The sequence below is a fragment of the Phyllostomus hastatus genome, unplaced genomic scaffold (assembly GCF_019186645.2).
Source record: "Phyllostomus hastatus isolate PE091 unplaced genomic scaffold, TTU_PhHast_1.1 phas_contig_80, whole genome shotgun sequence".
Lineage (NCBI taxonomy): Eukaryota > Metazoa > Chordata > Mammalia > Chiroptera > Phyllostomidae > Phyllostomus > Phyllostomus hastatus.
The window spans coordinates 29,753,011-29,897,189 of NW_025333960.1; the positions used below are offsets into that span (position 1 = coordinate 29,753,011).

The following is a 144,179-nucleotide window of genomic DNA, read 5'->3' on the forward strand; positions in this document are numbered from 1 at the left end:
CTTAACATTTTCTCTATTTGCTTCTGTGTCAGTTATCAAATAAAAGATCCCTGCACCCCAACTTCCCCCCAAAAATGTACTTTAAAGAGAATTTTTTCCTCTAAGGATATGGCCGCTGTGTGGTCATTAAGGACCTTGTCTTTTTATGTTTCTGCTTTGTAGTCCTTAACTTGTACCTTCCTTTCTCAGGGCCATCTCAAGGTTGCAAAGAAGGTCCTCCTCACAGCTCCATCATTTGTGTTCACATTCCAGGCAGGAGGATAAAGGAAGGAGTAAGGCAGAGGGGCCCAGGGACCAGTAAAGCCAGTTCCTTTCAGTACTTTCCCCATAGCTCCACTCAATGTTTTTTTTTTTAAGATCTATTTATTTTTAGAGAGAGGGGAAGTAGGGAGAGAGAGGGAGAGAAACATCATTGTGTGGTTGCCTCTCACATGGCCCCCACTGGACCCAGCCTGCAACCTAGGCATGTGCTCTGACTGGGAATCAAACCAATGACCCTTTGGTTCCCAGCCCGCACTCAATTCACTGAGCTACACTGGCCACCTAATGACTTTTTTTTCTTCCTGGCCACCTTGATCTGCAAGGCAGGCCAGGATATGCAAATTTCAGGTCTTAGTAGTAAAGTAGTTTGATTTATAAGAAAGGGAAAGTAGATACAAGTGAGCGACTAGTAATCTGCCACAATTTAGATAACTTACATATTTAAAAGTTCCAACAAGTTGAAGCCCTCTCCTCCCTCCTTACAAATAACAAAAATGATAAGAATTTGGTATATTGTTCTCATGCATGGTTTCTATCTGTATGTTTGTGTCCGTGAATAATATGCCTAATTTTACTATGCTTTAAAACTGTATCATGGAACATACTTTATATACCCTGCATATTTGTTTTTTCTTCAACATTGTTTAACCATATTGATGCACATAGTTCTAGTTAAATTTTAACTGCTAAATAGTATTTCATTACATATCCATTTTCCTCTTGAGGTACCTTTAAGTTGTTGCCCTTTTATTATTATTATTTTTTAAAGATTTTTGTTTATTTTTAGAGAGGGAAGGGAGGGAGAAAGAGAGAGAGAGAAACATCAATGTGCGGTTGCTGGGGGCTGTGGCCTACAACCTAGGCATGTGCCCTGACTGGGAATCGAACCTGTGACACTTTGGTTCGCAGCCCACGCTCAATCCACTGAGCTATGCCAGCCAGGGCCTAAGTTGTTGCCCTTTTTTTGCCATTATAAACAATGCTGCAGTCTTTGTACATTTCTCTGTATACATGTGTGCAAGGGAGTTTCTCCAAGGCACGTGCCTAGAAATAGAACCCGTGAGTGATAGGGCAGTGCTTTCTTCCCCTTTCCTACTAGATACTGCCAGGTTGCTCTCCAACGTGGCTGTGCCAAATTATATTTGGAACATTATATAAATGTCTTATATGTTTATTTCTTACTAACACTTGTGTTTCTTGCCAAGCTGATGAGGTCAACTTCATCTCCTGAATCCTACTGAGGTTGAGCATATTTTTATATGTTCATTGGCTGTTTGTGATTTGTCCATTCATACTTTCTGGTCATTTTTTGTGTGTGTTCTTGTTTGTTTTCATTTGGAGAAGTTTTTATGCATTCTGATACTAATTTTTTGTTGATTATTACTGTCATGGATCATTTCCTCGAGTCTTTGGCTTATCATTTAACTCTGATGTCTTTGCTTGTATTAAAAATTTTAATTTTCAATTAACTGGAAATTACTTTTTTCTTTATGGTTTATGCATTTTGATTATTTAAGAAATTCTTCCCTACTCAAAGATACTCACCTATCTTGTACTTTAAAATTTTAGAGATTTATATCCATAAATCTTTAATCCATCTGGAATTGGTGTTTTGTGTGGTGTGAAGTAGGAATTTTATTTTATTCTTCCATATGGATAAACATTTTTTAAATAGCCCATCCTTTTCACACTGATTGGTAGTACCGTGTCTATCATATATTCATCTGGGTCTGAACTGGGTTCTCAGTTTTGTCGGTCTGTTCATCTGTCTTTGCCCATTTATCACACTGACTTAGTTACCAAGCTTGATATATGCTAGACACGGTCCTTTCACCTTATTGTTCAAAATTATATTGAGTTTCCATGTGATTTTTAGGATCTGCTTTAAGTTCTCTAAAACTTTATGTTCAATAAAAATTTACATTGAGATTTTGATTGAAATTGTGTTAAGGTAGATTAATATTGAGAGAATTTGCTTCCTTACTGTAAGAAAAGAATTCCATTGAATTTTGTATGTTGATCTTGTATCCGGCATCCTCGCTAAAATTTCTCATTAGTTCTTATTGTCTTTATTTTAGTGGATTTTATATTATTTCTTTCTTTTTCTTTCTGGTTCTCAAATTTGTTTCTTTTTCTTGTTTTACTGTTCTGCCTAGGACTTCTAGTACATTCTTGATAGGAAGGCATTTTTTCCCCTTTTTTTTAACTTTAAAGGGAATACTTTCATCACCAAACTGAACCAGGATCCACCTGCCTGATGCACTGAGCTTGGAGGTTCGCAGTGAAGAAATTAAAGCTACCCAGTATTGTATTTGCAGAGCACCAAGGAAGCTATTGCTTAAAACCCAAACTTCCTGGTGGCTTTTAATCAAGGGTTTTTAAAGGCAAAGACTGAGGGTTAGGGGGAGCAGGTTGACGAAGCACTGGATGTCCAGTTTTTGATTGGAGAGCTCTGGAACTTGGCCATTTATGGTGAGATGTGGTAAGGGACTTTAGGACCATATTGTCCTGCATCAGGGACCCTTCACTTCCGAAAGGGTTCTGGTGTTAAGTTTCAGTCATGTCCTGGTTATTTGGTTACATGACAGGGAGGGGTGGAGTGGGGGTGGCGTCGGGGTAGTGGCTAAACTTTGGTTCCTGAGGCAGCTGGAGGTCAGCATTCTCTTCTCCGCTCATGCTTTATTCACTTGAGGTTTTAGTCTGTTGCCTCTGAAAGGCAACTCAGTATCTTGGTAGAAATAGGATAGGACTTTTGAACTGGTCTTGCAGTTACACTTCCGAAGCGTTAGCAGTATGTATAATAGTTTGTTTACTGTAGATTTAAGGCATATGTCCTTTAACAGGTTAACCAAGTTCATTCCTATTTCTAGTTTGCCAGGACTTCTTTTGTTTTTGTTTTAATTATCATTAAGGGGCCCTGGGTTGTACTATTTCACATAAAATTTAAGTCCCTTGCAACTATGTATCATAACTTTATATTAATAAACTTTACAAAGTTATAATTTTTGTTTTAATCAGTTCTTTTAAGAAATTAAAAGAGAAAGACAACCCTTTATATTTATTCATATATTCAGTATTATTGAAATCTTTACTTCTTTTCACAGATCTGAATTTTCATCTGGTGTCATTTCCCTTCTGTCTGAATAACTTCCTTTAGCCTTTCTTTTAGCACAGGTCTTAAGGGAAGAGTTGTTTTGGCTTGCTTTATCTGAACATGTCTTTGTTTTAGGTAATGAGAAGTCAGCCATTTTTCTCTATATATTATATGCTGTTTTCATGATTTTCTCTGTATCTTTAGCGTTTAGCAGTTTGAATAATGATGTGCTCTAGGTGTGATTTTCTTTGTATTTATCTTGCTTAGGCTTCAATGGACTATTAGATTTGTAATTACATTTTTTTCTCAATTAATGGACATTTTCACCTGTTACTTTTACATATGTTTTTCTGCATAAGTTTCTTTGCTCTCCTTTTGGGACTCCAATTCCCTAGGCATTAAACTTAATGGTATTGTATCATCACTCACTGAGGCTCTCTGTTCATTAAAATTTTCTCTTTTCCATCAGATCTCTGGATTTGATCATTTGTTTTTGGTCAGTTTTTAAGTGGTCTGTAATCCGCTGTTAAACCTGCCCGGTGAATTTTCCACTTTAGACTGTGTATTTTTGTGTTGTGCCTGGTCCAGTATGATTCCTTTTTATAGTTTTTATTTGGCTGGTGAGAGCTCCCTCTCTTCCTCAGTCACTTACATAGTAGCTGCTTTGTCGCCCTCAACTAACTCCAGCGTCTGGATCACCTTGTGTTCAGTGTGTGTTGACTGCTTTTTCCTTGACTGTGGATCTCCTTTTTCTGTTTATTTGCATGTCTAGTAATTTTTTAATGGTAAACTGGAAACTGTAGAAGATGTGTGTTTGAGACCTGCAATTCTATTTTCTCCTAAAGTGTGTTGATTCTTTGTTGTTCTAGCAGGCACTTACCTCACTAGACTTAAACTCCATACTCTGCATTTGGGCAACGGCTGATATCTTTGCTCAGTTCTTTTAGGCATCTAGCTATTGCCTCTCTTTAGGGCCTTGGGACTCTGTCCTTATATGCTTTGAAGCTCAGCTAAGGAGTGTAGTAGAGTTTATAAACATATATTTTGAAGTTTCCTATTTTCTAGGGTTTCCCTCCCCATTTTCTGTTTGCTAACTCCAAACTTCGTCCTTTGGTGTCTCAATCTAATAAGATTGTGACTTCCTTCTTGAGCTTCAGCTACTCTGAACAATTCAGGCTGGTACCTGCCCTGAGCAAGCAACTATATACAGGTAAATCTCAGTACAGTTCCACTCTTTCAAGGGCTGGCTTCTCTCTAGTTTCTGTGTTTTGGTTGCTTTTCAGTGCTTTCAAATAGATGTGTTTATATTTTGGCCAGGGTTTACAGTCATTGTTCATAGGTGGGTTACTCTAGTATAAGCTATTCCACCTGTGTGTAAGTCTCCCATACTTTCACTTTTTTAAAAGACTGTTCTTTAGAATAAAATTGTAAGGTACAGAGATTTCCCATATACTTTTTGTCCCCACACATGCATAGCCATTGCCATTATAAACATTACTCACCAGAGTGGCACTTTTTTTTTCTTAAATCAAGGATAATCCTACAATGACACATCATAGTCACTCCAAGTCCATCTTTTCCCCAAGGGTCACTCTTGGTGTTGCACATTCATTAGGTTTAGACCAATGTACAACGATATACAGCCATCATTATAGTACCGTACAGTGTATTTTCATTGTCCTAAAAATCCTCTTTGCTTTGCTTTGCTTATTTATCCTGGCCACTACCCCTGGCTACCACTGATCTTTTTGTCACCATAGTCTTGCCTTTTCTAGAGCATCATATAGTTTGGATCATACAGTACGTAGCCTTTCCAGATTGGCTTCTTTTCACTTATGCATTTACATTTCCTATCGGTTGGTTGCCTCCTGCATGTGCCCCAACTGGGGACCGGACCTGCAACCCAGGCTTGTGTCCTGACCAGGAATTGAACTGGCGACCCTTTGTGGAATGATGCCCAACCAACTGAGCCACACTGATTAGGGCATAGCTCATTTCCTTTTAATGCTGAATAATATTTCATTGCATGGATATACCACAGTCTTTCCATTCACCTACTGAATGACTCCTTGGTTGCTTCCAAGTTTTGGCAATAAGAATAAAGTTACTATAAACATCCATGTGCACGTTTTTAGTGGATGTAAGTTTTAACCCCCTTGGGTAGACATCAAGGAGCATGGTTGCTGGTAAGTATATGTATATATTTATAAGAAACTGCCAAGCTGTCTTCCAAAGTGCCTGTACCATTGTGTATTCTCACCAGCAGTGGATGAGAGTTCTTGTCGGAGAAGAGACAGCTCCTCACAAGCTTTTGGTATTGTCACTGTTCCGGGTTTGACTGTTCTAATAGGTGTATAATGGTATTTTATTGTTTTAATCTGCATTTTCCTGATGACATATGACATGGAGTATCTTTTCATATGCTTATTTGCCATCTGTGTATTTTCCTTGGTGAGGTTGATTTCACTTTTAGCTTTTCTGAATCCTTATGTGTTTAGTGTTTATCTCATAAATAGCATTAGCTGTTATTTTAAAAGATTCAGTCTGACATTTTATCTTTTAATGGATACATTTAGTCTTTTTTAAAATTACTTCTGTTTTGAAATTTAGTCCTGCCCTTTCTTTTTGTGCTTTCTATAAAATATGGAGTTTTTCTGAGTTTCAGTTTCCTTCTCATTTTCTTTTGAATTGACTGAGTTTCTTATTTCCCCTTTTTTCAACTCCTTTTCTTCAATTAAGTAAAGAGAGTTTCACATTGTCTTTACTTAATTGGTTTTACTTTTAAATTTTTAATAATATTTGATCTTAAAAGATCTAAAGTAAGTATTTTTTTCTTTTTTAAATATATTTTACTGATTATGCTATTACAGTTGTCCCATTTTCCCCCCTTTAGGCCCCTCTACCCTGTACACCCTCTCCCACCCATATCCCCCCCCTTTAGTCATGTCCATGTGTCATACTTATAATTTCTTTAGCTTCTACATTTCTCATACTATTCTTACTCTCCCCCTGTCTATTTTCAACCTACATTCTATGCTACTTACTCTCTGTACCTTTTCCCCCTCTCTCCTCCTCCCACTCCCCTGTTGTTAACCCTCCATGTGATCTCCATTTCTGTGCTTCTGTTCCTGTTCTAGTTGTTTGCTTAGTTTCTTTTGGTTTTGCTTTAGGTGTGATTGTTAATAATTGTGAGTTTGTCTCTGCACTCATGAAGCTTATGAGATAACAAACTGATTAACATACACTATGGTGTAAATTAGTGTTTGGTACTAGAATAGAAAGTAAATATTAGGAAACTAAAGAATGATGTTGGGGTGGAGAACCTATTTTGCTTATGTTTCTGCTATCTTCAGATAGTTCATAGATTTTTAGGGTCAGGTATGAAAAATATAATTCCCATGCTGGAGGAGCTTGTAGTCCAACCAGAGAGACCCAGGAAGAAGACACAGATATGGGAGCCATGGGCTCATGGCTGGTGAAGCTTTACAACTGGCGAATTTCTAAGGAGGGTGTGTGGCGCGTCAGGCACCTGAAGCAGATCCAGGGCAGAATGGGAGGAGCTGGTAAAGGAGACTGACGCTTGGTGAGGGAAGTTAAAGAACAGGAAATGATCCTGGGAGCCAAGACAAGAAGAGGTTATATTTTATTTATAGCTTGCATATTTCAAAAATAATTTAGTAGGCTGAGAAATCAAGTAGAAAGAGCCTGAGAAAGAAAGAGATTGGTATTGGCAGGTGGGACATCACAGTGACCTGATCAACAGACGGTTTCCGTGAAGTGAAACAGACTACACTGGGTTGAGGAGTTGAGAAATTACAGACAGAGAATAAGACTGCTTGTTCAGACTGTGGTAAAGGAACGAGGAGAGAGATAATTTGAGGGGAAGAGGGCGGCATTAGAACTCAGGGCTGAAGTTGGTATTTTGGCAAAAATACAGAACAAAACCTTGGGGACCTGGGGATTCCATGGCCAGAAAATAGCATGGGTCCCTGGACTTGAGGAGGGTCCTGCCTAATGCTTTTCTTGCCAGAAATTGCTCCCCAGGATCCCTGGGTTTTCCATTGTGGGTGGTGGCAATATATTTCCTAGTGTCTGAATACTGAAGCCACAGTATTCTGTTGTGATGATTTGGCATTTATATTGAAGCGATAAAAGTAAAAACGTAGGTGAACTTCCCATGAGCATTGCTTTTCACACTCCTTAGCCTGATAGTCAAGATTCGCCCTGTTCCAAACTCACCCCCTCAACCGCATCTCTCAGGTTTTCTGTTTGCTGTCTCCTAGACAGTCCCTGCACTTTCCTACCTCCTTATTTCAGCTCACACAGTCTTGTCCACTTGAAATGTCTTTTTGCCTTTTATAACTGATATCAGTTCCCTAGTCACTCTCCCTACCACCTTCTCTCCTCTGTGCAGACAGCTTCTTACAACTTGACACCCAGTGCAAAGATGCAAAAGCACTTTTTAAATTATAAAGTGCCACACAAACTTGCCTTGTCATTTCTCCCCCTAAACTGCAAGCTTGTTGAGGACAGGGACGTAGGTCTGTTTCATATTTATGTACATCACATTACTGGGCATAGTGTCTTGCACATGTTTGATATTTAAAGTTTGAATGAAGTAGGGATATGTGATTGTTATAGATTAATGCGATGTCTAAGATGGGCATGTTATATGCCAAGTTCTAGTTTGTAGCTATTAAATTTTCATTGAAATTCTGCTTCTTTGCATATTTCTTCTAAAAGTAGACTCCTTAATTTGGATTCTCCACTGATTCACAAATCATTTTTTTTCTTCAGAGTACATGCCTATCTAAATCAGTAATGGTAGGTTGCAGAGTAGTGTACTGGGATGCTTTTGACTAAAGTAGCAGAATTAACTAGTTAAACAATGCAAGCTGTTTCAACTCACCTAACAAGAAATACAGACAACAGGAGATTTCAGGTTTGTCTGCTCAGTGACTCCGTGATACCATCAGGGCCCCATGTGCTTTCCACGTTTCCAGTTGGCCATCCTCAGCACATTAGTTTCTCTCGTGGCCTCAGGGTGGCTACAGCACTTCTGTGTATCCTACACAAACAATATCCAGAGGTGGAAAAGTCTAGTTTCTTCTTCAGCATCTTTCTGAGGGAGCATACCTTTTCCTGAATGCTTCCCAACAGATACCCCCTTAGGTCCATTGGTTGAAATTTGGTCATATGCACTGGCAAAAAGAACAATCATTTGAATTCATTTGGAGGTCTAATGCCTTGAAAAGCATAACGTCTGAGGGTGGGATAAGGAACAAACACTATCTGCCACACCTGCTATTTATGTGTCTTTGGCTTGCTGATCTGGCAAGTTAATATCCTCATAGATTTGTAAGAGGAGGCTCAGTTCCCATTGAGCTTCGTGTTGGTTCTGGTAAGACTTTATCCATTGACTCACTCATTCATAAATAAACATGAACTGAACACGTGGTGTGCCAGGTACCGTGCGCAACACTGGGCGGTGGCAGTTGGCCTATAGTCCAGTGGAGTAGGGGGCTGAGGTAAGGGGGGAGGATAGAGTTATTCCATAAAATCTGATTATAGGAAATTTATTTTTCAACAGGAGATGTGGGACATGTGGATTTGGGACATGAATTCATTTGAAAAACCTCTTTGGGGTAAGTTGATAGCCAGGAATGAATGACTTCAGGGTTTTACTTCTTTTTACGTTGGGGTTTGTTCTTATAGCTCCAGAGGTTTCAAGCTTTTGTTGACTGGGCTTTATGCCTCATGTACACACAAGAAAATGGCTTGTCCTAAAATTCCATTTTAGTAATTTGAGAAATTCACCAAGCCTAGCCCAGTGCTAATTAATTAGCGCATTTACTTCTCATTAGAGAGGTTAATTTGAAGGTTAAATGAAGAACAGGTTTAGAACTCGAGAGACATTGGTTATATAGGGTTTAATCTGCTTGACTTCACCCAATAATCCTGTCATGTGGACTAGTGATCACTCATACAGCCAGTATTGAAGATACGTGGTTAAAGTTTGTCTCTGACCTCCCTTTTCAGTACTCCAAATGGCTGGTTGAGTTCTCATTGCATCAGTACAAATATAAAAGGTTCCCAAATTTTTATTTCTTGTAAGAAAGCACCTCTAGAAATACTATTTAATATTACTTTGTACTGTGGCATCTGAGTGTGTTGTGCATTACCCATTTAATTTTGTGTAAGGGGACTGACTATAAGATGGGCATGTTTTTTCATTTAGAGGAATAAGGAGGCCTGTGTTTATAGGATCATGTAACTAATATGCATTGGAATTGAAATTTGAACCCAAATTTTAATTTCAGCATTTGACCTAATAGACACTCACTTCTGTTTCAATATGTTGATTGTGTAGGGGCTTCCCAAGGTTGAGCCCTCAGGTTCAGTGATTGGCTGTAGTCGTAATAATGGCTAAGATTTATTACATTGAAAGGATGCAAAGCAGTATTAGCAAAGAAAAAAGGGAAGGGGGTGAAGACTGGAGGAAACCAGGCACAAGCTTCCAAAGAGTCCTCTCCCAGTGCTGTCAGTCACTCAGGATGTGCTTTAGTCCTCCAGCCATGAATTGTGATGGCACATGTCAAGTGTCATCGACTAGGGAAAGGCATCAGACTCATCGCAAGTGTTTTTATCAGGGTTCATGATGGAGGCATCCTCTGCCTAACATGTACAGAAATTTCAGGCTCCAAGAAAGAAAGCTGGTGTTTTGCATAAGTCATACTGTTCGTACAGACAGTTTAGGCACAATTAGGCACACTTATCATTTAGGGTAAATTTTATATCAATATTGGAAACTTTATTATTCAAGTTCCCAGATGCCAGCCAACGGTCAGTCTTACAACCAAGTCTTTCTGAGGATAGCAGTCTCAGGTCTACTGTGTTAACTTTTATTTTAAAAGAGAGAGAGATCAGTTTGTTGTTCTATTTATTTATGCCTTCATTTGTTGATTCCTGTATGTCCCCTGACTGAGGATCAAACCTGCAACCTTGGCAAATCAGGACAACACTCTAACCAACTGAGATACCCAGCCAGGGCGTATGTTAACTTTTATCTTGTATACTGATTTATTCATTTAAAGAGATTATGATTATGATCATTTAGCTTCTGAAAAATGAGAGTAGTAGGTAATGGCCAACAAAATTCATTAATGGTGTTTGTTTTGCGGATCCCATGATTGCCCACTAGTTTGATTTGCTGGAATGATTCATACAACTCAGCGTAATGTTGTCCTCAAGGCTAAGGTTTAATACAGCAAAGGTTACAGTGCAGGAACAGCAGGAAAAAGATATGTATAGGTGAATGCTAGAGAAATCTAGCATAGATTTCTAAGTCTTTCCACTACAAGAATTACATGGACCCAGTTTCCTCTCTAGCTATGAATGATAGAGACATGTACAAGATGTCTCTCCCTATAGAAGCACATGAGTGTTTATAGGAAGAAGCTGGTCACATAGGCACATTCCTGCCGTATGGCCAGCCCTGGTAACTGAAACTTAGAACCCAGAACAGATGTCAGGTACACATCAGAAATCTTGATGATTACTTTAAACAATGCTAACATCCTGGTCCATCCTGACCCACTGCCTCTGATACCCTTAACCAGTAACTGTGAACAATTCAGGAGTTTAGTTCTCAAGAGTTTGGCCAGGGGTCGTTGCTATGGCTCCAGGCATTCCCCCCAGAGATTAGCAAGAACTGAGTAAGAGAGACCTGCTGCGTTAACTCCTTCCTCACAGCATCCTACATGAAATAATGTTACACTCACTCAGTGTAGTATTTAGTGCTGCTATATTCTTTAGAATATGATATTCTAAACTGAGAAAAAATAATCGATAGTAGAAATAGTTGATATATTTCACTTCTCTAAAGGGGGAGTTTGTAGATTATTTTGTTTTAGGGATTTATATAATGGTGACTTCGGGATTTCCCATTTTTGTCCAAAACTATTTGTGTTTTATCCAGGTATATGTTTTGTTAAGGAACAAAACAGAAATATGAACTTAAAACAGATGAAGATATTAAACAGAATTAACCTTCACTTCATGAAGGCCTTCCTCGTGAGGGACTTTTAAACAGAATGGAATCTCCTTTTTACAGAATTTGCAGATTTACAGATATGCTAGTTTTGCAAAAAGAAAATAACTAATAGTTTAAAAATTGCCTGATTTCAGGATTTGAAACCAGTTTCTACCACTTTATTTTTTGCCATTTGAAACCTGCTTTATGTTAGACAAAAAAGAAAGATGAAGTATATGGGGTAAGTTCCATGCTTGAAAATGAGAAGCTCAGCTTTAATAAAGTTAAATATGTTTCCTTATTGCAGAGCTTCATAGAAACTTCACTGCAATAATATACAGTATGAATCTTCCAGGGCAAAGAGAGCATGTAACAGTCCCCTAACTTATTTCACCACAGACTTTCTTCAGTGAGGACACCCAGGTTTGGGTCCTATGGTAAACCGGAGTCTTAAGAAAATGGAGGGACAAGGGGAAGCCATAAAGGGTTTTAGGTAGAGGAGAGACAGAAAACAACTATAGGAAAATTTACTTTACAGAAAACCTTGCACAAAGTTTAGTATCTTATAGTACCTTCTGATAAAACATATTTAGAAACTTCCCTATCTGGATGTCTTCTTCCTGCCAAGTTTCCTGGATTGATATTTCTCTCACAATATGAATGGCATGTCTCAGACTGGTGATTAATGGTGTGATAAGAGCTTCCGTTGTGTGGATCATTGGCTTTATGCTTGTGCCATGCACAGTATCTGACACGGTATCAAAAACGTAGTTGGCCAGGACTCAGTACGTAATCCAGAGAGACTGTAATTAGTTGTGACTCTAAAGTACTGGAACTTTTTTTTAAGGAACACAATCTAGTAGACAAAGAAGTTATTTTGTAAATGATGTTGTTTTGAAGAACATTTTTTGAACTTAACTATATTAAGGTTGTGTTTAATTCCTTCCTTATTATCAGCTCTTTAAAAATGATCCTTATGATTTTTTAAATTTATTTTCTCAGAATAGTAGAATTGTCCACCATCATCATAGCAGACAGTTTCAACTACTGACTTCTTCTGCAGTAGGCATTTTTAAATGGTCATTACTGCTCAGGAAGGCAAGGAGGTCAAGAGTAGCCAAGGCATTCCTCAAGAGGTAGAGAAAGGTGAAAAGGCTTGCTTTTACCATACGTCAAGAATTATTGTAAAGCTGTAATAATTGACCTCAATGTGGTGTGGAGATAGACTCATGGAACGAAAAGTAGAATCCTGTAAACCCCATTTGTGATGAAGCTGGCATCGCACACTGTTAGGGAAAGGATGAACTTTCCGTAAATAGTACTGCAACAGTTGGTTATCCACATGGAAGAAAATGACATTGAACCTCTACTTAAAGCCGAAGCATAAAACTTTAAAATAGTTTCTAGATGGAGAAGAATTTAAGACTTAGAAAATGTGAATCATAAAGGACAGCTTGTATTAGGAAGAGAAGCTTTAAATTGGGAAAAGATAGTTGTACTAATACAAGATTATAATCCAGATTGCAGAGAAAGCTTTACAAACTAATAGGAAAAAGACAAAACAACCCACCCAGTAGAAAAGTGAACTAGACTTAAATAGGCAGAATAAATAGAATGGTCAGTAAGGTCAGAGATGGTGGGGAAATGAAAATTAAAGTGCATTAATGGGGGGCTGGAGTATAGAGGGATATAGAGCAAAAAAAAGAAGAAGAAGAACCTCATGATTGAGCATACGAAACAGTATGATTGCTGGGGGGAGATAAATGGTGATGGACAGAGACTTGGGTTAGTGAACATACAATGAAGTATACAGATGATGTGTTGTAGAATTGTGCACCTGAAACCTATATAATTTTATAACCAGTGTCAACTCCAATAAATTCAATAAAAAGGAAAAAAAATAAAAATACATGAAGATACCAATTACACACCCACCAGATTGTCAAAAAAAAAAAGTTTGACATCATTAAGTGTAGCCACGGATATAACACATCCAGAACTCTCATTTTGCATTTTGTTTTACTTCAACCACCTGGGAAAACAAATTGGTCATAATTAGTCATGTTTAAAATATGCATACCCTATGACCTAATACCCCTAAGGCTATATGCTCTAAATCAGGGTTCATAGTTAAGGTTTTTTAACGTTCTTTAAATGTCTAAAAAATTAAAGTAATATTTTATAATTTGTGATATAAAAATTATGTGACAATCAAATTTCAGATCCTATAAATAAAGTTTTGCTGAAATACTGTTACATGAACTTGTTTACACGTCATTTATGCTGCTTATGTGGTGCCAGAGTTCAGTGGTTGCAACAGAGATGCCCCCACAGAGCCTAAAATATTTACCATCTGACCTTTTGCAGGAGAAATTTACTGGCCCCTGACATAAATAAATATACGGTTATACCTTGGTACTCATCGGCTTCAGAAGTCGTCAAGCCCTGTACTTGATGCATTTTGATGAGAAAAAAATGTTCCATGCTCGGGACTCATGGCACTTGATAGAACTTGTATGAGTCGGTTTTGGGATTCATCAGTTTTGGTACTCATCTCGAGTTCCAGAATGAATTAATGAGTACTGAGGTACTAGTGTATTTGCATGTGTACCAGGAAGTATGTTCAGGAATATTCACAGGAGTACTGCTTGTAATAACAGAAGCCTATAAAGAACCAAATATCCATTAAGAGTAGAATGGGTAAACTGTGATATGCTTAGCCAGTGGAATACTATTCAGTAGTGAAAATGAATTAACTACAACCGTATGCAACATACGGGTGGATCTCAGGAACACAGTGTTAGAAAAAAAAGCAAGTGTTAGGTTTTTGTATTTATAAGCATTTCAGAAACAAATGTAAACAAGGCGTTGTTAAGAATACCAGTGAGGTAAAACTATCAGGAAAAGGTAGAGTAAGTTCAGAATAGAGGTTGCCATTAGAGAGCTGGGGAAGAGATGGATTGGAGAGGGAACATGAAAGGTAATGTTCTTTATTCTTCACTGGTAGATATGTTGCGATCCTTTATTTCTTTTCCTTTTTTAAAAAAGATTTTATTTATTTTTAGAGAGGGGAAAGGGGGGGAGAAACATCAGTGTATAGTTGCCTCTCGTGTGCCCCCTACTGAGCACCTGGCCTACAATCAGGCATGTGCCCTGACTGGGAATTGAACCAGCGACCCTTTGGTTCACAGGCTAGCTAGCACTCAATCTACTGAGCCACGCCAGTCAGGGCTGATCCTTTATTTCTATGGTGAGTTTTATACATATGATATCTGATATGTTTTATAATTTGGGGCATAAAAAGTATCTTTTCAAGTAATGTAGTCTGTCTTATTATGTATAATTGGTTATGACTAGTAATGGGGAGTCTCATCAGTGGACCAGAACCTGCTTAATTTCACCTACAACACAGGTGGCAAACACAAGGCCTGTAGGCAGAATCCGGCCCTCCACCTTGTTTCTACCTGGTGACAGCACTGAGCTCCTTGCCCCTAGTTAAGGAGTAGTTGCATTTATACAGTCCTAAAATTACATTCAGCCCTTTGAAGGCAACCTCAAGGGTGATGTGCCCCCTGGTGAAAATGATTTTAACACCCCTGACCTACAAGCTCCACTTCCCACCCCTGCCATCCCAGGCGTTCTGGTTGTCTCAGGAACCCATTAAAATTCTCTTATGCAGAAAGGAGGGCTAATAGGAGGACTCCTAGGTGCTCGCAAAAGCCAAGAAAGAGTCAGGGATTTGGTCACCATCAGGACCCTCTGCCTCTTGCTCTGGATGTCTCTGCTTGTCCTCATTCTTTTGGACTTCAGGTGGGCTCTGTGTGTCAGGCAGTGTCGGGGACTGCAGTCCTAGGTACACAGGCTCCCAGCTCTGTGACTCAAGAAACCACGGGATGAGGTCCTGTGGTTGGCCTGGCCAGGCCATCTGACTGTCCTGTGTCTGGGGGGTCCGAGTCTCTTACAGAAAAACCCTTTGGGGAGGGCAGGGAGAGTGAAAGTCTGAATGATGAGGCAGGAAGCCACCTTAGTTTGTATCCATTTTTTGTCTGTTCTTTAAATGTAAAATACTACGCGGCACTTTTCACATAGCTTTATGAATATCAGGGCTATTCTGAAGTGACCATTAAGACATTTGATACTACCTAAGACATGATTTTCAGTGGTTGGGGTAGGAAGAGGGCTAGAAAGGTCTGTTGAGCATATTATTTTAAAAAAAAAATCAAAATATAGTATCACCATGAGATCTCCCTCCTCCACTAACCCTTTTATGGTCACACCTGTCCTTTTTCCTCCTGGTAAGTACATTTAAGACCAAAAATGAGGCAACGTAGATATTACAGATTTGCATTAAAACATAACATTTCTACTATCTGTTCTGAATGAAAGACCACTTAACCCATTGGTAGTAGGAGTGTGTAACTATTGGGGTTTATAGATGATTTTGCATCTTCTGTGCTTGCCAAGTTCTTTGCACTGAGCATATATAATTGTACTTTATAACTAGAAAAAATATATGAACCTTTTATAAAGGTATTGCTAGAAATTCAGTCAGCTTATTACTTTAGAAAGTCACATTCCACTTAGGATACCAAACATTGAATGCTCTGCATTGAAATATTTGAGCCAATAAATTTTATAGGAGTTAATACCATTAGTATCCCAAATGATAAACCTGTTCCCCTAACCTCTGAACTGAGGGTAACACTTGAGAAATAGGGTTAGAGAAGATCCACATTTATATGGAATGTGAACATCATTTTGTGCAGGGGTTTTTCATTGGTTTTTATTAAATCTTTGTTATTAACTCAGGTAGAGTAAGAATATACTAATACCTGAAAATTGGGTTTTGTTAGTGAATGAGTCTTCTCAGTGCTAAATTTTAATAATCACTTGACCCAAAGGTAGTGGCAGAAATGTTGGCCTAAATACTTTATAGGAAGTGGAGATTATAATACTGAAATTTAAGGCACTGTAGCCATTCTTACCATAGCCAGTAGGTAATAGGACAAAAATAGTTGCGACTTTGTTTTAACAGCTGTGGCTTCAGTTATGTTCTGTTTGCAGATCTCCCTTTGGTGTTGGTATGAGGTGAGATCTAACTATGTTTTACCACGTGGAAGGGCGTTGTCCCCACACCAGTTTGCAACTCCGACTTGCTGTAGTGCCTTTCCAGCATCCCACACAAGTGCGCATATGCTTCTGAGTGCCACATGGCTTTAGGTGCTTCTGCTTTGAAATAAACCTGGTTCCCAAATAAGCCTCATTTGTGTATAGGTTAGAATTATATTAATTTATGGTTTTACCTCAATAGAAAAAGTTGTATTAAATTTATAGATTGATTTGGGGAAGAAGCTGGTTTATTTCCCAGAACATGGTATATCTATCCATGTTGTATCAGATAGAAGTTAGGTAAAACAAGATGCTCTTTGTTTGGGGCTTGTGAACCTTTGAGAGATTTTAGCAAAGTTTGAGGTATGAGCCAAGACAGGCCATTTGTTTGGGCATTCCACTGGAAATGGCTTGTGTGGGCCTGGAAGTTGGGTGGGGAGGGAATCACAGGGCAGGTTGGACAGTGCTAACCTGGTTGATGGAGACTCAGATATGGCACCCGTCTGCCTCGTCTGTGAGGGGAGGGCTTGGCAAAGGATCAAAGGCTTCTGTCTGGGAGAAAGTTGTCCTCTAGCCCTTACTCAGAGCCAGACAATTCAGTTCCTCCTCGTATGTTCCTGGTACCTTTCAAGCTGCTGCCCCAGCACTGGGGCTCTGAGAGTGAGTGCCTCTAAGTCCATGTGTGGCCCTTTAAAAGGAATGCCTGGGACTCCTGAAGTCATCCTCCTCACTCAGCTGTAACCCCCACTGATTTTCACAGCCAGAAGTCACAGGGACTTCTGTTTGTGGCACTGGAACCCTGGGCCTGGGGGGCCTGATGTTGGACTAGGACCCCTTGCTCCTCAGGGTGGGGCCTCGCAGCCAAGGTACGCCTTCTGGTTTTTACCCTCCACACATGGGCATAGGACCAGTTTATTTCATGTCTCCACCCCTCCTACCAGTCATGTATAATTGATCACTCTGTGGCTGCTACTTCTTTGTATCCTTAGTTATAGGACTTCTGTTCACCAAGATTTCAGGCATTCCTGAATGATGGTCCCATAGTTCACTTGTAATTTTGAGGGGGTTGTGGGATGAGAGTACCGCATGTACCCATCCCTCTTGGCTGGAAGCCTCCAGAGGACTGTGTTCTTAGGAGAGGGGAGATGAGCTCCTCAGTGTACCCTAAAGTCTAAACCTTTAGGTCCAGGAGAATGAAACTTTCATTTTCTTCTAATGGTTCTATTGACCTGAGACTCTTCTTGTTAGGGCTTGAAATTTATGGAGAGCCTTGGCTAGAAGTATGAAGGGTAGGAGAAAATAATTATTTAGCCCTAGAAAATGCTGATCAGTCTTTGGAAAAACTTAGCATATCACATGTAAGTAGGATCGGAAATTTACTGATTTAATTGATCACTGTATTTTGACATTAATTCTGACTTATATAACTTAAAATAAATTAAACAGTTAAATGCATTTCAAATGGAAGCTTTTAATTTATTGTGGTTGTGACAAAACAAAACTTTTAGTGACTTCCAAGATAAATTATAGAATGTGTCATTTGAGAAAATATACAATTTTTACCCACCCCCATATTTATGTGTTTTTTTTTTTAGTATATTGAGGTTGAATTTATATACTGTAAAATTCAGCTTTTTAGGTATAGTTTTCTGTGTTTGGACAAATGGACATAGTCATACCACCACAAACAAGATAGGGAATGTTTTCATTATCACAAATTCCTTCATGCCTCTTTGAGTACAGTCCTCTACTTTCTCCCCAGCCCCCGGTAGCTACTGATCTGATTTGTGTTTGCATAGCTTTGCGTTTTCTAGGATGTCATACAAATGGAATCATATAATGTGGCGTGCAGCCCTTTGTGACTGAGTGCTTTCACTTTTGAGATAATGCTTTTGAGGTTCATCTATATTATTGCATGCCAATTAGGAGTCTGTTCTTTTTTATTGCTGGTTTGCTGGGTAGTATTTCACTGTATACATACACCACAATTTGTTTGTCCACTCCAGTGATGGGCATTTGGAATATTTCCACAGCTATAGAGTTGTGTAGGTCTTTATGTAGACATATGTTTCTCTTTCTGTTCAATAAAAGCTGGGAACAGGATGTTGATTTCTCAGGGAAGAAACTGCCGAACTGTGTTCCAGGTTGGCTGTATCATTGTGCAATCGCACTGCAGTGCATTCGTGTTCCAGTTGCACCAGTTCCTTGTCAGCACTTGATACTTTTGTTTTTTCTTTTAGATATTTATATCAGTGCATAGTGGTGTTTCATTGTGGCTTTAATTTTCAGTTTTGAATAGTTAATGATTTTGAACATTTCATGGGCTCTTTTTCCATCTGCATTGCTCTTTTGGTTCAAACTTTTTTCCCATTTTATTGGATTTTTTTTTAATTTTGAAAGTTCTTTGATTGGATTTTTTTGACACATAAATGAACATTAGATGTGTCATTTATTAGATATGTACTTTGTAAATATTTTCTTTAAAACTGTTATGAATTTCTTTTATATTCATAAGTGTATTTTGAAGAGCAGAAGCTTTTAATTATAAAGGCTGTTTTGTCAATCTTTTCACAATTCATCGGGGGGTTTTTCTATCTAAGTAATCTTTGCCTAACCCAAGGTCTCTAAAATTTTTGCTATCTCCTTTACTTTTTCCTGTATACCTCCTGTGTCCTCCGTATCCCTCTTCTCTCAAAAACACCCATGCCCCCACTGCATTTCACCTTCAACTTTAGAATCTTAGCAAAATTAAATAGGAGTGGGTACAGAGTATAAAGATTTACATTTAAGTATTCTGGCCTGTAAGCATTTCAAAAAAAAAAGCACATAGCAGATTTTAGAGAAGATAAAGAAAGCCTCATTTGAATCCCAGATATCGCACTGGCAATCAGTCTGTGTGCTTTGCCAATGATCATGAGGAAGCTTTCATATGAAGTAGCTCAGAAAAAAAATTTATACATATCTAGCTTCTCAGGAGAGAACTATTGTTCCGTGACACTGAGCGCTCTGATTTTGAGTCTCCCTTTACCCCAGTTACCACAGTTATCAGGAGTTGCTTATCATATATGACCCCATATCAGATTTTGAGTAAGTTTGATTTTGAAGGAAAAGTATGATAGTAGCATGCTGTTCTCACTGTGCAGTCAGGGAGTATAGGTTTGATGAATAGGAATATAGGCAAGAGATCAAAGTGCCCAGAGAGATGAGCATAAATAATACTTTAGATTTTAAGTATTCCTTAGGATTTCTTGTTTAATCCTCCCCAGAGGACATGCTCATTGATTTCAGAGAGATAGAGAAAGAGGGAAGCATTGACGAGAGAGAGAAACATTGATCGGTTGCCTCTGATACTTGCTGTGACCTGGGTTGGAAATCAAATCCACACCCTTTTAGGTGCACAACGACACTCCAACCAACTGAGCAACCCGGCCAGGGCTCCCTTAGTATTTTGGGGGGTGTTTTCCACATTGCTATGTACCAACCTTGGGATGTTGGCAATAACTATTACGTCTTTTTATGTGTGTGGTTAGGCAATCGTAATTTACAAAGTGACCCCATTGATACTTCAAGTACCCACCTGGCACCACATTTAGTTATTACAATATTATTGACTGTAGTCTATGCTATAGTTTACATCCCGTGACTGTTTTGTAACCACCAATTTGTATTGAATCCTTTCACCCTTATCACTCAGTCTCTGAACCCCCCTCCCCTCTAGCAACCGTCAGTTTGGTTTTTGTATCTATGAGCCTGTTTCTGTTTTGTTTGGTCATTTCTTTTATTCTTTAGATTCTGTATTTAAGTGAAATCGTGTTATTTGTCTTTCTCTATCTGACTTATTTCACTTAGTATAATACCCTCTGGGTCCATTCATGGTGTGGAAAATGGTAACATTTCATTTTTTTTATGGCTGAATCGTATTCCATTGTATATATGTACCACAACCTTTTTATCCACTTGTCTGCTGATGGGCACTTGGGTTGCTTTCATGTCTTGGCTCTTCAAAATAACGCTGCAGTGAACGTAGGGGTGCATACCTCTTTTCAATTTAGTGATCTGGGTTTCTCCAAATATGTACCCAGAAGTGGAAGTGCTGGGTACTCATAAAGCAGTTAGTTACATTTTTAATTTTTTTGAGGAACCTCCATACTATTTCCCACAGTGGTGGTGCCAGTTTGCAGTCCCACCAACAGTGCATGAGGGTTCCCATTTCTCCATTTTGACTTTGTTGTAGATAAATTCTCTGGCCTGTCCTGAATTGTTCAGGTAAACACATCAGTGCTGCCTGCCATGGAACTTGCTACATAAAGTTGCCCTTGTAAGGGGCTGCAGCATTGAACGTCAGCAAGGTCCTTCTGAGCATATGCTCCTGTGGCTTCCATGTTGGTCATATGTGCACAGTGTGTTTCCTCTGTCCACCTCCTCTGAATGCGCACCTCGTCTGCATGCGCTTGGCCGGTCTCCTTCTAATCAGCAGTGACTCAGGCCCTGGAGCCTTGCGCTCAGCTGCTCAGTGGATGAGTCGGTGAGGACTCCCAGACTGCCCCACAGTTTCCCAGGATAAACTCCTCATGTGCCAGAAATGTTTCTAGTCAAACTATCACAAATGACTTTACAAATTTGGTGATAGTTCCTCAAGTCATTTTTCTCATTTTAACAGATGGGGTTGTGGGATGTCAGTGAGAAATGGAAACTAAAGATCAGGGAAGTCTATAAAATTACTGTCAGAGCCAACACCGGGTCTCAGATCTTATGATACCTTTTTATTTCCAATATAATTTCCATGAGTCTGTTTCTGAATGGCTGGTGACTAGGATTTTTGGAATGGGATTCAGTGAAACAGAGGGACAAGAATTAGCCCAATAAACTGCTATAATACACGTGCCTAGGAGAACTGATATTAATCTTTGGGCCTTGCACCCTGGCTGGTGTGGCTCAGTGGATTGAGTGCCGGCCTGCCAAACAAAGGGTCGCCAGTTTGACTCCCAGTCTAGGGCACATGCCTGATTGTGGGCCAGGTCCATGGTAGGAGACAACCTCAAAGTGATGTTTCTCTCCCTGTCTTTCTCCCTTCCCCTCTCTAAAAATAAGTAAATCTTTAAAAAAAAATCTTAGGGCCTTGGGAACTGAATGTGAGTGGTTAAAAGGGACTGGGAATCACTGGTTTCTTAAACTCCTGTGGCAGTCATTGGCTTAACTCTGCCCTAGCATTTACTACAGTAGTTGACTAGAAGACAGTTAAGTCTCATGTGTTTGATGGATAGGAGATAGTAGCTTGCTGTTGTTTTAATTTGCATTTTCCTAATTACAGTGAGTTGAGCACTTTTCTACATGTTTACTGGCTAATGAGGTTTATTTTCTGTGAAGTGCCTATTATTCCTTTACATACTTTCCTGTTGGGTTGTTGTATATTGATTTGTAGGGGTTATTTATATATTCTTTGATATTATTAATTTTTATGTATTTCACAAATATTTTTCTAAGTCTGATTTATAAACATATTCTCCATAGTAAAATTTCATAGGCATATTACTCTTACGATTTTTTATATTCTGAATTTTTAAATTAATGGGTTTTTTTTTCTTTTTCTCTCTATAGGTTATGAATGTGATTTCTGATGAAACTGGATTGGAAATATTTTCATGATCTTTGTATATTTATATATATATATTTTAAAACTTTGCATTTGACTTAAAGTGCCATGAGAAAATTTGCATATTGCAAGGTGGTCCTAGCCACCTCCTTGATTTGGGTACTCTTGGATATGTTCCTGCTGCTTTACTTCAGTGAATGCAACAAATGTGATGAAAAAAAGGAGAGAGGACTTCCTGCTGGGGATGGTGAGTGACATTTTAGAATAAAACAATCAATTTGATAAGTATTTCACTGGGGGTTTTTTTTGTTGCTGTTGTTAACTAATTTGGGTAGTATAAAATTTTAACATTTCTATGTTAATAGTAATCCCTGCTTTCCTATATATGATGATCACATTTCCAATAATTCTCTAGTGGTTCTTCCACACAGTTAAAATTATTAAAGCATCATGTATAGAATTGCTAAATTCCGTTTTTGTGTTCATTGTTAAATGTAGTTAATTTTCTGGAATTTATATTGCATTACCAAATAATATAAGATATCTCATAATTGGAACTATCAAAATTGTACAGATTGGTCCAATGCCATAATCCTGAGTGGAGCATTAAAATTGTATTACTGGGTATCAAAAGATTATTTCTCCTACCTTCCCATCTTGGTCCTAAGGGAAAAAGTCATGGATAGATGTGATCTGGAGCATTCTCTTGATGAAAGGAGGAATAATAATGCTGCACATAGCTCCAGGTAACTCTTCTAGGGAGGGCTTTTAAGAAAAAAAAGCTATAGAATAAGGGCTGCAATGAGAACACTACAATATCTGGTGTGGGAGACAGGAAACACAAATATGAAGGGTCTAGGTAAGATGTACCGACATTTTTGGCAGAGGACACTAGAAAAACTCAGTTTAAACTCCTGTGTTTTGTAAACAAATGCTGCCTTTATTTATTTATTGTTTTAAATAATGAAAATGACTTTGCATTATGAGTCAGTAATTTAGCTATTCTTGGCTCTGAACTCTGATTAGTTACAGAATATCTCTTTGGCTCTACAGTAATTCTATTTTTAGGAATTATGTATAAATGATTACTGTTTTAACATAAGTTTTATTTGAGTAGCCATATTTAAATATCCCTAAAATTTATAATCTGAAATTATGTATTTGTATTGGTAAGTGTGCTTGCTTACTGTTATATTTATAGATGGAATTGTATAACCAGTTCTGTTTACTTCATTTTGGGACATTTGCCTAAAAACAGGATCAGTCACCAGCACTGGACTCTAGTAATACCTAGGCTAACCTCTAACTTTTAAATTTCACTTTCCCCGTAAGTTTTAATAAAATACGTTTTTATTCAAAGTCATCCTGTTTGCTGACTTTCCTGGTTTACTTTGTGGTCCTGCTGTTTAGTAACTTTGTTGAATGACAAAGTGCTGCTTCCTGATCTGTAACTCCCTGTCTACATTTAAATCAAAGGGCAGGTATTACCATTCACCAGTAAGAGTCTAGGATATTTTTTCCCTAAGAGAACAGATTAACTTTCCCCTCACCCCACCTTAATTCACTGTTATTTATAGTGGGAGTTCATGGTGTTCTGTCTTACATTTGAAGGCATGGAAATGAGAAAGAATGGGACCTGCAGTGCATGAAGATCTACTTGGTAAATGTTTTAAAACTGATTTGTGCTGGGCATTGTAATAGGTGCTAATAATAGACCCCTATTCGACAGTAACAACAAAAATACAAAATTTCTCCCTTTGGGAACTTGCAGTCCAATAAGAGAAAGAATAATAGTGAAATACTGACATAAATAGCATAGTGGAAATACACATAAAATCAGAAAGGAAGGAATGCCTTGGGGCATCTGGGAAGGTGTGCAGAATGGAAATTTGTTGAAGCTGAGTAATATCAGGGTGAACAGATGTTCATTAGGTTTAATGGGCAAGCGGAACACCTTCTAAGCAAAGGAAAGAAGCATGTGCAAGGTAAGCAAGTGTGAGAACAGAGTTGATGGATAGGAGAATGTGAAGAAAGTGCAGATGAGCTTGGAAGGTTAGAAGAGGCCATATCACAAAAGGTCTTTATGGCATGCTAAGGGTTTTAGACTTTATCTTGTAGGCCTTGGAATGCCATTGAAGGAACTTAAACAAAGGAGTAAGTAACCTGATGGGATCTGGACTTTCAGAAGAAGTTTGGTGGTCATGTGACTGATGTACTAGAAGAGAATGAGACAGCAGAGATCGATTGTGAGGTAGTTGTGGAAATTTGGAGAAGTTCTTGGCACCTGCACTGAAATGACACTAGAAGTAGAAAGGAAATAAAATATATGAAAAGTATGTGAATAGTGGTGTTTACAAAATGTAGTGAGCCATTGACTATAGATCCAAGATGACTCTTAAGTGTCCCTGTTTGGATGACTTCATATGAGGTGGGGACCCCCAGGGGCTCAGAAGCTTTGATGACAAGGTGGCTGGATGTGTTGGCTTTGGAATATTTCACTCTGAGGTGCTGGCAGCGATGCTCTGTGGTCCAGAGTGGTTGAGGGTGGGCACATAGGCAGTAGTAGGTTAAGTCTTGTCTGTTCATGCGATTGCACTGGGAGCATATGTAGAGTTAGAAGAGATTGACCCAGTTTTGGAGAGCCTCAAGGAGCCTCAGGGAAGGAAGAGAGGCCTCTTAGGAGCTCAGAGGTAGAAGGAGAAGCCAGAGTGAGTACGATCATGGAAACCCAGGAGTGGTGTTTGTTCAGAGATTTTACCTGAGACAAGGACCAGGTATTTCTGATATGTTTGGAGCAGGGTAGCATCTGACCCTGGGAGGTGCCAGTGAGTAGTGGAGATGTGTAGCTTATTCTTTTAGAAAGCTTTGACATGAAGAGGAAGGGGTAGTCAAATAGTTAAAAGAAAGGAATAGAGCCAGGGTTGGTTTTCTGTGTATGTATGTATTTTCTTATGTAAGTTTAAGGAGAGATTTTAAATATAAGGAAAAGAAGTAACACTTGAAAGAGTGAATATTCAGCAGATGAGACTGTGGTGTCAAAACCATAAAAAGAGGATTATCCTTGAAGAGGATTCTAAGGTTAGTACAGATCGAAAACCACTGGTGGCATGAGTATCAAAGAAAAGTGGTAGTTATTATACAAAGTGCAAAGTAAGGGAGAGATGGTCTGGAAGTAACAACGTGGAGCTGTAAGATAGCATCATTACCTCTGGGAAAGGAGAATGACCAGTTTTCACAGAAAAGGTGATTAGAGTTAAGTCTGGAGTGTAGATGAGGAGATAAGACATAAAGAAGTTTTTTAATAGCCTGGGGGTGTCAGGATGCTTATAGAACAGACCCAGAAGGACACCTGTAGTGAGAGGATGCCAGCAGGGCTGAGCAGTAAACCAGAAGGCGAGTAAACAGCTAAACAGTGTTTGAGAGGCTAGCAGTTCCAGATGGGGCCTTAGAGCATGCTTGCAGCTTGTGACTTAGACAGCCTTGAGGGGTTGACAGGAACGGGGAGGACAATGATTTGGAAAAGGGGGACAGCTGGTGTTAAGGAAAAATAGGCTGAAAAATCTGCTCTTCTGTGAGGTTTCAGTGCAGTGGAAACTGAGAGGTCCCAAGTAACTTCAGAGCACTGAAGTTATTAAGGATCTCAACAGGTGAGGTTGTGGAGGTACCTCCAAAGGGATCTTTCACTGAAGGTGTTGGGAGAGAGTGGCTAGGTAATGGCAGTAGGATTTGGACCTTAGTGGAATTAGCAAGTACAGTCAGTGACCTAGAAGAAGGTAGGTCTGTTTTGATACAATACGTAAGGTCTCCAGGATCTTCATTTTCTATGGCATTTGCAAAACCAAAACAAAATTTAAAAAAAAACAACAAAAAACAATGAGCAGATATAACACTCCAGGGTAATTATTTCAGTATCATAAGGATCTCATTTCCGAACATTCTTTGATCTGTTTTACAGTGACAATTTGGTAAAATTTACCATAGTATGTTCTGTATAGTGTGAATAAAGGTGTTCTATTTTTAAGTATTGGGTTGGCTAAAAAGTCTGTATGTTTTTTTTTCCATAAAAGACACATATTTTCATTTCCACCAATAACTTTATTGATTTGTATATTTTGAGTATGTCGCTATCTCCCAGGTGGTATAACTTTGATTGTTCTCAGTTAATGTCTCAATTTGATCACCGTCAACTTCAACTGGTCTGCCCAACCACGGAGCATCGTCCAGTGAGAAGTCTCCAGCATGAAACTTCTCAAACCACTTTTGACACATTCAGTCAATCACAGCACCTTCTCTGTACACTGAACAGATCGTTTTTATGTTTCAGTTGCATTTTTACCTTTCTTAAAATAATAAAGCATAATGTGCCAAAAGCGTTGCATGTTTTCTTCCATCTTCAATATTAAAATGGCTACACAAAAATTCACCAATTTTGATAAATTTCTTTAAATGCATGCTGATATGACAGCTGTCACAATGCAGTGTAACAAAATTGTTTCAAATGAAGTAGACAACTAAGTGTTCCTGGAACCATCTTATGGGAAAAAAGGCAAACAAACTTTTTGGCCAACCCAGTAGAACAGACTGATTATCCTTATGATAATGCTAAAGGTCTCTTATAAGATAGTTATTAATATATTTAACAATCTTTTAAGATTCTTACATTTACTTACTTGCCTACTTCAAGTACTATAGCAGACCTGTCTTTGGTGATTATAGAAGTGTTGATTTTTGTTTTTCTGAGTAGTTCTCTCTCATAGTTTTATATTTGTATTTTATATCCTAGGGAATATTATACTTGATTTTCATATCATTAAAATGTTGATGGAATCAGGTTTTCATGTCCATATGCTAGACTTATTTCAACTGTCAAACATTAGAAAACCTATGAGAACATAGTTTATAGAAGAAACTTAATGATTAAAAATTTAAAAATATTGTTCGTAAATGCTTTCAGAAACTCCTTATTACAATTTCTTTTACATCTTTAGAGCTTTATATACCAAACACATGACTAAATTGAACATGAAATTGGAATGATGGTTGAAACTGACAAGGATGTTGAGGTAGCAGAAAGTTATCAGTGAGTTTATTATATATAATATTTTGGGCTTTTTAAAATCAGGTAATTTGCTATGTTATGTCAAATCTTACATACCTTTGTTTATAGATATTTATTGTTTTATATACCACTAAAAAAGCAAAAACATTCTAGTTACCATTGTAAGCCACATTCCAATCACATATTAAAATATGTATAAATAGCAAAAGGAAAAACATTTTGGAAGAGGTAAAATATAGTGCATAACAACAGTAAAGATGATAGTTGTGTAATAAGGTAAGAAAACTCTTTGGAAGAAATGATTATAGCCTTTTATTGTTTTTTTTTCCCTCCAAAACAGTGTCATATAACCTTATACATCTTTATTCTACTTCCATAAGAAAAATCTATTTTTGTTTAAAATAGATTATAGGTGGTGTTCTATATAAGTTAACCCTCCAAAACTGAGCTATGATGATGTTTCCATTTTAACTTGTCTTTAAAGAGTCATCTGATACTGAAACAGGACACAGGTAACTGGAAGATACTTACAGTCAGGGCCACCAGACATCTCCCATCTTTCTGTCACCCGTGCTGTGCCTGGAAGGTGATTGTCACTTCCAGAATTGCGCCGCTTTCTGTTGACTCCCCAACATCCCAGCCCCCAAATCTGTTGGTTGCTCTTTATTTTCAGAGACAGATAAGTAAGTAGAATTGATTCTAAGAGTTTTATAATTTTCAAACTTTTAAAAGCTTGTATGGGCATTGCACTTCTGTTACATGTCATATAGTTTTTATTATACTTATTGAGAGTTTTTAAAAAATTCTGTCAACCCTTATATTTAAAGAACTTGCTGGGCAAACATCAGGCAGAATTTGGTTTTGAAAACTATCTTCCATGGGTTTTCAATAACTTTTAAGTTATTTCCTAATATTTTCACATCCTTCAGTTTATTCCAAGAGCGGGGAAAATTATTTTATACGTGTGTTTTTTGATGGTCCTCTAAAATAGATGTTTATATCCTAGACAGAGTTGTTAAAGACACACTGATGCTGCAGCTTTCATGTTGGTGGGTTGCTTTGTACCTCCATCTGAAACAGTCTTCCTGTGGGCTGGCTGTACCAGTTAGTGCTGCTCCCAGGTGGATGAAGCCTGGGGGGAGAGAGCTGGTTTGCTTATTGCCTTGATGTCTCCATTTCTGTGCAGAGATTTTTGGGGAATGCCTGAAGAAAAACTGCAGGAAAATAAAACTTTCAGTTAAAAAAGAAAGTAATGTTCCAAACATGTTTTCTTCACATTATTGTCCTCACCTTATAGTATATCCATTCTTTTTAGATGGGAAGTTTAACACACTTTTATCTCAGTTTAGTACATCCTAGAACCTGTTCTTCTTGGAATGTTTTTAACATCTCAAAAGCATATAACAAGAAAGATTTAGGAATTGCTGATCTGGAATACTACTCTTTATGTATATATGAAGGTATAATGTTACTTCTGATTAGAAGTGTCTTTCATGATGCTCCACCTTGCATGATGTAATGTTCACTGTTACCAATTCTAGAATTTCATTTCTACTTATTTTCTTTTTAAAGATTTTTTTACTTTTTTTTAGAGAGAGAGAGGGGAAGGGAGGGAGAAAAGGGGTGAAAGGAACATTAATGTGTGGTTGCCTCCCACATGCCCCCCACTGGGGACCTGGCCCAAGACCCAGGCATGCGCCCTGACCAGGAATTGAATCCATGACCCTTTGGTTCACAGGCTGGTACTCAGTCCAGTGAGCCACACCAGCCAGGACTTTATTTACTTTCAATAGTACTGTTACATTATTAGTTCAGCATATAGTTATAAAACTCATGTACGACACTATGCTAAACTCCACAGAAGGTACATAAAACCCCGGCTAAAAAGAGATCATAGCCTAATGGAGGGTTACGGTAAGACAGCTTTAGCAATCATGATAGTAAGAAATAGCAGTTGGGTGCTCTGCCTCTTGGGAGCATGCCCATGCCTTTCGTCCCTCTCAGTCGTACATCTTTATTTTCTCTCCTAAACTCTGAGGGTCCACACAAAACTTGTAACCAGGAAGGCAGTGGCAGCCTGTCTCAGGTCAACCCCCCCACCCCGAACCTGTCTCCAAGGCCCCCTTTTTCTTTTCAGTGAGCTGACAGCAGCCCCTCATAGTTCACTTCTTTCCTGAGATGTTTCTGAAGAGCCAAAGTAGCCCCATCCAGGCTCTCTCCCTAGCTTTAATAAATGTACTCTCAAAAAGAAAATAGCAATTGATTAGAGGTATAAGAACTGTAGATAAAATGATGTGGTAGTCAAGAGTAGTAAATGGACAGATTCAGGAAAGTTACAGGCAAGAGAAACCATTTTAGCTGGGCCTTGAAAGACAAATCGGTGTTTGGTATTGCGGAGCTGGGAGTGGGAAGGAGATGTGAAGGGAGGGGACCTGTGTGAGCCACAGCACCAAAGCAAGAATATGGTGTACCAGATAGGGCACCAAAAGCAAGGCACCGAATATGGGGACAGTAGTAAGTTGCTATTTGACGGAGGATGAATTATGGGGAGAGGGTGTCGAGAGCCTAGCACAGCAGGTGGCTTGTGGCAAGTTAGGTTAAATTTCAAATTGAAGAGGTTAGACTTTTGGAGACTGAAAATAAGACAAGGAAGCCTTGTTTCCAGGGAGGTTAATGTGGTACCACTGTTTGAGATGGGTATACCAAGGTAATGCAGTGATTCAGGTGAGTGGTGCCAGGTGAGAAGGTTTTAAGTCATGACACTGATGTGAAGTGGAGGACAAGGTAGCTCCTAGGAGGTGTTAGAGGTGGGGAGAGGATGGGCTCAGAAATGGCTGTCATTGCTGACACGGTTTAAACTCATGTTATTAAACAGAAACACAATTCAATTGCTATAAAATTGTTAGTTAAGTTTTCTTCTTATTTTTAGTTCTAGAGCCAGTACAGAAGCCTCATGAAGGTCCTGGAGAAATGGGGAAACCAGTTGTCATTCCTAAAGAGGATCAAGAAAAGATGAAAGAAATGTTTAAAATCAATCAGTTCAATTTAATGGCAAGTGAGATAATTGCCCTCAACAGGTCTTTACCGGATGTTCGGTTAGAAGGGTAAGTACTGAGTGTGGTCCTAATAGTGTTTAATGTAAATGAAAAGTATGTTCTGAGTTCCTAATAAATTGCATGTTAGTGTTAATTGTTTCTGAAGTGAATGCTATATCACTAATTTACTACTTACCCCACTGAAAAATAATTAAATGGTGATAAAATAATACCTCAAGTTACTGTGGATCATTAGGATTATGTATTTCAGGCTTTGGAAAATAATTATTTATCTTAATAGGTTAAGATGGTAGGAGGTTTTAAACTTCATTATCATTACCAAAATATTCATATTATCTACTTTTTACAAGAGATTCTTTTGAGTTTTCTGTAACTTAAAACAGTGAAGTATGCAGTTATAAGTACAGGCTACCAAATTTTTACATACGTGTATACCTGTCATCCAAATCAATATGCAAAACATTTCCAACCAGCCCTGAGATTTCTCTTATGTTTCTTCTCAGTCAGTACTCCCACCCAAAAGGTTACCTTTGTTTCCACACTCCTAATCATAGAGGAATGTTGTCCTTTTTTTGAACATTTTATAAGTGGATCCATACAGAATATATTCTTTTGTGTCTTTGAAATCTATGTTATATATATATATCGGAGGTTTATTTGAACATTAATAGATATTTGGGTTGCTCCCACTTTTCAACTGTTAATGAATTAAGCTGTTGTGACATTTTTGTGTGTCTCTTTTGGTATGTATTGGGGGACTTAATACATCAGGACTTAAGCTACATTTCTATTTGGTATGTATTGGGGGAAAGAAATGGCTTATGTGTTTATATAGATTAAAACATGCTGCCAAACATTTTTCCAAGATGGTTGTACCAGTTTACACTTCTACTGGCAAAATACACTGCTCTATTACCAAAGAAGGTAATACAAAGCATCTGGACTAGAGGACAACAGGCACAGTTTAAAAAAAAAAAAAAAAGCAAGGGAACGGTAGAAAACACTAGTGAGTTAAGTGAGTTTATACATTGCTGAGACCCCTAACTACCATGCCATCTATGGCTCCCATCAATGCCAGATCTGTGCCTTCCCATCTAGGCAAGAGACTGGGGGATCTTTCTCAACAGAATTGGACTAGCCCTAGAGAAGAAAACATACACCAACATCGGAGATTCTGCCGTTTATGGCACAGACTAATCACCCTGGTAGAAAATCATCGTCCAGTAAGCCTCACTCTTACATTCAAAGCTTACATTCAACTTTTTGATCATCCATGTGTAAAACAAAACAGATAATCAAGAAACACTAGACATCACAGGAAACCCTCAAAAATGAAAAGTATAGTTTAAAGCAAACAGAAACAGCAACTTGAAGAAACCAAAGATTATTCAGGGAAAAGGCTACTTATAAAGAAATAATTAGTACTCTCAGTGATATAAGAATACATATTACAACCATAAAACAAGAATAGGATACTATTAAAAAGGATACACTGAGAGAACCAACTAGAGCTTTTGGAAATTTTTTTTTAAAAGTAGCAGCAAAAATTCAGTAGCAAGTTGGGAAGAAATCTTCCACGAAGATGGGCCAAAGAAACAAAGTGATGGGCAATAGGGAAAAGCAAATGAAATTGAGGGGACAATGGAGGAAGACTAGTATTTGATTAATAAGAGTCTCAAAGAGAACAACAACAAAATGTCAGGGAGGGGGGATTTATCCACAAAATTTCCCAGATCTGGACGGCCCTGGTTTTCAGAGTGAACGAGCCCATCATGTTTTCAGGACAGCAGATGAAAACAAACAGGGCCCAAGGCACTGTGAGTTGTAGAACACTGGGGATCCTCCTACCCAAAAGACCTATAACTTAGATTTTTAATGGAGAAACTATAGATTTCTCTAGAAAAGAAAGCAGGTCACAATCAAAGGATCTTTAATCAGAGTGTCTTCCAACTTAGCAGCAGCTCTGGAAACAGGAGCAAAATTCTAAAGGAAAATATTGCCCAACCTAAAATTTCATATTCATTTAAACTTACAATCAAATGCACAGGTTGAATAAGGACTTTTTTGGAAATGCAAGGTCTCAAAACACTGAACTGCCACACATCTTTCCTCGGGAAGTTCCCGGAGAGTGTGCTGTACCAAATAATGAGGTAAACCAAGGAAAAGGAGGCCACAGGATGTGGAAGACAGGAGACCCAACATGTGTGAGAGATGCTGGGAGTCCCTGGAGGGTGGTGAAGGGAGAGCCCTGGGCGAGAGTTGTGTGGGCAGAGAGGCAGCCTGCCTAGACAGAAGTGGATTAGAACACACACTTGGGTAGAGCTCTGTGATGCTGACATCGTATTTTGGAGAGCTGAATGTCTTTAGAAGAGATTTGCACACTTGGTGGAGAATATGCAATTGAATTACTAATAAGTACATAGAAAACCATACCAAGGAAAAAACTTAACACAATCATTAACTCCAGGGAAAGCTTTTAAAAATTGTTTAGAGAAAGCAAAAATAACCATAGCTTACTGCACGGCAGAGCCGTGAGTGAGTCATAATAAAATAACCATTGAATATTGTGCCTATAAAAATTAAACTGACGGGATGCAGCATGTCTGTTCAGCAAATTGGTTAAGTGGTGTTCAGTCAAGACAAGCTTCACTGTAATCTCAGGTTTTGCAAGCTATGTATACTTTCCTGAACAATTTAGGAATTATTGAAGAAAAGCTGGAACCTTCAGGGATGCCTACAGTTAATATTTTAACAACATCTATGTTAAAAAGAGTCTTAACTACTATTTTTTCTTATAGAGTTATTTTTGTAATTTGAGTAATTCCCCTGAGCACATAACCACTCAACACATTTTATTAAGCATTTATGTTTTTTAAATCTTTTACATGTCTCTTGAAGATACTGTTACTGATTAATAGCCTTGAAGTGTATTAGAAGTCACCAGCTTTTGGACCGTGAACAACTTCACGATGGAAAGAACAGTGTTTAAATGGTGTGATATGTACGCCTGCGCACTGGGTTTCTTGCTTGGTGAGGGCTCCCGTGCTCTGACAAACTCTGTTTCATGCACGCTGCCCCTGCACAGTCCTTCTGGCCAACCGCTGGGCCTTCATGGGACTGGGCTGCTTGTGACAGAGAAGGGGGCACGAAGTTACTGCTACCTGAGTAGCCTTTTTATAGCTTCTTGTTCCATCTCTGTGCTGGTATCCTTTTTAAAAAAAAATCATTATGGAAAATATCAAATGCATACAAAAATAGAGAAAATAGTATAATGAACCCTCATGTATTCATCACCTGCTTCAACAATTCCTAACAGCTTTGTATTGCACTTAGATGTCCTCCTCCAGTCTCCATCTTCCGGTGTCGATACCTCTGTGTGGTCTCTTCCTGTGTTGTTTTAGGGCTGGTCGGTAGAACCGGTAGAACACAGTACAGGTGATGAGTGTCACTTTCAGGATTAGGTTATAAAATACACTGTGTTTTCCAATTTGGGTTTTTACTCTCACTTTGATCTTTGGCTCTAGGGTAGACTAGCCAACAACAGGAGCATCCCTGTGGTTTATTGCCTTTTGTGATCACCCAGGTGAGTGAGATTAGGAGCAGGTTCCCCAGTCCTGGGCAAGGACATAGCAGTTGTAAATATATGTTCTGAAAGATAAGGACTCATTAAAAAAAAAGAAAAATCATGGTACCATTTTCATAACTAAAAAATATTAACAGTGATTCCTTAATAACATGAAATACCCAGTTAGTGTTCAAGTTTCCCTAGTGGTGTCATCTATTTTTCTCTTTTTTAAAAAATAGTGTTTGTGTCAGGATCCAAATAAGGTCTGTACGTTGCAACCTGTATATATGTCTTAAATCTTTTTTTAGCCTGCAGGCTCCCCCTCTATCTTCTTTTTTCCCCTTACAGTTTATTATTTAAAGACCAGGTAGAGTGTCTTGTGTCTTTCCTCAGCCTGAATTTTGCTAACTGCATCACTGTGGCATCATTGATTGTGTTCCTCTGTTCTCTCTTTCTGATATCTTCGAAGCTAATAAATTGTGTGCATGTGGTAGAAAAGGCCTGAAAACTGGTCCGTCATGTGCATCACCATTGGACATGTCTATTATCTGTCCTGTTTGTCTGTGTTCTCTTTTGGGAATTCCTGTTAGCCAGGCTTCGGATGGCTGGAATTGATTCCTGTAGTCTCATATTTTTGTGTTCTCTCTCTCTCCTTCTCCTTCCTTCCTTCCAGGGAGAAATCCCAGACTCTTTCAGCTACTTTCTTGAATTTTTTATTACTAAGTCCTTATCATTGCCTGACTTTTTAAAAATATAGGCAAAAAAACCTGTAGTATACCATTTTTATACATATAAATATTTGTGAGATATTTAGCATAACAGTAGCATTTTAATCAATGTAGTTTTTTAGAATAATTTTAACTTTGGTTTAAAAAATAACAGCGCCATGAGGCAGGCTGCTGTTAACATACCTGAGAGAGATTACTGTAGCCCAGGATAATTAAGTGGGGTTTGAATCCAGGGCCTCTGACTCTTGATTCCCTTCTTTCTCTATCTAATTGCTGGAAGTTATTTTCTCTTATTTTAAAAATAATTCCTTTTAATACTACATGTAATTCTGGCAACAGGTTAAAAAATCATGCATTTAGTAGAATTTTATTTATTTTTTTATACCAGATAAATGTCTTTAGATGATTTTGATGAAACTATGGAAGTTGTTGTTTATAATTGTTTAAGCCTAATGGTTTTATATTTTTTTCAGGTGCTTTCAGTAACTTTGATATTACTTTGATATTCAGTAACTTCTATAAAGACTAATTGGTAGTTCTTAAGGCTAATATGTATTTTGTTTTAGTTAAATAAAATTTTGCAAACAAAATATTCTAACATAAATATTACTTTTTTGTACCTGTATTTATCATCTTGTAGTTTGTTTTCTATCTACCTTATGAAATGTAAATTTTCCTGATACAAAATTTAGTGAATTCCCTGACTTTTTTGTTGTTGTTTTATTTACTGCCTCAAAGACACATGTGATAATTTGTAGTTTAAAAATGTGCTTTCAAATATGTGTCTTGAAGTATTTTTATTATGCATTTTCTTTTACTAGTGCTCTATCAGAAATTTTTTTAAAAAGTAGCCTTTTCTTATTTTATCAATTAGTTTTTGACTAAAAATGGCCTAAATATTCAGAAAGCTGGAGGAGATAACAGACCTTTGTACTAACCACTAGCTTTATCAAATTTAAGTTACTGTAATTTTTCATATTTTATTTTTAACAGTAAATCTTCATAGGTACAGTTAAAACTTTTTGTATACCCTTCCCCAGTTCTAATCTGCTTTGCTCTAACCATAGGTCTGGTTTTTGCATTTATCATTACTCGGCATGTTTTAAAAGTAGTAAATGCAAAAATCAGGCCTAGGTTTCTTTTTTAACTTGACAAATACTAGTATAGCATATGTACATATCCTTCTGCAACTTTTAAAAATAGTTTTTGTTCAGGCATTGATTTTGAGATTTATCTATGTCAATACATGTAGTTCTAGGTCACTCACTTTAACTGCTTTGCAGAAGTCTATTTTATGAACATAACATAATTTATTTAATGTTTGATTTTATGTATCTTTTAGTCACTAATGGACCATGAAATCAATTTAGTGAGTATTTTAATTAGTGAAATAGACTAGGAGATATCAGAGTGTGTCTCATGTGGTAAAGGTATTTTTTCATTAATCGTTGTTTCAGTATGTGTGTACTGGGTTAATGTAAAATGTATTTGTTACTGTGGGTTATAGTCAGAAAGACCTTAGATGTGAAATTACTGTGCTAAAAGGTATGTGGTTTTTTTGTTCATTTGATTTTTTTAAGTGCTCCCATAGTGGTTTTACCAATTTATACTTCCCAGCCGCAGTGAGTGAGAGACGTTTCTCTGATATTTGTGCAGAGTGTGATGGGGGCACGAGTGAGACACAACAGCGGACTGGATGAGGCTGGCACATGTGAAGAAGTTTTCAATTCTGATTGCATTTTTAGGAGGGAACCAAGAGAATGCTGATGGGTTGGATGTGGAACAAAAGAGAAAAGGAGGAGTTAAGAATTATAGTAATACTTGCCAAGATGGAAAGAAGAGGAAAAATACAGATACACATATTTATAAAATTCTACAGTGCTGGGAAAAGGTGGAAATCATAGTCATCAGGGACAAGAGAATTTAGAGACGCGGGACTGTTTGAGATGGCTTTGGGAGTAGGTGAGGTGAAAAGAGTGACTGAGAAGAGGAGGAATTTCTAGCAAGAGTCTGAGAAAGACAAGATGTAGTGAGGGAAGAAGTATGCAGTGCCAAAGAAGCCATGCACGTGTTTCCAGCAGGAAGTGGTCGCCTATGTTAACTGCTGCTCACAGATAAAGTAAATTGATGCCTCCAAGTTGACCAAGAGATTTCATTGTGTAGAGGTTTTTGGAATTTGTACAAAATTGTTTCTGGAGTGATGGGAATGAAACCTTCATGAAAAAAATAGGGAAATGCTCACTTCAGCAGCACATTTACTAAAATTGGAATGATACAGAGAAGATTAGCATGGCCCCTGTGCAAGGATGACATGCAAATTTGTGAAGCATTCCATATTTTTAGACATGAAAAGATGCTCAGCATCAGTAGCCATCAGAGAGACGCAAATTAAAACCACAATAAGATACCACCTCACACCGGTCAGAATGGCCATCATAAACAAATCAACAAATGACAAGTGCTGGTGAGACTGGGGAGAAAAGGGAACCCTAGTGCACTGTTGATGGGAATGCAGACTGCTGCAGCCACTGTGGAAAACAGTATGGAATTTCTTCAGGAAACTAAAAATGGAACTGCCTTTTGACCCAGCAATTCCACTGCTGGGATTATACCCTAATAGCCCAGAAACACCAATCCAAAACACCTATGCACCCCAATGTTCATAGCAGCACAATTTACAATAGCCAAGTGCTGAAAGCAACCTAAGTACCTGTCAGTAAATGAGTGGATCAAAAAACTATGGTACATTTACACAATGGAATTCTATGCAGCAGAGAGAAAGAAGGAGCTCCTACCCTTTGAGACAGCATGGATGGAACTAGAGAGCATTATGCTAAGTGAAATAAGCAAGCTGGTGAGGGACAAATACTATATGATCTCACCTTTAACTGGAACATAATCAACAAAAGAAAAAAGCAAACAAAATATAACCAGAGACATTGAAATTAAGAACAATCTAACAATAGCCAGAGAGGAGGGGGGAGGGGACAGTGGGGAGAAGGGTTTTCAGGAACTACTATAAAGGACACATGGAGAAAACCAAGGGGGAGGGTGGAAGCACGGGAGGGAGGTGGGTTTGGCTGGGGTAGGGGTGAGTGGTGGGGAGAAAATGCAGAAAACTAATTGAACAATAATAATTTAAAAAATAAAAATATATATCTAAAACAAAAAGTAGGGAGGACTTCCACTTTTTATAATTGTGGTCATAGTGATCTGTACCAACTCCCCAGTTCAGTTTACCTAGAAAGTTAGAAAAAAAAATTTTAATTATCTGCTTGAAAACATCCAGAGATTAGAAGGCAGTGAAGAATTCCAAGCCAAAATATGGGAGAAGATGGAAACCCAGAGAGCCAAGCCGAGAATTTGGAGGCCACTTTTTGCCTTGATGGTTCTGCTAAATCCAGATACATATTTAAAAACTTAACAGTGCTTTTAACAGTCTTTTGATGGTAGGGAATAAAAACTGGAGTCTAAAGCCTACCACGTGCCTGTGGAGAAGGGTGTGATAGCCCCTTTCCCTTCCCTAATGCTTTAGTTTTAGGCTCCCATAATGATAGAATTGAAGGAGATAAGCTCTTGAAGCTCATCTTCAAACTATCTCAGTGCATGGAACTGAATTAAGGTGATTAGGGCTTACTAGTGCCTCTAGCTCCCTTAGAAGAAGTAACTGCCTGGCTTGCATTCAAAAAAAGAGCAGGCATGTGAGGAAACAAGACAACGTGAAATGAAACAAACAATAGGCAATAGAAAATAGACCAAAATGTATTCCAGATAATGAAGTTACCAGGTACAGACTTTTGAATGATTGTACATCATGTTGATGTGTTCAGGGAGGTTAAAAACAAGATTAAGAATTTCAGCAGAAAACTGGAATCTATTAGAAAAGAACCAAATGGAAATTTTAGAACTGAGAAAGCACAATAATAAAAAATAAAAACACAGTGGATAGGTTTAGCAGAAGATTATACATATCTGAAGAGTGAACTAAATTGTAGCTCAGAAGTAAATATCCAGAATGAAGCATGGAGAGTTGGAAATATGGAAAGTAAAGGCAAGATAATAAGAGCTATGAGAGAAACAGTGAAAGGTCTAAAATTAACATATTGTAATCAGTAGAGCTAGAAAGAGAATTAGAGCAGTAGCCATACTTGAAAGTTTAAAGGCCAAGAACTTTCCAAAACCATGAAGGACAGTGAGTCACAGAATCAGTCCAGCAAACACTGAGCAGGACAGCTGCCACATCGTGCCTAGGCACTTTGTAACAAAGCACTGCAAACCAGAACCAGGGAAGAGAATTGTTTTACAAAGGGGGTGGGTGGGGCAGGGAACATAAAGATTACCTTCAGAGACCCAATAGTAAGTTTGACAGCTGACTTCTTTAGAGAGAAAAAAATAGGTGGGGGAGCCAAAAGATTATGGCATGACATCTTTTAAAGGCTAAGAGATAACCACAAGCCTAAAATTTATTTCCAACAAAAATGTCCTTCAAAAATAAAAAAATTAAGATAAACAAGTGAGTTAATTTATTATCTGCACTAAAAAATACTAATGGACATTCTCTAGTCAGAAAAAAAAATCCCACTGGAATACTCAGAATAGAAATGAAGGAAGAGCAATAAAAATGGTAAATATGGTAAATGGTAGATAAATTAATGTCAACTTAAAAATATTTCATGGGATATAAAATATCTATAAAATTAAAATCTAGAACAAAGCATTTTCTTTGGGTGGGGACATGAAGTTAAACATTAGTAAGATCTTTTTTGTGTTGTCAAGTGAGTAAAAATAAGAGTTAGTAGTAGACATTAATAAGTCAAGGCTAGATGTTGTAATCTTTAAGGTAACCATGAGAAGAAAGTGAATATTAATAGAGTAGGGAAAACTAGAGTAAGATTAATAGAGTAAATTAGAAAATAGTAAATCTAAAATAAGGAAAGAAAGATTTAAACTACAGCATATTAGTAGTTACATTAAATGGGTTAAAGGTATTGCTTAAAAGACAAAGACTGCTAGAATGCATTTTAAAATGAGAATTATATATTATAAGAGTCAGACATAAAAAAATAGATACAGGAACATTCGGGGTAAAAGAAGTGAACAGAAATACACCTGACCTATGTTACTGGCAGCTAAAATAGAATTCAAGGCAAAAAGCATATTTGAAAACCATGATTTAAATTCACAACATTGACAGGAAAAAAGGAGATGTTATGTGGTCATTTTAGTAGATAAAAAGGATTTGATTAAAAAGTTGTCACCAGTCATCATAAAAATCGTAGAATTCCCAGGTAAAAGAATAAAATGTATCTAGAAAACAAAACAAAACCTTACAACAAATATTCACATTTAATAACAATTTTGAAAGCTTTTCCTTTGAGATCTGGACTATGATACAGATACCCATTAGCACTGTTTCTATTCAGGCAAGAAAATATGGCTATATGGATTGGAAAGGAAGAATTAAAACTTACTATGTGTATTTGCAGTTGACATATACATGTATAATGAAAGTCCAAAAGAATTATAGGTAAAAGATTAGAATCAATAAGTTGTTTAGCAAGACTGATGACTTTAAGGCAAATATTTAGAAGAAGAATGTATTGTATTTCTGTGTCAGTTTTCCAACAAAAGAAAATTTAAAAAATTTAAATACCTCTTTAAAAATCAACCAGAAAATATCAAATATAGGAAACTCTTTAAAGAAAATTCTAAAACATTGAGAGAAATTAAAGATATCAATAAATGAAGAAATGCCCTGTGTTCATGGGTGGATGACTCAGCATTATAAAAATGTTGGTTCTTTTCAAGTTAGTTTATAGATTTAGTGCGTTCCCAGTTAAACACGTGTGTGTGTGTGCAAATACACGTACATGTAACATGACAGATTGGTTCACAAAGGTAACTGGACATGCAAAGACCCAGAAGACCCAGATTCTTATGGAAGAATAAGATTAAGGATTTTTAATTAAAGTTACCAAGATTTCTTAGGAAACTATAATAATTAAGATAGTGTGGTATTGTTGTTGTGATAAGCAGATCAGGGAAACAACAGGGAGTTCCTAACTAGCCCCACACTACTGGAACGCTCAGTGTAGGGTGAAGGCAGCACTGCATAGCAGTAGGAAAAGGATGACCTTCTTAAGAGAAAAGTAAACTGCTAGGTCAACCTAATATATTTAACGTCAAAACTGAAACTGTACCTTTGTCTCATACCATACAGAAAAACCAGTTTCCTGTATTACAGATGTAAACATGAAGGCAAAGCAGTAAAGCTCTTAAAAGATCACATAAGGAATTTTTTATGATCTCAGAATAGGGAAAAATTTCTTCAACAGAACACAGAAGTCACCCAAAAATGAAGGAAAACTTTGGTATAAATAAGATTACATTAAAGACTTTGTTCACTTTTTAAAAAGTGAAAAGAAAGATATATTGAGAAGGCAAGTCACACAAGATATTTATGATACTCATAACCAGCAATGTGCTCAGATCCACAATACATAAATGCCTACATATCAATAAGACTGACAATCCAAAAGAAAAATGAGAGACTTGAACTTCAAAGAAGAGATTATTATCTAAGTGACCAATGAACATTGACAAGATGCTCAACCTCATTTGTAATGAAGAGAACACAAAACCACAATGAAATAACCACGTCAAACACTGGGAGTTGAATTGGTACATTGACATTGAAAAATATGTTTACTAAAATGATTATTAACATAATTCATGACCCAGCAGATCCAATCTCTTAACAGAAATGCATGCATATACGCACCAGGAGACAAAGCAAAAAAGTTTATAGCAGTACTATTTGTACTGGCTCCAAGCCGCTGGTAACCTAAGTGTCTGTCAACAGTAGAGCACGGTATAGTCATACAATGGACTGCTTTATGGCAATGAAAATGAACAAAAGCTACATACTACAGCATGGATGACTCTCACTGTTAACACTGAGCAAAAAGTCCCACAAGAATATATATGTAGAAAAATGGCTGCTTCTGGGAAGGTCAAAAAAGGTCAAACAGACTGTAATGGAAAGTGTTAGGACAATGATTGGCCACCTTTGTAGAGGAAAGAAAAGGTAATGGAAAAGGGGGACTTGGAAGTGCTAGCACTATTCTTTCTTCACCTGAAGGGTGGTTACATGGACATTAACTGTATGATAACTCGTTGAGCACTCAGTTTATGTTTTCGAACTCGGTGAGACTTCAAATAAAATCAATTGAGGGAAAAGTGGAAGGGGAAGCAGTAGAGAGATAGCAAGTGTAGCATTGCTTCTGAGGTGTAGTTGGAAAATGGAGAGATAGGGTGTTAGCTAGGGAGGTCGTGCAATCAAGGGAAACATTTTGTTTTCCTTTTTTTAGATGGTATATGGTATAGTATGGTTGTGTGTTGATGGGAATGATCCGCTTGAGGGAAAATTTGAGGGGAGTGTTCCAGCAATAGCATTGACCTTGAGTAAGCAAGGAGCGTAGTTGGCTTCAGACAGCAACAGGGATAACTCACATTGTGCAGTCGGTTACTTCTGTCTTCAGTGTGTTTGTTCTATTACATTGTGATGAAGTTGCACTAGAAGAAAAATATGATTGTGGATTTGACGGTTTCTCTCCTAACTCATTCTGTTAGCTTATTTTTCAAGGCTACATCATTTGATGCATTTAGGACAATTCACGGTGGTGTTTTTCTTTCTTTAACCCAGTGTTTGCTGTATTTTTATTAACCTTTCCCTCTTGGTTTTGATAATACTGTACCACTTTTAGTCAGTTTAACATTTTTCTGGTGTGTCTTTTTTTTTTCTATTTCTTTACTTTCACCCATCTGTATGATTTTGTTTTAGGTGTATCTCTACTAAATGGCTGGATTTTATACTTTTAATTCACTCTAATAGTCTTTTGTTTTTAATGGGTTAAGTTTGATGCATAACTATAATTATTGTGACTTGATATATTTTTATTTCTAGGTTGAACCATATGAAATTGATATTTTCCATTGTTGACCTATTAAATGACAGTTTCATAAAGTTCAACCTCATAAATCTTGTTTTCTGTTTACCTTTTTAATTTCTCATTTTGCTAATTGATTCAATTTCACCTGATAAAATTTTTAGTATTCCTGTTTTTCTGTCTTGGTGTGGAACCTGTGCACCTTATTTCTATGCCTTTAGTAGTAAGACCTGTAGTTGTCAAGGTTTGGATTTACCTTCATCTGCGTGCTCAGTGCATGTATTGTACTTTTGATCTGAGTGTACATATTATTTGATTCTAGGACATTTCTAGCAATAATTTCAGATATTGCTGAGTCACTATTTCTTCCAGTCTGTTCCTCGGGAACTACTCATATGTTGATGCTAGAGCTTCTCAAGCCACACTGTTATTTTTTTCTCCCTTCATGAATTGTGTCCAGATGGATTTCTCATTAATATCTTGATACTGGCAAAGTCCAGGTCTGACTCTGCTGTTTACTGGCTGTGTGGCTTTGAACAAGTTGCTTGACTTTTCTGTACCATATGATCCTTATCTGTACCATGAGGAAAATAACAAGTTTGCTCTGAGTATTTGTAGTGCTTTGAATCCTTCCCAGCACCTGGGATAAAGGCCTCGGTTCAGGGAGTGAACTGTAGGTCCCAGGCAGTCCTCAGGAAAAGCCAAGTCCAAGCATGCTTTTCCATCTCCACCCTCTTTTACTAATCACTATCTGGCTTCTGAAGTGTATTCACAATGAAATGTTAAATTAGAAATATAAGATTAATATTTAACTACCCCCATACTAAAGCTGAACAGAGCGGGCCAGGAGGTCCTTTTCAGACCACTTCCCAGAGGTGGAAGGATAAGTAGTGTGGACACCCTCGAAAGTGCAGCTTTTTCACCCCCTTTTCTGAATCCAGAAAAGGCTTGCTTATTCTAGGTCAGGGGCTGGACTGGTGGTATAGCTGGCAGTGTCCAGACCACCTTGTGCTTGCCAAGAACCCTTACTGCCTTGTAGGGTCTCCAGGGGCACATTTCCTGGAGGAGACTACAGGAAAGAGTAACATTGTTCCAGTGTCAAGAAGCATTACATAGAAGTTAACAATCAAAGAATGAGTTTTGCAATGTGTGATCTTAGACAAGCAGGTTTAAGACAAATTCCAAGTCACCTAATATGGCAATTTTATTTGATATAGTAAGTCTTAAAAAGTGATAGTACCATTTATTGGGTGTTTATTATGTTCTGGGCACTATATATATGATCATATTTAAGCAGTTGAGCAAAACAGCATTAGTATGCCCAGTTTATCCGTGGGGAAACTTAGACTTTGGGAGGTTAAATGATTCGTGCCAAAGATGGTTAGTAAGTGACCCAAGTGAAATTTGGCAATGACAAAACACATAATCTTAATCAGGGTACTTTGCCATCACTTTTTTGGTTAGATCTTCATTGACCTTGCCTGACTGAGTATATACAGAGGAGAAATTATGTAACTTTACCAAAAATATAGGCTTGTTCTTGGTAAATGGTGGTGACAGGCTAAATTTAGTGGATGACAAAGAACACCTCGAAAATCACAGCTTAGAGGGAAACGGAGAAGAGGATTGGATCGTATGTGCATATTCACTTCGCTAAACCTGTTTCCTCATCTGTAGTACTGGGATAATAATACTCTGTCTTAGTGTTGTTATAAGGATAAAGTGGGATAATACATATATAACTCTTAATGCCATTTCGGGCTGTAGGAAGGTTAGGGTAAGTAGAGTGGGACTTTAACAGTTGAGAAATAATAGAAAAAAATAATCTATCTAGGGACTTCTGTTCTACATTCCCGGGTCATTAGGCATTTGCATGGATTGATTCTCTTCAGCCTGAACTTGCTGAAGTGAACACCACCTTAAGCAAATTTACTAATCTCTATTCCCTGAAACATCTATGACTCACTAAAGCAGGCACTCAACCCAGCTGTCAGACCATATAGTGAATTTCATGCATTCATGAGAGTTTGTTAGTAATCCTTTCATTCGCATGTAACAGGAGTGCTTATTATATAGGCCATCTTTTAGTTAATGCTGTACTTAGGGGACATAAATGAAACCACTTGTGTTTTGATTCATTGTTTAAAAAACAGGGATTTTCCATCAACTCCCAACTCCACTCCATTATATAACTCACTCCCATTAATACCATCAGCCCACTATTGTAGTGATGGTGTAGTTTGAAAAATGTATTTATCTCCTTTTATTCTTTCTCAGCCTGTGCCCTCAACCAAAACAAAGGAGTAAAGTAAAAAGAGGAAAACAGGAAATCCACTGCGTGAGAGGGACAGTTAGAACCCCCAAGGGGATGGGGAGGTGCAAACCCCTGATGACAGCAGTATAGGCATAGAGGCGACCAGCCCTGAAAATTTCAGGAGACATTTCTTTAAGATTTTGTTGCTATCATAGCAGTGCTTCTGAACATCATACGGGTATATTTAGACAATTTGTAGAGAGTCTGAGTTAGAGCTAATGACAGATTTGAGAGTTTGGGTTCGAATTAGTGACAAAAAATTAAGAAAAGAAAATAACTCAGTGTGAAGTGGAAGGGAATGCTGTGCCGTAAAGGAAAAGTATTTATAATATGCAGATCAGGTATGAATAACATTTTACAAAGTCCTGATATAAACCTTAAGTAATGATGTAACCAAACACATACTTTGGGAGACCGAGGGACCACAAGTATATATGTTGGGATGGGGATAGAAGTGAAATAAACCCTCTTGTTCTATAGTAAAGAGTCAATATGTAGCATCTAGAACTAGAAGAAAATCAGCAGGTAAAAATGCAGATACAGTACTTAGAATTATGGAAGTAAATGCCAAGAGAAATAGGTAAAAGAATTGAAGGTGGTTTGCATATTTATGGGAAAAGGAAAATGGCAGAAGTGAGGCAATAGCTTTTTTTTTTTTTTAACATGCTTTGGACTTTTTAAGCTATGTACGCGTCCTTTGATCAACTAAAAATGAAAAAAAGTTGCTCAAGTAACTTTCACCTCTGCAGACATCCTACCTACCAGGATACTGACTACCCTAATTAGTGCTTCTCAAACTTGTGAGTCTGGGAGAAGAGGGAGAAAGGGCATGGGGTGAGGATGGCGGGTATCTCTGCTCTCTCTTAGGACACTCTTTTCTAGTTTCTCAGACCAGAAAGAGAGCTTCTCTTGGGGCTCTTTGTGCATCCAGTGCACACTTTCACTTTGGGGACTCCCTTGAATTGCAGGCTGGCTAATGCCAGAGGGAGAAAAATGGAAACTTCACCACTGGTTGATAGAACTTCAGATTCTGCTACCACTTATATTTCGGAGTCTCCTCAAATAGATGCTCCATGCATTCTGTCCAGGATTTATAGTTCCACTCACTGGGAGAGACGAGAGTGGGGTGTGCTTACGCCATCTTTCCTGGAAGCAGAAAGTACTCATTTAAAGTGTATGGTTCAGTGATTTGCAATAAATTTGCAGACTTATGCAAGCATTACCACTTTTAGAAAATTTCTATCACCCCAAGGATCTCTGGTGTTATTTGTAGTCACTCTTCTTCCCAGTGTCAGCCCCAGGGTTAAGTTATCACTGTTGAACTCTATCTGGGTGGATTTGCCTTTTCTGGGGATTTCATATAAATGGAGTCATAAATACAGGGTCTGGCAGAAGTAATGCCTGCTTGAATGTGGCTGGTAGGGTAATAATATGGGTGTAATAATTTATAGTTTTAATTTGAACATTTTACCTAAAAATGTCACATGGTATGCTTGAGTGTGATACTATGTTATAGAATTACATGCTTATGATTTTATGTTTTAAAAAAGTTGTTATTTGTGCCAGACTCTGTGTATAGTCTTTTATGTTTGGACTCTTTCATTGAGGATCATTTTTCTGGGATTTATCCATGTGATAGCATGTACGTCCCTGTTCCTTTCTGTTGCCCAGTCTTAACTCAATTGTATGGATATACCACATTTATTTCTTCTGTTACCAATTGATGAATATTTGGGTTGTTTCCATTCTTTGGCTATTATGAATAGTGTTGCTAAGAACATTTGTGTACAAGTGTTTGTGTGAATATATGTTTTCATTTTTCTTGGGTAAATTCCTAATTGCTGGGCCATGTGGTAATTATGCTTAACTAAACTATGTAAGAAATTGTCAAACTTTTTTTTCCCCCGAAGTGACTGCACCATTTACGTTCCCACTAGCAATGTATAAGTGTTCTAATTTCTATACATCCTCACCAATACTTCTTTTTGACTGTCTTTTTTTATTATAGCCATTTTGCTGGGTGTAAAGTGGTCTCTTGTGATTTTAATATGCTTTCCCCTAATGACTAAATGATCTTGGAGTTCTTTTCATGTACTTACATTCTTATATCTTTGAAATGTCTCTTTAATTGTTTTGCTCATTTTTAATTGGATTATTTGTCTTTTATTGACTTGTAACAGGTCTTCATATATTCTAAATATAAATCTTTTATCAGATATATAATATCCAAATTTTTTTTTCCTAATTTGTGGATTGTCTTTTTATTTCCTTAATGCTACCTTTTGAAGCACAAAATTTTTACATTTTGATGAAGTCAGATTTCCCTTGTTTCTTTATGAACTGTGCTTTTAGTGCCAAACTTAATGGTGTAAGGCTGAAAGCTTTCGCCCTAAGATGAGAAACAAGGAAAGGGTGTCTGCTCTCCATTGCTGTTCAGCGTTGTAACTGAATGCTCTCCAAAACCCAGAGTACACCCTGAGTGCAGACAGGGAGCCCCAAGAGACACCGTCTCTTCCTGGTCTAAGGAACAAGAAAGGGGAGAGATCTCCCTCTTTTTCCTTTTCTCCATCCCTTGCTTTTTTCCCAGTCTCTGTTAGTCCAGCCTCTAGGCAATATTGCCAACACAGCACATCCACAGGAGCACTAGCCAGGCAAGCAACTGAAACTCTGAGGGAGGAGGCATCTGCTCTCTGACCAGAGGATCTCTGGTCTCCAGCACCTGGGTAGAATCCATCATTTTTCTTTTTCTGCCTCCTCTGCAAGACCACAAACACAGACACAGTCATAGGAAATTTGCTGCAGAGTAAGGAAACTAAAGCGTCAGATTTTAGCTATGCTGGGACACTTAACATAAAAGATGTCAGTTCTCCCCAATAAATGTACAGATTTAATGCATTTCCATTCAGAAGCCCAACAAGGGGATTAAAATTGTATATGGAAAGGCAAAGTAGCCAAAATAACTTTGAAAAAGAATAAGGTTGGAAGATACACAGTAACCAGTTTAAAGACTTATTACCAGGCTACAGTAACTAAGACAGTGCGGTGTTGTCAAAGACAGATACATAGATTAGTGGAATTTAACAGAATGTGCAGAAGTAGACCCACACAGATATGGCCTGATATGTTTGATTTTTGACAAAGGCACTACAGCTATTCAGTAGAGAAATGATTAACTTTTCAACAAATGGTGTTTGAACAATTATTCATATGCAAAACATTAATTTATACCTAAATCTCATGTTATATGAAAATTAACTCAAATTGGATCATAGATCTAAATCTAAAACCTCAGAGTTTGTAACTTTTAGGGAAAATATTCAGACCTGACATTAGAGAGTATTTAGATATGACACCAAAAGCATGATTTCATAAAAGAAAAAAAAAGAGTAATTTGAACTTCATCAAATTTTAAAACTTTCACTCTGCTAAAAACACTGTTAGAGGAAGAAATGATAAGCTACAGACTTGGAGGAAATTATTTGCAAACCATACTTTCAATAAAGGAATTTTATCTAGAATATATAAAGAACTCTCAAAATATACCACCTACTTTTTAAAAAAATTGCATGCAGTAAAGTTACCCAAAAAACTTGACACTTCACTCAAGATGCTACATGGATGGCAAATGAGTACATAAAAAGACATTAGCCATTGGGGAAATGCCAGTTAAAACTATAATGAGATAGTACTTTATGCCTGTGTAAATAGCTAAAATAAAAATTGCAGACAGTACCAAGTGCTGACAAGAAGGCAGGACAGTTGGAATTCGCACACATTCCTGGCAGACAAGAGGAAGCCTCTGGGGTACTGCTGACAGCCTGTTTCTTCACCTAAGTGCGGACTGCTTGACACATTCACTCTGTGGGAATTTATTCAGCTACATACTTGTGATTTGTCAGCTTTCTTGTATGTATCAATACATTTTAATAAAAAGTTAAGACTCTTCCTTTCCCTCTCTAACCCACAAAGTTTTATATAACTTAAAAAAAAGAGTAGCTCCATCCTTGCCCACTGCCCACAGGCTCGGGCTCCCATCCCAGGCTGTGCCCATGGCTACACAGGGTGCCTTCTCTTTCACTTACTCAACAAATATTTCTTCATTGCCAGCTGTGCACCAAGCATTCTTCCCGACACTAGAGACTGAATAGTGAGCAGAAATTTCATGGTCTGTGCTGTCATAGAGCAAGGATTCCAAGATGAAGACAATGATTTTTTTTTTTTTAAATCACACCAATTAGGACTTCCAGTCAAGATGGAGACATGGGTAAACACACTTCACTTCCTCACACAACTACCGAAAAAAATTACAACCAGACTTCAAAACAAGTAATGCCTAGAACCATCAGAACCCAGACTTGAGCTGAATGCAAGTCTCACAACCAAGAATTTAAAGAAGCCACATTTATCCAGAAGAATAAGAGGGGTGGAGACATGGAGAGACCAGAGATGTGGTGTGGCAGGGAGAGGCGGCAGAATGAGCTGTCCCACACGCACAGGTGCTGGAGTAAAATAGGGAGGGACACCTCAGGAGAGAGTGAGTGAGGGAACCCAACCTCAGGCCAGACCACACAGCTCAGAGCTCCAGCACCAGGAAGATAAATTCCCATATCTTCTGGCTGTAAAAACCAGTGAGGGTTAGGGTGGCAGAAGAAACTGTCTGATTTTCAGGAGACTCCACATAAAGGGCCCACATGGACTTAGAACTTACTTAGACTCACCCACTCTGTGATTCAACACCAGGGCAACAGCTGGAAGGGCACTAGTCACCAACAGGGAGTAAGTGAATTGACCAGAAACAGGACAAGTGCTGGGCAACTTCCAGAAGCCAGGCAGTGGCGCTGTCCCTGGTATTGTTTCTTCTCTGAGCCCTCCCCATCACACAGAGCCACAAAGCAGTGAATGGGTTGCCCCAGCCTGGCAATTACCTAAGGCTCTGCCCCACACAATTTGCACAATCTACAATATGCCACACCACTAAGACAGAGAGTCAAAGCAGTTCTACCTGATACACAGAAACAAACACATAGATGCTGCTAAATTGAGGAGACAAAGAAATATGACCCAAATGGAAGAACAGAACAAAACCCCAGAAAAAGAACTAAAAACAGAGATAACCAACTTATCCAATGCAGAGTTCAGAACACAAGTTATCAGGATGCTCAAAGAACTCATGGACTACAGCAACAGCAAAGAAAAAGACACAGGAAGAAATGAAGGTTATCAGGTAAAATTTTAAAAATTCTACAGGGAACCAGCAATGGATGGAATGATGCCAAGATTCAGATCAACAATTTGGAACATAAGGAAAAACTAAACATCAACCAGAACAGTAAGAAGAGAAAAGAATTCAAAAAATGTAGACCTAAAAAATACAAACGGTACTATAGGGAGCCTCTGAGACATTTCCAGAGTACCAACGTCTCAATCATAGGGATGGCAGAAGAAGAGGAAGAGCAAGAAATTGAAAACTTATTTGAAATAATAATGAAAGAAAACTTCTAATAATAGACATAGAAGTCCAGGAAGCACAGAGTGTCCCCAAAAAGTTGGACCCAAAGAGGACCACACCAAGACACACCATAATTAAAATGCAAATCATAAAAAATAAAGAGAATCTTAAATACACATAGTTACCTACAAAGGAGTTCCCATAAGACTGTCAGCTGATTTCTCAAAAGAAAGCTTGCAGGCAAGAAGGGACTGGAAAGAAGTATTCAAAGTGATGAAAAGCAAGGACCTACAACCTAGATTACTCTATCCAGCAAAGCTATCATTTAGAATGGAAGGGCAGATAAAGTGCTTCCCAGATAAGGTAAAGCTCAAGGAGTTCATCACCACCAAGTCATTATTACATGAAATGTTAAAGGGCCTTATTTAAGAAAAAGATCAAAACTATGAACATTAAAATAGCAACAAATTTACAGCTATCAACAATTGAATCTAAAAAAACAAACTAAGTAAACAACCAGAACAGAACCAGAGTCACAGATATGGAGATCATGTGGAGAGTTATCAGCTGGGAGTGGAAAGGGGGAGAATGAGAGAAAAGATACAGGATTAAGGAGCATAAATGGTAGGTACAAAACAGGGGCATGTTAAGTACAGTATAGGTAATGGAGAGGCCAAAGAACTCATATGCACGACTCATGGACGTGAACTAAGGTGGGGCATTTCTGGAGGGAATGGGGGTACCAGGTAGAGGGGGCAAAGGGAAAAAATTGGGATCACTATAATAGCATAATCAGTTTTAAAAAGTGGTACAACCTTATCCTGGCTGATTGTCATTCCTGAGGATGTTTCACTTGGGACTGGGTGGGTGAAAGCTGCTTCATAATACTGCCTGTGGCCTTCCTGCTCATCCTCAGCTTTGTGTCCCCCACTCCACAAGGACAGGTGGTCCCTCCATGGGAAAAGCTTAACTAGAATACTCAAAAGGTCTTTGGTTCTTCTCGAGCACTTTATGGCTTTCCTGGGGGGAGTGGTTTGTGTGTTTATCTATTTTGAGATCTGTTATACTTTTCCCCATGTTTTCTCTATGTATTTTCTGTTTTGCCTTCAGAGAATATTTGTGAATTTGTTGTGTTCTCTGAATGATGACATTTAACTGATTTAGGCAATTATTTTCTTTTCTTAGAATCCTAATACTTGATTTGCTTCTTTAGTTCTTCCATCCTATTAATGAATGATTTACATTTCAGTCTTCTTTATTTCTAGTGTTTTTCCTTTCCACACAACTCCAGACTTTAATTATTTAATATATTATCCAAGAAATAAATCTGGCTTACCATTTCTCTTCTGCAGAACCTGCTCTCTCAGATGTTTGTGTTCCCTCCCTGTTGCTTCCTAGCCATGCACGTGGCTGATGACACTGTGTGTGCTGTGCATTTCCTGATCACCATCAAGGTCTCGCTCAATTTTGCTCTTCTTGTTGATTTGCTAAGCTAGCAGCTTTGTGGTCACCCTGGCTATTTTCTGTTTCCCACTTCTCCTATAATAATAAATAGGACTCATTTGGGAAAAGAGATCATATATGACTTAATATGAATCAGTTAAACAATACCAGAAACTTATTCTGAATCATACCCAGGCCATGCCTGATTTCACCATCGCGGTCGTGTAAGCTGTGAGTCGGGCTTTCAGGGTGTGTCTTACCGTAAAAACATGAGTTATCTTCGTTTGTTCGCCTATGATGTACCTGAAGCAAAGTACTAATGCACATAAACACACACACGTATATACACACGTGTCTCTACCATTTATGACAAAATAGTTGTAATGGAAAACTATTTTCAGAAGTATTATTTGGGATGGTAGGGACACATTATTCCATAGCTTACGTAACTAGTCTTTTGGTCTTACCTCTGTAAGCCAGACTTGTGGGCAGGGAGGTGTGAGCAGGGAGGTGTAGACAGGGTGGTAGATTGTGTGGTGACCTTCTAGTGGATCTTGGAGTGAACGTAGAAGGAGAGGAGTGGAATGTGACGTGCAGGTGAGGCTATAGGTCTTTTCATTCAGTAAATAAATAGATAGTGAGGTTACTAACAATAGGAGATGGAGACCCTACTGTGAAAGAGAGTCTTGAGAATGGTAGAAAGGATGGGAGGGGCTGAAACTGGATTTAATGAAGAGGACAGCGGAAGCTCTTTGTTTCTCCCTTTCTCCTTGGAGAGAACGGGGACCAGTGCTGATGGGCTCCTGTGGTGAACTCTCCTTCCCATTTCTCCTTTATTCAACCCCTTGACCTTGTCAACGTTTTTCCCTTCCATTTTCTTTTTCTTCCCACTGCCAACTAGCAGCCCTAGAGTGGCACTTCTGGTATGTATGGTTGTTGTGGCAGCTTCTGAAGAGGGGGTCAGTTGATGTGTTTCTCACTTCTTCCCTCCTCTTCCCTTCTTCACTGCCACTGACAGGCAATAACAAATAAGATTAGTGGTTGCTAGAGAGCAGGGGCAAAAATGGAAAGAAAAGGCTGGAGCAGCAGTTAGAATTTGGGGATACCTAGAAAGAGTTATATGTGCACTTTAGGAGTGTTTATGTTGTAAAGCACATCCCTTGATTTCTGCTTGCTTACTACTGTTACTGTTCTCTGCTAGCCTTTTCTGTAGTAGTTTCACCAGCCGACAAGATTGAAAGAGGAGACCACGTAGCCTAAAACAAAGTGCTAGAAACATACAGTTAATACATTGTTTCTCTGTGCGTGTATTTTTTAGTGTGTTTGGTCTTTTTGATGATTGCATTTCTAGACACTGCTTTACTAAACCAGATGCGTGTTGATATTTCAGTGTAAAGGAGCTGCATTAGGAGCTTGGTCAGCAGGGCGTGGACCGTGGAGTCCTCAGTCAGGCCTTGCCACCCCCTTGCTCTTTCTGTCCTCAGCTTCCATCTGTGAAATGTGGCTCCCAGTACCTCAGGGAATTGTTAGGAATCCTAAGTCCCCAATATACCATAGACACTCGGTGAATATTAGTTCTCTTTCTTTGTGGGAGGTACGTTTTTGTTTAGATTATTAAGTTGTGTAGATTCTAGTGGTTCTGAGCATTTTTGTCCAGCTGGATTCTTGAAATAAATTCAGTTTGGGGTTGATGAGAAAGCCTTAGTACCTTCTCTGTTAAATTCACAGAAAACATTCATCAGGAAGAAGTGCCTAATTTTAAAGAATTGACCTCTTTAAAATAATTTTAATTTAAATACATAACTTTAAACAGATACTATTTATTAAACATGCAACATTAACCGAAACTTAAATAAATGAAAAGTTACCAAGAGTCCCACCACGAGAGCAAACTGTTTTCATTGTTTTATTACCCTTTCTAGTCTGGATTCATTCGTTGTGCTGTCCTAACAGTCCCTCTTTGTAAAGGCATTTGCTTTGTCTCTAGGTGTAAAACAAAGGTGTATCCAGATAACCTTCCTACAACAAGTGTGGTGATTGTTTTCCACAATGAGGCTTGGAGCACACTTCTGCGAACTGTCCATAGTGTCATTAATCGCTCACCAAGACACATGCTAGAAGAAATTGTTCTAGTAGATGATGCCAGTGAAAGAGGTAAACTTTACATTGTAACACCAATAATATGCTACACCTTTTGTCATTAATGATTTTAAAAAATAGTTGCTATCATTTTTAACCCAATAACTTTATACAGACTTCTAATTTATCCTAAAAATATTTGTGGCATTTGGACTCATTCACATATGCAAAACAATTAGATACTGTGAAACTTAAAATATTACTTTAATTAGCTTTTAATTTGTGTCTCAACCTTGTTTTTAAAAAGAAGTAATGCTATATAAAATGAACATTTATATTTATAAAGAATAGTGAATAAATCCACATAACTTTATTAGGACTTTCTCTGTGGGAAGCTGCAGCTCTGAGGTATTGGAGAGAGACTGGATCTTGTTTAGAGCCATAGATGGAGAAATTTAGTTGCCTATACAGTGGGGAGTATCTCTGACAGCAGAGTGAGGTCTAAGCGGGTGAGCCTTAGTTTTCCAGGTTCTTCATGTGTTTTCCCATTTTAGTCCACTTCTAAATTCAGGAATGTGCTATAGCTAGGAGCATAATAGGATGAGGAAGGAAGTTAAGAAAAATGGTATATAATATGACTCTGATCTCATAATAAATCTCTACAGTGACTCTTGTCCAAACAAATATTCGTCCAAGAGTCTCAGAACTTTTCATGAGCTTAAAATCTCTCAAACTGTTTCATGAAGTACTCTTTTTGGAAAAATATATTAATTAAAAGTAGCCCCGCCTAACTTTATTTATTCTAAATGCTGCTTGGAGATTTCACAGTACAGGGTAATGTAGAAAAGGCTCCAGTTAGTCCATCAATAAAGAACCCTGTTAAATTCAGTCACGCAGCATTTCCCCAGCTGCCCTCCCCCCTACCGCCACCCCCAAGGCAAATCTATTTAGGATCATTGGTGCCATGTATTTCCCCAACATTCCTGAGCTCACATGAGAAAAATTTGGAGGGAACTACAGAGAATGGCTCTCCCTTCCTTCCATGATCAGCCTTAAACTTCTTGACCCATCACATCAATCCCTTTCACTAGTATCTTCAAGTCCCTTGCCTAATCTCTTACTGCATCTGCTAGGATAGTTTGGTCAAGTATTATACCTTCTCCTTCCTGTGCCTACACTAAATATGTACACTTAACCATAATTAAATTTAATCATCTCATATAATATTGGGAACAATTTGCACATTAATAAGAATTTAAGTCTTATTACTTTGCCAGATTACAGAGATATAAATGAAGGATAAGGTATAGTCCTACTTTCTCATGTACCTTATAGTTTATCTCCCTGATTTAATTAAGAAAACAGTTGATAATCATGTAAAAAATAAAATTATTGTATAATAAATAATGTGATTAATGTCAAAATTAGAGAGCTGTTATAAATTAAGAATACATTTAAATAATTACTGTGGACAATAGGAGCATAAACCTCGTGGATAATTTTTTGCTAGCTAGGAGTTAATTAATTCTTTAAAAAAATTAACTCAAGTTCTTTTAAGCAGTGATCTGTACAAACATCTATACTGCAAGTGACTTGCATTTGGTTTACTCATATGCTGATATTTGCCATATTAAATATTCCTCAAGGAGAGATATTTTTCTTCAGATGAAATGAATTACTTTTCCATTTCCGCCTTTGGTTGCACTATTACTCTGTTAGGTGCCGGAGAAGGCTGTGTGGAATGCTCTTTTGTAGGATGTGGCTTCATTAGAAAGACCCATGTGCCCATAACTCTAAAGTGACAAAGTCACATTTACTAGTTATTTTTTCCCTTCCTTATCTGTAAGAGAAAACGTGCAGGCAGACGTCTACTTCACTGTCCCCCTTGGGGCTCTTAGTCACTAAGCGAGGTCCCTCAGTGTTACCCCAGGACCCCCAGTCTGGGGTCTGCTGCTCCACTGTCTTCTGCCTAGGAAGCCTCAGGAGCTTAGCTCGGGTCATCATTTCTGCTATTTGGAAACCTGTAGGCATTGTGTTTTTGTGGTTGTAATTGTCTTGCTATCCAGACTGAGAATTATCTAATAGAATTTTCTTCAGCTCTCTTGTTTAGGTGGTACCTGTTGGGCCTAGGAATAGGAACCAGAGCAAGCTTTTTATTTTTAAGTAACTCTCTAATAAGTCTTCTGTTTCCTCTTCATGAGACACATCCAGTGCACCAACACTTCTCACCTCAAATGGTGAAGTAGACCAACTAGTCTTCTCACATACACTCCTACCCCACCTCAAGAGCCTTTCTGATCATGTTACTTCTCTGATTAAAATCTTTCCTCTAAGTCTTAGAACACAGGTGGCAAACACAAGGCTCGTAGACAGAATCCAGCCCTCCACCACCCGGCACCTTGTTTCTACCTGGAGGCAGCGCCGAGCTCCTTACCCCTAGTTAAGGAGTAGTTACATTTATACAGTCCGAAAGTTACGTTTGGCCCTTTGAAGGCAATTGAGAGGCTGCTGTGGCCCCTGGTGAAAATAAGTTTGACACCCCTGCCTTAGAGGAAAGGCCTGCATGACCTGGCTTCTTCCTGCTTCGTCAGTCACATCTTGAACCATTCCCTTGCCCACCCCTTCTCCACAGCCCAGCTCAAATGTTTACTCAGAATCAAATTATATTTAGAGAGGCCTTCCTTGACCTCCCAAGGTCAGGTTATATCTCTCTGAACACATCTCAGAACACTCTATCCTCCTTGACAGCTCTTAACAGAGACTGTTACTTGTCTATTTATGACTGTCTCCTGCCCACCTCCCTCCATCTCTCCACCTGACCCCCAGTTAGACTCTACACTCCATCCAGTCTCCTTGCTCACCATAATCTCCCACAGTGCCTGTAACTTAGTAAACAGAATTATTTAATGTGTGACTGAATGATCTACCAGTCAGTTAACCCTTGCTTTCACTTTTTTGTCTATGCAAGCTTCCTAATTAGGTTGTGTAGCATGCTCGGTCTGCTTATGGCCTCAGGATACTTGATCTCACAGTTAACCTGCTGAGTTGTCAGCAGCTCTGTTTATTAAAGAAGTGTGCAGTAGGTGCTGTAATTATTCCTATTTTATTGATGAGGAAAACAAGGCTTAGCATAAACCAAGGGCTTGGCCCCTTAACTGCTCTGCACACTGCTGTCGGTTGTAACTTGACTGTTACAGGGTCTCTGATGGAACAGTGCGTGAATCCCTGGTTCATGTCAGAAGTTATGTAATTGTCATCTCAGGTTATCTTCAAACTTAGAACTGACAGAATGTTCCTAATCTGAGACGACTGTTGTTTTTCTCATTTTACACAAAAGGAAACGGGTTCTTACTTGGTAGGGATTAGGAGTCAGATTTATTAAATACTAAATTCTTTGCTCTTTCTTCAGTTTTTTAGAGTTCTGGCTAAGATTTCTCAGATGTTGCTATGAGCAGTGAAGCTTGTTCTGACACTCACACTCTCTGACAGCTTCACACTGTCTGATGGAGAGATGCTTAGGTATCCATTTATAGGCTAAGAGCTGTAGAGATATTCTAATAAACAAGATTCTCTTATTTTGAAATGACACAGTTGCTTCTAATCATAGTCACTTAACTCTTCCCTTCGCCCTGCCCCATGCTCATTTTTCGTAAAATGAGGCTTGAATAGTTATTAATCTCTCATCCAGCCCTGAGTCCATAATTCTCTATCACCTGTTAGGAAGACACCTATTTCTTAGCTTTATTGCATGGACGCCACAAACGTGTCAAACTAAGATGTTAAGAAAATTTGTGGAATAGTAACTTTTTTGAACTACCAGACCAAAGAATCATGCATTTTTTCATTTTATTTATAGACAGGACAGAGTATTACAGCTTTCAAAGATGTGAGATTCAGGAATTAGATTGATTTGCTTCATAAGAAGCACTTTAAATTGTCTCATATTTTGGAGAAAACTTACTGGAAGGACATTGTCAATGGCATACCCAGCCTTGACTGGGGTAAAGTGCTAGAATACACCTCACACCCTGCCACATGAGGGTCTGTCAAACTCGGGACTTAATGTCATTTTGTGTGTGTGTCGGACCAGGTGATTCCACAATCCTGAATTGTTCTCTCTGTAGTTTCCTGCTGGGATTTCTTGCTATGGATGAAAAGTTAGGCTTCAAAATCAGGCAGGCATGGCTTTGAACCTTGGATTAACCCCTTAACAAACTGGGCCACCCCGATCAGTTCATTTAATAATATGAGCCTTAGATTTTTGTCTCTAAAATATGTGACAATCTCACAGTGTCATTGTACTAAATGAATTTAAATATGTCAAGAGCCTGCCATTCTGCTAAACAGACACAGGATAGCTAGTGTTGCACAGTGTCGCTTGTCTCTGGGATTGGCACTACCCTTATCTTTTTAAACTCAAATTATATCTTTCTGACTCTAAGATTTGGTTCATAAAATCACAGTGTTGATCCAGGTAGGAGTTCTATTCCAGGTGTTTTTCAAATATTTTTTAAGCCCCAGTATATTAGGAAATATATTAGCAGCAGTGGAAATGATGGATATTTTGGGGTAGTGTGCTCCACAGGCCCTTTCTCTTTCACAGTCTTTATATTATTCTGGTCTGACCAGTTAAGCAGATGAGAACCATGTCACTCCTGTCTGTCCTTCCCTCTCCACTATATAGAAAGTTTTTTGGTTCCCCACTTTTAGGACTTAAAGAGCCCCTTAATACATATATCTTGATTTCACATGACCTTCCCCTTATCAGAGTCCTACAGGACAAAGCTGGTCATCGGAGACCCACTCGTTCCATCTCAGGTTCTTCCTTCCCTGGAGAGATCATCCTCACACCTGTCGTATGGGGACTATTTGGAAAGACCTTTGACCATACCACCATCAGTAGCTTCTCTGGCATAAATGCCATGAAATAACCTAATCTGAAAAGTTCTTTCTCTCTGCTTTGACGAAGCTGAGCCTTTTCTACTTTTTAAAGTCAATTATGTACTTCAGCAGCAGCACATCCTTAGCTTAGGGTCATAACCTCTATCCACACAGCTCCAGGATAGCTATTAATTTCACATGCCCACTTCCTCTTCCTTTCCCTTTTCCTCTACAATTGTTCTTTCCTCTAAAACTGTTTTTACTTAGATCTGCTTGACTGTTAAGGATCTCTGTTTGGTCTTGCAATTAAAATCCAATACTTCTCTTCTGAGCTTGACCTCCCTTCTACCTCCTGATAAAAGAACTGTGTAGCCAAAGACTTGTAATCAATAAGACAATTAGTTTCTACCTTTGAAGAACTACTATAATTTTCTGAACTCTAACAGCTACTGCATACTCTGTTCCTTTTCTCTATTGTGGTCTGGATTTAATGCTTGTGAACTATATTCCTTCTGTTCCTGATCCCAAAGCATGATTAGAAACAGCAAAATGGAGCCTTACAAAGAGTTGCTTAGAGAAATGTGGTAACGTGCCTATCTCTAATTGAGCCTGACCCCGGAGGCTCTCCTGATTCCTGGTGTACTGGGGTAGGGGCAGCCCTGGTGCTTTCTCTCAGGAAACACAAAGGCTCCCTAGAGCAAAACGGGTCTATGCGTCAGGGAGCCTTGCTGAAAGTGCTCAGTAAATATGTGTTGAGTGAATATGGCAGACCAAAATTGCTCTGCATCTGGATAATGCCAGGTCACAGCTTTTTAATGTTATTTTTGTTGTTAATTTTTCAGACTTTTTGAAAAGACCTCTAGAGAGTTATGTGAAAAAATTAAAAGTACCGGTTCATGTCATTCGAATGGAACAACGTTCTGGATTGATCAGAGCCAGATTAAAAGGAGCTTCTGTGTCTAAAGGCCAAGTGATCACTTTCTTAGACGCCCACTGCGAGTGCACAGTGGGGTGGCTGGAGCCTCTCTTAGCCCGGATCAAACAAGACAGGTAATTTTCTGGGATCTATACATTTGTTTCCTGAACTGTAATGGTAAGTTGCAAAATTCTATATTTGTGAATAAATAAAAAAATAATTTCCTCTGAAGTTTCCTTTAAAATACCCTTGAAGAGCACTTTAAAGGAATTATGAAGAAGACCATATTCTCAAGTCTGGAAGGAGTGTTTGTAAACTGTCTTGTTAATGAGAATGGATTAGGAGGCATGTTGTTAAGATGTATACTCTGTGTAAAGTCTGCTCACTGAACGGGAGCAGAACAGATGGACAGTGAACTCCGGGAAGGTAGAATAAAGCTCTTTACTTGTCCCTACCCTGTAAAGCTTACACTAGGGCTGGCAGGTCATCCCATCTCTGTCTACATCCTTGCTGGAACTGTAGTACAGCAAGAAGTAGAAGGGGATGGGAGATACGTATTACATCCTGAAATGCTTAATTGCATGTTGAAAAGCACTATAGTCTTAGATAATACAGGAAGAACATCAGGAGCTGTGGATGCCCATGGCTGTAGTCTTTCATAATGCAGACAGATTTTTACAAGAACAACCTACTGCTAGGCTCTGGCTTAGTTCCTGTGTATCAGAAGCTCAACTTCAGTCTGCTCGACAGATCTCAATTAGTTGAATTTCTGCTTGTAATCACAGTTTGAGCTAGGGGCTGTCTGTGTCAGCTTAACATTGAGGCTTAGATTTTAGCAGGCTAAACTTAGTAGTCAAGTGGAGCATAGTGCAGATCAAAGCCCCTACATCTATCCTGTTTGTTAGCAATTCCTGAACATAAATCTCTCCGCATTCAAAGATGAATAATAGGAAAACCCAGCATTGGGGCAATGGGAAGATACAGCAGCTTTAAGAAGAACATTGCCTGAAGAAGGGACAGAATATCTCTGTGAATTGTTTTCTATAAAGTAACTAATGTAGGAAATAAATATTTGCTTGTGTGAAGACAACATATAACCTTTATGGAGCAGATGCCTGAACCTGTGGAGAGAAGCAATGTAAGGCGACAACAGAAATATGAAAGGGGAATTGGCTGAAATAACAATCACAACGAATTCCAGTTTGGGCTGTAGGGTAGATTACGGATCCTGAATAACTTTTTCAGCTGGAAGGCTTGCTGGCTAAAATACAAAAAACAGTTTTAAATGTACCACTGACTTGGCACCAAAGTAAGAAATTTTGCAGATCTCAAAACAAACTGAGAACAAGTGACCAGTTCAGACACTAAAGCCAGCTTTTGGTTTTTGCTGAACTTGGGGACACTAAGCTTTTGCCTTAAAAGACACATAGACGAGAGGATAGGAGAAAAGGTCTAGGCCCTGCAGAAGGTGGGAAGATGATGAGGAGACCCCTGTGTAAAGCTGGGACCCTGATGTCTGGGTCGCATTGTGAGTGAGAAGGACAAATAAATTTCACCACACCAAAGAAAACTTGCCTGTTTCAGCCTTGGTATGAGGTGGTGGCAGGGAAACAAATCTCTCCTAAGAATTTATAAACAGAATATAGAAAACTAGAGAACCAACTCACCTATTTTAATGAGACTAGTATAACCTTGATAGGAAAACTAGGAAAGACGTACACGGAAAATTACTCAAACCCACTCATGAATGCTAATACAAAAATGTCACAGTACTGCCAAACTGATCCAGTGGAAGCGGGTAATTATATATATGTTATATATGCACATATGTATGTATGTATATAATATTTCATATATATACATATATCTCATGACCAGTTGGTTTAGTTTAATATAAAACTAATTCACTTAATACACCATCAACATATTTCTGAACCTATGATTATCATTAAAATTCTGTGATCACCTCAGTAGATACAGAAAAAGGATCCATTTATAATTAAAAATACTTAGTGAACTGTTATAGAATGGAAATGTACTAATCAGAGAAAAGACAGCTTAAAAAAGCCAAAACAAAACCTTAGCAAGTAAACATCATATTAAAGGAGAAATGTTGAAAGTATATTTTTTAAAGATTTTATTATTTTTAGAAAGGGGAAAGGAAGGGAGAGAAACAGCTATCAATTACCTCTCGTCTGCACCCCGACCCCTGACCAGGGTATTCTCTGACTTGGAATTGAACCATCAACCTTTCGCTTTGCAGGACAACACCCAACCAACTGAGCCGCACCATTTAGGGCAAAAGGATTTTTTAAAAGATGTGGAGAAAGATAAGGATACCTTGAGTTACTGCTGTTACTCAGGATTATTGAAGTCTTAGGTTTTACAGTCATACAAGAAATAAAAGGGTATAAAGATCAGAAGGAAAAAAGAACAGGTGCTGTCAATTGCAGGTGATGTGTTTTTTCTATAAAGAACATATATACAAAATAATAGAAATAATAATTGAGCATTGTTGCCAAACATAAGATCATAATGGAGAAGGCAGTTGCCTTCACTACACCAGCAAGAAATGTTTAGAAACTATAGTCTAAAACAGAAAGAGCTGTCACCAGGGTGGCTCCGTCGAGGGTCATCCCACAGTGAAAGGTCGCCAGCTCAATTCCCGCTCAGGGCATGTGCCTGGGTTGCAGGTTCGGCCACCAGCGGGGGTGGGGGGCGGGGCATGTGAGAGGCCACCAATCAGTGTTTCCCTATCACATCGACGTTCTCTCCCTCTTTTTCTCCCTCCCTTCCCCTCTCTCTAAAAATAAATAAAATTTTTAGGAAAAAGTTCCTTCTTTGCATTTAGTAATCTCCTACACTTAAAGCAGAAGTGGAAAATGTATATGAACAGGTTCACGTGGTACCTTAATAGCAAAACACTATAAGGAACACAGATGTTTAAGAATTGCTTATGAAGAAAATTATTAGCTTAAAATGATTTAATGCGCAGTCAGTAAGAGAGTTATTTTTTTAAACTGTAGAAATAGTTGAAGTATTTTTACATGTGCCAAATGGTTCTAGGTATTTTAGCTGTAGCGTCTTTGCCACAAGCATTTTGTTGAGTAACTAACTGGTTGTGAGGCAGTTTGCCACAAAAAAGATTAAGTAATTAGTTGATAGTTTGGGGGGGGTGTTGGTTTCATTTCATTTCTCCATTGACAAATCAATCAACTGTAGTAAAAAAGATAAACTGTTGACAGTTTTGGTTTGGTTGACTGTCAGTTTGGTTTCATTTTTCCATTGACAAATTTGCAGTTACTCCCATTTTTATATTACATATAAATCTTAGCTGGCCCTCAGTGGTCCAGCCAGTGACGAGCAGACATGGCGGTGGTCTTCACACAGTCAGCATCTCCTTCAGATGACGGTGATTTGCCCCAGGAGTTGGTTTCTTTTTTCAAAGCATACTACATTGGGAGCAGAAAGAGAGGCTGAGAGCCCTCCTTCGAGGTTGCAGAATTGAACCCATGTTTCCCATAGGTAAAATCCACAATATAAAGTCAGTTATTTGCAGTGCTGCCGTGAAGCTACAGACACTTTAAATAAAGTTTTTAAAAATGTTGTTTACATTTTCATGTTTCGTTATGTCTTAGTTTTAATGCCCTTTGTCATTATTTCTTTGTTATAACCAATTAGTTATACATCAAGAATGCCTGAGGCTAAGATGTTTTTGGCAATACTTATAGCGAAAATACCCAGATATGGTGGCAGTTTTGTGGCAAATACGTAAAAGCATGAATGAAAAAGGGATGGAAGGTTATCAAAAAGTTACAAATACGATAAATAATTATGATGTTAGCTTTGTAGGCTGTCGCGGGAAATTTTTTTACCATTGGCTTTAACTCATTATAGAATGTATTTTTATTTTTAAAACATTTAGTATACAGTTGTTATAGTAGGCCTCAAAAAGGAAAGTTTTAAAAGATTTTTTAATTTGCTTTTATGATTTTAGGAAAACAGTGGTATGTCCTATCATTGATGTGATCAGTGATGATACTTTTGAGTACATGGCAGGTTCTGATATGACCTATGGTGGATTCAACTGGAAGCTCAATTTCCGCTGGTACCCTGTTCCCCAAAGAGAAATGGACAGAAGGAAAGGGGATCGGACTCTTCCTGTCAGGTAACTTGTCAGACATTTTCTCTGTAAAGCGTTATGGGTAGGTGATTGTGAAACTGAGGGAATCATAAGGATTATAAGTATATTTTGAGAAGCATGTGGATACCATATATGTAGTTAAGAGCCATCTTTCACCTATGTCATCACTCTAAAGACAGATTTTTCCCCCTGATCAATTAATAAAATTAAAACTTTTTGTTTATATAAATCTAGTGCATGTGAGAAATGGTGACACATGGTCTTTCATTCTTATATGAATAACATTGTGCAAATGTCTAAGTCAGATTTGTGTTTTAATTCAGTTAAGAATAGTATTGAACTTGAGTCAAACTACCGCTTGCTTAATTATGTGTTAATATGTTAAAATATTGCTTAAAATTGGGTCCTTGAATCAAAATATAAGATTGTATATCCAGACTTGTACCATCTGGATGATAGTTACTGGCTGGTAGGGCTAAGGGGACTTGTTTGAAGTACAGAAATAACTAGAATCAACAAATGTGTAAAAAAGATTTTTCAGTAATGCACTTCTGAATTTTCTTTGGTTCTACATTTGGTCATATAGAGATTTTTTCAGAAAGGGATAAAAATCTTCCTGCTTTTCGGACTCTTGAAGGAGACCGTGAGCTTCTTTCTGAGCCATCCTAGGATTTATCCCAGTTGCACTAGTCTATTTCTGTAGTCACTGAGAGTTCCTTCAGAACCAGGCTACGTAGCTCTCTGCTGTCCTGGGCTTCTCAGATCTGCCTTCCTGCAAATTCAAGTCCTGTTCTGGCAGAGTACAAGAGAGGTTTCAAAAATTATAATCTTTTCCCCCCTAGCCAGCTTGAGTTCTTAAATTAGTAAAGGGATTTTTCCACTCTTTTGCTGACAGGTCAGATCACCAACAAAGCCAAGGGTTCCTAAACATTTCATTAATGATGGACTTACTTGAAAAATCTATAAAAGCTATGTCTCCTCTAAGCAGGAGGGCACATATTCGCAAACAGAAGTTACAGCACACGGGTGGCAAACACAAGGCCCGTGGGCCGGATCTGGCCCTCCACCTTGTCTTACCCGGCCCAGCACCTTGTTTCTACCCGGCGACAGCGCCGAGCTCTCACTTCACTGTTAAGGAGTAGTTACAGTTATACAGTCCTAAAATGACATTCGGCCCTTTGAAGGCAACAGTGCGGCTGATGTGGCCCCCGGGGAGAATGAGTTTGAAAACCCTGATATAACATATGTATGATTCTAGGAAACTTAGAGATACCCCAAAACCCAGGTCAAGAAACCCCTGTACTAAATAACTATGGGCATTGGCCTATTTCTTTTGAGTCCAATGATATTAGACTTTCTTTTTGTCTTCTAAACTCAAAATAGGTCCTAACTTCTTTGTGGAAACAACTATTTCTACTGGAAAAGCAAGCACACCACCATCCCTAGAGCTTGTGAGGAGAACATTTTAGAGATGCAGAGGAGGCCCACTTAGTCTTAGAATGTAGTCTGCATAGTGTCTTCTTCCCTGGAACTTAATTTTTTTCTCCTAGTCGAGTCTATTTTTCCTTCACACTCATTCTTCAAGGAAATCAAATGTTTGGTATTCATTTAGTTAAACCTCCTTCATTTTCATTTCTCTGCTTAATTCTGCCTATTCCCACCCACTCTGCATACAAGGGCCATGTTCTGATGAACTGGGTTCCTCTTTTGCAGAGGGTGTATGTACTGTCCTTGGTCAGGATGATGATCCCCTTAGAACAGCGATTTTCAGCCTTTTTCATCTCGTGGCACATAAACCAATTAGTGAAATCCTGCAGCACACCAAAAAGTGGTTTTTGCTGATCTGACAAAAAATACGTACAGTTTTGACTCATTCACACGAGATGGCTGTTGTTGTGTTGGCCTTTTTTTTTTTTTAATTTGACACTCTAAGGGGGAAAGGGCCATTGCCCCTGACTAAATAGTCAGGTATTGCATGTCTTGAAAATTCTTGTGGCACAGCAGTGTACCTCTTGCTGTTGAAAATCACTGCCTTAGAAGGATGTGTAGATTGTATTCTGTACTCCATCCCCTTCTTTCCTAAAAGTTTCTACTATGTATAGGGAAAGGGCCACATTGTTTTCATCCTATTTAATCTTGTTTCTTTGAATACTTGCCACCCTGTAGAACCTGGGGTGTTAGGGTTGCTAACATGAGTCTAACTGGTTAGCATCGTCAGCTGCTTTCACAGTTGTTGGGAACCATGGAGTAGGCCCACTCTCAGATGGAGAGGAGTTTGAGGGTGGATGCTCAGTCAGGGCCTGAGGACCAAGACAGCTACTGGAGACAGGAAGGGCTCTGGGACTGGAGAGGACGTCCAGGCAGAAGCTGTGACAGCAGGGCCAGGGCGCAGGTCAGGTCTGAAACCTACTGACCTAACGTAGTAACAAAGGAAGCCCCTAAGGGCTGTGACAGTTTCTGAAGATTGTAAGAATAAGCATTTATTCTGTAGTTGTCAACAGTTACAAAATGACTTTTAAAAACAAAAACTGATTGTAAATTTTAAATTGTTACAATTAACAGTAGAGTATTTTATGATTGAATTTCAGAACACCTACAATGGCAGGAGGCCTTTTTTCAATAGACAGAGATTACTTTCAGGAAATTGGAACATATGATGCTGGAATGGATATTTGGGGAGGAGAAAACCTGGAAATTTCCTTTAGGGTAAGTTCCCTTCGAAAAAAGCAATCTTCTCTTCTCAAGTATGGATGTGCTTTAATTATTCATGTTATTCTCTAAATTTAAAAAAAAATGAAATTAGTATGAGTTTAACCAGAATTCAGACCCTCCAGTCCATAAAAAAGGTGGTGATACTATTAAGGGTTCATTATAAACTATTTTAAGCAAATAAATTTAGTTATCTTAATAGTCTACCTATAAAACTTACACAAGATTCCCTATTTGTTTTTGATTTCTGTTATTTTTAAGGAAGTAATTCAGGCTCTAAAAACAATCAACATATTATTTAAATGAGATTGTGTATTCCTGAAATAATTCTAGACACATATCTTGTAGTGGAAACCACAGTGACCTGCACTGTAATCAGAACCAGCGAGCTCACTGGGCTCCTCGGGCGTGTCTTTGCCCTCTTACAAAAGGAGAGGTTTGGACTCTGGGTCCTCTTGGAGACCCCGTCCAGCTTTATCACTTTATGATCCTGGGAAAATACTGAATGAATATTTAATGAAATCAAAACTTTCACAGTGTTTTAATTGTAAGCAATTGGTAGATTTTTAACTTTATGGAAAAATGCACTTTGAAAGGAGCATAAGGATACTTTCCTTAAATAAAGATGTGGAACCATACTTGCTCTGTCTTCTGTCCCCATGTTGTTCCTGTGCTTACGAAGATGGCAGCATGTGCTGTCGCCGTCTCACTGAGGAACTTGTGAGAGGTCCCTCTCCACGCCCCAGCTTCTATTTAATGTACAGGCTGTCACACGAGTTTAGAGGAGGAGGAGCAGATAGGACTCTGGCTGAATACTCCATGGTCAAAGTTTTTTGACTATGAACCATATTAATAAACGCATTATTCATTATGTACACATAACACATAAAACATAACCATTTCATGAAACAGTATGTCTCTGTTAGCAAGTACTGGTTGCAATTCATCAAATTTGAATTTATGACCCTTTTATGAGTCACGGTCTGCAGTTAGGAAAATACTGCTTCTAGACCTTATGTCTTTTCTGTACTAAGCCTTCAACCTATGTTTTTTTAATCTAACCTTCAGCCTCGGGTTTAATCAGAACCAAAGTCAGAGAAAGTTTTGCTCCTGAAGAAGCACTGGTTTTATGACCGTGTAACAGGAGCTCTACTATATGCCCTTGCTTCTATGAAATCCCAACTGTGGAACTCAATATAACACGAACCGACTTCTTTCTGTTGTGTTTGAAGCTAGTCTTCTTGGTGGTTGTTCTCAGATCTGGCAGTGTGGAGGAACTTTGGAGATTGTCACTTGCTCCCATGTTGGACATGTGTTCCGGAAAGCTACACCTTACACATTCCCAGGAGGCACAGGACAGATTATTAATAAAAATAACAGGCGACTTGCAGAAGTGTGGATGGATGAATTCAAGAATTTCTTCTATATAATTTCTCCAGGTTAGCATTATTTTGTGTTAGAAATACAAGACTAATTTTCTTGTCCCTGATCCTATTGCCTTCTGAGGAGATGTAAGAAGAGGAAGAAAGAAGCTTTGAGCAAAGGTGAAACACTTACCTGCATCGTAAGACATTGTAAGAAATAAATGAACTGACACACAGTATAAAAAGCACTTAGCAGAATGCCTGGTGTAATGCATTACTAGCAATAATAATAAATTATCCAGACTGGTATTGTAGAAATTACTGTTAGTCCGGGGTTGGGGGGGTGTTGTTTTCATCTAATTGAAACATTCACCATTGATGTGAGATGGCTGAGTGCCTCAAGGCCAGTTCAGATCCCTGTAGTACACCTCAAGGGACTGCTGTCTGGAAACCTGACTCTACTCTTCAGGGGTTTGCGGAAATAGGTGTTATCAGCTATAAGTCCGCCTTACAGTGTTTATCATTCCATCCTCAGCTTTTAATTACCACAAGACTGTCAGGTGGCAGGGTGCACAATTCCGTGAGTTGTGTGAGAGAGACCTGACTAGAAACAGTTGTTCTAGTTGACTTCTGTGTAAAAATTGGGCAAAATAAATCTTGATCTTTGTTGTTGCCTTAACATATTAAAGTTCTCTGGTCCCTTCTAATTTATATTATTAGTGTGTATATCATTCTCATATAAATTTCATTTTTCTTTGAAAAACATACACTACTGTATTTTCTTATTTTATACTTGAGGAAGTACATTTATGGTATATCACTTACATAGTCAGACATCAGCAAAATGGTACCACTTCTCCCATTCCTTTTGCTTGGATGTAACAAATAGAAATGTATTACTCAATAGAACATTAATAATGCCACCCATTCATTTCTTTTAACAGGTGTTACAAAGGTAGATTATGGAGATATAGCATCAAGAGTTGGTCTAAGACACAAACTCCAATGCAAACCTTTCTCTTGGTACCTGGAGAATATTTATCCTGATTCTCAGATTCCACGTCACTATTTCTCTTTGGGAGAGGTAAATGAAAATGTATTCTGTGTGATTATTGCATTCTTACTTATATATCAAAATCAATAGAGATTAAACTTCCAACACGGGAATCTCTTCATATTGAAATTACATAACCACAAGTGTGGGAAAATTCCTTTTAGTTGACACAGTCTACCTCATAATTTAAAACCTCGTTAATTTTTTAGCATGTTATATTTTGTTTAAATAAGAATACTCTACCCCTAGCCTTTCATAGTTGGACTCTTGTTACAATATATTAGTGTCTTCCACAGACTTATTTTAACAGACCCATTTGTTTGAAACCACACACTCCTAAAGCTAATGTCCTAGTGTTAATTAACCTGAATCAAAGCTTGAAGAACTTCAAAGTAAAGATAAATTAATAAACCTGACTTGCAAGACCATTTATAATTAATTGTACTTTTAGATGCGTTTTTTTTTTCTTAGTTCTAAATCTCAGTTTGGGTGAGGAGGTTGGAAAACGTTGGTAAGCAGGTTCATTTCTGATGATGCGTTTAGTAATTGCTCTTAGAATTCAGCAGCCAATTTTCTTGAAACCTGAAGTAATGTGAGTATTAATGCTTATAATTAGTTAACACAGTTAGTTGTGCTTTGGAGTTTGGCCTTTGCATCTTTATGGGTGCCCATGGCCTACGGCTTGGCGTGAGGGAGACCTGTCTTCTCGCCTTCTGGTTTAATTACCAGGATGGTCACGAGAAACCATGTCTTGTGCTCTATTCCACGGTATTCCTAGACTGTCAGTAGCCACCCATTCTGCCTCCCAGCCGAGACTGTGCTCTGTCTATAGGGAATCCAAATAGGTCCTTCTCTTTAGCTCAGGGGTCTGATCAAGTCAGGGACTACATTGGTTTCCCAGGGCTGCCATAGTAAAGTACCACCAGCTGAGTGGCTTGCACAGCAGAAATTTATTGTCTCGCAGCTCTAAAGACTGGAAATCTGAGATCAAGGTGTGGGCAGGTCTGGTTTGTTCTGAGAGCTGCAGGAAGAATGCTTGTCTGCCTCTCCCTAGCTGCTGGTGGATTGCCGACAGTCTAGGGTCTCTGCCTTCATCATCATGTGGCATTCTCCTGTGTGCGCGTCTGTCTCCAGATTTCCCCTTTTTATAAGGACATATGGATTAGGGCCTATCCTAATGGCCTCATTTTAACTTGGTTACCTCTGTAAAGACACTGTCTCCAAATAACATCACATTCTAAAGTACCAGGGGTTCAGATGTCAACATATGAGTTTTAGGGGCCACAGTTCAACCTACAACAAGGATTTAACTATGCGGGCCTGGATTACAATTTTGGAAAACCTCAGTTCACTTCCGGCTCATGGATGTTTCTTGGGTCTGGTCCTTCAGGGCTTTTGAGTAACGGCATGGAAGGATCTCTAAGCTCCTCGACCCCCAAAACTTTGCTTTCCACAGAAAGGCAAAACTTTGTTTGAGGGCAGTACTTTACCCTCCCACCTGATTGAGTGGGGACACCAGTTATTTTTTGGCAGGTCTTCTTTCTAGCAGGAATTTGTCTGCTAAGCACCAGGAGATTGTGGAAAATTTTGTTCTGTTTTTCCAGTCCTAGCTTCCTGGACTCGGCAGATGTCCCATCAGGCAAATAGCCTTGCATTTGGGGCTCCTCTAGTGTTAATTTGTCCTGCCAGCCTCACACAACCAAAACACTGCTGTGCTCTTTCCCCAGGAAAAGGCACTTTTCCAGGGCATACCCAGTCCTCAGCCCATACCTTTAGCAAATGCCCTCACGGAGGAAGACAACTGGTGGTTGTCAGCACTCCTCCAGCAGGGGCTCTTCCCTTTCTGAAAGTATACTTCATCTTGTTGTTTCCGTAGCCTCAAAAATAAGGCTTTTGTAATTTCACTGTTTTCCCCCTAGATACTGGAGCAGAAGGTTCATGCTGCTTTATCCCGCTGAGCAGTAGTGTCTCTCTTTCTCTTCTTCGCTATAGTATAATACCCCAAATCAACAGGTTGTAAAGATTCTAGGTCTTCTTTCTTCATAATCTTCTAACTCCACAAGGTCCCTCTTTTTATTAGGTCAAGACAGTAATTTTCATAACCCAGTAGTGGCTTATAAATCACTTTAGCTGCTTATGACCATTTTTTTAATAGTCCAGAGAATTTTTGAAAATACATTGCTTATAGAAAGGAATTTTGTTGTACTGGGTCAACCTGCAGTTCATTGTAAGTCTTTATAAACTTTTAATTATGAAATTAACTTTTAAAAAGCACATGAAGCCAAATAGGAAAAATAATCCAACCTTTCTGTGACAGAAATTGACAAATTTCCTTTTGTAAGTCACAGCAGCAACTGATGACATGTGTGGACAGGACCATGATCAGGCCCATCCCACGGCTGAATATTATTGACATTCAGGAAAAGTCACTGCCACCACCTCCTCAATTTGTAGGAGGTTCTCACCTCTCCATTCCTTTCATTCAGCCAACAAATACTTGAGCACCCACTATGTGATAGGTACTGACATGAGTACTGGAAATACAGCAGTGCTTCTGTGGGTCTTACAGTCTCTGGAGGAAGACATTTTTTTTTTAACATACAGTATGTCAGGTGGTTGTAAGGGCAAAGGGGATAGAGAATGACTAGTGGGTGAGAGTAGTGGTGCTGCTTTATGTAGGGTAATTGAAAAAGACCTCTCAGATTTTGAGCAGGGATCTGAAGGAAGTGAGCAAGACGTGTAAATTTGGGGGAGAGAGTAGTCTAGGAAACACAAGTACAAAAGCCCTAAGACAAGAGTGTACTTTGGCACATTGCACAAACAGCAGAGAAACCATTTGTGTAGAATGGAGTGGACAAGGAGAGGATAGTAGACAATAATGTCAAGACCTTAAGTAGTGCGGGTCAAATCACATGGCGCTTGTAGGCCATGGTAAAGAAGTTGGGTTTTATTCTGAAGAGATGAGAAGCCGTAGAGACACTTGAGCATACTTTCATTGGAAAAGGATCACATTGTCTGCTGTGTCAAGCAAAACTATAAGAGAACAAGAGTAGAGCTGGTATATAAGTGAAAGGAAAAGAATAGTCAAGGATTACATTAAGAGTTAGCCTGAGAACCTGGCAGGGGAGTTGGTGTGACTGAATGGGAAGGCCTGTAGAGCGGGTGCGGAGGCATTTGACAGTGCGGTCTGGGACGTGTTAAGTTCGATCCAGGAAAAGGTGTTGGGTGGGCAGTGAGTTGCATTTAAAAATCTGCAGCTTGGATGAGACGTTGGGGATATAAGTGGTTTTTTAACCCACAAAACTGCATGAGATCACCTTAGTAGGAATGAATCCGATGGAAAAGAGGAGAGGGCTAAGGACCAAGCCACAGTAAACTCCACATATTTAGAAACTATGAAGATGAGAAGGAATCTGCCGGAAAGATTGAGAGTGGCCACTGAAATAGGAGAAACCAAGACAGTGATGTCCCAGAGACTAAACGAGACTTGTTCCAAGAAAGAGAAAGTGACTGACCATTAAACACTTCAGAAATGTCAAGTAAGAAGGCACTGAGAATGGGCCATTGGACTGGCAAGGGGGAAGTTGTAGGCGTGCTCCATCTTCCTGTGCAGGTGCGTAGGGACACAATCCCTGATGGCCTTAAGAGACCTGGGGAAAAGACAGTGGAGATCATGAGTGGACATGTCTTGAAAGAAATTGTTACAAAAAGACAGGAGAAATGGGAGTCATCTGGAGGAGAATATGGGGTTAAAGAAGGATTTTTAAATTTTTGCTATGATGGAACTGTGTGCTAATGCAAATTACCCAAAAAAGAAAATGCGAATATTCTAGAATCAAGCTACTGATTGCTGGAGTCACGTGGGAGGCAGAGGGGAGGCAGTGGTGGGTCAGGGGAGAAGGTGAGGGAATGGGGCTAGTGCGGGTCAGTGGGAGATTTGGGGGAAGAAGCTGGTAGTTTGTGGTGGAAGTGTGAGGAAGCTCTCTGATGACTTCTGTTTCCTAAGATAAGGGTGAAGAGGTGGTTTGGGGTAGGAGGCGGCGATGGGTTAGGGGAAAGAGGAAAAGATGAAAATTAGAAACATAGGACGTGGGGGAGCAAATGGGTCACAGAGGGAGCCAGATGGTGGTGTGCTAGAGGGAAACCATTCTATCTAGGCGTGTTTCTCCTGCACCAGGGCAGGCAGCTTCCTGTGTTGATCCTCATGAGTTACTGAGGCTGCTTCAGGCCTGCAAATTCCCTGCCTCTGAACTTTGTTGTGCTTTAAGGAATTTGCCCTCAAACAAGTGGAGGGGTACACAGCTTCTTGCCTCATTAACGAGCATCTGTTCCCTTTGCCATAGCATCGTTCCATTCGAGAAAAGCCTGGGGAAAGCGATGCACCGTGGGAAAATTTGTATCAGTTGCTCCTGTAACTTGCCTTTAGAATAGAGAATTCTATTCTAAAGGTGTTTTTTCCTTTGAACTGACCCAATTTTGGACAACACCTAGTCATTGTTAGCTGGGCCAGAATATAGGCACATTACAAAGAACTGCTTGTCTAACCCATAGTAGACGATTGCCAAGGCAAACTGCCTTTTACCTCCTTCTTGCCAGCTGGCTTTCTGTATAAAGAACAGACTTAACCCTCTGTGGCCTGCTTGTTCTTAAGTAAGCAGCTGGCCTTAAGCTGTCTGCCCTTGTAGTAGGCCACACTCTGCAGATGAAGGCTCTGATTTCTGGGGCCGCGTGGTTCTCAAGATTGATATCATAGCTCCACCTCTGTGAGCCTTCCTTCACTACAGACTGGAATTTAGACTTTCAAGGATCTTTTGTCATACTTCAAAGGCCTAGGGAAGCCTGAAATTATAGGATTTTAGAGTGGAAAGGGAAATTAAAAGAGAGATTTAGTCTCTGGTTTCACTGAGCCCAACTCTCATAAGTTTCTGTGGGGCCTGGAACTGAGTAAATGTGTTTCATTGTGGTATCTAATAGTTGTTAATCCAGGAGATGAATATTCTAAAAAAAAACCACCACAGAAAGCAAATAATACAGACCTCTGATGGTTTAGCCAGTCTTATGGACTGACCAGTTGTTTGTCCGGCCAGATCTGATAACCCTAAGATTTGGTGAGCGTGAACTCCATGTCAAGCACCGATCTGAATACTTTACAGTTGCGCATTCCATTTACCCTCACATTAACACTGAAATACAGGTGCTTTATCCCCACTTCATGGTCAGTACAGTGAGGCATACGTAAATGGTTTAAACAACATGGCTCGGGTAACAGAGGATTTGAACACAGGCAGTCTGGCTCAAGAGTTTGTGCTCGTAACCACTAACATCCATACTCCTTCTCATATCTAAACATTTAGGTATGGCAAGGAGTAAAATAGTGACTGCAGATTCCATTTTACTAGATTCCAGGAATCCTGTAACAGCTTACATTGACTACCCTAATGGAGATAGCAAGATTCTGGAGGAGGCTTCAGCAGAAATTAACGAACCGACTCTCTAATTTCTTGCCTGTTTCCCAAGAATGAGTGCGTTCACAATTATTTTCATCTCCCAAAGTCAAAAAAATAATAGTTTAGTGATAGTTGTGTACATGTACGTTGCTACTTCAGAAGGATCTGAAGAGTTCCTGGATCTGTGGATAAGAAAGGGAAACTGATAGTTATCATGGGTCTACTATGTGTCAGTTTCTGCTAGGCCTCATTGAGAGATCTGAGCAAACCTGAGGTGGTACCCCTGTTTTAGAGATGAGAAAAGGAGGTTCTTACAGCAACAGTTGCAGTTCATTGTATAAAGAACGCTGATGTCTGATGTCTCTCAAGGTGGTCACCCAGAAAGACAAGGAGTGAGGGAGGAGGGAGTGGATTTTGTTTCCAAAAATGTTTGGAAAATGCTTTTTATATCTTTCTGTACTACCAACCCCCATACATACCAAGAGTCACAGCATGTGACAGGCTTTGAGAAGTCCCTCAGTAAAGACACCTATTTAAACTTGTTTAACCTGGCATTTCCTGAACATACTTGACCACAAAACCCCCTTTTAATGGCACATGTAACCATACGTGGCCAGATACTGTTGTCCAGAGGCCGGTTGAGGAATCACTGTCTTAGAATACTGACCCACCAAGGTCTCGTGGCTAGTAACTGTCAAATCGGGAGTAAGGCTCAGGCCCGCCTGTCTTCAGACCCACTCTCCCTCCTGCTGGTCTGCCTCCAGACACCTTGGAAGTGTGGCTGTTTCCCCAGCCACCATGGTTGAGAGACTGCCATGATTCACAGAGAAACTTCCTGCTTCTGACAACCCCTCACCCTCTAGTCTCACAGTTAGTTGTACGTGGTGCTTATGATTGTTTTGGTTTGGCTCATTGGCAGTTCTGGTTCTGTAAGGAGAAATGTGTTACTTAGTCATAAATCCTATCAAAAGGACCATTAGTGTACAAACCTTCCTCTTTGAAATCATTTAGATCGCCCAGGACATCTACTAGTTCCAGAAAGTACTAGCCAAATGTGGGCGCTTGCACGTGCCACGTGTGTGGTGACGGCTCCGCTAACTGTGCGCTGTTTCTCGTCACCAATGAGCAGCCCTCGCGGAAGGCAGGAGGCTTGTCTCTGTGTGTCAGCTCCCAGGCTGCACATCCAGTGCGGCAGCCAGGAGCCACATGTGGTCGTTTAAGTTCGTTAAAATTCAGTAAAATTCACATTCAGTTCCTCAGCCACACTAGCCACATATAACAAGTGGCTACTATATTGGATGGCACAAATATAAAACATTGCCATCACCTTAGAAAATTCTATTGAACAATTCTGGAGACATTAACACAATAGCCAGTACAGGGGGGTATCCGTCTGTCTTGCCATTAGTCCACAAATGTCTCCCTGCCCAGGCCCTGAAGTTGAGGTGTTCATATTTGCTTGTCAAGCCCAGTGTTTTTAAAACTAGTAACTACTGGATATCCTCCATAGTCATAATTACTCTCAGGTAATTTAGAGTACATACATCCTAAAACAGCTTCCATAGGGATGGATTATATCAGATTCCCAAACCATCCTGTCAGTAGTTATTTTCCTGCTCCACTAAGGAAAACATCAGGATCACGTTTATATGCAGAAGTGTCTAATGCAGTGAGGGAAAGCGTCCTTCTTTTTCCATGTCAAATCCGTCTTTTAGTTTAAGAATCTCAACTTTTGATAATCACCGAGACATTTTGATAATCACCAAGTACTATGTTACCCACCAAGGGGGATAGTCATCGAGATGTGACTTGGAATGCAAATGAACTAGAAGGCATTCATGGTGTACTAAAAGTCCTGAGCATTCCTTGCCGGTCTCCACTGTATGTCTACCGAAGGATGGGACGGGGTCCTCCAGCGAGTGGGCGAGCCCCGGTTGCCCGCCCAGCAATCCTCACACTGTACTTCGGAGTACTCCTGAACTTGTCAGAAGTTCGCATTTTTCTTTTTTTTTTTAGTCCTTTTTTTTTTTTTAAGAAGTCCAACCAAGGAGACATTTGACTAGAACATCCTTATATTAACCAGTCTTAAATTCTTTCCTGTAATTTCTCTTCTCCCTAATAAAATGCCTATACAGTTTATGTCATTCTGTATTTTCCCAAGTGCTGGTGGTGGTTGTTTTTTTTTTTTTCAGTGACCTAAGTGCCAGATATTGTTGGATAACCAACCCTAGTACCTGTTTGCATCCCAATGTAAACACTGAAGCAAGTGGCTGTCACCACCTCTTCTACCTACCATGCTTCACTAGAGAGCTGGTAATTGGTTGCATAGCCTTAAAGCTGTTTGAAATTACAATTTTGAACATCTGATTCAACATCCCTAATGTTGGTTCCTAATGCTTTCCTTCTCCAAAGACTTTTCCAAGTTAAGTCCTACCAGACCTATGAACTGGTGTTCTAAAGGACAGATGGTTCCCACAGCTCATCCTCTAGTCATTCTAGTTTTTTGCACCCTCAACACATCATTTCACACACTCCACAGGTGAAGTGCACCACTGTCTTCCTACCAGGGAAAGGAGGATACTCTGAAAACCATCTTCTCTAGCTACCCAATGTATAGTTAAGCCAGCCTGGAGAAATGGCCCCTTCAGCTACTAAGACATGGCCTAGTTGTAGGGCCAAACAGAACCCTCTCTGCCTTCTGTTGGTAAAGCCACCCAGGGACCCAAACCTGAATGGCTGCCCTCTGACAGAAGTTCCTACTTCATCTCAAATGTGTGGGGGCATCACTCCAATACTCCCCTGCATTTCAGAGGAGTGCTGTCAGGTCCCATGAGAGGCCCCCAGACAAGTCCCTGGTCACCCATCTATACTGGGAGTCCCTAATCACCCACCTGTACTGGCCTCCCTGACCACATCTTGCTAATCAAGATTTATGTCACTCACTCTAACAATTGGCAGAAAGTAATGGTTTCCAATCCTTGAAGAAACTATACTTTTAATATTTTATAGTCAGCAGTAACCCCAAGGAATAGACTTAGATCTCTCATGTCAGAAAGCAACCCCAGATGATGCATAGGAAAGTTGTAAGAATGGTATGCAAAACTCACAAAACAATACCTAGCACAGAGTAAGGCTAATTTATATACTATGATTAGCAACATCAGTTGTGGAAACAAAATAATCAATGTTGATTTATTATAAGATAGAGAGTAATGGAACACCTTACTACATTTGGAGTTTGGAGAACTGTATTAATTTTGAGTTTGGTAAAAGACAATCAGCTATTTAACCAAAAGGCCATTCCATCAGAAAAAGAGAAGCCAAGGAGAACATCAGGTCCTCTCTGATGTTTCCTGTTCACTTATTACCTTTCTTCAGCAAACTTTCCACCTGTGTTTGTAAGGAAAAAATTGAGAAAGAGGAATGGAAAGTCTGTAATTTTTTTCAAAAGTACAAGGAAATAATCTGAATTCTTTTTCAAGCAAGGTAGCCATGATCATCGAGTACTGAATGACTACCCACTGCAGAGTAGAAAGATAAGTTGTGTGCAAATTTGTATCCAATTACCACACCTTTCATAAAATCTGTTTATGAGGTAATAGGTTTCTGAATGAAAATAATAGGCAGAAAAAGATAATGTGAATTACATGGTAAAAGAATTCCTGAATATGATATGATGTGTTGGACCCAGAAAAGAAAGGACCCTGAGATTTCCATCTTAAATAATTAGACAAGTGATGGGATTATTAACAGACATAGGGTATCAGGAGAAGAGAGAATCTTTTGGAGGACTGATAATGAGGTTTGTTTTAGATAGCAATTCTCAAGGGCAAGGGTGGAATGGCAGGGACATTTTAAAATATTGAGATGAGAAAGTGTCAGCATTATATAGTTGAAAAATCCTGTGTTGCGAGAACTGAGTTTGAGGTTGACGGAATAGCAAGATGGTGGTGACTGGCAGTAAGGTGGCAAATCAGACTGCTAGTATTTCTGTGCTTACTACCAAGTGCCAGACTCTGAATTAGGTAGGTGAAACCTTACCTAATCTCAGCACAGAGCCAGCATTATCTCTCAGTTACTGTAGGAAATTGATCTCATAAAGTTTGGGTCATTTAGATTTAAACCTGGGTCTCACTTCAGTGAAAACCCCAGTTCCTATTCCTGACAGCCTGTTAATAGTACAGTCTTTCACAGCTATGTCTTCGTGTCTTTGTAAGAAAAAAATGCATATGGGCTTATTAGTGCCTGATCAGATACTGGAATAATATACAGACTGTGCATTTGTTTATAAAAACAAATGGCTTATTTGTGGTTTCAACTTTCCCTCCATTTTATCTGTCACACAAAATTCATTACATTTTTTTTTCTGTCTACGTGACATGACAGGTGTAGTTTGTCACACATCCCCTTTGGCTTAGCTGCTAACAGTACCATCCATGGGAACAGATTTAGAACTTTCAGCTGTCTGCTAGTTTACAGTATGCTTTTTTAAACTGCAATAATTCAGAGGAAACAAAATATCAAGGTGCATTGCTTAAAATATTCTTCTTAATTTTGATGACTGGTTTAAATTCCTTTTATGTAATTGGCAGTTATCTAACAAAGGAGTGGTGTTTGCACCGCACCATGCTTAGGCTCCCAGTTAAGCCAAGCTCCAAACTCTGATTAGAAAATAGCTACCTTGTATCACCTAAGAAGTCATCAGAGCAGTAAAAGTGACACCCCTTAACTTGGTGGTTAACATTGCCCACAGGAAGTTGTTAAAAATTGCTTTAAATTGTTAGGCAAAAAAGAGTTTACTGAACCAAATACAAAACCTAGAACAGGTTGGAAAAAATGAAATAATTAAGAATTTTGGTTCTGGCTGGTGGCTCAGTGGATTGAGTGCTGGCCTATGAACCAGTGTCGCCAGTTTGGTTCCCAGTCAGGACACATACATGGATTGTGGGCAAGGTCCCCAGCAGGGGGCGCACAAGAGGCAGCCACACATTGATGTTTCTCTCCCTCTTTCTCCTACCCTTCCCCTGTCTAAAAAAATAAAATCTTTAAAAAAAAATTTCAAGGGTTTTTTTTTTTCACTGAAACACAAAAATTATATGATATAAAGACTAAGACCTTTCTAAACCACAGAATTTGTGACAGCCAGACAGTAAACTTTACCCCAACTCATAGAGCTTACCTCATCAAGCATCTGAAGTTCTTTTATAGTAGTGGACAGTTTAAATTAATTTTAATGTGTGTATATCTGTATGTGTCTGTCTGGTTAATCTTTTTAACTCCTGATGTTTCCATTGTTCATTGTCCCATAGATACGAAATGTGGAAACAAATCAGTGTCTAGATAACATGGCTAGAAAAGAAAATGAAAAAGTTGGAATTTTTAACTGTCACGGTATGGGAGGTAATCAGGTAAGTATTTTAGTAAAGCTTTAAAAGGGATAGTTTTTGGATTTTCTGTCCTTTTTACCTTGTGACGTCACTCAGGAATATTTTCCTACCTTTAAAGAAAAAATAATAAACCTTTATGAGAAAGGAGCCTTCAATCTAATGATTATTTTTAAACTAAACCTTTGTAAAAGGCTCCTCATGGGAACTATATTTATATTGCTGTGCATGAGACTGACTTTGCCTTTTTTAGTCTAACAGATGACAGACCTTGACAGTACACTCTGTGTGGAGAAAACCTTTTTCTTTCCTTTGTGTAAAATTAGTGGTAGCTTTTCTGAGTTGGTTATTCACAGTTGTTACAGTAATAAAGTTCAAAATTGTGTATCTTACTTGTTTTTTCCCTCCCAGCTTATTGGGCACATAAAATGTGACCAGTTTTACTGCTAGAGCTTGTGTGCGCCCACTACTGTCTTTCAGGTTTTCTCTTACACTGCCAACAAGGAAATCAGGACGGACGACCTTTGTCTGGACGTCTCCAAACTTAATGGCCCGGTCACAATGCTCAAATGCCACCACCTGAAAGGCAACCAGCTTTGGGAGTATGATCCCGTGGTAAGTTATTCATTTACATATAGGATAAAACATGTAAAATTATATGTGTTGTTGGGTATATTTATAGACTTTAGCACTAAAAATGAATTCTTGGGGAGTTTGAATATAGACCAAATTGTTCTTATATTCAAAAAGTTGACAGATGGGAGAAACAATGTGAGTCAGATTTGTTTTAATCTCCCCAGTATTAAATTAGCGTTGTCTGTAGTCTCTGGGTCCTTGTTGTCTCTAAGTAGCCACTGTTACCTCTGTATGCCCTCAGCCTGTGCAGCTGCATAGGAGAAATGGAACAAAAAGTAGGATTTTTTAATTACTGAATTCAAAGTTTAGGTGAAAAGTGAGTCTTAATTAATGAAATGCTCTTGCTCATAATGATATTTCAATGACATATAATATTTTTTTATTTATTTACTTTTAGAGAGAGAGGGGGAGGGAGGGGAAAAGTGGTAGAGAGAAACTTTCAATGTGCAAGAGATACATGGATCTGTTGCCTTTCACTCACCCCCAACTGGGGACCTAGCCCGCAACCCGGGCATGTGCCCTGACTGGGTTTCAAACTGGCAACCTCTCAGTTCGCAGACTGGCGCTCAGTCCACTAAGCCACAGCTAAAACTTTTTCTATTTATTTTTGCTTTCCTGCAGAGCTTCTCCCTCTTCCCCCAAGGGTACATTGTATTCACTCACGTAGAGATACTTCGAAGGTGGTAGTTCCAAGCATCTTCAGTAAGCCTCTTTCCCTTGCCTCCTATCCCAACTTGTATTTTTGCCCTGTGGTTCTGGAACCAGCATGAACACCTTCAAGATGTCTTTCTCTGGTTCTTCTTTCTCTGCTTAGAAGCACAAGTGTTCTTCATGTAAGGAAAGACTTTTGTTCCTACTTGCCATCCTGCTTTTTCCTGCATCATTGGATGGCGGGTGAATGGCCAGCCCTCGAGCCTCTGATTCTCCAGCCTTGGCTCCTGTATCTGCCTGATCCTACAGAAGCAGCTCCTGGATGCAAAGCCAGGAGCATCCCTACCTCTTTTTCCCTAAACTCTCATAGCATTTACTGTTGCTGTTACTGTAGCTGATACTTTAAATCCTCTTATCCATCTGCTTTAGATGCACTACCGCTTAGTTTCTTCTCTTAGCTTTCTCTCCGTTCCTTTTGTCTGCTTTGTCTCCCTCTGCTTTTTCATTTTATCCCTTAAATGGAGATGTCCGAAGTTATGGCTTTGGCCATCTTTTCTACCTATATCTGTTATTATATACAAACCCTAGTCTACTTTAGTCATCAACCTGTTGTTTCCTGAACTTACCCTGTACTTTCTCACCTTATATTTAAGATCATTCAGTTCCTGCCCCAGCCACTGTGGCTCAGTTAGTTGGTTGGGCAGTGTCCTACAAACTGAAAGGTTGCTGATTCGATTTCAGGTCAGGGCACATGTCTGTGTTGCAGGTTTGGTCCCCAGTTGGGGAGTGTATGGAAGGTAACCACGCTATATTTCTTTCCCTCAGTTTCTCCCTCTCTTCTTCTCCATTCCCTTCTCACTAAAATAAATTAAAAATTAAATTAAAAATTTAAAAAAATTAAGATCACAGTTCCCTCTGCCTAACAAATCCTACCCATTCTTAAGGGCCCACCTTGGACATCATTTCCATGACCCCCAGCCAGAGATTAGCTCTCGGTGCTAGTTTAATTATATAGTTGTGTCTGACCCCTCTAATGCTGTGCTTCTTTGTAGTTTTGGGGGTTTTTTTCTCCTTTTTTTAAATATACCAGTCTTTTCTCCTAGAGGGCAAACACCAGGTTTTATCATTCCTGGGTTTCCCTTCACCATGTCAAACTACAGTAAAAATAATGTTAAATATAGCAACAGCTCAGTTAAAATAACCATTGGAAATGGCCTGATTATTCTTTCCCTGAGTTTTCCATGGTACATGCTACTGCCGTTTTGGGTACAGTGATCCCACATATTGCAGGATGCGTAGTCCCTGACTCCAGACGGTAAATGCCAGTGGCATACCACTGTCAATGTGACAACCAAATTATGTTCCTTAAAAATTTGCCCTGGCTGGTGTGGCTCAGTGCATTGAGTACTGGCTTATGAACCAAAGGGTCATGGGTTTGATTCCCAGTCAGGGCACATGCCTAGGTTGCAGGCCAAGTCCTCAGTAGCGGGTGCATGAGAGGCAACCGCACATTGTTGTTTCTCTCCCTGTCTTTCTCCCTCCCTTCTCCCTTCTCTAAAAATAAATAAAATCTTGTTTTAAAAATTAAAAAGCTAGAAGACAGAGACCTACAAAGTCTATCAAAGCTGTTATTTGAAAAGTAAATGATTAGCCCTGGTGGGTGTGGCTCAATGGATTGAGCTCCAGTCTGTGAACTGAAAGGTCGCCAGTTTGATTCTGTCAGGGCACATGCCTGGGTTGCAGGCCAGGTCCCCGTTTGGGGGCATGCGAGAGGCAACTGATCCATGTTTCTCACCCTGTCTTTCTCTCTCCCTTCCCCTCTCTCTAAAAATTGTACACACACACACACACTTTTTTTTTAAATACAGGGGTTTTTGTTTTTGTTTTTGTTTTAAGATTTTATTTACCCTGGCTGGCGTAGCTCAGTGGATTGAGCGCGGGCTGGGAACTAAAGTGTCCCAGGTTCGATTCCCAGCCAGGGTACATTCCTGGGTTGCAGGCCATAACCCCCAGCAACCGCACATTGATGTTTCTCTCTCTCTCTCTCCCTCCCTCTCTCTCTCTCTCTCTCTCTCTCTCTCTCTCCCCTCCCTCCCTCCCCTCTCTAAAAATAAATAAAATCTTTTAAAAAAAATTTTTTAAAGATTTTATTTATTTATTTTTAGAGAGGGGAGGGAGGGAGAAAGAGAGAGAGAGAGAAACATTAATGTGCGGTTGCTGGGGGCCGTGGCTTGCAACCCATGCATGTACCCTGACTGGGAATTGAACCTGCGACACTTTGGTTCGCAGCCCGCGCTTAATCCACTGAGCTACGCCAGCCAGGGCACACACACTTTTTAAAAAGGAAATGATTGCAACTTTAGGGAGATAGAGGTGGTTTAGAGTATTTTTTTCAATATAGTTTATTGATTATGTTATTACAGTTGTCCCATTTACCCCCTTCACTCCCCTCCACCCTGCACACTCTCTCCCACCCACATTTCCCCTCTTTAGTTCATGTCCATGTGTCAGACTTGTAAGTTCTTTAGCTTCTACATTTCCCATACTATTTGTACCCTCCCCGTCTACCTACCATCTATGCTACTTATTCTCTGTACCTTTTCCCCCTCTCTCTTCCTCCCACCCCCCTGTTGCTAACCCTCCATGTGATCTCCATTTCTGTGGTTCTGTTTTTGTTCTAGTTGTTTGCTTAGTTTGTTTTTGTTTTTGTTTTAGGTGTGGTTGTTAATAATTGTGTTTGCTGTCATTTTACCATACATGTTTTTTATCTTCTTTTTCTAAGTTCCTTTAACATTTCATATAATAAGGGCTTAGTGGTGATAAACTCCTTTAACTTGACTTTATCTGAGAAACACTTTATCTGCCCTTCCATTCTAAATGAAAGCTTTGCTGGATAGAGCAATCTTGGATATAAAGATTGCCTTTCATGACTTGGAATACTTTCCAGGGCCTTCTTGCCTGCAAGGTCTCTTTTGAGAAATCAGCTGACAGTCTGATGGGAACTACTTTGTAGGTTACTATCTCCTTATCTCTTGCTGCTTCTAGGATTCTCTCCTTCATTTTTATCTTGGGTAATGTAATTATGATGTGCCTTGGTGTGTTCCTCCTTGGATCCAACTTCTTTGGGACTCTCTGAGCTACCTGGACTTCCTGGAAGCCTATTTCCTTTGCCAGAATGGGGAAGTTCTCCTTTTTTATTTGTTCAAATATCTTTTCCACTTGTTGCTCTTCCTTTTCCCCTGCTGGTACCCCTATAATTCAGATGTTGAATCGTTTAAAGATGTCCTGGAGGTTCCTAAGCCTCTCCTTATTTTTTTGAATTCTTGTTTCTTCATTCTTTTCTAATTGTATATTTCTTTCTTCCCTCTGGTCCACTCCATTGATGTGAGTCCCAGTTTTCTTCCCATCGTTATTGTTCCCCTATACATTTTCCTTTATTTCAGTTGGCATAGCCTTCATATGTTCATCTAATTTGCGAACAAATTCATCCAACTCTGAGCATCCTGATCACCAGTGTTTCGAACTGTGCGTCTGATAGGCTAGCTATCTCTTCATCACTTAGTTGTATTATTCCTGGAGCTTTGATCTGTTCTTTCATTTGGGCCTTTTTTTCTTTTTTCTTGTTTTTTTTTTTTGTTGTTGTTGTTTGTTTTGTCTTAGTGCACCTGTTACATAATGAGGGATGGAGCCTTAGATGTTCACCAGGGCGGGGCAAACCAGTCGCTGGGTTGTGACATAGTATGTGGGGGACAGGTCCGAGAGGGAACAATGGCGCTTGCTCTGCTCTGTCAGATTGCAGTCCCTTCTGCCACTTGCCTCAAGCAAACTGGGCCCTTCTGGTGCTGATTCCCAGGTGGGTGGGTTTGTGTATGTTCCAGGACCCCATGAGTCTATCCTGGCACCTCAGCCCCCACAGGTGTTTTCAATCAGTGTTTTGAGGCTTTATTTCCCTGTGCTGGGACCCTGGGTTGTGCGGTCTGTTCTGCTCCCCAGTCTCTCCTGGTTTATCTGCACGTGAATGTAGGACCAACCAGTTCGCCAGCCGCCTTGTGCTCTGCGCCCCTCCACAATCCTCCACCTCGCTGGGTCTGCCTGCTGCTGCCTTGCACGCCCCTGGGTCTGCCAGCCACTGCTTTGCCACAAGTCCTCTTCACCCACAAGTCCTCTCCACCCAGCCGCCTGACTCCACCCCTCCTACCGGTCTGAACGAATGTTTCTTCTTTAACTCCTTGGTTGTCGGACTTCCATACAGTTCAGTTTTCTGTCAGTACTGGTTGTTTTTTTGTTTGTTTGTTTCTAAATTGTTGTCCTTATTTTGGTTGTGTAAGGAGGCACAGTGTGTCTACCTACGCCTCCATCTTGGCTGGAAGTCTAGGGTATTTAGAAAGATCCAGTTATGAGTATAAAGTTTGAAAACTCCTGGAGCACTTTGCAAAGTATTTTCCCTAAGATAAAACTTCAGTATTGCAGGCTGGGTTCTCCCAGAAGCAAACTTTGATATAAGATTAGTGTTCGGGATGTTATTAGAAGTTCTTCCGGATTAACACTGTGAAAAGGAAAGGGAGAAGACAGAATTGGGCGGAGGGAGAAGTCAAGCTGCAGTGCAGGTCCCACAGCCCGAGCCACATAGGCAGGGAGCTTCGTAAAGGACTGTCAGAATTGTCCTGCCTCTGTCAGTCAAAAACATAGCAATCTGAGAAAGTAAAATAGTTATGTCAGTAATCTGTAACCTAAATTTGAAATCAGTAACCTGTAATCTAAATTTGAAATCGTGAAGTCTCAGATTTCAGAGGAACCCTAGAAATGAATCCAGGACTTTGTTTTGTACTTGTGGATATTGAGGCCCAGAATGGAAATTAAATTACTCAAGGTCACAGAGCATGTAAATGGTGTCAGCAGATCTCAGGCAGACATGGGATTTTTTTTTTAAGATTTTATTTATTTTTAGAGAGGGAAGGGAGGGAGGGAGAAAGAGAGAGAGAAACATCAATGTGCGGTTGCTGGTGGCCATGGCCTGCAACCCAGGCATGTGCCCTGACTGGGAATCGAACCTGTGATGCTTTGGTTCGCAGCCCGTGCTCAATCCACTGAGCTATGCCAGCCAGGGCAGACATGGGATTCTTGACTCAAGATTGTTTGTACAATATAATACTATGTTTGATTAAATTTGTGTATGCTTATATCTCTTATTTGTACTACATTTCGCATAGTTTATACCAGACTCTTGTTTTGACTAATTGTAGTTGGTCATTCTGCTGTAAAAATGTATATTTTGACCCAGTTAAATCTAGAGATTTGGGGCAGGAGGTGGCAAATTATTTTTCTAGGTTGCAGGTGAACTTTTATGCAACGACAATTATAGCTTTTCTCCTGCTCTTCAAAGGTTACAATTAGCTGTGTCACAAATTTGTCCAGTTGCCTTAAGTAAGCCTTTTCTCTGTGGAAACTGGTCAGTACTGACCAGGTGCGCTGCTGAGCACAGGGAAGACGGCCCCCGGTGTCAGGCGCCGCAGAGCTCCGCACCTGCTGTCTGCAGCCAGAGCAGGGTCCCTCCCCCGACGTCAGGGCTCCACAGTGGAAGTTAGCTTCCTAAAATTGTGGGGATTCTCTTTCATTTCGAGCAATAACAAGTGTGGATCAATGCCTATGTCTTTGTTAGTTTATTTTAATCAATCTAAATAAGTGAAATACTTTTAGAAATTAGAATGAGAAAGGACCAACTCCCCAGCTCAACTTTTTGTTGTACGTAGTATTTATTAATACTGACTGTGGGCCTGACGAAGGCTGAGGCTCAGAGAAGCTTTTCGGGGCCTTCTGGAATGTCTGAGGGTTTGGTGTTTCACATAACTAAAGGCCGTGGCAGCAGGCAGTGTGCATGGGGCCCTTTGGCTCTCCATCCTGCCAGGTTGTGTTCCTGGCTGCCTGGGGTACTGCTGAGGTCGAGGTGTCCAGTAGTGAGTGCCATTTATCAAGAACAGGCTCTGAGCTAGGCAACACTTTCTGTGTGTTATCTTCAGTCTTTCCTCACAACTGTTTACTTATCTCTCTTAGAGAGAGGGCAAGGGAGGGAGAAAGACAGGGAGAAAAACATCAGTGTTCGAGAGAAACATGGATTGGTTGCCTCTTGCACTCCCCGACTGGGGACCTGGCCTGAAACCCAGGCATGTGTTCTGACTGGGAATTGAGCCAGGGGCCTTTCGGTTTGCAGGATGACGCCCAACCAACTGAGCCACACCAGTCAGGGTTCCTCATAACAATTTTAATTATTTTTGTGATTTTATAGATGAGGAACTTGGGACTCAGAGAGGTTTTTGCTCATGGCATGTACAGTCATGTGCCACATAATGTTTCCATCAACAACAGCCCACAAAAATGGTGGCCCCATCAGACTGTAATGGAGCCGGACAATTCCTACTGCTGGTGATGTAGCCACCATAGCACAAGACTCAGTGTTTGTGGGGATGCTGGTGTAAGCATACCTGCTGCCTTGCCAGGTGATACAGAAGTGCAGCACATGTAATTATGTGCAGTACATAGTGCCCGATGACAATAAATGACTATTACTGGTTTATGTATTTAAAAATAATGAAGTATAGTGGAGTCTACTCTTTCTACTTAAAAAGGAAAAGAATATGCTGTAAAACAGTATGCTGTGTGAGGCTGGCAGCAACCTTGAACATCTCGTGTTCACCGCATCATTTTCTCTTGTGCTTGAGTTAGCCTCAGGTGGTTTTGTGCAGCAACATGCTGTGCAGGCCTGTAGCCCAGGAGCAGTGGGCTGTACCATGCAACCTAGGTGTGCAGTGGGCTGTACCATCCAGCTCTGTGTAAGCAAGTGCACCCTGTGATGTTCACACAGAGACACTGTGCCTAATGAGGCGTTCCTCGGGTCATATTTTCGTCATTAAGCAGTACATGACTGCAGTTGGTATGTGACAGATCTGGAATTTATTCTAGAAATGTCTTACTGCAAAGCCCTTTCTCTCAGCAAGTGAACTACAATGCATCTGAGTAAGAAACAACCACAGCCATGCTGACTTTCATCCAGATCCTATTACGCATTTATAAGAATTAACATGTATAATACTGAACCTAAAGCCAGTTGTCCCTAGCAGACGGGTACTGCCTTTTGCCAGTTTCCTCTTTGACCACAATATAGGATAGATGACTGAAAGCTAAAACATTACATTGTATACAATCACTGGGTTTTGTTTTTAGGTCAGACAGGTACCAAACAAGGCCTTATGAAAACAAAATGTTCCACATAAATTAATTACATTAAAATGGAGCCATAAGCAAAAAGTGCAATAAATGTGTATTCTTAATAAACGTATTTCACATTTCCTAAGAGATATATATACACTCACAGGATAATGCTTAATGACGATTCCTACATGGTTGCTTTGGCGTCCTGAACCTGACCGGGGCAGGGTATCAGATTCATCAGTGTGAGTCATCGTGTACCTGTTAATTGTCATCTGTCCTCTCCTTTAAAAATCGTCCTAAAGATCACCATGACCATTTAGAATATAAACAGGTAGACAGGAAGATGTATAGTTACATGTATTAGCCATTTATTAAGGACAGCTTTGTAAATACTGTGATTTTGAGTCTTCAAAAGGACCTGAGTTTCTGAGGACTTGAGGTATAGAATCACAGAATTCATTTGAACAGCTTTATCTTAGGGAAATGAAGCAATTTTAAAATAGCTCTTTGAAAATAGGTTGAGGATCCTAAATTAGGAACCACTAATCCAATGATATTTTTGGGAAACTAAAACACAAAACAATAAAAGTTGTCACGAAGCTTATGGCAGAAATGGGCTTAGAATCGGGGTCATCGTGCTGCAAGTTCGGGGGAGCCCACTGTCCCTGGTGCCTTTTCTCCTCCCCACACACCTCTTCCTGCCATCTTCACAGAGGTGCCTCATCTCCCTTGTTCTTTCAATAATTCACATCACAAAACAAACCAAAACTCCCCTTCTACTGAGGAATTTAACAATTACCAAATGAGGGTCGAGACGGTTTTGTTTGGCTTTGTTTCCCGCGTTCACGTGAAAACCCCTCCCCTGCCGTTTCAGAAGCTCACGCTGCAGCACGTGAACAGTAACCAGTGCCTGGACAAAGCTACGGAGGACGACAGCCAGGTGCCCAGCATCAGAGACTGCACTGGGAGCCGGTCCCAGCAGTGGCTTCTTCGAAACGTCACGCTTCCAGAAATATTCTGAGACCAAATTTACATGAAAAAAGAAAAAAGTAAGGATTGACTGGGCTACCTCAGCATACATTTCTGCCACATTCTGAAGCAGCAAACGTGGACAAGTGCTTCCTCCTGCAGGACGAACGGTGTAGCAGCCATCACGACGGGAGACGGTTGCTTCTCACTAGCTGTGGGCCAGCCTTCCTTTCCGAGGACGTGCAACTGCCGTGCAGCGAGGCCGTGCACACTGATGTTTACAAGATTGAGAGAGTCTTTCGTCGAGAATCATTGTAAAGAGTGTTCAGACAGTGAAACAATCAACAACATGTGCGCTCCAGAGAGCCGGGCCTTTTGGGGTTTGCTTGCACATCAGTAATTTCTGCTGGACATGCTGTCATAGTGAAGAGATTTCTAAGATTTTTCTGGTTAGAACTGGTAGCCAGTATATTAAATATTGATATAAAGATATATGAAAAGAACTGGAACCAGATTCAGAATCATGAAAGCAACATTTTTACAATTAAAAACTATATAAAACAGGGTTTAAAGGAAATTAAAACAGAACTATGAGAAGTACAATTTGTTATAGTATAGTATCAAATTTCTTATATAGATTTTATACCTCAGTGGGAAAGATAACTGACTCCAACCACATTCATTTTGTTTTCATCTGTGACAGTCATGGATGCTTTTTTATTTCTCCTCGGGGTGCTGAAATCGAGCTGGGAAAAAAGGCTCTTTGAACGTAGTTTTAATTGCTTTATACAATTTTTAAAATTTGGTTTGTGGGCTGTTAGAATTGTAATTTTTAATTGCCTTCCAAAAATGGGGATTTAAAATCATATCTGGGTTCACTGCACAGTTAGATATCTCAGTTGCTCTTGGGTCAACTGGCTTATAGACTTGCACACACATGAATTTCTTATTAGATTTTCAACAACTTCACTTCATTCAACTGATTATGCTTAATACCCAAGATTCATACTACTGTACTACAGGTATGTTTTTACAGCAATAAATCTTCAGTTTTTTGTTTCTGATTCCACTCAACAAAAGGCCTGCAGAAGTGATTTGTTATTTGGGTATTTGGAGATGATACATTTGACGTTGTGTGTTTTTTTTTGTTTTTGTTCTTGAAAACTTTTCACTCCATACTCAAGATGTGCTTCACTGTCAAGTGCGTATTTAGTTTAGGTTCTTGAATTGTAATGTTGATCTGCTGCATTTTTTAAGAAAATAAAATTTAACTGAAAATGTTTAATTGGCATTTTTTAATGAGTTAGTCAAAGAAGTGCAACTATTACTCCATATTATTAATCCTGCACTTCTCTAAATTTAAGTTAAATCAGTTTTTTTGCTTGATTTCCAGTACTGCAAAATAACCTGAGTGTTGATTAAAAGTTGAATATCAATTAAGTTTTACTCCCATAGAAAGAAAAATCTCGTAACATTTTTCCTGATATGTAAAGCAGTCCATTAGCAAAAGTGCATATTTTTTTCTATTTGTAATACTATATTTAAGTGGTATTCTTTTCTTTGATTATCAAAGACTTTTACTGCAGGCAGCGCTATTTGTTGTGTGTGCCTAAGAATGTCCCTGAAAGTTGCATTGGCACTTGCCAAGTTGACTGTACAGAAAGTTCTCACATCCTAGTCAAGTTAATACCAGCACATGTGGATGCCTGAAGATGAGTCTGTAGTACAAAAGGCAGAGATTTCGTCCCCAGGAAATTTGAAGTTAAGCAGTGCTGGGTGGATTTTTTTCCTGCTCCATGAGCTGTGTCAGTTCTGTCTTCAGTAGGCCTAATGCTTGAATAAACCAGATGTCTAGTCAATAAATTATTTTCATGCTCAGAATTTCAGGTTTTGTACTCTAGCATAGCTTGGTCTTACTCCTTACTGTAAGAAAGCTTAATAGCAATGTGATTTAAGGTTTTGTTTTGTTTTTTGTTTTTTAAGAGGGGGATGTGAGTGATTTAATTCATGGGTACCTTTAGAACCTGATAGATAATACCATTGCCTTTATTTTTCTAATTAAAGAATTCCTAAATACTTTGAAAATATAAAATATTCCTGAATAGTTGTGCCTTACATTGGTGTTATTTGAAGTTGAAATGGGCCCCTGTTCACTACATCCATTTGTAGATTAGACAGTATGCTAATCATTCTGTTGTAGAACAAACTGAGGAAAAAGAAGGAGTGAAAAAGAATGAAAGGATGAAAAGATGGGACTGTTATTTGACCAGTGAAGAGTTTATAAATGTAACAAGAATAATTGAAAAACCGCAAATCTACCCACTGTACTTTAGTCCCAGTCCATTTTAGAATGTCTTTCTGTTCCTGTTGGCATTCTTGAAAAGCCTTACGTTGTTCACCATTCCGCAGAAACGGGCAGCATGTCGGCCATGCCCCACCTCCTTGTTCTACCTGCAGCTGGGAATCAGAGGTTCCTCTGTCAAGACTTGGTGCTCTCCCTTTTTCCCAATAAGTATAGCAAGAGTAGGTTTGACTCGAAAATTACATGTTCTTCAAAGGAAAAAGAAAATTGGAAGATAATGTTTCTGAGATGAAAACTGTAAAAGGAGGAATACAAACTGAACCCCTTTTTACCCTGTTTGGAAAATTAGATGCATTCCCATTTACATGACATTGCTCCCATTCTCTGGGGTTACCAAGAGTTTGCTTTATAAATCTACTAGAACTAAACATTTTGCAGGATATGAGACAAAACTAATTGTACTGTCTATATGCTAGCAAAAACAATTAAAAATTTAATTTTAAAATATTATTTATAATAGCACCATATGAGTTAAATACCTCAGAAGAGAGTTAATGAGATGTGCAAGACTGCCACCATGAAAACTACAGAATGTTGCTGAGCGAGATCATGGGACACTGCAGTAAACATATTGTGCTCATGGGCTAAAACACTGAATAATGTGAAGATCTCAGTTTTGTACAAATCTATGGTTTCAATGAAATCAAAATCTTATGAGGCACTCTTAAATAAATTGGCAAATATATGTGGAAAAGCAGTAGGCCCAGAAGAGTCAAGATAATGTTGAAGAAGGGGAAACAATGGATGACTTAACACTACTTGATTTCATGGCTTGCTTTAAAGCTGTAGTGATTAGAGTGTGGTGCTCGAGTTCGGACAGACAGATCGGTGGGTAGAAAAGAGCCCAGCAACAGGCCCGCTCATACGCATGTGTATGGTCATTGGCTTTTCAACCAAAACACCGAGCAATTCAGTAGGGGAAGGAAAGGGGTTTTATGTTTTTAAGTTGGAGCTGGATTAACTGGATATCTATATTTTTTTAATTGGTGCTTTCATACAATTTATTCAAAATTGATGACAGATCTAAATATGAAGAGCAAAACAATAAATCTAGAAGAACACAATGTCTTCACAACTCTTGGGGCAGGCAAAGATAGCTTTAAGACACAAAAGACGTTAACCATAAGAGGAAAAAAAATAATAAATCTCACCAGCACTAAACCCTCTTCCTAAAAAAGATACTGTTGAAGTGAAATGGCAAGCCGCAGCCAGGCAGAAAACACAGGTCCGGCAGAAGTAATGCCTACGTAAGTGTGGCTGGGAGGGTGATAATGCAGGTGTAACAATTTATTACAGAGTCGTAATCCGGACATTTTACCTGAAATGTCATATGGTGTGCTTGAGTGTGATATGCTATGTTACAGAATTACAAGCTTGGGATTTTGTAATAAAAAAGGGGCATTATTTGTGACGGACCCTGTACTTGCTGAACATGTAACTGACAAAGGACTCCTATTGGGAAAAACAACTAAGAAGCCATTGCAAAAGCAATACTATTAAAAATAAATTAGTGGATACACAACTCACAGAACCTATCCAGATGCATAACTGGCTGAATATATATGAAAAGGTGCTCAACATCAGCCATCAAGGAATGCAAAATAAAACCACAAGGAAATACTAGTGGGAACATGAGCAGCTGTTAGAAGTGTACATTGGTATAACTGCCTTGGGAAACAGCCTGTCAGTCTCTTATAAACGTAAATATATGCCTACCCTGTGTCTCGTTGATTCCACTTCCGAAATACAAGCAAGAGAAATTAGTATGTACGCCCACAATAAAATTTGTACAAGAATATTCATAGCAGCTTTATTTACAATACCCCCAAAATGGAAACTGCTCATATCTACCACCAAGTTAATGGATAATCAAATAATGGTATATTGGAATACTATCTGCAATTTTAAAAAATGAATTGCTCAGAGAGGAATAAATGTGAAAAATGCTGAACAAGAAGTATTGGACATAACGTTTATATCAATCTCTGAATCAGGCAAAACATATCTAGGGTGAAAACCGCTGGGTGAGTATAGACTGGAAAGGGCATTCTGGAATAGTGAAAGTATTCTATAAATTGATTTAGATAATGGCCTTGCCTGGTGTGGCTCAGTGGATTGAGTGCCAGCCTGTGAACCAAAGGGTCGCCAGTTCAATTTCCAGTCAGGGCACATGCCTGGGTTGCAGGCCAGGTCCACAGTAAGGTACACAAGAGAGGCACCCATACATTGCTGTTTCCTCATACCTTGCTGAAAACAAGTGTTGATAGGGATGTAGAGAAGTTGGAACTTGTGCACTATTGACGGGATTGTAAAATTATTGCAACCATTATGGAAAACAGTATGGAGTTCCATCAAAAAATTAAAAATAGAACTACCATATGATTCAGCAATTATACCCACTTCTGGGTATATATTCCAAAGAACTGAACACAGGGTCTCAAAGAGATATTTGCACACCCACACTCATAGCAGCACTGGACACAACAGCCAAGAGGTGTGGAGGATTGTTCGGCCTTAAGAAGGAAATCCTGTCCCATGCTACAACAGAGATGAACCTTGAGGTCCTTGTGCTAAGTGAAATACAACAGCCACAAAATGACAAATACATGTTTCCACTTAGATTAGGTATCTGTAGTCAAATTCATTGAAGTAGAAATAGAATTGTAGTGTACCAGAGCAGGGGGGAAGGGAGAAAACAGAGTTGCTATTTGATGGGTATTTTCACAACAATGTGAATATACTTAATTCCACTGTATTGTACAGTTAAAGTGGTAAATATTATGGGGTGTTTTTTTTGCTACAGTTAAAGGAATGCACCAAATGCTGGAGAGGATGTGAAGAAACAGGGACTCGCACACACTGCTGGTAATAACACACAATGGCACAGACACTTTGGAAGATAGTTTGGCGCTTTCTTACAAAACTAAACATACTCTTACCACATGATCCAGTAATCACACTCCTTGGTCTTCACCCAAAGGACTTGAAAACATACGTTCACAGAAAAACCTGCACAAAGATCTTTATAGCATCTTCAACCATAATTACCCAGACCTAGAAGCAACCAAAATGTTCTTCGGTGAGGGAAGGGATCCGTAAGCACAGTACATCCAGACAATGGACTGAAGTGCTAAAGAGACATGAGCTGTCAAGCCATGAAACTACATGGAAGAGCCTTAAATGCATGTTACGAAGTGAAAGAAGCCAATCCGAAAAGGCTACACACTGCAGGATTTCAACTCTTCTGCACTCCAGAAAAGACGAAATGTTGGAGACAATGAAATGATCAGTGGTCGCTGTGAGGTGAGGGGTAAATACGCAGAGCACAGAAAATGTTCAGGGCAGTGAAAACACTGAATGATAATATAATGATGGGCATGTATTGGTCCCAACCCACAGGATATGCCACACCAAGGATGAACATAAGGTAAACCATGGACTTCAGGTGGTAATGGTGAGTCGGTCAATGTGAGTTCATCCTCGGTAACAAATGCTCCGCTCCTGTGAGTGATGCTCGTGATGGGAGAACCTTTTTCCCAATTTTGTTGCGAACCTAAAAACGGCTCTTAAAAAGAGTTGTCTTAACAAAAACAACAAGCAAAAAGCAGCAAGCAAAATATAACCAGAGACATTGAGATAAAGAACAAACTGACAGTAACCAGAGAGGAGGGTGGAGGGGGATAACGTGGGAAAGTAGGGGAAGGGTCATCAAGGAACATGTATAAAGGGCCCATGGACAAAGGCAAAGGGGGGTGGGTGGGATGGGGGAAGTGGGGGTGGGGACAACTGCACTTGAACAACAAAAAAATTAAGGAATGAAATACTAATGAAGCTGCAACATGGATGCACCGTAGGAATATACTATAAGAAAGAAGCCAGACACAAAAGGACACATATTTTATGACTCCATTTACATTAGAAATGTTCTTACTAGTCATCTGTAGAGACAGGAAATGAACAAGTGGCCGGCGGGGCCTCGAGGAAGAGTGACTGACCTGGCCGTGCGTTTATTACAGAGACGACAGAAATGTTCTGCAGTTAGGTAGTGGGGATGGTGCAAACTCTATGAATATACCATTGAATTGTAACACTTTAAAACGTAAATAAGCCAGTTAACAAAAATTGAAAGTAAAATAAAGACATTTTCATGTCAATGAAACCTGAGAGCCTCTTTTGCCAACAGTCCTGAACTGTAAGAAATGCTGAAAGAAGTTCTTCATACTGAACGGGAATGGAGCAGATAAACGTTCAAATCTACAAAAAGGAACAAAAAGCATTAGAAGTGAGAAATACATCCAACAGCAACAAAATCACAAAAGAGAAATGTTTAATAAAATATATTCAAGACATTTATGCTACCAATTACAAAGCACAACAGAGAGAAATTTAAGTAAGATCTAAAAACTGGAGACAGAAAACATGATTATTAAAGGGAAGACTCCGTGTTTCCAGCTCCAGGTGACGTGAAACCCCACTTTGAAGGGCCCTAAAAGGCTTTATCATCTCACGTAAGAGTCTAGCTCTACTTCAGCGGCCCCACCCTCCGCCTCTCCTTGGAAGCTCATTCCCCTGCCGCCCCACTGCAGACCACATCCAGAGAAACAAAGTCCATCTCCTAGGGGCAAGAGAGCCTTTTCTAGAACCTCCGAGCATCACCTGGCTTGGGACACTTGCGCATCACCCAGCCACTGCCAACTCGGGCATTGAAAATGCACTGAGAGATTGAGCCTAATCCTTGCAGGTGAAATGGGTGCTGAGAAGGCCACCCCAACCACGACACCCAGGACACACTGTTCTCCGTGTCACCCAACATCCTCTTTATACAAATCTGCACTAGCACCTCTCTCCCGTCTCCCCTCTGGGTGAGCGCTGGCTCTGCCGCGCTGCACAGACACCGATGGAGTCCCCTCTGTCCCGGCTGCCAGGACACCCACGCTCCAGCTGCAGTCCTCCTGCAGCCACGGCACAGGAAGGATGCTTCGTAGGAATCACGTGTGTGGACATTATTTCTTTGCCTTCATCTAATTTCCTGCCTTTACTTCCCCCTCTTCCGTGTTTCATCACATCTTCTCAGCAGATACTTTAAACGCTCATCGCTCATCGGTTATAAAGAAGAATCGTGTGCTCAGCGAGGTTTGCCCCAGTCCATGGGGAGGCTCTGGCCCAGCCGCAAAGGTCAGGGGCTGCAGGGCGCCTGTTGGGAAGGCTGTTTGTTTGAGCTAAGGGACCATGGCAAAAGAATCAAACTAAACGGTGTTTCAGGTAAGTGGGAGAGCACCTATTTCCCCAAATGCCTGTTGAGTCTAGGATTCCCCTTAGGGGTGGTGGTGGGCGGTGGGGGTCAGGAATCCGCTCACACAAAAGTGTGGAACCCATTTACTGAGGAGCCTTCGCCTGAAATGGCTTTGCTTGTTCCTGTGTCTATCCGCCAGCCATGTGTCGGGGGCCTCCTGCATTTGGAAGGGGCTCCCTTAAGAATGCTTTGGCCCATGTGCACAACTTTTAAGCCACTTGTTCTGTTTCATTCTGATATTCAATCTTGAGCTTCCATTAGAACTCACCCCTGTTCTCCTCCTACAGGGTTTCTGGTGGAGGTGGAGAGGGTTGGAGAGTCTTCCAGTCAACTTCACCCTGCCCTTCCCTGCACCTCCCCTCCAGGGTGGGGTGGGAACGCCCCTCTGAGGCCAACTGCCAGGCTGTGGGTTCCTTTGCCATCTTGCTCCTGATTCTCAGGAACTAGGGATCCCTCCCCAGGCAGCACTCACTGTGCCCTCTCTCCCCCTGCTGCTCAGGTGGTGGGGGCACCCCAGCAAGCACCATCACCAGGCAGACAAGCAGGGTGCACGGTGCCAGGCACCCCCCTCTCCAGGCAGACACCCCTTTCCACTGAGTGGGGACACGCCCTGGAGAAGGGGAGAGGCTGCCCTTCTTCAGAAGAGCTGGTCTCTCTCCCCCATCCCCCGCCCCTCCATGTTCAAATGCTGGGGCCTGAAGGCAGCAGGTGAGGCCAGAAAGAACCTTCGCTTTCCATCCCCAGCTTTGGGCCTTTGTCAGATTTCAGGACAGCCGGGCAGCACTGAGCTGTAAAACCTGTGGGGGAGATGGTGGGGGGGGGGGGAGCCTTTGTTCCTAACTGTGCCATTTGAACAGCCAGAGTGAGGGAGGGGCCAGCTCTTCGAGGAGACAGCCTGGCATTGCAGAGCGAGCTCAGGCTTCAAGGTCAGACAAGCACCGGTGCAGACACCCTTGCCAGCCGGGGCATCTTTAGCAAGGCCCATAACGTCTCTGGGCCCTGACTGGTCATCTCTGACATGCACGCCTGCCTCTTTGGGGAGTTGTAACACCTGGACAGATGGCGTTAACAAACGATTTTCCCTCCTGCTGTTTTATCACTCGCCTAGGCTGTGGGAGGGGAGGAGGGATGCCTGCAGTGGGGGCTGCTGGGTGCCAGGCCAGACCAAGGACCCTCTGCTGCTGGGCGGCTAGAAGAGGATTCTGACCAGAGGAATGTAAATTTGGTCCTTTCCTATGTGTGACTCTGTCTTACTCTTCAACACTGCCACTGTCACTCAGCCCAGCCCACCTGCACCCTGAGCATAGGGCCTCCCAAGGAAGGCTGGTCAGCAGGCCACAGGCAGCTGAGGGGACACAGAGGGGCTGGAGACAGAGGAACAAAGGAGGGAAAGGAAAAGTCACAATCTCCGTCATGATTGCAGACTCAAGAACCCTAGATACAATATTAATAGAGAGAATTCAACTTCATATTAAAAGTATAGTTCACTAGCCCTGGCTGATGTGGTTCAACGGACTGAGCTCCAGCCTGCAGACTGAAAGGTTGCCAGTTCGATTCCCAGTCAGGGCACATGCCTGGGTTTTGGGCCAGGTCCCCAGTTGGGGGTGTGCAGGAGGTGACTGATTGATGTTTCTCTCACACATCAATGTTTCTCTTCCTCTTTCTCCCTCCCACCTCTCTAAAAATAAATAAATATTTTTAAAATAAAATAAAATTCACTGCAACCAAGTTGGGATTGTGTCAAAATGTAACCAAGGTTCAAAGAAAAATCTATGAATGCATTGGACCAGCAGATGTTTGGTAAAAGATTAGTAGTAAAAACTTACTGCAAAAGCATGTGTTTAATATAGATCTTTTAAAAGAATTCTTGTACTTTAATATTTCAAACCAAAAGCAAAAGCTTTATGTAAAGGTAGAACCCTAGAGACTGTGCTATTTAAAACAAACAAAACAAGGATGCTTGCAGGCACCGCTGCCCCCAAACAGCGCTCAGGAAGTTCTGGGCAACGCATCAGGACACGGAACGGAAAGGAGAGGCAAAAAAACACATCAAGGACAACAATTCGCCGTTGTTATTTGCAGATGATTGTCATGTGTTTGTTCACTAATTCACCAACTGTACACTGAGCGCCTCCTCTACGTCCCACACCATTCAAGGACTCCGAAGGAGGGGGGCAGGGGCAAAGAGACGGATTAAAATAACACACAAGTAAACAATAAAGAATGTGCCCTGGAGAAAACTAATGCCACTGACAAAGTGACAAAGAGGGGAGGAAGCCGTTCCACCGCAGGAGGACGACAGCCTACCTGAGGAAGGGGCACCTGACCGGAGCCTGAAAGGTACAGAAGAGCAGGCCAGGGGGCAACCGGGCAGTGTTCCAGGCGGGGCCACAGCACGAGCAAAGGCCCTGGGGCAGACACAAGGGCAGCACGCTGACACACCAGCAGGCAGTGGGTCCGATGTTCTAGGCAGAGTAACAGCTCCAAAGGTGGCCATGTCCTGATCCCTGGAACCTGTGACTAGATTAGGTTACTTGGCAAAGGAGAATTAAGGTTGTGGATGGCAATAAGGTTGCTAATCACCTGACCATGAAAGGGGGGAATTATCCTGGATTATTTGGGGGTAGGGAGGGGGCAAATGCAATCACCAGTGTCCTTAAATAGGAAAAAGAAAGGCAGGAGAGTCGTGTTAGAACAATGCCACGTAAGAATGACTCAAGTGGCCACAGCTGGCATTTTAGACTTCAGACCTCCAGAATACTAAGATAATAAATCTGTGTTTTTAAGCTGCTAGTTTGTGTTAGCTTGTTACAGCAGCCACTTTTGGTCATCAATTACATTGATTTATTTTCAAGTAATGAACTAGCATCGCATCCGTGCAAAGAGCCCCATTCAGTCGTGATGTATAATTACTTCAGAGACTGATACATTCTGTTTGCTGACATATGGTTGAGAGTTTTTGCATCTGTATTCATGAGGGGTACTGCTCTGTAGATGTCCCTTTTTACTGTCACCGTGTAGTTCAGTGGCAGGAGGATGCCGACTCCATAAAAAGGGCTGAGACGCGTTCCTGGAAGAGACTGCACAGCATTAGAACAGAATTCTTCAGCTGTTTGGTAGAAATATCCAGTTAAGCCATTTCGACCTGGACATTTCCCTTACAGGATTTTAAACTGTAGATTCAGTATCTGCAACAGTGGTAGGGCTAGTTGTCTCTTTCACACTGGGCAGATGTGGCAGCCCGTACTTTCCGAGGGCGTGGTTCCCTGCCTCGCAGACGTCAAACTTCTGTGTGCACAGTGCTGGGCGGTGCTTCCTCGCCGCCCTTTTGCTGTGTGCAGGGTCTGCGGTGATGCTCTCTGTTCTATTCCTGACACTGGTTAATTTTCCTCCTCTCTCTCTTTTCAAAAATCTGTCAGTCTTGCTAGAGGTTTGTCAATATTATCGATCTTTTCAAAGAATCTGTTTTGGTTTCACTGATTCTTTTCTATTATTTTTCTGTTTTCAGGTTCAATGATTTCTGCCCTCTTTAGTTCCTTTGTTCAGCCTGCTTTCAGTTTATTTTGGTCAAGTTCCTCAAGGTGGGAGTTTACATTGATTTAAACATTCTCGCTCTCTTTCACACCTGTCTGGTGCTGCAAATTCCCCTCTCGGCACTGCCTTGGCTGTGCTCAACATGTGCTGACGTGGGTATGACATGTGTCTCACATTTTGATATGTTTGATTTGCACTGCCATGGAGTTCATTTATTTTTAATTACATTTGAGACTTCCTTTTTGACTTACGGACTGTTTAGAAGTGTGTTGTTTAGTTTCCAAGTGTTTGCAGACTTTTTGTTTTCTATTACTGATTTCTAGTTTGCATCTATTGTGGTTTAAAAAAAAAAAAAGACAAAACACCATCACTACGACTTCCATTCTTTTAAGCTTGCTGAGGTTTGCTTTGTGACCCAGGATATGATCTGTCTTGGTAAATGTTGCACAGGCACTTGAAAAGGAAGTCCATCTGCTGCCATTGAGTAGACCGTTCAAAAAACGCTAATTAGATTCCATTGGTTCATGATGATGTTGAGTGCTATATCCTTGCCAATTTTCTAATTGTTCTATCAATTGCTGTTATTTTTTTTAACCTGTTTTTAGTCTTTTGTTTCGGTTGGGTAATTTTTCCTGTTTTTTTTTATACTTGCTTACATGTTTCTATTTTTTTACATAGATGTATAATTTGTGATTGTCTATGTTTTATATTTAAGGTTCTAGTTTATATATGTAAACACTTATAATAATAATTATAATAATCCATATTTGCCTATAAACCTAAGGACCATGCCCCCATCCCATTCAAATAATGAATCTCAATGTTTGATGCCCATGTGCCCATTTGGGCTGCTTCCACCACCTCCTGGTGGCTTCCTGATGGGAGGATGGCCCCTTCCCTCCCATCCTTGCCGTCCCACCTTCTCGCACACCTGTGAGTCTCGAGACCATATCCGAGCGATTTCACCACAACCACATCAACAAGACGGCCTCTCAACCTGGCATGTCAAAGCAAGCAGCTAAGCACAGGACAGTCCCACAGACAGCTAGCCGACCAGGTGGTCTGCAGCCTTTACCCAGGCTCCTCAGCATGGAGCCCGGCTCTTGCCACCTGTGGAACAAACCCAAATCCTATTTGAAACGTCCTCCAACCCAATGGTTAGAGTCACATTGCGACCGTGGCTCCTCTGAGGAGCCTACAAGGCTTCAGGCTCATCCCAGGGGCCCAGCAAGCAGTGAAGGACCAGGTTCTGTCCCAAAGGAGGGGCAAGGATGGGGCCATCCGAGGCTCCTTCAGTGGGGAGAACCTCGCCTGTGAGCGCCAGGTGTATATCCCTTTCCCAGATGCCCACAGCCCTGGGACCAAAGCCCCAAGATACCCACACAGGCTCCAGGGCTACCAAGCCTACAGCTGGCAAGGTCAAAGGCCAAAGCAAGGCTACATTCTCAAATCAGAAAACGTGTCAAGCCAGCGGAGGAACTGAATGGGAGCCCATGGGTAACACTCAGTGCTGTCAGCCTTGGACACCTTCCACCACAACCAGCCGCCTCTTGACCACGGCACAAGCTAGGTTAACAACAAGGAAACAAAACAACAACAAACCCAGAAGCCAAAGCGTCTAACTAGCAAACAGGCCACAGCTGGTGCAAACACACCTTGGACCGAACATATGCACAGCGAGCGAGGGCTTGGTCAATCTGCACCCTATGCAGTTGCTTTCGGGGTCGGGGGAGAAGCAAACATAGAAGCGCAAACACACACACATTCCCCCATTCACAAACACACACAGAAAACCCCACGTACCCACACATCCCTAGGCCAGCTGGTTCTTCGGGCAGCTGCGAGGTGTCTCAGACTCGTCCCAGGAGACCACTGCTGCCAGCTCGTTGCGCCTTTCCCCCCAAGACATCTTGGGGCACCGCTCTCTCTCTCCACCCAGCGCGGGGTGTCAGAGAGGCTCAGAGAACCGCAGACTCAGGCTGCAGGAGCTGCCGCCTTGCCTTTCCCCAAGAAAGCCAAATCTCGTGGGATCTTGTGGGATCTCCAGGGATCTCAAGGGCTCTTGAGAGATCTATGGGATCTGGGAGCAAAGTCCCGGGATGAGAAACACCTGGGTTCCCCAGGTGCTGAGGCCCCGTCTCTCCGACTATCCTTAAAGACTGTGGCTCACACCACCTCTCAACCAAACCCCAAATCAACCAAACCCCAATGAGGCAGGAGATAGTCAAGAAAGGAAATTCCAGAGGTTCCCTGGGCTAAGATAAAGGACATCGATACAGGACAGAGACCCTATTCTAAGGCCAGTCGTTCTGCTTTCTGGAAAAGCGGTAAATCATGGTGAATCATGAATGCACCTGCGCAGAAGATGCTAGATGACCCCTGCTTTGTTATAATAGCATTATAATAAATTAACATTGTGCGGCCCCCTTCCCCGTGGCCAATTGAGGAAAATCATGGGAGACCACATGTGCAGTAGCTTTCAAGTAACACAACTACTTGCACATGTGCAATAAAAGCCCACCAAAACTAGCCAGGAAATATCCACCCTATAAGAATAGAATCCTCCTGGCTGGCGTAGCTCAGTGGATTGAGCGTGGGCTGCGAACCAAAGTGTCGCAGGTTCCATTCCCAGTCAGGGCACATGCCTGGGTTGCAGGCCATGAGCCCCAGCAACCACACATTGATATTTCTCTCTCTCTCTCTTTCTCCCTCCCTTCCCTCTCTAAAAATAAATAAATAAAATCTTAAAAAAAAAAAAGAATAAAATCCCTCCAGCCCCTGAGGTCAATCTCTGCTCAGAGTTGGCCCGCTTCTGTGTTCTGTGGAGTGTACTATTGCTTAATAAACTGCTCTCTCTCTCTTTCTGCTATAAACTCTCTGTGTGTTCAGTTCAATTCTTGTCCGAGATCACCAAGAATCTGGTTACCTGTGCCCACCTGCGACGCCAGTTCTCATTAGCTCCTCATCCACTAACGAGGTGCCACCATGATACCTCCCTGCCCCTCCCAGGGTCCCAGGTCCCAGAGACCAGCCCAACAGACGATGTGCCCCCTGGCTCAAGGGAGGACTGCATGGCACTGCCCTGAGGAAGAGCAAGAGCATCCTGGGGAGGCAGCCAGGGGGCATCCCGACTCGCCCACCCTTCCTGGGCCGCATGTCCACCTCGGAACACCCCTGCTCTAAGGGCACAGTGGTGGCTGCACACGGATGGAAGCACATAGCCGGGCCACCTCATGTGTGGCAGGCACTGGGGACACAGCCATGGCCCTGTGATCCCTCTGTCCCCAACCTGGGCTCCTTTTTGTGGGTCTCTGAAGCGGAGTCTCCATGGGGTCCTGGAAGGCAAGTTGCCTTCGTGCCTCAAGGTTAGATACCCCACCTGAGTCTTGTCACCCTCCAGGGATGCCCCTAGGGGAAGCTTCAAGCAGAGTTCTCAGAGTGTGACCCATGTACTTGTTAGAAATCAAATTCTCAGGCCCAGCCCAGACCTCAGGTGCATTGCCCCCCAAGACATCTCGGGGCACCGCTCTCTCTCTCCACTCAGCTCGGGGTGTCAGGGAGGCTCAGAGGAGGGCAGACTCGGGCTGCAGGAGCAGTTCTAAGAAGTTCTGGGGTTGGCTCTGACGCATTAAAGTTTGTGCAGTTTACAGGAGCTGTACTTACCTGTCCCCTCTGGCCCCAAGCTCACAGTTCACTCACTGGGGTGGGAAGGAGCTGGGAGGTGAGGCCCAGGTGCGATGTATCTACAGAAATGGCAAGCAGATGGGGGCCAATGCCATTCCTGGATCAAATAATGTATCCCCACTCACCCAAAGCACTGAGAAGTTCTTTTTAAAAAAATAGTTTTATTTTATTTTAGAGAGAGGGGAAGGGAGGGGAAAAGAGAAAGAGAGAAACATCGATGTGAGAGAGAAACACTGACTGGTTGTGCTCCACAAGCACACGTGACTGAGGACTGAGCACTGAGCACAGAGCGGCAACCCGGGCATGGGCCCTGACCGGGAATGGAACCGGCCCCCCTCGGTCTGTGGGAGGATGCCCAGCCCACTGAGCCACGCTGGACGGGGCAGCACTGAGAACTTCTTAGAGCATAAAACGTGCCCCAAACTGACCACACAGTGCCTGGCACACAGTAGTTCCCCAAGGAATGTGTTTAACCAGTCCTGATGGCGTTCACTATATCCCACGCTTACGAAATTGGACTTCCCACCTCCCTTTTAAACCTTAGCCTAACAACGGGCAGCCGATCTGGGCTCCAGGGAAGGTCACCACGGTCAGGCTCAGGGCCGCCTGCAGGCAGGCCTCATAGGAACAGACACTTCGGAGCCAGAGCCGGGGTAAGAGGGGGTGGGAGGGAAGGTCTGTGGGCCTGGAGGGGCCAAGATGGTGAGTGGAGGGAGGGGCACAACCCCATTCAAACCTCCATTTGTTTAGTAAACATAAATATTGAGCACCTACTGCACACACAAGACCAAAGGGGAAACAGGTCATCTAGGAGTTTCTCAGTGTGGGTGCCATGGAATCTTCAAAGGCGCTCTGTGGACAATAGACACCCCGGTTACGGCGGTCTGGGGAACTGTCCTGGGGAACTGTCGGGTAGACGAATGCAGGCAAGTCTCTCATTTCTCTTTCTCCCCAGAGGTGTCTGCAGCCAGGGATGCAATAGGGAAGGTACCTGATCCTGTGAGCAGAGCGCCCTCTGGGGGAGATACCTATGGATGCAACAGGGCATGTTTGTCTGCTAGGGTTGTCCAGCGTGAAGCCCAGGATGGCTATAAATACTGCCCAACGCAAAATTGTAAGTTTACTTAAAGCCTTTTCTTGCTCATCAGTTTCCACCAGTGTTTGTGTATTTAATGTGTGGCTCAAGACAACTCTTCTTCCAAGGTGGCCCAGAGGCACCAAAAGGTTGGACACTCTGCTAGGCCAACCCCCTCCTTTCGAAATTAGGACCCGGATTCAGGAGTCAAACATTTAATGATGCTCTTTAAAGTCACTAAGATGAAAAGAGATCTTCCTTCCCTTCTTAAAATGGTTAATACGTAGCTGCTGTGTGCCCAGACCTACCCGACTTCTCGGCACACCCGGCGTAGAGCCTTCCCGTCTAGGACAGACATAAGGAGGCAAATAAATAAAGAGGGCTACACAAAGGACAAAACAGCAAAGGCTGTGGAATGAAGATAATTTTTATTTTTCCCCCCTGTTTAATATATTTTCTAAATTCTCTAAAGTGACTTTGTTTTATTTTTGTAAAATAAGAAAAAAAGTCTCAATGCAAAAAATGTTTTAATTCAGTTAGCACAGGAGCTCGTGGGGTCACAGAAATGTTCCCAAACCGGATTGCAGTGACGGCTGCACGGCTCTAAATTTACTCAAAACCATGGGCCTGTGTACTTAAAATGGGTTAATTTTATGGCATGCAGATTATACCTCAATAAAGCTGTTAACAAAGATAATTTTTATAAAAAATGATTAGGCCCCTGAGACTCCAGGGAGGTTGAGAGGCTCACTGGGGTCCCCCTGACCTGTGAACAAGACCCCGATCCCAGGAGAGGGAGGGCGGGGCCTTCCCCTACCTGTCCACTGCGTCTCTGAGGATCAAGAACCATGCCCAGCGCCCTTGGAGTTGGAGGGACTGTTGGCACAGAGCCCCAGCAGGGGTCTGCCCCCAGGGAGCCCCAGGCAACTCCCTTGCAGGTGAGTGCTGTGCAGGGCGGTGGCAGGAGGAGGCCAGCTGGGACACAGCCGGGTGCTCCTCAGACCCCGTTTTCATTGTGGATTCCTTTGCCTCAAGGCCTCAGCCTGAGGAAGTTTGAGTGTGGAAGACAGAGGATGATGAAGGAGCTGGCTGAGACAGAGGGGTCTTCCCCGCCAGTCGCCCCTTCCGCCCAGTGGTTCTGAGGATCACAGAGCTTAGGGGGCCTCAAAGCCGACCAGCCTGGGTTCGCTGTCCTGGCCCTGTCGGTTCCTCCAGTCAGGGGCCTCTGGGGAAGTCTTGGGGCTCTCTGGGCTCGAGCCTCATCTGCCACAGTCCTGTAAACAGTGATGTGGAGCCTTGGCTGTGGGCCTGGTGCAGGAGCTGCTCTGCACCCTTCCTCCCACCCACCTCACAGGGTGGGGTTGCCAGGGAACACCCGCAGCAGCCTGGCTCCCTGCAGCCTGCAGGTGCGGGGCCACCATCGGAAGGTCCCATGTTAGGACTCCCTGGTTCCCCGGGGTCTCAAAACAGTCTGGGAAGTGTCTACTTTCACTCTTGAATCCAGCCCTGCCCATGACGGCCTGACTAGAGCCAGGTTGGGGTTCTTTTGGGCCATTATAGCTGATTTTGGCCTGGCCTCTCTGCCACCTGCCCCCTCTCCCTCCCTGACACACACACTCCGGGCAGCCAGAGCCACCCTTCTGCAGACATGCAGTTAACACTGGGCTCCAGCATTTGTGCAGGCAACAAGCAGATAACAGTGGGCAAGGTCCACACCTCTGCCCTAAGCTGTTGAAGCCCAATGCAATCGTGGGCACAGAGCAGGCTCTCTCTCCAAGTTTGCTGACTGACTGACTAACGGTAGCAATGAGCAAGCTGTATGTGGATACTGTCCTCATATTCTCACAGTCTAGCAGGGGAAACTGGCATGCATTAAACCACTGCCCATGACTAAGTTAACAGTTAAGGAGGGAAAAGTACAGAATTCTGTGTGAGCCACGGTCTGAGTTGTGTGGGTGGGAGTGGTCCTGTAGGCTTCCCCGAGGAGGTGAGATTTAGGCTGAGACCTGAAGAAGGAGAACGAGACGGCTGATAGCGAGCAGAAGTGTTCCAGGCAGAGGGAACAGCACATACAGGGCCCAAAGCACAGCTCTCATTGCAGCGCTCCTGCTCTCTCTCTGCACCTGCCCCCACAGCCTCTCAGTGGTGCCCCATGGCCATGACCCAGCAAAGCCCCACGCCTCCCCTGGGCCCCATCTCAAGCCAAGCCCTGCTGCCAGATTTCTCTCCTGCTGCCCACCTTTAAAGCTCAGGACCCAGCTGGTTGGGCTGCTCTTGTCCCCAGAGCCAGTGCTGTGCCCCAGCTCTGTGCCTTTGCCTTGCTGCTGGGACTCCCCAGGACTGCCTTTGCTCCCATCTCCGCCTGTTCAAACCCTTCCCCCGGCCCTGGTTCTGGGTGAGATGGAGAAGGCACACTGTGGGCCTGTGCACCCTCGACAGCGTGCATGGAGCAGCTCTCTGAGGACTCAGAAGTATGTCGTAGCAGGTGGGGACGGGGGGAGGAAGAGCGGATTTGGAATCAGGCCAGCACCAGCAGAGAGTTCCCCGTGTTTGTTCTCCTGCATTCCCCTGCCTAGGCGTCCGCCAGCCTGGCATCTGCAAGAGGATCCAGGGTGGCCAAGGCTGTGATCTGGGCAGTGACAGCTTTGTTAGCAGTTTGGTTCCGGTTGGTCTTATCAAGACAATTTGTACTGAGCACATCTGCATCAGTGACACAACTGTCCCATCAGCAGTGGCCATCCATGTCTCACAGGGTAGATGTGCCTGTCCAGGGTCTTCCCCATAGCAGGCCAGATGTAGCCAGGCTCATCAAAGGGAGCACTGGCCACGGTGATTAGGACTGCAGTGAGCTCTGTCCCCAGAGCAGATAATCTTGGTCACTTTCTACAACAGTGTCATCGACGTCATCAAACTTGCTAAACCCCTAGTGCACCAGGCCCAGTTTAGGGGAGTCTTTGTGAATGGAGGACCCTGCTGAGCCAGTGGCTTTGCTCTAGGGGGCGTGGTGAGGGTGCTGTTTCCCCTAAAGGGGTTGCTGTCACTTTTTCACATTAAGCTGAGATGCTGGTAGTGCCAGGCCAACTGGCTCTTGAATATGCCATTTGCTTTTGAGTAGAGGGCTGTTGGGCTCTTCCCACCTGTTAGTCATTGAGTCTGAGCTGATCCACCCAACATGGAGATGTGTGGCCAGAGAGCCACAAGGCATCCCTGGTCAGGCGTGCAGTTTCAGCAAGTGCTTGGTAGTTCACTTCCTCAGAACAAACAAAAAAGTGTACTTGGGGGCTTGTCCGGCAGGTGACGCTATGACACTAGGAAATGCCTCTGCATAGCCCGGCAGCCATTAAATTTTTACCTAAATGGGATTTCTCTTTCTCTTGCTAGAATTCTGTGTTTCTGCTGGACCACCAGGGATGATTTAGAAAGGAAAGAATGAGGGGGAGGTTGTAGCCTACATGCACCTCAGAACTTCTGTATATGCAGTGATCCCAGGTGGGAGAATCCCCTCTGACACTTATGGGACAGGAAGTGCAGATGGTGAGCACAATAGTTCTCACTATCCGGTCAGCAGTGGAAGCCACAACTGTAAGACAGTGAATCTGCCCACTGGGCCCCGCCCACAAGGCCACTTTGGATTCCCTTCCCTCTGCAAACTTCACCAAAACCCCATCAGTTGAATTCAGGAGCCCTTTTTCTCCATGAGCATAGGAACCAAGGATGCTAACATGCACACAAATCGGGGGCTACAGTGGTGTTAGTCCCTGACACCAGGAGACCACGTAATCCTCCTGCTGGGAGCTCGGGGAGCACAAGGGGTAGTGCAGAGAGCCCCCTGGGGACAGTGGCAGCAGTGGCAGCAGCAGCAGCAGCAGCAGCAGCAGCAGGAAGGAAACTTAATGTCAGCTGGTTCTTTCCCTTCCTCTGGGGTCTGTACCTGAGTGTGGGCATTTCTTCCTCCCAGCATCCAGTGTATGAGCCCAGGGGCATCTGTGTTCCTCTACACAGGCCACCACCTTTCAATCTGCAGTCCCCCATGCGCTGGGCCCCCCCAACTCACGCCCAGTGCTGAGAAGCGTGAGCTGCTCCAGGCTTTGCAGACTTGGCACACAGCAGCAGAGAGAGGAAAGCAAGAAACCCAATAACTGTCTCTCCCAACACGGAAAAAAATACACAAAGAGAAAATGTCAAAAATATTTTAGATAACTTAAAATGGAATACTTTTTAAAAGTTTAATGCAAAAGTAGGAAAGGGGAAACAGGAATGAAAACTAGAGGGAACAACTAGAAAACAAATAATAAAATGGGAGGCCTATATCCAAACACATCTCAATTACATTAAATGTGACTGAAGTAAACACACCAGTGAAAAGATAAAGATTGGCAGAGTGGATTTTTTTAAATGACCCAAGTACATGCTGTTTACAAGAAACTCTCTTCAAATATTATGATATAGGTAGGGTAAAAATATATATTTTTCATATATATATATACATACACACTTTTTTCTCATATATACATATATGAGAAACAAACTATATCATGGAAGCTCTGACAAACCAAAGCAAGAGTGTCATTAACATGAAAGTAAATTTCAGAGCAAAGACAATCACATCAGTCAGAGAGAGGCACAGCAATCCTGAATGTATACGTACCTGAGTAGAGATGGTTCAAAATATAAGGAGCAAAAAATTGTCAGAGCAGAAAAGGAAGAGATATTTCCACAATTACACTTGGAAACTGAAACCTTCTTTTCTACGTGATATACAGAAGTAGTTGACAGAAATTAGCAAGGACAGAACTGGACACCACCACCAACTAACCTGAATTAATTTATATCTATAGAACGGTCCACACAACAGCAGAAACACATTCTTTTTCAAGTGTACACAGAACATTTACCAAGATAGACCATATCATGAGTCACGAATTAAATCTTAACAAATTTAAAAGGATTGAAATCATATAAAACATGTTTTCTGACTAGAATGGAATTAAACTAAAAATCAGTAACAGAAGGATAGCTGAAGAATCCCCAAACACTAGGGAAAAAACCACACTGTATTTATTTATTTATTTTAAAGATTTTATTTATTTATTTTTTTAGAGAGGGAAGGGAGGGAGAGAGAGAGAAACATCAATGTGCGGTTGCTGGGGGCCATGGCCTGCAACCCAGGCATGTGCCCTGACTGGGAATAGAACCTGCGATGCTTTGGTTCGCAGCCTGAGCTCAATCCACTGAGCTACACCAGCCAGGGCTAAAAACACACTTTAAAAAAGGAAATCTGAAAGAAAATTTTAAAATGCATTAAAATGAAAGAAAATTAATATATAGCATACATAAACGTGTGGGATGTGGCTGAAGTGGGAGGGGCATTGACTGCAGTACGTAAATGAGAAATGTCTCAGGGCAGCATCTAAGCTCCCCCCTGAGAAACCGAGGTGTTGGGGTGCAGAAGGGACATGAAATAAACCTGGACAATTAGGAGGAAGAAGGTAATCAAGAATGGTTGTTAATGAAATTGAAAATAGAAAAACAGAAAATTAATGAACCCCAAAAGTGGTGTTTCGAAAAACCAATACACCCGATGCACCTCTGGTCAGGCTGACAAATAGAAAGAGAAGACAGGTGACCGAACCAGGACCGCCAAGGGGGCACAGCCACAGGCCCCACAGGCACTGGAACACTAATAGCATCCGCTTGCAAGTAAAATGGACCGAATCTCCAAAATCCACCAAATATCAAAATTCACCCAGTGTGAAATAAATAACTCAGATAGTCCTATAGCAATTTAAAAAATTGAATTTGTAGTTTAAAGCCATACTTTAAAAATCTCTAAGCCTTAATGCTTTTGTGGACAAATGTTTTTCTCTTAATGTAACAGGCTTATTGGGATGTAATTCACATACCACATAATTCGATCAGTTTTATATGTTCAGGGCTGGGCCAACATCACCATAATCCGTTGCAGAACATTTTCTCACCCTGGAGAGGAACGCCGTGTCCATCAGCAGCCACTCCCTGCTTCCCCCAACTGCTCAGCCCGAGGCCGCCCATCTCCCATGTCCAGGGATTTGCCTGTTCTGGACATTTTATATGAGTGGGACAATGCAGTATGTGGTCTTTGTGATTGATTTATTTCTCTTACCATAATATTTTCAAGGTTCATCCATCAGTAAGTTGCATGCATCACTTACTTCATTTCTTTTTATGGTCAAATAATATTACATTGTAGGGGTATACCACCTCTAACTGATCCATTTATCAGTTGATGGATATTTGAGCTGTCTCCACTTTTTGTGGCATAATATAGCCACACATTTGTGTACAAGTTTTCACGCGGACTGAACGTTTTCACTTCTCTTGGGCATGCCCTTAGGGGTGAGATTGCTGGGTGGGACAGGAGTGGGAGTGGTAACTCTATGTGGTCTTTTTGAGGAACTTTTCCAGAGCAGCTGTGCCATGTACATTCTCACTACCAGTGTATGAGAGTTTTTTTAAAGATATATAACAGTTGTTATTACCTGTTTTTTAAGAAAATTCTAGCCGTCCTATTGAGTATGAAGTAATATCTCATCATGGTTTTTTTTTTAATAAGAGAGAGAAGAAAGGAGGAGGAAAGAGAGGGAGAGAAACATTAGTGTGAGAGAGACATCCATCAGTTGCCTTCCATATGTGCCCAACCTGGGACCAGACCCACAACTCAGGCATGTGCCCCGACCAGGAATCAAACTGGTGACCTTCAGTTTTTGGGATGACGCCCAACCAACTGAGCCATGCCAGCTGGCTGGGGCTCATCATGGCTTTAATTTGCATTTCTCTAATTACTAATGATGTTGAGGCCTCTTTTCATCTGCTTATTAGCCATTTGTATATCCTCTTTGGGGAGAATCTATTTGGATCCTTTGCTTATTTTCAAATTAAGATTGTCTTTTTTATTACTGATTTTTTTATTATTGATATAAAGTGTTCTTTATATATTCTAGATACAAGTCCCTTATCAGATACATGATTTGAGAATATTTTCTCCTATTCTGTAATTGTCTTTTCACCTCTTGGTGGAATCCTTTAAAGCACAAAAGTGTTTGATTTCAATGACATCCATTTTATCTTTTTTTGTTCTTGTCGCTTATGCTTTTCGTATTGTATCTAAGAATGCTTGTTCTAACTGAAGGTTATAAATGTTTATGTCTATATTTTTAATATGAGTTTTATAGTTTTGGCTGTAACAGTTAGGTTTAGGACCCATTAGAATTAATTTTTATGAATGTTTTGAAGAAAGGATGTTTTGCATGTGAATATCCATTTGTCTCAGCACTATTTGTTGAAAAGGTTATTCTTTCCCTACTGAATTGTCTTGACATCCCTGTTGAAAATCAGTTGACTGAAAATGCAATAGTTTATTTCCAGACTCCAATTCCACCTCATTGATCTATTTGTCTATGCTATGCCATTGCCACCCTTGCTCGACGCTGTAGCTTTGTAGTTAATGTGGAAGGGGCAGTGTGAGTCCCCCAACTCTGTTCTTCTTTTCCAAGATTGTTTTGGCTATTCTGAGTTCCTTGAATTTCCATATGAAATTAAGAATATAAATATTATCTAGAATTGTACCCCTGAAATCTATGTAATTTTATTAACCAATGTCACCCCAATAAATTCAATTTAAAAAATAATATAAATATTGTCCATTTCAATCCTGTTAGGCGTGGGCAGAGGGAGATGAAGAGTGTGGATGCTGAGTTTCCCGGGAGCTTTACGCAAACATGGTCAATGTGCTTAGATCCCAAAGGACTCTCTGTAAGAAGCATGGAAAGCATCAGCCTCACAAAGTGACCCAGTATAAGAAGGGCAAGGATCCCTAATGCCCAGGGGAAAAGGCGCTATGATCAGAAGCAGAGTGGGTGGGCAGACAAAGCCAATTTTCCGGAAGAAGGCTAAAACCACAAAGAAGATTGTGTTGAGACTTGAATGTGTTGAGCCAAACTGCAGATCCAAGAGGTTGCTGGCCACTGGGAGATGCAAGCATCTTGAACTGGGAGGAGATAAGAGAAAGGGCCAAGTGATCCAGTTCTAAGCTTTGGGATTCTTTTGTTCTTTTATTTTCAAAAGGAAACTGTTGAAGCAGTAGAAAAATTACCAGTATGAAAATAAATGCACTGATATTCTTACTCATAAAAAAATATTGTCAGTTTCAGCCCAAAGGCACTTGGGATTTTTATAGAGATTTTGCCAAATCTATCTATTAACTAGGGGGTGTTGCCATCTTAAAATATTGTCTTTCAATCTACAAACATGGATTGCCTTTGTTTATTTAGGTCTTCTTTAATTTCTTTCAACAATGTTTTATTGATTTGAGTATTTAAGACTGTATTTTTTAGGTAAATTTATTCCTGTTTTATCATTCTGATGCTATTATAAGTAGAATTATTTTAACTTCACTTTTGAATTGTTTACTACAAGTGTATAAAACTACTTTTTTGTTATACTGTATGTACACTTTATATATTTTTGTATATTAATTTGGTATTCTGTAACTTTGTTGTCTACATTGATTAATTTTAATATTTTTAGTGCATCCTGAGGCTATTTTCTGTTCAAGATCATACCATCTGCATGAGTCTCAGTGGGTTTTTATGCATTTGACTCCAAGGCAAGGGAAACAAAGCCAAAGATTAACAAATGGGATTACATCGAACTAGGAAGCTTCTGCACAGCAAAGGAACCAACAACAAAACAAAAAGGTGACCAAGAGAATAGGAGAAGATATTTGGACATGATACAACTGGGAAGGGGTTAATATCCAAGATACGAGAGATCTTAACTTAAAAACAACAATAACAAAACAAGAGACCTGGATGAAAAAGCAGGCAGAGGGTCTGGAACACACAGGTTTTGAAGGGAGACATACGTGCGGCCAACAGGCTCGTGAAAAGGTGTTCCAGACCACTGATTGTTGGGGAAACTCGAGTCAAAACCACGGCGGCGGCCGCCTCACGCCTGTCAGAGCGGCTGCCGTAAAGGACGGCTAGCAAAAGAGAAGGGTCGGAGCCCGTGTGGAGGAGAGGGAACCATCCTGCACTGCCGGCGGGCACGCACACTGGCACGGCCTCCACGGAAAACGGTGTGACGCTTCCTCGTACAATTAAGAATAGACCTATCACGTGATCCAGGAACCCCACCTCTGGATATTTACCCAAAGAATATGAACACACTAATTCAAAAAGATGTCTGTACCCCTATGTTCATTGCAGCATTATTTACCACAGCCAAGATGTGGAGGCAACCAAGTGTCCATTATTGGATGATTGGATCACATCTTTAGCCAATCATCTATTCACACACACACACACACACACACACACACACACACGGAATACTACTCTGCCATAAAAAGGTGAATTATTGCTATTTGCTACAACATGGATGGATCTTGAGAGTATTATGCTAAGTGAAATAAATCAGAGCAAAAGGACAAAAAGCGTGTAATTACTTTCACATATAGAATATAAAACAAAAAAGCAACAAATGAACACAACAAAATAAAAACAACTCACAGGTACAGACAACAGAATGGTGGTCACCAAAAGGGAAGAGGGGTGGGAGAGGGCAAAGGGGGGTGAGGGAGGTCAAATACATGGTATTAAATGGAAACTAGACTTTTGGTGGTGAGCCCGCAATAGAGTATGCAGATACCAAATTACAATGTTGTGTACCTGAAACTTATATAATGTTAGTAACCAATGTTATCCCAATAAAAAGTAACTGATTTTTAAAAACTTATGTCACCTGTAAACAGATAGTTCGAGGGACAATCACATAGGATGGTGCACACGCCTGGCACTCGGCGAGCTCTCCCTGCGTGACAGCTTGTCTCCCTGCGTGACAGCTTGTCTCACTGCCCCTGCGCTCTCTGGCCCCCAGAGGTGGCCCCCGTCCCCTGCTCCCCTGCAGTCAGTCCTCCCGGAGAGGAGCTGCACGGGGCTGCCCTGCCTGAATGAGCTCACAGAATCCTGAGCGCATCTTTCAGCCCCATCCCAGGCCCTGGCTCCAGCCCCTTCTCCCGGGCAGAAAGTGCCCCCAGACCCAAAGTGTGCCCACGCCCCTGGGGACCCCAAAATAGAGAAAGAAGAAGGGAAGTGGAGGTTTTCACAACCCTGGATTTCTTCTTCTGAGGGCGGGGCCTCCACTTGTGAGTTCTGAGGGGAGGGGGCGGTGTGAGGAGGGGCTGGGGTAGGTAGGGGAGAGAAACCCACCTTGGGAGAGTCCTTCAAACCAAATTCTGAATGGCTCCAAATAAACAGGAGTAAAAAGAGCTACATAAAGGTTCACTTTATATTTAAATTTTTAAAAAAAGATTTTACGTACTTTTAGAGAGAGGGTAAGGGAGGGAGAGAGGGACAGAAACATCAGTGCATGGTTGCCTCTCACGTGCCCCCTGCTGAGGACCTGGCCTGCAACCCAGGCATGTTGCTCTGACTGGGAATTGAACTGGAGACCGTTTGGTTCCCAGGCCTGTGCTCAATCCACTGAGCCACACCAGCCAGGGCAATATTAAAAATTTTAATATATAAAATTTCAAATAGAAATTCTGCTCCGGTACATGTTACATACCTACATAGTAGTTTCCAGAAACTCAGCATATATCTGTTGCTCGCTCACATGAGCTGGGCCCTGCTCCCGGTGCTGGGGCCATGGCCTGGCCCTCAGGGACAGGGAGGAGGCCAGCCGTGCAGCGTGGGCTTGCCCACTCCCTGAGAAAGTGCACCCGAAGCCAGTGCACTCTGGCCCTAAGCTAGTTCTTAGATTGTTCTGTGGGTTCGGGGGCTTCAAAGCACACAGTCTCCTCTTAGTCAAGGGCATAGGCTCATAGGTGCCCTTGGGCCTTTGGACACACCAAGTCCCCTGACTGCTCCCAGAGCGGGCCCCGGCCTTGGCGGAGATGGAGACCTGAGGCCTCTGAGAAGTGGCTGCTTCTCCCAGCACCAGGCCAGGCTCGCTGCCCCGCACTGCCCTGGCTGCCCACTGCCCAGTTCTCTCCACACACTGACTTGGGCCTGGAGTCAGTCTGCCTCTGACAGAGCCCTCAGGGTGGCAGCCACCCATTCCTCCACGTCCCCTTTCCCAGCCTCTTCGTCACATCAGGGAAATGCTACAGGATCTGGCACAAATAACGCCCCTTTTTAGTACAAAATCATAAGCCTGTAATTCTGCCACATAACAACATCACTCTCAAGCACAACATATGACATTTTAGGTGAAATGGTCAAATTAAAGCTATATTATCACACCCACATTACTACCCTAGCAACCACCCTCCAGCAGGCCTGACATCTGCCGGACCCTGTCCTCCCTCCCTCCTCGGGGCCACTGTCAGGTGACACATCAGAGGGGCTCAGAAAGCGTTGGTGACCTCCCTGCCTCTTCCTGCGCGAGGCAGAGGCAGGAGGTTCCAGTGGCGAGCGCTGGCAGGTGCCGTCCTCTGAGTCAGGCGCCCTGAGTGCCTCTGTTTGAAGAGCGCCTCCTCCAGTCCTTGGGTCAGGAAACCTCACTGGGCCCTGGTCCGTGAGTAAGGTTCCTTTCAGCTCCTCGGGGGCACTGCCGCGAGATGGGCCAGGGAAGGACAACTCCGGGCAGAGGACAACCTCCCCTCCGCCCAAAGCCTTGCCCAGGAGATGCTTGGGCTTCTGCTCAGCCAGCCCAAGAGGAACACTGGCAAAGGTACCAGTCCCGCCCCAGAAGAAGCCCCACCTATACCCCCACGGGCAGTACCTCCGCACCCCAGGGGACCACGCCAGCCGCACTCCAGTGACACCGGTTTCTCAGACACAGTCTCTAGGCTGAAAAAACAGCAACATTATTAAGAGCAGAGCCTCTGAAAGGAGGGCTGAGCACACTCGAAGACACACTGCTCTTAGTCGGTTTTATGGCACATTTGCATTTAAATAGATTCTTTAACTCTCTTTCTGAACTTCACGATAATAAAGCCTTAAAAATGCTGACTAATAGAGTGGTGGGTGCTTAATTTTCACTTTAATTTAACACTGATACATTGTCTTATTAGAGCCACTTCAGCTCAGATAATACTCATCAGTGCAAGTTTTAAATGTTTTTTTCTTCTTTTTGGGTAAAAAAATCAGACCATCCCTGGACCTACTTAACAGGAAAGCTGCCGGTCGCACAGGCGGACTCAGCTGTCCCAGCTCAGAGCTCCTTCGTGGCAGTGCACCACACGGGCCACAGAGCCGGTACATCCTGAACTGGCACATGGGAGACGGCCACTAGCCTTATTGTGCTGACCGCACCGTACAGCGTATAAATGCAGGACCACTGGTGGTACACCTGACACTAATACAACAGTGTATACCAGCTGTACTGTAATACATTTTTAAAAAATAGAATACATAATTATAGCCTGGGGGAAAAAGTCAGCCAGCCCTGTGTCGCACCCTCCATGGTTTCCTTGGCTGGGAACAAGGCCTCCCAGCAGCTGCGGGAGAGGCCCCTGGTCCCAGAACCCGAGCCTGTCCTTGGCACCAGCCAGTGGTCTGCCGGAACGGGCTCTGCCCCCTCTCAAGAGCTGATGATTAAATTTGCAGGAATTTTCCAAGCCAGTTCTTCAACAGTCATTATTAAAAATTAAATTATGTAGACTCACAAGGAAAAAAATTATATTAAAAATGAAGGTAAAAAAATACTCAAAACATATTCTTCATTACTATTTTATTGCTATCTGTGCCCCTGAGTCATTCGCATCCAAGGTGGGAGGGTTACGTAATGATGTTCCATGAGGTTAAGCTGGTGGCTTGACATGGGCCCCACTAGGAGCATTTACAAACCAGCCCCCACCTTTATTCAAAGAGGCAGTTTGCTAGCTGTGTGCCAGCCTACCACTGCTAACAGCGGGCACAAGCCAGAGCCACTGTGGGCCTGGTTTCCATCTCATACATCGGCCCTGGCAGGATGGCAGAGGGAGGCCCCTCCTAGACGGGCAGCTCTCAGAGCTCCAGAGGTGGTTCGGCCAGGGCCAAAGGCCTGTGTGACATTTCTCTTGATGCGGCCCCCAAAAAGCCCTATTGCCTGTGCACTCCCTCCTCTCTAGGAAAACTCCCCAAAGGGACCTTCACCCCAGCCTCTCATCAGCCCTGTACCCCCCTCTTCTGGGGGACACCAGGGTCTCAAACCCAGCAGGTACTCCCCTGAGGGTATCCCAGAGTTCCTGCCTCCCACCTGGATGGCAGCAGCAGCATCTCACAGATTTCTCAGCCCCCCGCCCCTCCCCAACCTGCCGGATCGTCACCTCATGGGGCTCTCGTGATGTCCCCCTCTCCTCTAAACCTACATGGGCTCCCTACTCCCTGTACAGCCATCACCAGCTCCCCTCTCTGGCTCTCAGGGCCCCACCTACCCTGAATGAGCCTCCAAGAGGGGGAGTGAAAACCACCTTTGCTTACCCTGGCTGGTGTGGCACAGTGGACTAAGTGCTGGCCTGCAAACCAAAGGGTTGCTGGTTTGATTCCCAGTCAGGGCACATGCCTGGGTTGTGGGCCAGGTCCCCAGTGGGGGGCACGTGAGAGGCAACCACACATGGATGTTTCTCTCCCTCTCTTTCTCCCTCCCTTCCCTTCTGTCTAAAAACAAGTAAATAAAATCTTGAAAAAAAAACCCCACCTTTGCTCATGTTAGTTGGTTTAAAAAAAAGGAACATTTGTCCATTCTGACATGACCAAGGCAAAGCATCCTTTTTGTCAAAAGGGGGTCATTGAAATGGTCCAGATGCCCATTCCCAGAGCTTTCTGCCCGTGGGCGCCTGCCCTTCCCTGCTGCTCTGGGCGCGTCCTCCTCACTCACTTTCTAAATCCTGTCCCTGCTCCTGACCACCACCCCCAGTCCCATATTCCTTTACAAACAAAGGGTCATAAATACACAAATAACCAGGTATTTAAAAGGCAGTTAGGATGCCAATTATAAGCTGCCGTGTTCCAGGGTGGGATGCAAGCCCACGATGCAGGACCTGTCCAAAAGCCCTGTGATGGCCCCACCCACCCCCTCCTCAGGGGCACAAGAGGCCTGGAGCAGGCATTGGGAGGGGTGTTCACCTTCACCTCAAGCGCAGCAAAGGGCTTCAGCAGGACACTTGAAAGCGTGGTTCATGTTCTCGGGGGTTTGGGGGGCACCATAGTGTGCGATGCCTGCTGGTGAGGCCTCAGCATTCCGTGCAGAGCAGAGCGGAGGTGGGGCATAGTGACTCCAAGGGAGAGTCAGCTGAGTTTTAAAGGGTGGGTGGAATTAAGAAAAGTCTAGAAGGTATGGAAGGGCATTCCAGACATGAGGAGCAGAGAACAAGTATCAAGGCTCTAGGAGAAAGAGTGTGTTCCAGCCTCAGGGGCCCCAGCAGCCTGGCTGAAACACGGAGGAGCCAGTTGGCGAAGGCCCCTCTTAGGGCCAGTCAGAGCCCCGCCTCCCCGCTGCTCTCCCCGCTGCCTGTGCTCCTGTCCCAGCCTCCCCCGGGGCGACTGCATCCCTCTGCCGCCCTACCTCTCCAGGAACGGATGCCGCCTCTGCTGTGCCCACACCCGGTTCATACTCCATTGCAATCAACTCCTTAACTCGGCACCTCCAACCCTGAACTCAGGATTTCTCCCCCGACATCTGTTCTTGCATTTTCCTCATCTCTGTCTAACCTCTCATCCCCCCAACCAGAGGGCAGGGAGCTCCAATTTATTGCCGCACCTGGTTGGCTTTCCTCCCGGGGTCGCTCATACCAGCCATTTCTCCACACCCCTGACTCACCCCTCCCCGCCCCTGCAAGCAGTCACCGTTATTTATCTCTTGCCCAGATGACCGGCCTTTGGTGGTCCTCTTTGTCCTCCACTCCCAATAGTTTATTCTTTACCCAGTAGCCAGAGCAATTTTTCTGAAAACACAGATCAAATTATCTCACCCCATCGCTTAAAACTTCCAAGTGCTTCGCATAGTATCCAGAATTAAAGAAGCAGCGCTTTCCCCTGGCCTGGAAGGCCCTGTGTCGGGTTCCTCCCGAGCTCCAGGTGCATCTTGTGTCCTCACCACGGCTCGGCACGCCTCTCTGGACCTGGGGGTTTGGGGGCACACCGGTCTGCCTTCTAAAATGCTTTTTTCCCAGGACTCATCCCTCAGGGCACAGCTTCGATCTCTCCTCCCTGGGGACATGTTCCCTGCCTCCCCCAACCCCTTCCATGGAGAGTTTCCCCTTCACCCCGTGCGTTTGCAGCACTCCGCTTTCCTAACAGCCCTTAGTACTCAGCTTCCTTTTCATTCCTTCCTCTGCGGACCCTATCGCTAGCGGTGGGAGCTGTCCTAGGTGCTGGAGACGCAGCCAGGAACGCCCTGCCCGGCTCTCCTGCTCAGCCAACCGTCCACTCCACCGGACAGAAAATGCCTCTGTTCGGCTGCCCCCAGGTCTGGCCAGCACAGAGATGAGGTACAATAAGCATTTGTAGTTCCATTAATGGATTTGTGTAGGGACTAGCCTTGAACTGATTAAACGCGGTCTCAGCTGTAAAGTTCTATAGAGATAGAACATTTGCAAATCAAATAAACCAACTGGAATTTACTGGAAGGCATTTTGGAGCGTTAGTAAATCCTCTCTTTTTAGAGCAAAGAATCCTTTTGTAATGTAAATGGCCACCGCTTCCTTCCAGCTCTTTGTTGTTCTTGCTCAGGAGGGTTCAGTGAACCCTCTGAAATCATATGCAGAATGCGTGTGCGTGAACATTGGGAGGCGTTCCTGTCTCCCATTAGATTCTTGAAGGGCTGCAGTACTGCAGAGAGGTCAGGGCACGTGGCTTTGGCCTGTGCCCATTTCCCAGGACGGTTCTGATGGGCCCTTTTCTGGTGAATAATCAGTTGCACTGATCACTGTCTGTTTTTAGAAAACAGCTCTGTGTGAGCCACTAACTTCCATCTAGCCGTCATTAAATGAATCCCCAGGTCCCTGCAGGTGGAGAAAACACTTATGTGTAAAGCATAAATGTATTTTGTTACAAAGATGGAAAAATATGTTCTCTTTGTACTTTGATAAGGTCGAAAACAAGTCTCAACACATACAGAAAGCTAGATAAGTTGCTCAAAAGCAGGAGAGCCCCTGGAAATTTCTTGGTAGAGAAAAAAAGAACACGCTCCATCTGAAGCTGCTGCTGGGTCTCCAGGTGCACTTTACTGCCGTCTAAGAGGCGGGACTTCTCCCGGATTACCACTGCAGCGGGAATGTTTAGAAGTCACGGCCTCTTAAGCAGCATCCCTTACAAACCCCCACAGAGCTCCAGCTCCTTGCCTCCAGGAGTCAAATCCCACCCCCAACCTCCAGTCTGCGAACAACTCAGGTGCCACAGAGTCATCCTCCAGTTTTGACACTCACCTCCCACGCGTCTCCCAGGCCAGTGGAGGGCATTCACATGCCCTCCCTCTCATCAAAGGCAAGCCACCTCTCTTCCTTCACCCAAGGCCAAACCTGACCCCATAGCTACCACCTGCGTTTTGTCCTCCAGACAGCCCCCACCACCAGCCTGCCAGGCTGCCCAGAGAGGCGATTCCTGGGGTGTGGGCAGATTCCCTGGGCAGGGGCGGAGGGAAAGTCAGGGAGAGGAGAGACAGCACTGCACAACTGAGCCTGCGGCTGTCCCTACCTCCCTGCTTTATGATCCTTGATAAGGGTTACGCCATTTCCGAATCGCTTTCTAACGCTTTCTCTCCGTGTCTGTAGTCTCTGAGGACAGACTGCCCTGGCATCTTCCTGACTTGGAATCCAGGGCAGGTCTGCGTAAGCTGAGGTTATTTTGGGGAGGTCAAAGAAAGTTCTACTATAGAAGTGACACGAGAAAAAAATGCTGAGATGTTCTAAATTGAATTACAGCAGGCTGGAGGGTGAGAGGAACAGACAAGGAGAGTTAATCAGCAGACAGACTGATTACATTCCTGAATGCATGTTGAAACTTTGAATCAATTTCCAGGTGGCTATTTGAGCAAATTATCCAGAAAGAATAGCCAGCCGGCTACCAGACGCCACCGCACACCCCACTTACACATTAAGCTTCTGGGCTGCTGCTCACAGCCAGTCCAGAAGCAAGTCCCAGAGCTTTCCCTGCTTCCCCTTTTCCCCACTCCCAGGCCCCACCTCCAGGGATTGTTGATGCAAAAACGACTGATGCCTTTCTTCCCCAAACTCACTGCACACAGCAGCCCCATCGGCCCCAGGGTGGAGGACATACTTGTCTTCTCTGCCTGGCAGGCCCCTGGAGATTCAGACCGACCACCCCAGGACCCGGTCCTTTCTCTGGCTAGCATGTGGCTCAGTAAAACCTTTCTTTCAGAACAGTTTTCAGTTCCAAAGGTTTTTGTTTGACAGGAGGTTTTTGTTTTGTTTTTGGCTTGTTTTTCTTGTTTTTGTTCACTTTCTATTGTGAAAAATTTCACACCTAGGCAACAATGAGCTAATAGAGGGACAAACCTCTAGATATCCCCTACTCAGCTTTGACAGTTCCACTTCTGCTGGCCTTGGTTTCCCTCTACCCTAGCCCCCAGAGGGTTCTTTTGAAGCGAATTCCAGAATTCAAAGCATCTCACCTATAAATATTCCCATGTGTCTCTCTGAAAGATGAAAAATCTTTTATGTAAATGTAACCACAATACAATGATTAGATTGAAACCAGAAAAGCCAGTGTTTGTGCTGCCTGTTGCCTGCCAGACCCAAAAAGCAGAGGCAGGAACCGAGTCTTTATGAGCACTCTATTCGGATGGCCGGCAACCTGAGAGGACAGCGGGTTTGCATCAGAACAGAACCTCTTACATCTTCTTTCAAGCCAGCCTTTTTTATAAGGGGGCAAAGTGTAGGTAAGGGATTTGGAATTCAAGGGGAAACAAAGTGTAGGTAAAGAATTTGGAATTCAGGGAAGAGGTTAATCAGATAAAACCTGCAGAAACCTGCAGTCCCGACAATTTCCCTAAAATCCTTTCATCTACTGACTGCAGTTTTCTTTATTTATGTCCTGTGTCCTGGACAATTTTCTTTACCTGTATCCTGGGCAGCAGACTGTCTCTCCTTGGAGCACATTGGCTTGGATACCACCTGGATTGCTTAGGGTGTCTTCCGGAGCACAAAGGTCAATCACTCGTGGTCTCCTGGAGTCAGCATGGGTCGTATCTGCAATTCCTAAAACAACAGCTTTTCACATGCATTAACTACGAGGCGTATGAACTCTCACCTTAAACTAAAATTTCCCAACTCTTGAGCTCCCCCACAACATCTAAAAAATTTTAATGATAATTCCCTCATATCATCAAATATGCAGGCAATATTAATCTTTCTCTGATGGTTTCATAAATGATTTTATTTTTATGGTGTGTTTAAATCTGAATCCAATAAGGTCTATACTTTGCTATCAGTTAATAAAGCTCTAAGTCTCTTTTAATGTGTAATGTTCCTTCCAACTCTTTTTTCTTGTTAGTTGTTTGTCAAAGAATATGCTTCAGCTTTAGACATTCTCTTCATCTCTAGCCATTGTCTCTGCTTCCTGTGTGATTCTTGTTTATTCTTTGTCTTTTCCAGAGCCAGCTGGGGAGGGTGGAGGGAGTCTCCCTGTTGTGCTGCCATTCATTTACTGCCCTCTCCTGGAGAATTCAGCCTTTCCTCCCAGCAGGGCCTGGTGCCTCCTGCCTCCGTTCCCAGGGACCACTGTCTCCAGGGTGCTCTGCCACCCCTGGCTGTCTAAATGGGGGTGGAGTGGGGGGTGGTCTGGGCCTGCCGCTGTTCATCGGTCACAGCCCACCAGGAGCACACCCATAGCCAAACAAAGTTGAGTTTTTCGTTCTGTTGCAAAGAGAGAGGCCAACGCCCCAGACAATTGTGGGTGCCCTGGAAGAGTGTTGGGAAAGACTGAGAATATGATTTGGACTTGAACTAGGTGATTTGGAGGGGGTTCAGGGAAGGGGTGTTTTGCTCTGGACTGGATGCTGTCTGGAAATGAGGACTGATCCTGTGATGACTTAATCTCATGTAGGATTTAAGAAAAATGAAGTGATTAACATTACAGTCAGCAAAGGAGCCTCGGTCCAGAAAAGGGCATCTCCGGGACATTCAGGTCTAGGCAGCATTCTTCTTCTTCTTTTTTTTAACTTTTATTTGTTTTAGAGAGTGGAAGGGAGAGAGAAGGGAGGGGATAGATACATTGATTTGTTCCATTTATTTATGTATTCATTGGTTGCTTCTTGTATGTTCCCTGACTGGGGATTGAACCTGCAACCTTGGTGTATCAGGTGGATGCTCTAACCAACTGAACTACACAGCCAGGGCTCTGGACAGCATTCTTATACTTGTCGGTGCTCAGGCACGCTCACGAAATGGTCTTGTTTTTCCCTGTCCTCCCATCACCGAGGGGCCTTGTCTCGAGTAGGTGTCCTATGCAACTGTCTCTGTTCAGTGGGGAGCACCATGGCCTAGCTGTCCATGTCAGGACAGCTCCCAGCCACCAGGGCCTGTTTCTCATGTTCTCAGGTCCTGACTGCACCTGTTCTCAGCCTCGTGACGTGACTGATGCCTCTGGTGTCTCCAGGCTCTGGGCTCATGTGCGGGTTTCTCAGCTTTCTCTGGCTTGCTAGGTCAGTGGCTCAGAGATCTGATTCCCAAATTCTTGTGTGTCTTCTCTCTGTGCTGTGTTCTCTTGCCTGCTTAGTCTCTTTCCCACTGGAGACGTATGCCTTTTGGTTTTTGTTCTGTCCCTTTACTGTCATTTAGAGGACTGTGGGGGGAGAGCCGAGGCTGGTGACTGTCTCCCCACAGCATGTGTCACTGGCTTTCTCCTGGGCCACTTTGTCCGAGAGCTGCTCCTCAGTGAGGTGCCCTGGCCTTAGTGAGGGGACACCTGGCACTTATGCCCAGTGAACCCCCTCCTTGATAAACGGGGGGAGCTGTGTGGGCCGCAGGCTGACACGGGATCCCGAGGTTCCCCTTCCCTGACTAACGAGAGCTGCATTTTTCCTGCAGACACTTCACCTCACCCTCCGATTCTGTGCTGAGGGCTGTCATCCTGGATTCATGTGTTCTCCAGGGGGTTTCCCGTGGCCGAGTCACTTTATTTCTTTATATCTGGAGCAGTAGACATGTTTGCTCCTTAGGAGCCGTCAAGGTAGCAAACGGACACTTTAATAAGAACCGTACCTCTCACCTGTGCAATCCGGTACTTTTAATTAGCTAGCTGGACAGCTACTTGTCTTCTTTAAAGTAGAAATTGTTAAAGGCCACGGGGGAAAATGTCCATTTAATGCAATGTCACACTTCTGTCATTTGTCTCAGCAACTTGGCTTCGCTCAGTTGCACTCTGTGGAGAAATAGTGGCAATATTACAAAGGAAGCATTGCTCAGATGTGATCCCGGGGAGCCGAGAGAGCTCCACGGCAGTCATAATTACACATCCCTGGCCCTGTGCTAAATGTGAAGGAAACATCTTTGCTGCTATCGCTCCAGAAAGAACACAGCACTGGGAACAGGAAATCTGGTTTCAGCTCTGCGAACCACCAGACGTTTCTTGGGGCTTGTGGCCAGCAAGTCAGGGGGAGCGAGGAAGGCGGCTGGCGCAGGAGCCGTCTGCTGTGAAATCCACTCCTAACACCTTTTAGGAAAGCTTGTTCTTCTGCGTGTCATTGTATTTTTATTTTTTAAACAGTATTTTATTCAAGTATAGTTGGCACACAATATTATATTAGTTTCAGGCGTACAACCTAGTGACTTTATATACCCACAATAAACCAAGGAACCCTCTAAATAATTGTATTTCTAAAGAGCTGCATTTGCCCGTAGGCTGGGATTTGCTCCTGGAAGTGAATATAACAACATGAAGAGGAAGTGCGATTCAGGAGCAACCCTTGCTATTAGCAGTGTGTGTGTATGCTAACAATAGCACTTCCTCCTGTGATTCACAGGGTGACTCTCATGTGCTGCGTGTGGTGCACGTTCCATTTTCACAGCAGCCCCGTTTACCGGGAGGAAAAAGGCCGGAGAGGCAGACAGTGTCACACAGTTAGGGAGAGACGCAGCCTGGACCCACACCCCTTGGTCTGACTCAGCTCAGGGCCTCCTCCTCCAGGAAGCCTTTGACCTCCACACCCCATGCTCCACTGCGGCATTTGTGTTGTATCCTGGGACCTGCCTTGCGCCTGCCCCTGTCGTTAGACCACAGAGGCAGGCTGGGAACTTCTTCATGTATTCCCAGTCCCAGCCCAAAGCAGTGTCTGGATAAATCCCTCCGCCAAGAACCCAGTGCCAAGCCACAGCCCTTCTTTTGTGGCCAAGCATTGCCATCCCTCTGTCCCTGTGTGATTCTCTGACTCATTCTCATGGGTACCTGGGCTCAGAACTCTGTGAAAGGGACCATTCACTTATACACACAAATAAAGTAGGCAGAGACTGGCGTGGGGCTGAGTGTTTTTCAAAAAATGGAATAAAATGGAGGAGAAGGAGCAAAGATCTAGAGGTGGCAAATGGACCATGAGGACAACCCTCTGCACAGGGACACATTTGGTAACTGAATTTTCCCTGGCAGCTCCCTGCAAGTAAGCAAAGGCAGGAAGAGTCCAGTTCATCATGAAGGTCAAAGTTCTGTGCAGCAGAAGGAGTAAAGACGGCGCAGGACAAGGGGCCAAGCCGCAGAGGACTGAGGGAGCACGGAAGGCCTCATCTCAAACTTAGAACCATATCCACATTCATACTCCAGTCAAAGATATGAGGAAGAAGAAGCATCGAAAAGAAACAGTCTCTTCGGGTCTGGAGGAGAAGCTCAGCTGGTTTAAGCAGCGGGCGGTGATTATCAGACACCCCTTGACGAGCAGGCTCTGAGCTAGGGCCCCCGGGTTTGGACGCAGCTGTGCCTGTTTCCAGAGTGTGGCCTTGGGCTCGTTATCCGCCTGTCTGTGCCTCAGCTAAACCCTCTGTAAATGGAAGTGACGGCAGTCCACACAGGACTGGGTTGTTGTGTAGATTAAGAAGATTGGCCCTGGCTGGTATGGCTCAGTGGAGTAAGTGCCAACCTGCGAATCAAAAGGTCACTGGTTCAATTCCCAGTCAGGGTACACACATGCCTGGGTTGCAGGCCAGGTTTCCAGTTGGGGGTGCATGAGAGACAACTGATCAATGATCTCTCACACATAGATGTTTCTCTCTCTCTTTCTCCTTCCCTTCCCCTCTCTAAAAAGGAAATAAATAAAATTTCTAAAAAATAAAAAGTTTAATATGCGTGAAAAGCTCAGGTCAATAAACATAGCTACTGTGCGGTAAGCACCTGCTACAGCCAGCACTGTGCTCAGCACTGGACACTCGCCAACTCACAGGATCCTCTTATATCCACAGAGAGGCCAATACTTTTTTAAATTATATATATATTTTTGTATATTTTGAAAGATTATACCAACATTCATTTAATTTTGTAAAATCTTTTAAAAATATTTTATTTATTTATTTTTAGAGAGAGGGGAAGGGAGAGAGAAAAAGGAGAGAAACATCAATGTGCAGGAGAAACATCGATTGGCTGCCCCTCTCATGCCCCCAACTGGGGACCTGGCCTGAAACCCAGGCATGTGCCCTGACTGGGAATTGAACCAGTGACCTATCCATTCACAGGCTGACACTCAACCCATTGAACCACACCAGCCAGGGCAAAAGGCCAGTACTTTTATTAGCATCATCCCCATTTTACAGATGCAGAAACTAAGGTACAGACCGCCTATTATCTTTCCCAAGATCACACATCTAAGAAGTGGCAGAACCAGGGGTTGAATCTGGACACTGTGATGTCAGAATCACTGTCCTAACCACCATGCTATGCTGCGTCTCAAAAATACTAAGATATTTTTGTTAGTATCGAGGTACCTGTTGTGTGTTGGTTTCCCCAAGAAAGATCTGTTGAAATCCTAACACCTGATAGCTGTTTGTTCTCATTTGGGTCTTTTTCCCCCACATGCCTAGATTTGTTAAGAGTATTTGACATGGACGAGTGTTCAGGTAACTGGCGGTGAGACTGACCAAATGACCGGGGCCTCTGTGATAACGCAGCACACAGCCTCAGGCAACAGACGCCAACTCAGTCAATGAAAACTCCACTTCACACTAAAATAAATCCTTTAAGAAGGACTGATTAAATTCTAGCTCCATAGTTGCCTTCAAAACGTTGCTTGCCTCCACTCCCCTGCCCCCAGCCCCCTCATGCTCAGCACAAGGAAGAAATGGTGACAGTGGGGACAGTCCTTGTCACTTCCATCTGACCAAAATGCAAGCACTGATTGGCCATGTGAAAATGAAAATGGCACGTCCCCTGGAGACACAGATGGGGATACAGGGTGCTTTGGGCATGACCCCTAAATCTAAAGAAACAGAGTCAGCAGGTGTGAGCCGTAGCTCAGCAAAAAACTCCTGCTCTCGCAAAAAAGCAAGGAGCAGATGAAACCTAGATCTCTCCGTGGCCACTGAAGACCATGTCTGAAGTGGGAAAGCGAGGTCCAGAACTCACAGCTGGACTGCGTTTTTTAAAAAAGAACGGAAAGATACCAACTGCCATATTACAAAGGTTAATTCTGAGTGGCCCAGCAGCAGATTGCTTCTGTTTTGTTTTAACTTTATTTTGTTCAGTGTTTAGGGATTTTTTTTCTCCTCTGTGTGCTTTTCATGTGTTCTGCAACAAAGACCTATGACTTCCGGAATTAGAAAAGTTATTTTTGGCTGCCATTGCCACAGGAGGCATGAGGAGATAAAAAACATTCAGATGGCAGATACCAACAGCTTTTCAGATGGGGTTCCTTCAGATTCCTTGGAAGCTGCTGAAGAAACTCCAAGTACTACAAAGAAGCTCACAGGTCAGGTGATGCAGAGCCCTCAAGTTCTGTTCGCCTAGCAGGACCCACTTGGCAGTGGCTCCCACACTACGCCCAGCTGCATCAAGACTTTGTCCAAAGCAGTAAAAAGAATCAACACATTGGAACAACTTCAGGTGAAGTGTGCTCACAGAGAAGCCAAGTTCCACAAAGAGGAGAGGAAGTGCAGGCACTATACCAGCCTCTCACGGACGCCAGAAGGGTTAGGTGACGCGGAGCCGACAGACACAGAACCACACAGTGAGAATGGAGGGGAGGACAGACTGGCCGGAACCATGTAAGATAAACTAGTTCTAGCATCCGCAGAAGCACCAAACCCCAAAGGGATTTTGGAGTCCGGTTCACCATCTTCTTTTTCTTACCCCCACCCCCAATTTTTTTTATTGATTTTTTTTTTGAGAGAGACATTGATTTGTTGTTCTACTTATTTGTGCATTCCTTGGTTGATTCTTGTATGTGCCCTGACTGGAGACGGAATCTAAAACCTTGGAGCATGGGATGATGCTCTAACCACCTGAGCCACCCGGCCAGGACCGTGGTTCCCCATCTTTAGAAACATGGCTATGCTGAGTTAGTCCAGGAACATGAGGAACCCATCTTGAAACACCTACAGGATGTTAGAGTACAGTTTTCAGACCCTGGACAGCCTATCAGAGCCCCACTTTGAACCCAATGACTACTTTACTAATTCAGTCCTGACGAAAACTGAGATGTGTGAGATGAAGTCAGAGCCAGATAAGGCCTACTGTCCCTTTTCCTTTGAAGGTCCTGAAATAGTTGACCTGATGGGTGCACTATTGACTGGGGGTGGGGGAGGGGGAGGGAGGAGGAAGTGTTACAGTCAAAATGATCCAGAAAAAGCAGAAACACAAGAGTTGAGGCACTGTCAGAACAATTACCAAGCAAGTCCCCAGCAATTCGTTTCTCAGCATCTTCAGTCTGCCGACAGCATCTGGGGATGGAGACTCATTGGGTGAAGATTCTGAGTTCACCAGAGCCTCTGACTTCGAGATTGGACACTTCTTCCACGAGCGGATCATCCCGAGAGAAGTGCTGGACTTCACTGGGGAGGCCCCAGAGAATGATGACAACTTTGAAGAAGGTGAGGAGGAGGAATTAGAAGTAGCCGAGGAGGGAGACGATCAAGACGATGGCACAGTGAACCCCAGGAAGGAGCCCAGCCAGCCCTTCGAATGCAAGCATCAGTGAGCAGCAAGGACCCGACACTGTGCGGCATTCACACCTGACCTGTTTTCAAGTGAACGGTTTTCATTTTCCCTTTTCTTTATTATTTTGCTTAACCTGTACAGTGGCAAATGCATTTCAGAAACAGGAGGTTTAATTCCAGCACCCTCTATGGCCTTGGGTGCAGTTCAGTAGACTTTCCCAGGCTCTCCTTGGGGCAAGGCGGCAGGGCGTAGGACACGTGGAGACCAGGGCAGGCATCTGGGGAGCTTCTGCTCCCACCTCTCACTTAAGGACACCACAGGTTAACAGTTTACTCCAGGGAGCAATAAATCAAATTCAAAAATGTGGAAAACTCCACAGGACAAATGACTCAGTTTCAACAAACAATGCTTTAAAAAAAGACAGAAAGGCAACTGTCAGATGAAAGTAGAGGTGAGAATCACAACCAAATGCCTGGGTGGCGTTCATTTGCATCCTGATTTGAACAAACCAACTATAAAATATGTTTTTGAGATAATCAGGGAAAACTAAATATAAACCAGGTGCTGAATATTACAAGGAATTACTTATTTTGTTGAATGTGATGATCCTGTGGTTAGCATTTTTAAGTCATTACTTTAGAGATAAGTACTGAAGTATTTGCATGTAAAATTATGATATCTGAGATTCACTCCAGCAAAAACAGAAGTGGGAGAACAGTAGAGACAAGAATGCTGAATGGTAGGTCTTTGTGGAGGAGAACCTGGCCCCCGAAGTTTTATACCGAGGTAGCTGCTCCTCTATCTGGGAGAGAGGACTGATTTGACTTTTTTAAATGTCCAATTTATTGTATACCAATATTTTTTTAAAGATTTTATTCATTTATTTTTATAGAGGGAAGGGAGGGAGAAAGAGGGAGAGAGAGAAACATCAATGTGTGGTTGCTGGGGGTCATGGCCTGCAATCCAGGCATGTACCCTGACTGGGAATCGAACCTGCAACACTTTGGTTCGCAGCCTGCCCTCAATCCACTGAGCTACGCCAGCCAGGGAGTATACCAATGTTTTAATAAAATACGATAAAAGTGAATTGCCAAAAAATTAAATGATAAAAAAACAGACACACAACATACAATCCAATTTTTAATGGATTCAGCACATAAAATTGTATTTCAATAAATATAATCAGAACAAACATATCCTACGGAAAGAGAAAATAATTTTTAAGCCATATGTGGTCTTGACTGTGTGTCTATAACCGATGAATATGGATAATTGCTGTTACATTTGTAACTTTTTGTCATTCCACAATCGTAACTCATCTGGGAGACGTGGTGAGAGCGATTTCCCATATTAAATGCCTCTGTGCACAGTTTGAACAAAACACCATGTACATCAATATTTAAAGCTTTTAATGTGACAAATGAACTTGCTTCTTGCTTGCTAATTGATCTAACCTAGTGCGGATTGTGACAACACTGCTCACAGGAGATAAACTCTTCTTTGTCTCCTTGTCATGACACTGGGGTGGGGGGGGAAGCTGCCTACCAGTGGTGTGTCAACTGCAGTAACAGAAGAGACTTTAAAGTAATTTCTGTGAGCTTAGAATATTCATTCTTAACTTCTATCCAAAATGAAGCAAATACTGCTATATTTTCAAAATTCATCTTCAGTCCTTGATCAATAGCCAGTGCCATTGATTTATTTTGTGAAATTGTAGTTCTTCTTTGAATTATTTGTATCTTTTGATCAAATAATAGATTCCACAGCCATAAACTACTTACAGGTACATTACCTCTGGATGGAAATCAAATCCAAAAGTCATAGGTGTAAGTGCACAGTAACAGGCTACCACCTACATTCCTGATTGTTGTTGAGGCATGTCATAAAAATATGTAGAAATGTCAACTTTTTTGTTTTTGCATTTTTTGATCTCTTGTTGCATTGCTTCCTTATGTGGAAGGTTTTTGTTTGTTTGTTTGTTTGTTTAAGATTTTATTTATTTATTTTTAGAGAGGGAAGGGAGGGAGAAAGAGAGAGAGAGAAACATCAATGTACAGTTGCTGGGGGCCGTGACCTGCAACCTAGGCATGTGCCCTGACTGGAAATTGAACCTGTGATGCTTTGGTTCGCAGCCCGCGCTCAATCTACTGAGCTACACCAGCCAGGGCTTTATGTGAAAGTTTTAACATCATTAAAGATATCTAAGACATTAGACAAAGCAGCAAGTATGGATGTCCAAGTCACACCTTTAAATATTGGATCAAATTGATTTCTTATCTTGCTGAGAAACAGGATGAGTTTGTTCTGCATTTTATACCAACAGAATCTCCCCCAACAAGCACTGTGCCCTGCCTTGCAGCAAGAGGCGATCACACTCCACTTCCATATCACACAAATGCAGAAGGGTCCTTAATCTAATGCATGTGCCTTTATGTAATTCACAGATTTTTAATTAATCACTAAGTACACTATTTGACCACCTGATTTTTTTTTTGTAGCAAGGTTTTGTCAATGAGGGAAGCAGGCCGCTAATTCACGAGCTCCTTGGTCCAGGTGACTGCTCCGAATTTCGCCCTGTTGTTGCAGCTGCGCTCTGAGAACACACTCCCCTACGCAAACCCTAAGCTCCACACCACATTTCTTGACGATGTATTCTTTTGTAATTTTATGTTAAAAAGAATTCTTCATATCACCATCATGTTCCAAATGCGCGTATACTAGAATTGCCACGTTAACAAATCTGCGCACTTGTTAAGCTACAAAGAAAAATTCTTTACATGCTTTATTTTTGTTTTGTGAATTGGTTTTCTATATCACCAGACAGTTCCTGACTACATCAAGCTATGGTTGTTGAAACATGCAGTTAAAATAAAATAGGGTTACAGCCCTGGCTGGCGTAGCTCAGAGGATTGAGCGCAGGCTGCGAACCAAAGTGTCCCAGGTTCGATTCCCAGCCAGGGTACATGCCTGGGTTGCAGGCCATAACCCCCAGCAACCACACATTGATGTTTCTCTCTCTCTCTATCTCCCTCCCTTCCTTCTCTAAAAATAAATAAATAAAATCTTAAAAAAAAATAGGGTTAAAATTAAACCACTGGATTATTTTCCTAATTTAGCTAATAATTTGCTAAATTAAAAACAAGCATGCTTTATTAAAAATAGCAAGTTATAAAAATAAGTAAATACCTACATTTCTTGATTTTTATATTTTTCGATTTCAGTTGCCAAACTAAACTTAAAATTGTACATGTTGTAATTTGTATCCAGTACACAAGTCAGACCATACACAACCAATCACATAAATTTAACAAATCCAAGATGGTCTACATCATGCTCCTTGAGATGAGTCCAGTGGTGTGCACGTAGAGGTCATGGCAATGTCAAAATGCTATGAAAGTTTCTCAATATTTACTCTGAATTTCTGCACTTAACTCTTCATAATCAGAAACAAACATACATGCACTGGCTGGTGTGGCTCAGTGGATTGAGTGTGGGCTACAAACCAAAGGGTCACCTGGGTTCGATTCCCAGTCAGGGCACATGCCTGGGTTGCAGGCCAGGTCCCCAGTGGGGGCCACATGAGAGGCAACCACACATTGGTGTTTCTCTCCCTCTCTGTCTCCCTCCCTTCCCCTCTCTCTAAAACTAAATAAATAAAATCTTAATTTAAAAGAAAGAAACAAATATATATATATTGGAGGCACCACAGATCCATGGACTATTGTTTGAACAGCTTTGTGCTATTTACTCTATTTTTGTGTATCTGTTTTCTATTATTGTGTAATGAATTACTACAAATTCAGTGGTGTAAAACAGCCTATATTGATGATCTCACAGTTTTTATAGGTTAGGAGTCCAGAAATACTTACCTGGGTTTGCTGCTCAGGGTCTCACAAAATGACAGTAAAGCATTTCCATCTGGAGGCTCAGCTAGGGAAGAATGAACTTCCAAGTTCACTGAGGTTGCTGGCAGAGCCAGTTCCTTGCTGTTGTGGGGCTGAGGTCCATGTTCCTGTTGGCTGCCTGTCTCCTCTGGCAGTTCATAGCATGGCTGTTGGTTTCATCAGGGCCAGCAGATGAGAGTCTCTGTTGCTCTGAGTTCCTGCAAAGAGCTGCCTGATTACATCATGCCTATTCAGGTAAATCTCTCTTTTCTTTAACTTAAGGTCAATTGATTAGGGACCATGACTACATTTGCAAAATACCTTCATCTTTGCCATATAATTAAACTGAATCATGGGCACAGAATCAAGAGGTGGAGAGATCATAGGACTGTCTTACAATTCTACCTACAGAGTATGCTTTTAAATTTCCCTAATAATAATAAAATAAATTGTATATACATATATAATAGAGGAAATTTAAAATTAATAAATTATATATAAGAACCCCTAAAGACTCCACCAAAAAACTGTTAGAACTAATAAACCAATTCATCATACTAAATCGATACACAAAATTTAGTTATATTTCTATATGTTAATACAAAACTATCAGAAAGAGAAATTAAGAAAACAATTCCACTTACAATTGCACCAAAAACAATAAAATGCCTAGAATTAAATTTAACCAAGGAGGTGAAAGACCTGTATACTGAAAACTATAAGATGTTGATGGAAAAAAATGAAGAAAACAAATAAATGGAAAGATATTCCATGAGCACTGATTGGAAAAATGAATATTTTTAAATGTTCAGAATATCCAGAGCAATCTACAGATTCAGGGCAATCCTTACCAAAACTCTAATGGTATTTTTCATAGAAGTAGAACCATAAAAAACTCTAAAATTTATATGGAACCACAAAAGACTTCAATAGCCAAAGCAATCTCGAGATAGAAGAACAAAGCTGGAGGCATCACATGTCCTGATTTCACAGTATATTACAAAGCAATAATAGTCAAAGCAATATGGTATTGGTATTAAAAACAGATATATAGATCAATGGAACATAATTGAGAGCCCCAAAATAAACCAATAAATGTGCTTGGAAAACTGGACATGCAGAAGAATGAAACTGGACCACTCTTACACCACACAAAAATTAACTCAAAATGGATTAAAGACTTGAACATAAGATCTGAAACCATAAAACTCCTAGAAGGTTAAGCCCCTTGACATTGGAATTGCAGTGATTTTTTTTTATTTGACACCAAAAGCAAAGACAACAAAGGTAAAAGTAAATAAGTAGGGCTGCATCAAACTAAAAAGTTTCTGCACAGCAAAGGCAATCATCAACAAAATGAAAGGCATCCTACAGGATAGAAAAAAATATTTGCAAATCATAAATCTGATAAGGGGTTAATGGCCAAAATACATAAAGAACTCACATAACTCAATAGCAAAAACAAACAATCTGATTTAAAAATGAACAAAGGAGCTAAATAGACAGTTTTCCAAAGAAGACATGGAAATGGCCAACAGCCACAGGAGAAGGTGCTCAGCATCACCGATCATCAGGGAAATGCAAATCAAAATCATAATGCAATATCACCTCACACCTGTTAGAATGGCAGTTATCAAAAAGACAGGAGATAACGAGTGTTCGTGAAAATTTGGAGAAAAGAGAATTCTGTGCACTGTCGGTGGGAACATAAATTGATATAGCCACTATGAAAAACTACTATACAATCCAGCAATTCCTCCTCTTGTATTTGTATAACAAAAAATCTTTAAAATGAAAGTAAGAAAGAGCAGTCTATGCAAAAGTAACAGAATAGTGTCCCATGAATCTCCTTCTGATCTTGCTCTAGAGAGACCGAGGCCAGGGGAATGCTTAGAGTCTTTGACGTTACTGTGAGGTCTAAATGGAATAAAATGATTAATTCTGAGGGGCATGCGGAGGCTGAACAGTAGATTTGCCTCCAGGGAAACAATGTTTCTGCAGTCTGTTGATCAATGGCTTTAATGCTATTAGTGGGTCTTCTAATTAGAACTCTAGGGGTCTGTCTTCACTCTTGTCAACATTTTTTGCAATAACTTTGATGATAGTCCATTTATGACAAAACAGAGCTGGGAAAAAGAGATAAAGTGATATGCAACAAAGTGAAGATTTACAATTATCTTGGGAGTCAAAAGTGTCAAATTAACACTAAAAAATTATTGATTTGCACAAGGGTGAAGGTCAGGCTTTACACAGATATCCTCCAAAGCACTTGTAAATTGTGAGTGTGGGGAGGTCTGAAGAATTCCTGTGGTGGGGGCGGGGAAGACCTGTTAAACTCAGTCAACACCAGGTCCAATGTCAACAAAGCATTTGATGTAGCAGTTAAAAAAATAAATCCAACCTGGATTTGAATCAATCCTTTCCAGGGAGCAGAAAATCAGGTTGCATACCTCTCTCCACGGACCACTGTATCTGGGTGATATACTTGAGTCTCCTCACTGATCCAGCAGTGCCCGTGTAACCACTCAGAAACCTTATTTTCTTTAACCTGGACTTTTCTTTTGATTTTTCCCCCTTTGACTCAAACCAGCCTCATCTAGCACCCTGACTCACCCACGTCCCTCTCTCTTGCTTAATCATTCAGCCCTCAGGAGAGTAAGGCTCTGCTCAGCATCCAGTAGTCTTAGGAACAATGTCCTGGGTCTAGTGACTACAGAGACAGAGTTTTCGGTCAAACTAAAGACGACATGTAGGCCTCAGTTGTGTTTTAGCTCCAGACCCAGGAAGTAGAGCAATCCCACCAAACATAGCTTTGCAAAGTCAGAAGAACAACTCTATGGTTGATGTCAAGGCCAGATGCAATGATCAATTTTCCCTGACCCTGGCCCCAACCAATCAGCAGAGACCACCACCCTAACTCTTTTAGTCACCATGATTAACAATTTTTTCCCTATATAATCCATCTCCTGGAAGCCATCGGGGAACCAGGTCTCTGAGCATTAACACACCTGTGACTCTGGGCATGGTGCCACCTCCTTAATAAGTTTTTACTTTCTTGGCTGCAAACTCCTGTTCATGTCTGATTGGGCGTTGATGCACACAGGCAATCAGACCACTTCAGTCCAGTAACACTAGCCTTCTTTTTCCACCCTCCTTTGCCCTCACGGACAGCTCCATCACCGTATATACAAGGACCACTTCCACACCCCTATGCCCAACCCTTAGCAACTCCTCATTTTCTACCAAGTCATGTGTAAAACCTTGGCTTGGTAGTCAAAACTCTCCATATCTTGGCCAGCTTCACTTTCCAGCATCCCTCTCCCTACTCTCTCCTACACATTTGAAACAAATTTGAGATCTCCCCATCCCCTGAATATATTCCAGTTTCCCCTGCACTTTCGTGGGGTGCCATCTCCCTCCATAGTTTTCCAGCTGCACCTGCTGAAAGTTTCAGTCCTTCTTGTACTTTGCCTTACCATCTCCTCCTCACCCCCCATTCCCACCCATGAAAGTCCATGTTTTTGTTCTCCTTTTGTGGATGGTTTTAAATATCATGTCTGATTTGTGAGTGTTGGGATTTCTGGGTGGAACTCTGGTGTTTGTCTGACTGAATTAGACATAGGGTCCCAAGAATGCCTGTACCATGCTTCTCCTCTCCCCTCCTTCTCATGGGGGCTCAGACTGGTGAATCTGTGTGTAAAGAACAATAGCAGAATGAGAATAAAGGGCCAGGATTAAATTTGAACCAATGCCCTCGACCCACAATCTACAGAGTAGAACCCACTAGGAAAATTAAGATGGAATTGGCAGCTTTGGCTTCATGTCAAAGAGGAACCCTTACTCTTCCCACCTCCTCCTTCTCCTTCAGTGCAGACAGACAGACAGACAGATACGGAGAGAGGGAGAGGACCTAAGTGGGCACTGAGTCCACTTAACCAGAACAAAGTAGAAACAGTGGGTGGCTGACTCATCACTAGGCGCCAAGTCTGGCCTTAGTGTAAAACAGGGAGGTGGGAAGGGCACCACAAATGGGTGGTGATCTTTCTAAGGCTCAGCCACCCAGCCCTCCAGTAAAACACAGCCCAATGACTGACAGCCCTGGATGTGCCCAACCACAGGCGCAAGCTGCCCCTCAGAGGGAGACTGGGGTGGGGCAGAAAGAGAAGCATGGAGAGAGGTGCGGAATTGTTCCATCCCTAACTGCAGACTTCTGGAGGGCAGGGCTATTGTTTTATACATTTACAGATTAACTATTTACAATAATCATTTCCTACCATGTACCTAACACATAGTGTTCAATAAATTTTGTAGAATCGAATTTATAATTTATATTTTAAAACTGGTATTGACATATTTGAATCAGCTAGAATATAGCACACAGAATGGGGAGATGTTTGGAAAATGTTTAAAGGGTCAACAGTTGCAGGATTTGGGACATTTTTAGGGGTGAGAGCCGGACACTGCAGGGATGTGGCTTCAGGCACTAACAGCATCAGGGAGGCACTTCCGGCAATCAGCCCTCCAGGTGCGGGGAAGGGCTGCGGGGAGGGGTGGGGGGGCTGCACAGATTACAGGCACGCAAAGTGGGTGCTGGGCTGAGTCAGGAATTAGCCTCGAGAACTTCCAAACCCGAGTCTGAGGAAAGTAATTTCTTGTGGGATTTGAGACAGAGATAAGGGAATGATTTAACCAAACATTTCAAACCCAGATTTACATTCGTAAAATCCCATCTAAAAGAAAAAAAAGAAATCTCATTTCTTTTCTCTTAATCTGCCCCGAAGATCGTGTATTTCAAAGATATTCCTGCCCCACGAGTTTAATTATGTTGTATTATCCTTGTGTCTTTAGAGGGAGACATCATCTGTGTTGGGGAGTGTTGGGCTTTTGCAACATTATGTCCTAAAAATTATTTATACCCAAGCTTAAATGGACTAAAATAAATATACTTTTTTCCCTGAAAGTTCAAGGTTATCTCTTACTTTGAAGTTGGCAGCTGGCTTTATTTATAGGGACAGAGCTGGCCTCTGACTGAGAAAATGCTGCACCAGGCGTAATTGTGGGCTTCGGCGAACGGCCAAATTACACTTGAATTTTCATTTTTTATAACATAGGATTTGTTGCAAAATTAAGAAATCTGAACCAGTTTAGGGGAAATGATAGCCTACCTATGTTTAAATATATGAACTAATAAAAGCCACCACATGAAGCCCAAGAGATAGCCTGCTATTTGTAATTTTACAACTGGGTAAGTGCTACTTTCATTAATGTGATGAACTTGTGAATTCCCTCAATTTAATTACAGAGGAAATAACTGCATTTTGTTTATTGCATATTTGGTGTAATTAAAATTTGCCAAGAAAAATCATCTATGAAAGGTATTTTAACATTTTCCTGAATGCCTCAAAGACATTGCAAAAAAAAAAAGAACTATATTTTTATCCAACATTGAGTTACATTTTTTTATCACAAGCTGAGCTTGACTGGTCAAAATCAGCCTGTCGTAAATCAGCAGTGGCTGCCACAGCTCACCGGAATGAAACAAATTATAGAAAGATTGTTTATTAGCTTGAGCCCCTTCTTTATTAGTCATTTGTTACAATTTTATTTTATAGTCTCATTTCATCCTAATACTTCCTCTATCATAAAATGTCAATAATTTCTCTTAGTATTTCATATTAATTTGTCAAGCCAAGCTCATACAATACCATAAACCTGTTCTGCCTGAGACTTGGTCGGGAAGCCAACTCAACATACTGTAACAAGCTGTCAGGCCCGAGTGGAACAGGAATGATGGGATGAGGATAGAGGGTCACCAGGGTGCAGGAGCCCCAGGTGCCTAGCAAAGGGAAAAACTACAAGCCCCTAAAACCACTGCCCTAAGCATTAACCCCTAGGATGACATCTCGGCCTCAGTTGTGTTTCAGCTGCAGGCCCAGAGGAGCACAAAACCAGGTGGGGTGATGCCGTGGCCGCCAGCACCAGCTGATGACCCCCTACCCTGGTGCCCAGCAATCAGTGTAAATGAGGACCCTGAGGAGACACAGCTGGAAAAGCTGATGAATAGCTATTCAGAGCCTCCTCTGAGAGCTCCAGATAAAATCTTGGAGGACGGAGAACCCAGCTCGGCTCTCTCTATGGGACATACCCTCACATTCTCCTACCCCACTTTTTCTCCAGAGTATGTGTGCTGTCTTCTGAGCTCCTAGCGCCTCTCCTTCTTTTGTGCCTCATGACACATCTCTCTCTCTCTTTCTTCTAAGCTCCAAGGGCTCTCTACCTCTTTCTCTTTTTTTAAGAGTTCATTTATTTATTTTTAGAGAGAGAGGAAAGGAAGGAGAAAGAAAGGGAGAGAAATATCAATGTGTGGTTGCCTCTCACGTGGCTCCCACTGGGGACCTGGCCCGCAACTCAGGCATGTGCCCTGACTGGGAATCGAACTAGCAACCCCTTAGTTCACAGACCCGCGCTCCATCCCCTTAGCCATGCCAGCCAGGGGTACCTCTAATTTTCTAAATAAATTTTCCCTTATAGTTTGAGTTCTGGATTTGAATTCCTTCCCAGCCAGAACTCAAGTACCCTGGTTGCTGAACTGAAGCCCAGCCTAACTCATTGCAAACACCTGGTACCGTTCGCTGCTGCTAATAATACCAGTATCATGGACCAAGTGACAAGTCCAATTTTTGTTTCTAAAAGCTTATTGAGCACCTTCTACATGGCAGTCACCATCCTGGGCTGGCAATGCTGGGTAAACAACATAGACCAGAGTCCTGGCTTTGGGAACCTACAGTCCAATGGTGGAGACGTGCATGTGAAGCCATAGTGTTACAGTGCAGGCTAGTGACAGCAGGATAGAGGAGGGGAGGGGCACCAGCCAGCCAATCTGAGAAAAACACAATATTAAGGTATTTTTTTAAAAGATCTCTTGGGCCCTGGCTGGTGTGGCTCAGTGGATTGAGTGCCAGGCTGCAGATCAAAGGGTCACAGGTTTGATTCCTGGTCAGGGCACATGCCTGGGTTGTGGGCCAGGTGTCTGGTTGGGGGAGTACCTGTGAGAGGCAACTGATCAATGTTTCCCTCCCTCAGTCTCCCTCCCTTCCCCTCTCTCTAAAAACAAATAAATCAAATATAAAATACTAAATAAATGACCTCTTGTTGGTGGGGGGTGTGCGAGAGGCAACCACACATTGACATTTCTCTTCCTCTATTTTTCCCTCTCTTCCCCTCTCTCTAAAACTAAATAAACAAAATCTCTTAAATAAAATAACATCTGTGATAGTTAATTTTATATGTCATCTAGGACATGGGATGCCTAGATACTAGGTTAAATATCGGGTCCAACACAAATAACACCCCTTTTATCACAAAATCTTTTATTCCAAAATCATAGGCATGTGATCCTGTCACATAACAATATCATACTCAAGCACACCATATGGCATTTCAGGTGAAAAGTTCAAAATAAAACTATAAATTATTACCCCCATATTATTACCCTACCAACCACACTCTAATGGGTGTTACTTCTGCCCGACCGTGTGTTATCCCAGGTGTGTCTGTGAGGGTGTTTCTGGATGAGATTAACATTGAATCAGGAGACCCAGTAAACCAGATTGCCCTCCACAGTATGGGTGGGCCTCATCCAATCCAATTAAGGCCCGAATAGACCAAAAGGCTGGCTGAGGGGGAACCTACTCCCTCTGCCAGCCTCTGAACTGGGAGGGACCTGGGTCTTCTCCTGCCTTTGGATTCAGACTTGGACTGGAAGTCACACAGCATCAGCTCTTGTGCTTCGGACTTGAACTGGAACATCTCAGCCTCCACAATTACATGAGCCAATTCCTTATAACAGATCTCTTTACATGTGCATTCTACTGGTTCTGTGTCTCAGGAGAACTCTGACTAATACAACGGAGCAGAGTCAACCTGTGCCCATCTATTAGTTTTCTGTAGAAATGGTGTGGCTCTGACTTCCCAGAGGACTTCTCACCTTAATTAAACAAGTTGAGCCGATATTAAAACATTCCTTTCATTGACCTAAAGCAGGCATGGGAGTTAAGTGGAAGGTGCTGGTCCATTAAATTTCCAGTTAGCTGAGGACTAACGCATGTCACTCCCAAAGAATCGAAAGCGTTTTCCTTTCTCCTCTGACTTCCACCTTCACAAATGACCATTGTAAGCAGATGGAAAGACTAAGGGGTCCTCTGGGACAGTGTTTCTGAAAATGGGGTGCTCAAACCACTCAAAGCCCTGTTAAGAGCATGTATTTTAGGGGTCCCCTCAATGCCCCTGGGGCAGCTCTATTCCAGGGATCCCCCTGCACCTGGAGAGCAGTTCAGCAAGGAGGTCTTGGAGCTTGACCTGAAAACGACTTTCATCTCCGCTTTTACAATTAATCCTAGCAATGTGTTTTCTTGGTGCACCACTGTTCTGTTTTGTATGGTCTTTTTTTAAAAACCAACTCAAATTTCGGGCATTTCCAGGTGCTCTTAGCTTATGGAGCCCTGCCAGTTCTCATAGACACCTGACACTTCCCACTGTTTGCCGCAGAGTAGCTTTGGGAAAGAGATTATTCCCTCTCCTCCTTCTCACCCCCCAACCCAGGCTTTTACTATTTACCTAAAAAAAAAAAGAAAGAAAAGAAAAAGAAATCAGAAATTGGTCAAATCTATATTTTCAGGGGATCTTTTCCTAGCTATATCAGGGCTGTAGTTGGTGATCTGGTGGCAGAAGAAATTTCTGAGTGATAAAATGCGCCACAACTAGATGCTCCAGCAATAGAACTGGGCCCTTGAATAGAATACAGGGCTGGGCTGGGTGGGGTCCTGGAGGGAACCCCTCAACATGGGAGCAAGACTGCTTCAGACACCCTTGGGAGAGGCCCAGAGCAATGGGGCCCTTCATGACCCTGACCCCCCATTCACCATCCTTGCCTCCTGGGGTTCACATTCCCTCCTTGACTCGGAGGAGAGAAGGCACATTATTGATTGAGATGGTTAAGCCTCACTATCCAAATGCCCCAGTAAAATGCATAATTGGGTTGGCATGACTTTGTTACATAAAGTTCATCATTTAACTGACTGATCCTCCTTCTTGGGGCTTTGACCCAAATGTCCATCACCTGATGAACGGGTAAACAAAATATGGTATAACCATACAATGAAATGTTATTTGACCATAAAAAAGAAGGGATGACCCTGAAAACATTATGCTAAATTAAAGCAGTCTCAAAAGGTGCTCGAAGGGCCCTGTGGAACCAAGGTGACAATGCATCTACACCCAAATGGCAAATCCACAGTGAGGGCCCGGGGGAGAGGAACTCTGAAGTATGACTCAGTAATCTGATCCTGGGCTTTGGTCCTGGCATTTATTAGCTGTATAACCTGAGTCAAGACTCAGATTTCTCTAAACTTGAATTTTCTCATCAGAACTATTAGGATAACAGTGTCTTCATTGGTGAGGATTGAATGAGACTGTGTGTGCTCAGTGCTGTGGTAGTTTGTTATAGAAATGAACCTCCAATAACTTTTTCCTATATCTCCACCCTTGATGGTCCCCTTTTTCGTTGATTCTGGGATTAACCACATTACTTGCTTTGACCAGTGACGCATTAGCAAACAATCTGAGCAGAGGCTTAACATACATACTGTGCTCTGGGGCTTGCCTCCTTATACCACACCTCCTTTAGCCAAGTAAAAATGCCTGAGCTAGCCTGCTGGAGGCATGTCACTCAGCTGTCAGCCACCCAAACACCAGCCATGTGTGTGATGCTGCCTTAGACCATTCTATTGCAGTTCGGCTGCCAGGTGACTGCAGCCATCTAAGAGACTCCAGGTGCAGAACAACCAGCCAGATGAGCCCAGCCCAAATTATTGACCTACATTTCCAAGACACTAGGAACAAACTTGTAGTCAAGCAAAATTAGCTTTAAAATGGTCCAGCAAGGAAGAGTGTACACCAGAGGGACCATGAAGGGGGAGTTGGGAGGGGCCCGTTGTAGAATTTGGGTGTCTTCTGGGTGATTCTGTAAAGGGTTTAAGGAAGCAGGAGCCTGTTTTTGATTGGATGTTTCCCGAAAGCGGGGGCGACTTGGTGACTGGATCTCTTGGCAGTTTTTAATCTACAGGGCAGGAGGGTTAAAGTGGGACGAACAGCAGGAGCAACTCTTATTCGCTGGAAGAGGGAAAGGTTTAATTATTTTTG

At 41.7% G+C, this 144,179-nt stretch overlaps 1 protein-coding gene, 1 non-coding gene and 2 pseudogenes across 2 annotated transcripts; all 4 read left to right on the plus strand.

The window, feature by feature from the left end:
- The first annotated feature begins 8,945 nt into the window (after window positions 1-8,945).
- On the plus strand, window positions 8,946-91,196 carry GALNT1 (polypeptide N-acetylgalactosaminyltransferase 1). The gene is made up of 12 exons (XM_045849862.1): window positions 8,946-9,000; window positions 22,095-22,336; window positions 30,078-30,252; window positions 53,640-53,806; window positions 59,455-59,662; window positions 63,526-63,696; window positions 66,261-66,378; window positions 67,640-67,820; window positions 68,690-68,829; window positions 79,556-79,654; window positions 80,111-80,245; window positions 88,998-91,196. Exons 2-12 carry the CDS (start codon window positions 22,198-22,200, stop codon window positions 89,142-89,144), a joined length of 1,680 nt encoding a protein of 559 aa, XP_045705818.1. The 5' UTR covers window positions 8,946-9,000; window positions 22,095-22,197; the 3' UTR covers window positions 89,145-91,196.
- On the plus strand, window positions 36,732-36,838 carry LOC123826504. Its single transcript, XR_006787069.1, has one exon. It is a non-coding gene; the product is annotated as a U6 spliceosomal RNA (small nuclear RNA).
- Window positions 91,197-98,945: 7,749 nt separating the features above from the next.
- Window positions 98,946-113,355, plus strand: LOC123826243 (annotated as a pseudogene).
- A 15,462-nt stretch (window positions 113,356-128,817) lies between these two features.
- Window positions 128,818-130,135, plus strand: LOC123826381 (annotated as a pseudogene).
- Window positions 130,136-144,179: the final 14,044 nt, after the last annotated feature.

What these genes read in the sequence shown, in the direction of transcription:
- GALNT1 (XM_045849862.1), top strand. Translation starts at nt 22,198, where the DNA reads ATGAGAAAATTTGCATATTGCAAGGTGGTCCTAGCCACCTCCTTGATT. An exon ending in ACCTGGAAATTTCCTTTAGG is followed by an intron (nt 66,379 to 67,639) that starts GTAAGTTCCCTT and finishes GGTTGTTCTCAG; the next exon opens with ATCTGGCAGTGTGGAGGAAC. An exon ending in ACTATTTCTCTTTGGGAGAG is followed by an intron (nt 68,830 to 79,555) that starts GTAAATGAAAAT and finishes ATTGTCCCATAG; the next exon opens with ATACGAAATGTGGAAACAAA.